The sequence below is a fragment of the Amblyomma mixtum genome, chromosome 6, assembly GCF_055824585.1.
Source record: "Amblyomma mixtum isolate Tamu chromosome 6, ASM5582458v1, whole genome shotgun sequence".
In the NCBI taxonomy this organism is placed as follows: domain Eukaryota; kingdom Metazoa; phylum Arthropoda; class Arachnida; order Ixodida; family Ixodidae; genus Amblyomma; species Amblyomma mixtum.
Window position 1 is genome coordinate 58,231,235 of NC_143017.1, and position 144,179 is coordinate 58,375,413.

A 144,179-nucleotide genomic window follows, 5' to 3' on the forward strand; every position below is an offset into this window, starting at 1 on the left:
AACAAACCTGACGAAAATTGTGTGAGATAATCTTCCTGAACAATTCTTACATAGAGGCAATTAAGCAAGAATACGCTGGAAAAACGATTATTTGCTTTTGACGGGAACAAAAAGGAACAAAAGAGTCCTTAAGAAAAGAGAAGCAGAAGAATAACAGGCAGGCATGAGTATTCAGGGTCTTTAATTAGGATCCGATCCGACGGCGCCCGCTGCTGTTACACGAATTAAAGCTGTTATTTTGCTTTTCGGCAAAGACTATGGCACTGTCGAATTAGAGAAAAAGGCAGGGGGCTCTGCTTTGTATTAATTCCGTCTGGCGTATACGCAAAGAGAGGATGCGCCTATGCCCTGCGGCAGTGGTCAGCTCGTTTTTCGCCAGAAGCAAAGCCGAAAATTCATTGTAACCGCATGAGAAGTTCGTACTTTGTGTCTTCTTAAATCGAAGTCGCGCGAACTAATTTGCGCTCCCGTTAAAAAAAAGTGAAGGCGATCTGACGAAGAGAGAGGAAAAGGCGACTAAGGGCTAAAGCTAACAAACTTCAGTGAATGCAGACGTACGCCCACTGCGCAGAGGCTCAATAAGAAAAATACAAGTAAAAACACTCTTGATCTCCGATATATATGAAAAGGAGGGATGAATGAAGTGGCTTCCGAGTAAAATTGCAATGAACAAGTCTAAGGTTCATGTCGGTATATTGCCGTGCAGTTTATTTTAATTTTTTTCATTGTAGCAATTTATTGCGACACGACTGTTGTTGTGTAGTGTTCGATGTCGCCACTCCGAAGGCACGTGTTTTCCGGAGCTGTACACAGTACATTTTGCCCTCGGCTCAGTCGCTAACGAGCGTCGATACACTGGTCTGCTTGCGTCGTTTGATTAAGGCATGGTGCACTTCGAGTCCCTCTAAACACGTAGAGCTAACAAAATACAGCTTTTTTTCTGTGGTAGTAGCAACTATGCACAAAGAGTCGTAATGAAAATTTAAAAAGGAGTGTAGGTGTTAGAACATGTCATCACAAGAAGCCTTAGCGACATCGCTCTAGAAGCTGCTGAACACGGATCACTGTAGCAGGATAGTGCGCGCAAAAAAAAAAATTTCGCCCCATACTCCCCATGCAACAATTCACGGTTGCCGGTACCCTCGGAAGCACGATTCCTCGCTATGGAATGTTGCCCCATTTATGTGTGGAGCAATGTTTAAATAGTGCACGCTGCGCGAAAAAGAGCAGACAGAAAAGAAAGCACACAACGAAAATGCTGAGTCGCAGCTAAACCTAGTGGTACTCGTATTCTCGATGCGGCGGCACCTGTGTTGGCGGGAAGAGAAGTGCGTTAAGAGGAGGTTTGTTTGTGTGACATGTGTGGTCCACGCTTTCGCTAGGATTACAACCCAGTGAGAGTTCCCTCCTGCAGAGGATGTTAGATTGCAGTGCTGCTTTTCTTTCGTGTGGGTTCGAAAATACGCAGCTCTTGAACCAATAATTCTGGCACCGGAACCACAGATTCGCAGCTGCGGCACGCTAAGCGCTGACGCCAGAGAAGCATGCCTCGTCGTTCGATCGACCGAAGAGAGACTAAGCGGTGGCGGGTCGCTGTGTGTGCTGCCCAGGCCGAAACTCAGAGCCCCCTCATTGCGGCCACGCGTGTTTCGTCTGCGGTCGCCTACGATTCAAATATCTCAGCAGCTGAGCTCAAAAATCCCATTAGCCCGACGCCTAATTATCAGTCTTCCTTTATTTAGGCATACGCTCACAAAAGCCAAAATCAGCAGAGGCTGAGGGGCCGCCTCTATTTCACATTTAAACCTGTCTTTACATTATTTTGTAAGAATCTTAAGCTCCTGCCCTCTCTCTCCTGTTTTAACGTGCTGACTGCAAGAACGATGTTATGAAACTCTTCTTCTGTTTCTATTTCCCTTTCTTTAAGTTCCTAATATCGTTTTGTATTTCTATGCGGGCTTCTACATACTGCTTGTCCGTCATTTAATAAAAAGGTGAAGACACGATCAACGCAGAAACCAAAAAATAAATAAATAAATTTACAAGCTAAATAAAAAAAAACTTACTGAATACACAATGTTTCCGTGCACAGGTAAGACAGAAAGTCAGCTTCCAACGTATCATTTTTTGAAATATTCATCCGCGACCGACCTAAAGATCCATCTTGCATTGCGTCAGCACTGACATTTGATGCAAAAAAAAAAACAAACAGCAGAAAATACCCCAAAGACGCAGGCAGCTCACGCCAAGGAGGCGCTGTGATTGGTGGGTCTCGAATGTAAAAATATCAGCCGCTGACGTTTACTATTTCTTGCGTTATTATGCTCACAAGGGTCCCATAAGTAAAAAAAACAGTGCTTCACGTTAGTAATAAGGGAGTAATTACTCATTGGCATCCACCCGAGCGCAGCCATACGGCTACAAAGGAAAGCTCTACAGCTTTCTCAGAAACTTCGCAGTTAAAGAAAAATTCGTCCTGGTCCGGGGTTTGAACCCAGGACCACCGCTTCACCGGAGCAGTCGCTCTACCAATTGAGCTAACCAGGACGGCAAGCTTATGATAGGGCGAGAGCGAATTGATCAATAACTCGAAGTGGGAAGTGTGTTGGTCAAATCTTTAGGGGAATCCCCCAAGGTGGAGTAGATTAGTAATAAGGGAGTAATTATTCATTGGCATCCACCCGAGCGCTGCCATACGGCTACAAAGGAAAGCTTAACCCAGGATCACCGCTTCACCGGAGCAGTCGCTCTACCAATTGAGCTAACCAGGACGGCAAGCTTATGGTAGGGCGAGAGCGAATTGATCAATAACTCGAAGTGGGAAGTATGTTGGTCAAATGTTTAGGGGAATCCCCCAAGGTGGAGTAGATTTGTAATAAGGGAGTAATTACTCATTGGCACCCACCCGAGCGCAGCCATACGGCTACAAAGGAAAGCTAACCCAGGACCACCGCTTCACCGGAGCAGTCGCTCTACCAATTGAACTAACCAGGACGGCAAGCTTATGGTAGGGCGAGAGCGAATTGATCAATAACTCGAAGTGAGAAGTGCGTTGGTCAAATGTTTAGGGGAATCCCCCAAGGTGGAGTAGATTTGTAATAAGGAAGTAATTACTGATTGGCATCCACCAGAGCGCAGCCATACGGCTACAAAGGAAAGCTTTCCTTTCCTTTGTAGCCGTATGGCTGCGCTCGGGTGGATGCCAATCAGTAATTACTCCTTTATTACAAATCTACTCCACCTTGGGGGATTCCCCTAAACATTTGACCTGCTTCACGTTAGACAGACCTGAAATTAATCGAGAGGGTACACATTTTTCTCTCTCTCACACCAACGCCCATCGCACCCTTCGTAACTACTGCCCTACTTTTGTACTTCCTTCTTATTTCAACACAAAGGTGCGCATCTTCCTGCCTGCGGTCATACCCCTGCAGAAGGAACAGAGGTGGTTCCAAAACATCAACTCAAGTGTTTTTGTTGATGACAGCACCTATTCTCGGGCTACATAACTACCGCAAAGTAACACTAATCTTACGGCAATTGGCACCTGCCACCAATAGTCAAGTCGCATGTCTGCAGTATATAGTTGGGACCAGCGGGGAAAGGTGTTATGCGTAAATGTATCAAAATCTTTATTAAAGAGGCTTAACAAGTTTAGAGTGCCCGCTATCCTGCCTATTGTTTCGGTGCCTTTTTTGCGTTTTATTGTGTCTCAATGATTGCTTACAAAGAAGTCTAACTAAACGCTTTTGAGGTGCGAATATTTCTCTACGTTGGATCCCAACCGTTAAAGCTGTTTTTTGACATGTATTTCCCATCTCTCTCCTTCTCTCATGAGCGTAAAGTGCAATTTCAGTTCAGAACATTTTCAATGCGCCGACGCCAGACACCTCACAAACTCAACTTCTATACGTTGCGCGAAGAAAAAGCGAGGTGGGACTAGAGTGGCTTCTCAAATTCAATTTTCTTGGGGAAAATATAAATACTTCAGTGCATGCATGCGGAAAGAACCAGAAACTGCACCGGTAGAAGAAGCCAGGAGTAGCAAAGCGTGCAGGCGAAAATGGAGAATCTCTGCACAGCCCGCGCTCGCCTAGCCCGATGCACGACCGCGCGATAGAGGGCGCCAGGCTAATGTGAATTTCATGCTTTTGAGCCACAGGCGCGAGGTGTTTCACGCGCGAACACAATCGGCGCTGGAAAACCAGCACACTGCGCGGTGAAGTTTTCTGGTGGAAACCAGGCGCACTCATTCCCCCATTTCGGTTGCTTTTGTTGAGAGCAACTGCAGAGCGAGAGGGGATACGAAATGAAAGCAAGAAGGAAGCATACACGGAGAGGGGACACACTTGTTTCTTCCTTTTTTTATTATGCTTTGATTATTTTGTGGAGGGGCGAATACAAAAACAAAAACTGGAACGAAGTGTATTTACTCATTCTGTATCCTATGCTGCTCTCACAAGATTGGGAAGGAAGGAAAAGAATGCGCGACGGTTTACGTACACCCGAGTTTGAGGAGCCGCCCATATAGGCAATGTAGTTACGAAAGAAAAGTAAAATGTAAGCGGACTCATGGCTGTGCGTGGAAGAAAGGAAAAAGCATGAAGCGGTTCATACAAGGGCGATTGCTGGAGGCTAGTAGAACAGCTGAAGTCAAGAAGGGTGACAAATTGGAATCGACTAGTGGCGGTCACGGCAGACAACGAAATGCCGCCGCTGAAATCAAGGAGGGCGAGAACAAGTCAATTTCCATTCACGCAATCAACCCAGTGCAGGCGCAACCCGTAGGATTGAAGAGCAGACAATGAAACAAAGCAAAAAGAGGATCGTGGAACACCAAGCGAGGTGAGTGAAAAACAAAAAGCTCATTAACAAATTGCAATGGAAAAAAGTTTTGTCCCGGTTGGTCGGAGATTCGAATTTCAGTAATTTAAATGTATGGTCTTTGCTATATGGAGACGATCACTTTCTGCTTTTTGGAGGTGTAGGGGTAGCTGAGCCAGCATGAAGTGCGTTGTACAGGGGGGGGGGGGGATATCAGGAGCTCCGTCGCAGTAATGGCCTGGGTATGAAGAGTGGCTGATGACAGGCAGCTATACGTGGGCGCCCTATTGTTGGACAACACCGGCTGCCGTTGCGGAGACGGGTACCGCCACGTGACCAGCTTTCAACGGTTTGCCAAAAGGCCAAGGCCATTACCATTGTGCATGCAAAGCAAAGAGCTTCCCTCGGCCCGGCACCATCGTTTCAGGAATCCACAGAGAACAGAAAAGTTTACTGCGCGTGGTAACACAGAGTCACGAGCATCATACCACGGGGCTCAGCCGCAACGTATATACACAGAGGGGGAGAGGAAAAAAAAGTTTAATTCCTTTAGACTAAAGTCACGCTGTCTGCCATCAACGACGTATAATGAACGGCTAGAAGTAAAATAACCAGGATATGTTTAGTGTACTGCTTAAGTTACTGTTTGCTTTGTATTTCTTTATTGAAAACCTAAAAGGAGCATATTCGAAGAGATTCTAAAGAACTAGTAAACAAAACTTCTGTCAATCTGTTGCCGACCTCTCAGGTAAGCGTTCGAGTACCGGAGCAGTGACAGAAATCAGTGCCAATGTCGCCATTTTCGGCCAGTAATGCACTCAGAGAAACCCCGCCCTATGAATGCGTCTTTGACACGCTAATCCTCTCTCCCCACTAATGAGCGCCTTACTTAGCAGGATAGAATGAGGCGTAGAAAGAATAGAGCTTAATTCATGTGGGGCCTCTTTGCCTTCTCTGCTCCTCGCACTGTTGGCAAGACTTGTGAAACTGTGGCTCACGCTTTTCTACGAGGATTATTTGAAATCCATTCCCGCACTGTCAGCTGTACCATCCACTGCAGACGTGCCTGTAATGCGTAGTGGTAAAGAGCTCCGCCACTCATAGGCATCTCCTTTCATTTAAATACGTTTCAAATAGCTTTTTTTCTTAGTGGCTTTGATGAGGCGTTCTGCGGTTCAGTCTGCTACGGCATAATCTTTGATTATCAGCATGCACGAAACAGGGGCCAAAGAGACGTTCGGAGGGCGTTGGCTGGTGATGAACAAACGCGTGGCAGAAGAAATGGTTTCGGGTGCGCTCGCCCACCTATTACATTTCGTTTCGCAGTGGCCACTGTTTGAAAGCGCCATATTTCCCAGCCAGCTTTGCATAAGCGACACAGGTGACCTGCCGTAGTTGGTTTTCTTGATCTTGCTGCTGCTATTAGCAGAGTGGTCCCACGAGTTGTGCCACGTGCTCTCTGCTCACCAGTTTGCTCCATCCTTTGAATTCCTAAGTCTTCTACGCCAGGAACGGCTTCAAAAATGGTCGTGCAGCCCGGAAAAATTACGAGATACACCAAGAACACTTATGCTGAAGTTAAGGAGTATTAGAGCTGTATTTTACAGGTGATGATGATGATGGTGATTTCCTCAGGCTTAATGGCGCATACCCACGGCGGCGGATTGGCCAAGGTGCATAACGGATACAAACGCATTCATGTGCAAGGAGTGAAGTATTTGGATGGTTTTTGCGATTCTTTTTTTTTCCTTACCTTTTGTCACTACCGTTTTCTGTACAGGGGCTCGAGATTGACAATGGTTCTTTAATTTCCAGTGATGACGTCAGATGTCGTAACTATGTCTATAATAAAAGGGCGCAAGAATGAATAGAGAATTCATCCTTGAAAAACACGGGCCCTGGACTTGCAATAAGCAAATTTGACCATGCGTTGCGAGCTGACATTGTGAGCCAAACAGAATGCAAAGAACACAAACATAAGAGCGAAATCTACAAAAAGTTGTGGTAGAAACGTATCGTTATTTTAAATTGAACAACTAATTCCTAGATTATCGGGAGCTTTTTCGTGTCGATGGATGTTGCTTACGGTACGGGTTTAATTCAGTTACCTCTGCACTGGGCCAGGAAATGCGGTAATTTCCTCTGCACCAAGATAGCAATGGTTTATGGGCGATTCATTGCAAGAAAGAAAAGAACAGGTGTGTTCCTGTAAGACGTTAAGCACTGCAATGCGAGCAACAGGATCACCGGGCGTATTTCGTCTTCTCTTTATGCATTAGAGCACTCCGACCAGCCAGAATCGAGCCAATGACTGATCACTGGAATCCTAGCTTTAGTAGGAGACCAAGGAAAGGAGGAGAGTGTGGCAAGGTTTTTCCATGCCCGCTTCAAAGGGACACTGAGGAGAAATTGAAGCTGACTTGCATCGACAGAATACAAGCTCCTGATTACAAAAACGCCATTCATACTGACAACAAAGCTCTTGTAACGTAGAGAAGAGCAAGAACCAAAATACAGGTATCGCCGCCACAGGCCAAACTCGCAAGTACAAGCTTCATGACGTCACAGGACAATACAGTGTTGCTAGAACCAATAGTTCTAGCAACACTAGGACACAAGAAGCCACGAATCACTGAGGCGCAGCAAATGCATGCGCAAATCTCCTTGACGTCGCGAGATGGCGCCACGTACCCGACAGCTACGCGCGCTCCTGCAGAGCCGGGACCAATCAGCGCCTGCTCAGAGCGGTATGGGGGCTCCCGGTATTCCGCTAACGGTAACAAGGTACACGGTATGCTAAAGGTGTCTATTTGCGAGAACTTCGTTGACGACTTCGAGAACGGGTTCCATTGTAACGCTGGCAAAACGCCGGTGTTAACGTAAACGAAGCGACGGCCCCAATAGCCGATAGATGCCTTCAACGTGCGGCCGGCGGTAACTTTCTTTTCGGCTGCTGCTGGGCCGCACTGCTGGCCGCCAGAAATCACGGAGTCTGCGTTACGTCCTGTGCACGTCATGTTTCACGTCACTTAGTCCTGTGTCGTCATAGGAGAATCCAAAGTTTGAATCAGAGCGGCGGGAAAAAGTTTTTCAACTTCGAATCCAAATTTCTTAGAAATAAATGCATCTTTCGCTGCCGGCCAAGTGGCAACAAAGCCATGAAATGCCGAACTATCGGATTTTGCTATAAAAAAATATTAATAGAGCTCTCCTCAGTGTCCTTTTAAGTTAAGGGTGGTAATCATGTTCAGTTCTGGAAAGACTCTCTCCCATACAGCATGTTTGTGACACCCCGCGCCTTCATGTGGTATGCCTTTTCAGCTTCTCCGGTTTGCAGCTCAGCAGTGATTGGAAAAAGAAAACAATTGCAGTTTTAACGCAGTTAAGCCAAGTAGGCATGCGAAAGCGTATGGTTATTCTTTTGGCACATGGTTTTGCTTCGCTGGGCCGTCGGCGCATCTGGCGACAATAATATACTGAGATTGAGCTCTGATAGATCTCTGCCGATAGCCTAAGGCCCGTTGGGCCTGCAAGTCAAGACAGCCGAGCAGGATCGCCTGTGAGTACTCCCGGGAAGGATCTCCTGTGAGTACTCCCGGGCAGGATCGCCTGTGAGTACACCCGGGAGTACTGTGAGTACTCCCGGGTGGAATAGCCGGGTTGGAGGGGCAGGCCCACACCATGTAATAGGTGTCTGAAGACACCGCACTACAAAATGTTTTAGGGCTGCCGGGCGCAGCTATGTATTAGTAAGAAGGCGGAGAAAGAGCCGCTCATCCGCTTTTTTCAGTGCTTGGAGGAAATAGGCTTTCTTAGGAGATCTCAGAGATACCGTTAGCCGCATTTGAAATGTAGACGTTTGTTTCCAGATTCCTGGTATATGATTCGAGACCAACAGCTGCTACATGCTTTCCAGTGTCTTTGGCATCGTATGTTTGCTTGGTGCTCCGTCCTAGAAGTTTAAAATGAGGAGAGGCGTTGCCCCTCGGTTGTTTACCTTCCACATTAGAGTGCCGGATGCCCTTCATAGCCGTTTTACAACAACCTATTCCATGGAAGGATTTAAAACACTGCAAGAAATTGTCGTGCGATGAGCACGGTTGGGAGCGAACATAATGCGATGCTTTCATGCTAAGAAATGCGGAATCTCATTAATAAGTCTTTTCGAGTGCGTTAGCTCCCTCGCTCCTGAACACTCTAAAATAATAGTGTTCACATGAAAATGAGCTATGGATTCTTTGATGGTCATCACAAAGCACGAGAAGTTACCAAGGCCATCGTAGTGTACTTAAAATCTGGAAACGTCTCATTAGCTCTCATTTTTGAGGCCGCTGCTGTCGCAAAAACTCACCTTAGCGTATGAATATCCAAAAGAATCACTCCCTAGTTACCACGCAGTCTAATTTCCTGAACAACAAAGAAGTCCTTAGTGGCGCCACACTGCCATCAGGAACTAGTGCAGGAATATCGGTTTACGTTAAGGCGTCAAGCAAATAACCTGAATTTATTTCGAAGAAATTTGAAACTTCTCTGAAGGATATAGAAATTTAATACTTATTTCATTTCAGAGTAGCTTGACAACCAAAGCAAATTCGAAGCAGCATGTCGATCTTCACGCAGTCAGGTGATTTCCTTCCGACGATCAGAGAACCATTAGCTCTTGTTTAATATGGCAAAAAAGCGCATTAGACTTCACAGAAATAAATGTGCCTGGGTGAAGAGGTTTCTGGCAATCAAATAAGCCTTCTTCTTGATTTTAACTATTGCTGAACGAGTAAAACAATAGTTTGCAGACACATAATTATCATTAGCTGTAGTGGCTTAGTAGACGTTTCTATCCTCTCCCTCATCCCACCTTCTCTTCTGAAGACTCTAGCCTCCGACGGCGTCTTCAAACAAACACCTGTCTCAACCTACACTACTTACATCGCCTACACCCAACACTTTACGAAGACAAATATCCATGGTAAGGCGACACCCCAACCCTAGCACATACCACATGGACATGTCCCCAAAAACTCAAACATCTAAAGCCGCGTAAGGCGGCCCTAGAGCTGTGGGAGGTGAGGCTGACGAGCGCACGCCTCGACGACCAGGCAGCGCTCCTTCTCATCGCCAGAAGGTCGGCAGAGACTTAGGGCCCACCCACACGCTCTGAAGTCGCCTTCGTCTTCAATAAACGTTTGCTCGCTCGCTCGCTCGCTCGCTCGCTCGCTCACTCACTCACTCACTCACTCACTCACTCACTCACTCACTCACTCACTCACTCACTCACTCACTCACTCACTCACTCACTCACTCACACTCACTCACTCACACTCACTCACTCACTCACTCACTCACTCACTCTCACTCAGTCACTCACTCACTCACTCACTCACTCCACTCACTCACTCCCTCACTCAATCCTTCTCACTCACTCACTCACTCACTCACACTCACTCACTCACACTCACTCACTCACTCACTCACTCACTCACTCACTCAGTCACTCTCACTCAGTCACTCACTCACTCACTCCCTCACTCAATCCTTCTCACTCACTCACTCACACTCACTCACTCACACTCACTCACTCACTCACTCAGTCACTCTCACTCAGTCACTCACTCACTCACTCCACTCACTCACTCCCTCACTCAATCCTTCTCACTCACTCACTCACTCACTCACTCACTCACACTCACTCACTCACACTCACTCACTCACTCACTCACTCAGTCACTCTCACTCAGTCACTCACTCACTCACTCACTCCACTCACTCACTCCCTCACTCAATCCTTCTCACTCACTCACTCACTCACTCACTCGCGGACATAAAGTTCGGAGGACAATTACACTCCCTCCGCTTTGCCACCTACCAGCCGTGCCAGATCGCAGGAGGTTGTTTTGTGTACCAAACTTGGCAGGTGAACAGGGTTCTTTCTATGACAGCCACTTTCCGGACTCTCGCTTCTCTCCCTTAGAAGAGAAGAGATTTCTACCTCCCCTCTTTGCCACCTGCCAGCCATGGCAGCTAACAGCTTGATCTTTCGTGCATCACACGTGGCAAGTGTTGCGCATTGTAGCACCCATGTCACCTTGCAGATGGCAGATGGCAAAGTCTTACACCAGCGGTGCCAGTGGGGACAAGGGGCTCGTATGCTGTCGCATATAATATAAGGAGTCCGTTTCTCAACAAAATGATGTGCTTTAAAAGGGCTAAATATGCTCATGCGTAGCATTCCTTTCTTTTAAAAGGGAGGTAAGCTCTCTATTGTCTGCGATAAAGAAAGGAGCTACTTTGAAAACGATGCTGCAATCGTCCGCGTGCTTCTATACCTCACCAGAACACACATTAGGCAGAACAAGGGGGACTGCTTTGTAGTAGATGATGAGCAAAGAAACTTGCGAAGCGCATGTTTATGTAACAAAATAAACGTCATTTCAAGATGATAGACGTGCCTTTGCTACCGCTGTACCAAAGCAGTAAACGAAACAATATATCCACTAAAAGCTTCCTTCGCGAAGCGCAGACAGCAGACGGTACAAGGGTGCCGAGCTCAGTTATGAAGGGATGATGAGGAACAGAGTTGTGCGGGTGGTCTCACGATCGAGTGAAGAAAATAGTTATTCGTTGCTCTCCCTCTTGTTGGCAACATCCTGACGAGACAATATTCTGCCTCGTTTCCATCCAGTGAGTTCGAAAGAGTTTGGAAGTTGTCGGCAGCAATAGTAAAAGGACCCGTCATTTTCGCAACCATTCGTGCCTCTTCGCCGAGTTCGGTTACCAAAATCAAGCGATTCTGTTCACTTTCTGCTGTCCAGGGAACCTTCGAAGGGGGGAGTAAAAGAAGCCAGTTCGCAAGCAGCGAGATTAGGCTGAATGGAGCAGCAGTGTGCGTTGTTTCACGCCCGTGGACGCTTGAAAGGCCCGGTGAAGTGTTAAAATCTGAGGAGCTGCTTCAAATTCTGGCCTAATTGTATGTGTGTGCTTATAGCTCCTGCCTGTATGTCAGTATGAATGTGTTCTACTAATCATGCGTATGCGTGAACTTTCGAGAGGTAGCAACGACAATGTAATGTGCAATCAGGGTTAAACAGTCCCACGCTGCCTGACTGACTCTGCCGCAGCGCGATTAAAAGTGACGCGCCGCCTGCGACGTCTCTGTTGCGCGATGCTCAGGAAGAAAGAAGAATAAGCCAAACGCGTGAGTGTATTCTCTTCCTACACAATCCCGGCAGGGGAAAGGGAGATGTTTCTACAGACATCCAAGCGCTCTGGTTTCGACAAACTCGACTGACTTGTTCCTTGAAGCTTCAACTTCGTCTGCCCTTATTTCCTTCAAAGATATAGCTTCAGAACGTGCATAAGAGGGCTGTTGCTAGAGCGGTAGCTTTTCGTACAGTGTTATTTCAGTACAAGGGGATCACAGGTAGCGCAGTGACCTTTGTAGATACCATAAAAAGGCATTTCTGCTCATTGTTTTGCATCCTATGGTGCCATCTAGAATGAGAACCTACTCGTGTTTTCGGATGCCCAATCTAGGTAAGTAGTCCATGGATTAGTGTTAGCGCCTATAAAATACAGCATCCATATTCGTTACCATATGGGTGAAAACAAAGAAATAAGCACATCCCTCTATAATCTGCCTGCTTCTAAGGAGTCGGCATCCTAGAATCAGAAGAGGTGTTTCCATACAATGTTCACAAAAATGGTGATATCCCAGCATTGAAGCTCCTATACTCGCTGTGCCAAAGTACATTGCTGCCCAAGTTCATCATACTTATTCGTGGAGGACAGCACGTTATTAGATTTTTATGGCCGAAACTGCTTTTCGTCTGCATTGTTTGGTGCCGGTGGGCGGAATAGAACAGTAGCGGCTGCTGGCGGTCAAATCGCATCCAGATTACAGACATCCGCGGGCTCTAATCATGATGCGAAGCGGCAAAGACAAGGATGGAAGCGACCGACGTCTAGTCTATGCAAGCGTTACCTCGCATGGTCGGCAAACTGCCATTGGCCGTGTTTGAAATGCTATCATCGCCAAGTGTCGTGGCAGAAATCAGGCAAAAAGCGGAGGGCTGCCGCATCCCCATTGTAATCAGGTTGTGTATCAGAGCGGACATGTGCACGTGCGCGCCCATTCGCAATGGACTACGGTGGAAGGTCTCTCGCAGACTGCGAAAGTTGTGTGGCCAGCCGGTCTTGTGGAGAAGGCCCACCGCATGTTGCGTTTGTGGCACACTGTGTTTGCAGGCCCAATAATGCGATATGAGGAACAGTATGCACCATTGGAATGCGTCGCCCTCAGAACGAGGAAAAGAGAAGAAGAAAATGAAAGGAGTACACGAAGGAGGAGGGAAGAGTGAATGCATATAATATAAGAGAGTACCGAAACGTCTGCACCGAGTCTTTGGGTAATGCAGACACCAACTAATTGGCAGTTAACTTAAAACTAGAATTGAAATAACTACCATGACCGAGTATCGACGCCATGAAAAAAGCGAGGACCGACAGGACTAAATTGAGAAGAAACTTTTGCAACCCTACTTGTCATTGCCGCTGCCCATTTCACTGGAAGGTTAATATTGGATACACCCGCCGCGGGGGATCAGTGGTTACGCCGCTCGGCTGCTGACCCGAAAGACGTGGGTTCGATCCCGGCCGCGGCGGCTGAATTTCGACGAAGGCGAAATTCTAGAGGCCCGTGTACTGTGCGATGTCAGTGCACGTTAAAGAACCCCAGTTGGTCGAAATTTCCGGAGCCCTTCACTACGGCGTCTCTCATAGCCTCAGTCGCTTTGGGACGTCAAACCCCAATAAACCAAACCAAATATTGGATACAATAGCTCTGCCTACCCCGGTCAGGCTAGACACGTATGCTGCTGATAAATACATGAATCTCTACTGTGCCGTGAAAGAGGGCGAGCTTTATTGAATTTTGCACATTACAAATTGTTCTTTTGAAAAACATTGACTGCGTCCCTAAGCAATTTTTCTTAGAAAAAACAAAACTGTCAAGAAACCACGTAACGCTCAGTGAAGTTGGGGTGAAACTATCACATTGTTCCCCGTCAGCCTCTTGATATTACTGAGATGGCTCATAACCGTTTGAAAAGTAATTTCCAAATGGCGTTACTGTCTCGTTGTGAAGGTAGCCCATAAATTGCAGTCACTGTAAAGCTTTTGTTTATTTAAATGTGAATACGACAATGCTATTTGTTAGTAATGAAAAATATACATTGTTTAATATTTTTCAAAGAGAATGTATTTATTTTGTGTTTCAGATGCTGTCGCGATCTAGGGCACTGGGTTCTTCAGCTGCTGGCAGCGGCAGCTCTTTTCGGGCGGTTCAGTTTTGTACCCTTTAGGAAAGAAAACAAAGTGATATTTCGTTTAATTTTATTCATATAATTTAAACCTTCAACAGGTTAAATTTGTTTCTCAGCGGTAACAAGTCATTTTTTCTCTAATTATATTTAATGAGACGACAATGAGATGACAAGCAATGAGATGACAAGCAGCTGCATCTGTTGCTTACTCTTTCGCTCTTTAGTTTAAACGCATTTGACTGCGGCTGCTCCATTGTTTCGCTGTAGTAAATTCCACACTTGAAGCATTTGCGCCGCCTTAGTTTTCTGCTGCGATAATGCTACTAGGCGAGGCGTCATTCTAGGCTTTATGTCTCGTTACAAGCAGCTAGCTCAAACTAACGTATTGCTAGGATGTCATGCTGTTTTATTAGCGTGCCGGGGTGTCGGTTACGGGATACTTCGAAAAATAGGCCTGAGTGATGAAATCCAGAGTGATGAAAGCTATTTTATGTATATTTTGCACTGACGCCGAACAACTCCAAAAGACCCTGTTCTAGATCAGCGCTTCTGTGCAGCTATTTTGCCACTGTTTCGTTTATTATCCAAAGTTCATTTCCTGACGTGGTTCTTTTAAAGTGTGCATGTGCCAAACTTGTCTTTGCACTAATGTCTCTTATGGCGAGCACTAATGTACAGCAAAACAGCGATTCAATGGTGACTGCAGGAAATGCGAACTTGTGAGTTGCCGTAGTTGGAGTGATGGTATAATCCCACACATAACACACGACATCATATCAGGCTAACATGAATCATTATTAAGAAATCTGTCATTTTTCTTTATTCTTCAACTTACTGCTTGTTGCGTTTCTTAAAGCCACATTTTGGAATGTCAGCTACTCAACCAGGACAGCGTCTTCATCACTGTGTAATCTTACGGTTGTTGCCGCCGCTATATTCCTTGGTTTACTTTTTATGCATACGTTTTAAAATCACTAGATGCTACATATGTAGTCATAACAGCGCGATCAGCAAAAATAGGACTTAAAAAGCGGATGGACAGTAGTAGTAGTACAAGACCTTTATTCGGCCATAATTTACAGGCCGAGCATGTCGACCGCCTGGGCGACCAGAAGTCGCTGTTCCAAGCCAGTCGAGCCAGGTGGTGATGGATAGAGAGGGTAGGGGGAAGGGACCCGACTACTGAGCAGCCGGTCAATAGAAGAGGCAATGGGCTAGGTCCGCATAGATACAGGGGCAGTTGGGACAGGAAGGGTCTGATCGATAGCGATAGAGAAAGAGGCGAGACGGGGTGATAACTGCATTCATTTGGATGTGCCGAAGAAGGTGAGCCTCCGGCACCGTGAGGCGCGGGAGGCGAGGGATTCTTCCCCCATTCTCTCATCGGCTTCCGACGCCCGTCTGTGCACAGGACATGTTTCTGATTCTCCAGCACACCTTTCTGTCACCTACCCCCACTCAAATTCACGCACTTGCGACCGTCGATGTTCGCAAGGCCTTCGACAGTGTTTGCCACGAGCACATCCTTTCCAACTCGGATGGACAGAAAACCAATTTCACGTCACGTTTAAGCTATTAGTCCACCATAACGTAAACAGCGACGCCACTTGCTGGCTTTAATTGACTGTCTTACAATCATTACGCGGGTGACATGAACAACAGGGGCAACATGCAGTAACAGTGGTGTTGTGTGCTGGAAGTGCCAGGCAATAGGAGGTCATTACTGGGTCTCTATGAATGCACATTGCGAAAAAAGTAAATGTCAACCCTTCGAGTGCCAGCAAGAACTGAGCCCAAATAATTAAAATCGTTGCATTTCCAATCACTTCCCTTGAAAAGTAATAAAAATGGTGCATTTCAAGGTGTACACTCAAAGCATCATTGTTGACCATGAAATCGACTCCCATAAAAGCTGTTATATGGTCCTCAAAGGTTGTCATTGTTCGAATCTGCGTCCTATATTCTTGTGTGCTAATGGTCGGTGTTTTAGTGCGGGATGTTGGAATATTCAGTTTTCAGATCGAACACAACTAACATTATCTTAGTCGAAACTGCAGCCGGCCAGGCTTTGCAGAGCCACCAGCCATTCTCTCTAGAAAACACTAGAAGGAAAACATCTCTGCCATGGTAATGAATGTGATAAGCGTCATGTCAATAAATTTGTTTTGCCAATCTATTCTTATGAAGAGAAATATGATAAATCCAATGCGAACATGTCTTACACTACACTCTCAATTTTAGTAGATCGTAGAACTCATCTGCACAAGAGCTTTTCTGTAACATCGCCGGTGACGTCATCGACATCAGGAAATCAGTATGACACCGCTTTCATATGGCATGAGGAACAAGAATGTGTGCTTAACAACGCGATTCCAACCAAACGCGCGATCTCATTGGGCATCAACGCCACTTGTACTTAGTAGCATCGCAGTAAGCCGTCAACTTCCATTGCAAAAATGAGATATTTGCGATGACTATGGCGTCTTCTTCGGCGGAAGTACCAGGACAGAAGACAACACTGGGGCTTAAAGTTATGAATTTTTAACTTAAGGGACACTTCCATCAACAAGAGCCGCTCCAGGTGTCTGCGGCATTTCTCTGGGTTGTATGTTGAGATTACCATTATGTGAAAAGGGTGAAATCACAACCTTTGTTGAGCATTGAATACTTTATTTATTTATTTATTTATTTATTTATTTATTTATTTATTTATTTATTTATTTATTTATTTATTTATTTATTTATTTATTTATTTATTTATTACCTCAAAGGCCCAGGTTGTGGGGCATTACATGAGGGATGGGCGGATTACATGCAGATTATATAAAGATTACAGAGTACATAAAGATCAGGATACATAAAGATTACTGATTACATAAGGATGGCCTCAATCTTTTTCTTGAAGTCGATGCAGTTGACGATGAGTACGGCTTCCGGCAGCAGATCGTTCCAGTTCCGAGATGATATGACAAAAAAAGAACGGAAATGAGATGTAGTTCTTGCAGCGGGTGGGTTCCTCAGCCATCTTTTTTGATATTGCGTATTATGTATTTTTTCTGCTTTGTCTTGCATTGCTGTATTGTTGTTTTACTACATTATCTTTGCTGTATTGTTGTATTTTTGTTGCTATAATTTTGCTTTTTGTGCACCTGCCCTTCCTGCTTGGACCTAACCATGGTCTGCAGTATGTACATAAATAATAAAATAAAAAATATACGGTCTTGATGTGGTTGTTGCGGCTAGAAGGACGATGAGCTGTTGATATGATAGATGATCCTAAAGGTGAATGATAGAACTTGTGGAATAGGCATAGTGGAGATATTTTTCTTCTAGTTTCAAGGTTAGGCAAGGATGCTCTGGGTTTTAAAGAGGACACGGTAGTATAGTAAGAGTAGTCACAATAAATAAAACGGATAGCGCGGTTTTGCACTTTTTCAAGGATTATAGAAAGGTGAGATTGATGAGGATCCCATACTGCTGATGCGAATTTTAGTTTAGGTCGGACGAATGTTTTATAAGCTAATAATTTGATATAAGGGGTAGCAAAACGAAGATTTCGACGTAGGAAGCCAAGGGTGCGGTTAGCGTCGTTAGCGATGTTCGTGATATGCGAAGACCATGTTAGGGTATGAGTTAAGGTGATGCCAAGATACTTACAGGAAAGAACAGATGATACTTCAGAACCGAAAAGAACATATTTTGAGGGAATATGGGATTGCCTGCGATGAAAGGAAATCATACATGTTTTAGTAATACTAAGGGACATTAGCGAATGCTTGCACCAAGTTTCGATTTGGGTTAGATCAGTTTGGAGGGTGTCAGAGTCAGTTCTGCTGGTAATAGGGCGGTAGATTACACAATCGTCGGCAAATAATCGGATGTTCGAGTTGACGTTAGAGGGAAGATCGTTAATGTAGATTAGAAAAAGCAAGGGTCCAAGCACTGTGCCTTGTGGTACGCCTGAAGTAAAGGGGGAAAGAGGTGACGATGATTTGTTAGCATAGACAAATTGCTCTCTGTTGGTCAAAAAATTTTGTAGCCATTTTAACACCAAGTGGCTAAGGTTAAGACGTGAAAGCTTTCGTAGTAATTTTTTGTGGGGTACCTTATCAAAAGCTTTTTCAAAGTCAAGGAAGAGCGTGTCAACGGGAATGTTTAAGTCAAGATGAGAGCTAAGATCATTAATAAAAAGGGCTAGTTGGGTGTCACAGGAAAGTCCTTCTCAGGCAGGCCTAAAAATTGTCAGGTAGGCCTAAAAATGGAACTATTTGCGCACTGACACCTAGAGCTTTCAAATTTGTATTCACTTAGTGCTGCAACTGCCATTCATGTGTTCCGCTACAGCCAAAAATATGGAGCAGCGAAGAGACGTCCTTATTTACATTTCTGTTAAAAGTCACGAGCCATAAAATTGGTTGCGGTTTTTGTTTCAGTCTGTGTCAACACTGCCTCGTTGCTCTACCAAATAATGTATGAATCAGAAACATAGCGATCTTTAAGGAGCACTAACATTGTAGTCTGAAACGTCCCGATGTGTTATTTCACAGCCCTCATAACACAACTAGAATACCAAGAATCTGGTACTCTAGCTATTATGCCTAGAAGCTGGTAGCGAAGCACAGCGTTTGAGCAGCCCTGCGCTGGTGCTTTTTTAACGCACGTAGGAGAAAAGTGCAGAAGACTGACGTTAATACGGAATTAGCACTCAAGAGCAACGTGAAACATGATGCACAGCATTTATATAAAACAAAAAAATACAAGGAAGGACCGAAAGCAAAAAATAATAATTTAGGAAAATGGGGAAACAAAAATAAGCCGGCATTGATGGAACAAGAAACGAAAGAACAACAATAAAACCAGAAAATAAAGAACCAGAGGAAACAAGAGGGGAAGGCACAGTCTGTAACTTCCTGATCAACTGAGTCTTTTGTACTAGCCTTTGCAAGTACATGCGCGTACAGCGCCTTTGATCTTCTGTTCCCATTCAGCTTCCCATGCAAGCAATAGTTTGTTTCTTTTTCTGCAGCCATGCTAGTGCGTGGCAGTTTCAATCTCGCCAGGGCTTGTTCCGCCTTGAGCTAACGTAAGCTGCTGGTGCAGTGAGCACCTCCTTTGTGCTCGTGACTTCATGTTTTTGTCAGTCTGCTATCCATTCATCCTTTATCCCTCACTTGCTACAATAACAGGAGTAAACGTGTAGCCCAACTTTGTTTTTCTTCGGCTAATGGTCAATGGCGGCTGAGCGAGGAGAAGCATAGTGCTAAAGAGGAATGATATACTGTTCCGGAAGTCTGTTAGCTCCCAAAAAGTGCAGCATACAAAGGGAACGAATGCGTGAACCCTGCCGGTGTATTGAGCCGTGATTACAGCGCATATATTTGAGATTTTATTCCTGCATTTCCTCAAGTTTATTTATCTTCATACCTGCCTTCTCTTTCACCGAGCGGCCCTTTTGTTTCCCGAAACTTTTCGAAACCTTCCAGTGCAGGAATTGATGACATACAACCAAGCCGCTCTATTCATTTTGCCTCTGTTGTTAAGGCAGCGAACATTCATGTTTCCTGCGTCGACCAGGAAGCTGACGACGGCCTGTGCGGTAGCTGGCGTAAATCTCTCTTTTTGACAAGTTTTCTGGTTTCATCTTTTTACTTTATTTTCTCCATAGCGCTTTGCGCTATACTTTTGACGGCTCTGTTTTTGTGTTACAGTAGTAAACATTCCGGATGCTGGCAAGTGCATCTGCTTGGCGGGGTTCATTTTTGCGATGAAAGCTAGCCAGGACTAATAGAACCCGGCATAAAGAGAATATTTTGTTTACGAGCTGCGCAATAAAAGGCTTCGTGAGAAATGAACAATGAGGATAAAAAAACGGGTAGTGGAGGACTTTCTATCTTTTATTTTTGCATTTGTTCGTCCTATAGCTCATTCAGGCGCCGGCTTTAGTGGAGAAAAATAAGTCGATGGCGTTCTGGATACCCAGGGTACTGTTTTCAAAACAAAGTTGTTAGACCCGATTTAGGCAGTTAAGCTGAGCGTTTGCCTGCTGTGGCCTTCATCTGTAGCTGCCACCTTGCATTGTGACGCAGCGGTAGCTCTCCGGACTGTTTATTTATGAAAGGAGAGAATTGAAGGTGGCATGTAGATGCCTCTGCAGGTTTTCACACTATATGATTGAGGACAAAAACCTCTCCTTGCTTGCTGCGAGCGAACGCTTTGCACAAATGCAAACCACAGAGCGGCCTGTTTCTAGACACTTTTCTTGTATCCATCATCAGGCGGCTGTTTTCCATTTGCGATGAAAGCATTCAGAAGTTTACCAGCGGGGATGGGGGACGACACTTACCTAAAGAAGGAATTCCCAAGGACATGTTACCCTGGAACGATTTCAAGGTTTATAATGTCTGGAAGTCTGGAATGAAACAATACGTGCACGTTTATGCTTCTCAAAAGTACATTTATTCAGCGCATTTGTTGTATAACTTCGCGATTTATGACATCTCTAATGGTGATTTCGCGTTTCTTAAATTTGCAATTACTCGTCGTCGTCTTGTTAATGGCGACACCACGTCGCGGGGGTCATGTGCATGGCAGGAGTTTACGTCCTAGCTCAAATGCAAGCATTCTTAGTCCCCCATCTGATGAGCGCTATGTTTTGGCGTGCGTGGCGTCGGAACGGGACCAACCGCGCTATCTCCCGTGCCAGCGCTGACAGATACAAGAGACACCTACTAACACTTGCACTGTAAAAAAAAAAAAGAACGGAGGAAGGAATCAGGAAACAGAGCATTAAAGCGTTCGAATTCAGACGACAGGGGAAAACAGGCAGAGAGATGATCTGTCCAAAATATACTGCCGGTAGAAGCACTTCAAGAGACTTACTGAAGGCCCTCTAGCAACACTTGAACTAACGTCGTAGAGTAGGAAGAACCTGATCCAGTTATTTCGAGGCGGAACATTACGAAAAACAACATTAGTTATTTCCGCCAGTTAGTAGCATCAGTAGACTGGAACGCTGTTATATGTCTGGAAGATCCGAATTTGTTTTATATCCAGTTTCTTGAACGAATGATTAAACTTTATGACACTGCATTTCCTTTGGTAATACACAAAAAGAGCAAGAAAGGAAGAAAGCCGTGGATAACTGAAGACCTGCTGCGCAGAATAAAAGCCCGTAATGAACTCTTTGGAAGGTTCGTATTTATTTATTTATTTATTTATTTCGTTACTATCAGAGGCGTTGAGGCGTTACAGATAGAAGTGGTAAGTATACTTATACAAATTAAATACAACAAGGAGAGTAGTTAACATAGGTGATGAAGAAGAGCAGATTTAAAAGCTTCTGGTTCAGAGATGGAGACCATGCTGGCGGGTAGGTGGTTCCAGTCTGAGCTGGTCTTGGGCAGGAAAGAATAAAAGTACTGGTCAGTTCTGCAACTTGGAACACTCACTTTGAGTCGGTGATCAATACGAGATGATGAAAAGTCTTTGTTTTAGCGATTTATATGTGTAATCATCGAGAGACATAGAGATATTAAAAAAGTTTAAGAAATTGAGAAATAAGTTAGGGGCCGATTTAAAGAAGTCTCGTATGCGCTACTATACTGATAAATTTGGCAGTATTCACTTCGATCCGCAAAAAACATGGCGCACAATAAAAAGCTTGTTGAGACAACCTGCTAACTGTATGCCTAATGAAATGAAGTTAGGGGAGCAATTTTTCAGTGGCGTAAGCCTTGCAAATAATTTCACACGATATTTCCTAGATTTTGGTGTCACGAACTCAACATCCTCTCCACAAGCTACCACATATATAAACATAGTACCCAGAACACCATGTTTTTAAAACCTGTTACTCGCGTGGAAATGGTCAGCATAATCAACGATATTAAGAATAGCTTTGCGTCTGGTTTCGATAGGATCAGTGTGTTGCCAATTAAGGCTGTGGTAGATCTGATATGCGATGTGCTGTGTCGATTGATTAATCTGATGTTTGCGACTGGCGTTTTTCCTGAAAAAATGAAAATAGCAAAAGTCTCTGTTGTACACAAAGGAGGAGCTCTGAACGATATAGGTAATTATAGGCCTATGTAAATTTTGCCATTGTTCTCAAAGGTAGCAGAGAAAGCTATTGACCTTAGATTGATTAATCACCTAAATACACACAGCTTACTATCCAAGTGTCAATATGGATTCCAGGAAGGAAAATCGACTGAGTCAGCACTGCTAAAAATCCGAGATAAAATTGTCAATAATAATAAGCAACAACTGTACACCATAGGTACATTTTTAGACTTTAGGAAAGCATTTGATTTCATAAAATATGACATTCTGTATACCAAATTACCTCATTATGGCATAAGAGGCCTTCCGCTTAAACTGATCCGCAGTAACCTAACAAATCGTAAACAATATGTCAGAATAGACAGTATCGTCTCAGACACCGGAGCGATAAAATTCGGTGTCCCGCAAGGCTCCATTCTCGGTCCTGTAATTTTTCTCTTATATGTAAATGACATAGCCTCACTTTTCAAAACCCAATATATTATTTTCTATGCGGATGATACAATTGTTTTCAATTCTTCTGATGATTTAACATCTCTCTTCGTAACCGCAAATCTGTGGCTTCAGAATCTGTCTAAGTTGCTTCAGGCTAATCAACTTAATTTAAACGTGAAAAAAACAAAATATATTTTATTTGGTCCTAAAAATAATCGGACTAATCTTGCATATACACTGAAATTTAACCTGCATACTTTAGAAACAGTATCCGAGCATAAATTCTTAGGGGTCAAATTTCATGAAAACCTTCTCTGATCCGAACATGTGAATTCAGTAAAAAGTAGTATTGCTCAAATGCTGGGGATGCTAAACAGAATTCAAGCTTACCTTTCAAAGAACCTAAAACGCCACCTATATTTCGCCTTGATTCATTCCCGGTTGACTTACTGTCTACTTGTTTGGGGTGTAACTTCTAAATCTAACCTTAATAAATTATATCTGATGCAAAGTAAAGGTTTAAGATTCATTCATGGCCTATCGTCTTATGAACACGTGTCTGAATGTTTTGTAAAAGATGGTACTTTGAAACTTGAAGCCTTGTATTACCAGCGGGTTTCCGAAGCTATCTATCTAGAGGTGAAAGCAAATAGCGTACTTTTCTTTTCTACTTACACTAATAAGAATTTACCTTATTACACGTTCAGACACCACTCCTTTTTTAAACCTTTCATTAGAACGAATTATGGTATGCAACTGCTCAACTGGCAAATTCCTAACTGTCTGAACCTTTTCCCGCCTTTAATCGAAATCATGAATTGTTGTTCTTCCCTGATTTCCTTCAGGAAAAAGGGGAAAATTTATTTTCTGTATACGTTGTAAGCATACGAACAGGATTTGGTCAATGACGCTGCTTGCGAATAGCATATTATAATCCAGTGTTGTCCTGTGATTTTATTATTGTCCACTGCATGAGTTTATGCCCTCTGATTGGTTCTGTATTTTATTATTCAACTTATGCAACTTATTGTGCTTAGTTCACACAATTGTATAATTTGACTACTTAGTGCTGGCATCAATCCTGCTCTTTTAATTTCCTCTGTAATCGACAGATTGCCTCTGTTCAGGTTCAAGTTTGCTTTATTTGCAGTCGTTTCCATGTGTGTGCTGCTTGTGCTGCACGTTTTGTAGGGACATTGGCCCAGTCAGGCGTTCATCGCTATCGCCTTTTGCCTCTGCCCCTTGGCACTACTTCTGTACTGTCTTAAGCACAACAAACAAACAAACAAACTTCGGATTTCGTGCTCGTATTACGTGGAACACTTGCGATCAAAAATAGGCATTGCCGCAAGGCAAATTAGAAAATCTGGTGGCGTTTATATTTTCACCGATGGTGTACATAGTTCAGACGTCTTTTCATTTTGCTCATTGTAAAAAGTGGAAATAACGTTAATTCCACAATAACGATATCGCGTGTGGCAGAGAACAACCAACTTTGCTACGCTGTCTGAAACGGCAAGTGCCATGAAGACTTAGAGGAATCCTCAAGAGGGAAATGAACCATCTGCGCTGCTTCCCGGCGGCTGTCTCCTAGGCGAGTGGAGTGAATCCTTCCTTCTCTCGCGCCAACAACTGCTCAACCACTCCTCTAAACCGGGAGAACTCTCGTGTCCCCACCTCCCATTCCATCGCGGGCTGAGAGCATCAGGCGGCGAGATCAACGACCAGCTACGCATTCCAGCCAGAGTTGCGCAAAGGACCGGGAACTTCCACCGTGCATACGTTGTTAGTGTTGCACTCCCGACTGCCCCTCCGCTGCCTTGCACGCGTGCTGTGCTGAAATGTCCAAAGTTTTCACTCGCCGAACGGCAATGTTCGTAAGGTCTAAGCGTAGGAGCACAGCTGTGAGGGGTCAACATGGGTACCCATGTTTTTCATTTTTGTAGTTCTCCTTGCTGTTATCTAGCTTAATAACTAAGCTGGTAAATCTTAGCACTCGCTATACGTAAAATTAAAGGATCTACATATAAAAAATGGGGTGTGCTGAAAGCCCCTTTTTAAATAAGTGAGCAATGATTTTCTTTTATATTCAGGCTTTCTTGCCAGTATGCGTGACTCGTTCCATTCAACGACTGTAAGTCATGCAAAATCAGAGGAAAAAACACCGACGAAATGACCATTCCGTAATTCGCGCATGCAATGATTTGCTAAGTCGAAAGAAAAAAAAAGGTGCAAAACCCATGCAGTTCGAAAACGGCTAGCCGCTTGTCTGGTTCAAAATGTTGAGCAAAAGGAGCCTACCGGGGACTACGCGGGAAAAGAAAGCAAATAATAACGTGAGCCGGCTGGCACAATGTGAAATGACCGCATTAGATTGGAATTCAAATTTTGGAATTTGGAATTGAAATCAAAATTTTGTTCGGAACAAAACAAATCTACTAGGAGGCCAATTTAAAGGCTGTAGGAACCATTTGAGGAGCCCAGTCCCAACAGCACGCAAGGCAGCACAGCAACGTGTGGCGTTGCTAACAGTTGCGTACCAAGCACATAAAGTAGATCTCAATTCTGCTAGAGATTTACTGTGCAGGCTCGAGTACGCTGTTTTATCGTTTCAGTCACAGAGAAATCATCATAATTCGCTAACACTAAATATGTGGTCAACCTACATTTGTTAAATCTTCCGGTTCTCTCTAATTCTCCAATGTAAATACCGCCTAATACATAGGTTTTGTCGGGTATTTTGTTTCATGGATATTGCATGGTTAAGCAGCCCTGCGAGATGCAGTGTCAGTACAAAGCATTCTCAGATACATTATGTTCCACCACGTTCAAACAGCGCCTTTGTACGGGACCTGCAGTTGAATGCTACCACTTATTCGAGCGGGCATGTAATATAAAAGCACTGTTTCTACGCGGCACAGTGATCCGACGGCACTTAATTTGCAATCCAGAGCAAAAGTAGACGTCGCTGCACACGCTAGAGTAGCAATAACTACAACTGCCAGCTTTATATAGCAACAAATGCAGAGGGTAAGAGGCGTCAACTATTGGCACAGTTTATTCCGTTGTCTTGCAACCGCGTGCCTGTAAGAACTTGCACCAAATGCTCCTGCCTTCAGTAAATGCTTGAAGTGTGTCTGAGTACAAAAAAATTGAAGAGGTGCCTAGGCGCTGGAGTTCAAGCCTCATAAGAAATTTCCTGTTGATACTACCTAGAGGTAGAGATTCTGGTTCGCTGTCTGTAAAGGTTACCTGATATCGTTTCATGTTCTGTAGGGAGATCAAAAGGTTATAAATATGCAATAAATTTCATTGCCTCATGCTGCAAGGGAACGCATGGCCTTTCTGTCGTGGAGCTGATTGCAGTTGGTTCTTCACAGCTGCATTAAGTGGCACATAGGTGAACATATAAACAAATGCAGAGCCAGCCATTGTAATCTCTGCATAGACTCGCAAATATTTTTCATCATGTCTATTCAGCATGTTCAACAGGTACTTTCACGGAGAATCAAAGAAAGTGACCTAAAATTTTTTTCGTCGTACATATAACTTAAAATATTTACATACCAACAAATGCACAAAAACCATTTTTGTCAACCTATGCCAGTAGTTGATAGCAGTGGAGAGCTAAATACCGAGCAACACGACCTGCCCCGCCACCATTTCGTGTCCTGAATCTCTTATGAGAAGCGCAGCTGCAATTCTTCAATATTACTTTTTTTATGCAGCGTCGGCATCATGGCTGATCTCTGCGCTTCTGGCGACAATTAGCCTTACTTGCATAAGATACTCTTTCTAGAGCTACAATATTGCATTGCTTACTAAGAACGCGTATGATCATTTCACCTAAGATTTCACCCAGGGAGCTCGTTTGAATAGCATGAGTTTAAAAAATGTAAGCGCTTCCAATTTACTGCAGCTTCAGAAACCAAAGATGTGTTACTTCTCGACTCTCTTCTGTCTTTTGTTACAAAGGCATGCTTACTTGAGCAGCATTAACTACCAAAATAAATGATTCATTAAGAGGTGGGCGGTGCTATTGAGATTTAGAATTTGTTCTATAACTGACAAAAGCTCGACTTCTTTTGGACTACATGCGAATAGCATGCTCTGTGTCCTGCTCATAAATATTCTTACTGAATTTAATCGCTACAGTGAAGATGATAATGGTTGAAAGGTTTAATGGACCGCATGAAACAGTGCTAGTCGACTGTTTCACGCCTGTACTTCTAAATATCTTTGGCTCCTTAGTGTTAATTAAAGTAAGCCTCTTGTTTTTTTTTGCATAAATCACATTCGCCGAATCAAGCCCTGGGGTCAATTATTGTGATGCTGGTTATGATTCTGACGTTCCCCACGTCGCTTAATCGAGAATAAACAAGGAAGAGAATTGGAAAGTTTTGATTGCATTTCGCCTGCGTTGTGTAGCGCCTTTCTTGAAAGAATTTTTTATTGGTTTAGTAGCGTAAATTGTTTCACCGTAGTCATCATCAATAAACGAACTGAGGCCCCTTCATGCAAACAATTTTTCTAATAATTTGTAAACTCTGCCACACACCGCCTCGGACACGCTAATGCAGCATATTTCTTGAGCTCCGCGCTGCGCTCTATTTTAATCTTCGAGACATCTGAGTTCGCTTCTTAAAACTTTTTTCTTCATACCCACTGTCTTCCGGCCCCAAACTACAAGTAATCAAGTTGTCGTATTGCATTTAACGGTGTTCGTTTTTTCCTTCTCGAAGATTGCAGCTCCACACATGACAGTTCTCGTACGGTTCAGTACTGCCTTCATTTGCTGACCACAAACACCCGATTGCATTCCCACCTGAGCGACTCAATTTGATATTGCGGCTCGAGAGCAATGCCTCGCAATGTTATAAATAAAGAATGCAGCTGTATGTACAGCATTCACCTAGGTTTTACTTCGATACGAAAACAGGAAAATGTTTTGCGTCTCTTCTTGCGTCTGTTCTTAACAGAACAGCAGTAGGAAGAAAAAGATTTACAAATGGAACAAACCCGTGGAGCACGTGAGAGTGATACTCATTCACAATTATAATTTGTTACTTTAGTGGGAACCGAACGTGAGCAAGTGTGTGGGCCTGGAGAAGCAGCGAAGGAAGTCCCGTACACATTCATTTTTCCTCTTGTCTCCTCGTACGGAAAAGCGTTAAGAGCTCGGGGCTGAGTAGAAAAAATTTCTCTCGTTTTTCTTTCTGAGAGGCACCTTTAATGCATGGCTATGCAAAGTCGGAAGCTTAAAACCTGATGATTCATGAACGCCATTAGGCGCTTGCTTCTTACGTACTCTGTTTCACTGTCCGGAGAAGGAACTGCGTAAAACTAGGTTGGCTCCCACGGGGACACTCACGTGCTTGGAATACTTCTTCATTTTGCAGCTGAGGGTTCCACAAGCCATCGCCTTGATTCATTTCTCCTCAGCTTTTTCTTCTCTATTAATTGCAGTATGGCTTTACGGTGAAAGCGCAACCAAAATGAGAAGAAATCTTGATCGTAGCCGAATGGAAGCTTCCGTGAAGGTCTCTCACGACCACGGCACGGAAATTGAGAGTTATGCTGCAAAGTCCATCTGTTTCACGAATGAGTTCGTTGGTCCCGCTTCTGTGTTTTAAATAGTGCGCTATTCTCTCCGTAAAGTAACATGCTTCGTCCTTAATCTTTCTTTTTTTTTGCCTACAGTAAGAGAGGCCAGCGAACTTACCAGCGCTAGCCTTCACAGCACTTAGAAAAAAGAGCCGAGTGGAGTTCTGTGTCTAGAACCTTTACATTTTGTAGCATGCGCCACCGCAAGTGTGAATAAGGCTTCAGGATTAGGAGTAGAAAGTGTAATGAGGGGACAATTACTCCCACCAAAGAGCATCCACACTGCTAAAAAGAAATATAAAGTGGACACCCAATGGTTTTAACAAAGCTGACCCGAAAAGATGTGTGAAATGCTTGAAAGGTGTGAAACCAAGAGACATTGAACGTGCAAAGACCGCACTCAAAGTCGCCGCCCCATTAGCTACAGCTGGCGCGGCTATCCTCCGAACTTACCCGAGCTTCCTCCCATTGGCTTCACATTGCACGACGCTCCTGCGAACTAACCCGAGCTTATCAGAGGTACTCCGAGGTTTCACACAAAATTTTTGGTTGGAACCGTGTTAAGTAGGCATTTCGAACTAATATATGCAGCTTTCACAGAAAATGCATATGCTTTTCTTGGGTTTCCTTGGGTTGGCGCTAATGAGTCATTGCTCCCTTAACACATATTTACTGTATCGCATGGGATTTCCATATACAATAATGAGCCATGTAGTGTGATTGAACTGTGTAGCTGGGACGAATAACGAGAAGCTTAAGTACAGATTCTCTCTTGCTTAACACCGAGTGGAACTAAAAAAGGCACGTTATAATGTCGCCATTTATATAGAGCGGAGGAAGCTTGAAACGTAAAGGCATGATATTACGAAACACTCTGCTTTTTTAAACACACTTTAAAGAAAAGAATGCTCAGGTATATTTAACCGGCAAGAACATGTACTATGCTCGATGTCAGAAAGAGAAGGCAGGAAGGCATATTTCCACTGTGTTACAATAAATTTCCAGACCATAAACTAAAGCACTGAAAGAAAATAAAAAAACCAGCTCAGCATCAGCTATAATAAATTTATCAAATTTTATTGATAATTTTTTTGGATTCCCCAAAAAAAGAGAGCTAGAGCCTTTGTCGCATTTTATATGATTATTGTCAGATTCTGTGGCGATGACTGATGGCAAACTATTCCATTCAGTGATAGTACGGGGAAGGAATGATTTGGCTTAAAACGATGAATGACAGTTTACGCGTTTAACTTCGAAAGAATGATCATGGCGTGGAAAGATGGCATCAGGTGACTGAAACAAATCACTGCGAAGGGATGGGTGGTGATTAAGCTTATGGAAAAGGGTTAAGCGAGCAAGTTTACGGCTCTGGTAAAACCTCCTCATAAGGCTATTGCTCAATGTGGAGATTGCCTATCCGGTCACGCGCTTAGTCGTTCCGCACACAATCCGCTTAGCGTGCTAGCGTGCAGCTCACTTTTCCGAGTCCTTTGCATGAGGCTCATTGAGGAAGTGTGAAAGAGAGAAGGCGCTGAAATTTCAGGGTTGCCCCAGGGTGTGTATTGAACAGCTTCCCGCTTAGTAAACAGCGTGCTTGATGAGGGAGACGAAAGCCGGCTGGACAACAGCGGTAGTTGACCGGCTGGAGGGGAGCGGCGAAAATACACACCATCAGATACTGCGGCTTTTCTCGGTGGGGGGGGGGGGGGGGGGGGGGTAGAGCGCGCTTTCGGCTTCAGAAGCGGGTCGTCTTCCCTGCTGTAATGCTGCGACTGCGACCTTCCTTGGACGGAGGCGCGGGAGCATAGCTTCGTTCTCCCGCTTATTTTTTCGTTTTTTTCGCAGCTCTCACCGTGGTGTAGGCTCGACACCTTGGCACCAATTACGTACGACTATCCTCCGGCTGCGCAGGCCACAGTAACCACGTGTGGACCGGCATTCTTTGCGCCCCCCTAGCTTTCTGCTTTCTTGACTTCGTAAGCTTCCTTATCCTCTTTTCTTATGAGTGTTGGAAGCCCTTAGAAGCATTAAAACTTGGCTACGCTTGACAAAGCCGTGTTGACTGGAGGAAATCTCTAGAGCACACAAACACACAGACTTGTTCGATGGCACAAACTCCAGGAGAGAGAGAGAGAGACGCGACTGCACTGGGCTGCTGCTGTCTATTTCTTTTTCACTGTACACGCCTGAGGAAAAGGGAGGAAAATTCATTTTCGCCGCCAGGATCAGTGATTTAAGGACCCGTCAAATGTCTCCTTTTCCAAGGTGCCCTTTTGAGGCACCTCTGTCTTTTATTTGCCTCCCTATTTTCTGCATTTCTTCCTATTTTCACGGTTCCCTACATGTGCGGAGGAATGGCTCTTTGTTCTTGGATTACTAGATAAGCGTCTGTTAGCGTGTACGAAAGGAGAAAACCCTGGCAAAGAGCCCGGCCTTCGGCGTGTTTGCTCCCCTGCGATCAGGGGAGGGCCCAGCAGGCAGGAAACAAACAGTACGCAGGAGGTAAGGGAGCCAAGTGGATTGGAGCGGCACATGCGGTTTTTCAACCTATGCTTGCCATTTCGTATGCTAGCGTGGTGAGCATCCTAGAGGAGTGTGCTAGTCGGTGATCAAACCGATCACGGTCCGCTGGGTCGCAGGACCTTCAAGCATAAGAAGAGACGTGGAGTCAGCAAGGAATTCGATGGAGGTGATGCTCAAATTTTGCATGGGTGACTTAATTGCGTAAATAGTCATTGTCATATAATGGGTCGCAGTTTCGTGACCGCGCTAGTAAAGCAATACCAATGATAGTACCAGAAACAGCTATACTGTTACAAAACCAAAGTAATATTCAACATTCTCGCAAGGGAACCGCGGAGCACAGTTGGTAGCGAGGCGCTGGAAGTGGTAAGGAAATATGTCTACTTAGGGCAGGTAGTGGGCGCTGGTCCAGATAATGAGATTGAAATAACTTGAAGAATAAGAATGGGGTGGAGGGCAGGCTCTCTCAGATCATGAATGGCAGTTTACCAATACCACTCAATAAAAAAGTATACAACAGGTGTACCTTACCGGCACTCACCTACGGGGCAGAAACGTGCAGGCTAAGGAAAGGGTTCATTTTAAGCTAAGAACAACGCAGCAAGCTACTGAAAGAAAAATGATAGGTGTAACGTTAAGAGACCGGAAGATGACAGAGTGGCTGAAGGAACAGAAGGAAGTTAATGACATCCTAGTCGAAGTCAACAAGTATGAATGGAATGCCAGGGAATGCAATTCGAAGGCAAGATAAGCGCTGATCCTTAAGGGTAACGGAGTGGATTCCAAGAAAATGAAAAGGTAGCAGGGGGCGACGGAAAGTTAGGTGCGCAGATGAGATTAAGAAGTTTGCGGGGGTACGGTGGCCGCAGCTGGCAAAGGACATGGTTAATTGGAGAGACATGGGTGGGGTCTTTGCCCTGCAGTGGGCGTAGTCAGGCTCAAGATGATGATATACTGTTAGCAACAAATGGGGCTTTTATGTATAATTATAATAGGAAATCTAACAGGGATAATAGTGTCATCGTATATGCAGGGGCTGTACGGAGAAATGTAGAGGACGCTATGTTGGCACTCCTCCAAAGCTTTTGCAGTGGTGGTAGCACGGCTTTCATGCAGTTCTTTGAAGAACTTAACCGCTGCCTATATACTTCCACAGCTATTTGTTCAGTGGTTGAAATTTAGCCCACATAGAAATAAACCTGGAGACGTGTTTGAAAATCCCGCCAGTGAAGGAGGCAATACCAAGGTAACACATACAGGTGGGCTAGTTGTTGACTTCTAATAGAGTACTGCCGCGAAACTGTCAGCTTTTGTTTGTTCATGCTTAAACTTTGCGACGCGAGACGTGGTCATTCCTATTTATAACGAATGCATTCAGACGCAACTGCCTCGTTGTACGAGATTGTTATAGCTGCTTTTGGCGCTTTATCTCGAATTTTCTTAGCCAGCTGTAAATTATTCATGGCCGGGAACGTCACGGTAATTCTGTTCTTTGAACGACCGCTGAGAACGCTCGTTGCTATCACCGCCGCCGATTTTTGCAGCTGTTTGTGAGCGCAAGTGAGCCCAGTAAAGACTTTACTTAGGAACTACTTTAGACGGCTCGTCGATAGTCCACGGCGTTGTCACCACCATGCGACATCTGGTGGTTCTACTGGGCAACAGATATCCTTGGCTACCTCACCTTCTGGGAGCCGCCGAAGCAGTCGAAGCCGTCCTCAAGATGCAAACAGCACGTGAGACACCGAAGCCGCTCCAACGAAAGACGATCTGCGAAGGCACCGTCGTCTTCTAAAAGCTCTAACGGGAACACGGTCTTCTAACTGACCGTACTCCACCTCGAAAGCAAGGCTCGACATCGTCGACGACCCTGCCAACATTGTCAGTTGCGCTAATCCTCCAGCATCAGCGAATGCCGAAAATTTTCAACGACACCCCAGGGGAAGATGCAAATGACTGGTTGGAACAGTGCGGGTGAGTAGCCGACTTCAACAACAGGGACGATAGTATGAAGCTTTAGAACATTTTCTTCGGCTTTGATAGGGCTGCTCGCACGTGATACGAGAATCACTAAATTTCTCTTACGAGTTGAGACAGGTTTACGAGTGACTCCCTGATGAATTTTTCAATGTGTATCTTCTTAAAGGTGTCGTCCCAAGGAGACTCACCAGGCTCAGTTCATGTGTTTGATAGAGATGGCCTCTCTTGGTCACTCAATAAACTAGAGTGCCTGTTCCGCAGATTTTTAATTCAACGACATTGAGCGTGAAAGAATCGATGAACTATGAGGAGGCCATTATCGGTAAACCTTCTAGTTACCCTATTTATTTCAGCCAACTACGGCGACTGTGTACAAAGTAACAGCAAACCGCCTATCGAGAAACGCATACGAGCTCTGAGGGGGAAAAGCACGTCCTGAAGAGTGAACCAATGTTTTTTAGTAGATGCACATTCACCGCTAGAGTAAACAGAACCATCAGGTAAATTGAAGTTCCAGTCTCCTATATCCACTAGTCCCATGGGTTATTAGGCCACGTGATCATTACACTGAGCGGAGAGCAGTGAATTTAAGGAGCAACCTTCCCAATGAATACGCAGGAAACGTTGAAGAGGGAGTGGGATGTAACGAGGGTGGTTGTAGAAAAGGGGTGGGGATATGCCAAGTGATTGCTAAACTTTCATGCTCATTTTGCAAAGTAGAGTTATAGACCTAGCGATGGAGTTAGTGTCCTGAGAGGATTGGGTAAGTAATGACCACTTTCTGAATATTGTGGATGAACACAAAGGAAAAATTAGGGAACTAAAATGCTAGATTACAGGGGAGTGTGATGTCTGAAATATGACCACACTGAATGCCGCTCTGAACTAGCGCTTACCCAGCATCCACATGCCCGATGATTGGTTCACTGAAAAAGCAATTCAAGATTGGTTCATTTTTAATTATGTCTTAACATTACACTACAAAATTATGAGCCTCTTTCTGGAGCCATTATATTTTCTACAGACAACTGTCCGTGACTAGAACGCTGTACCTCAAAGAAAGAAGCGAAATTTATAATAATTCCTGCGATCATGACGGCGATAGAAATAACGGTCATATTCAGCGCGTCGACGGGAGTGCAATATAAAAACTGTAGTCTTGAACATGAAAGGCTTGCAACGCTCGGAGTCGCGCAGGTCGCGTGCTCTCAACGTACTGCAGCTCCATTCTGAGGTGTTGTTAAGAGCTGCTGCTAGAGGTGTGAGGCGAATTTCTTCTTTCTGATACCATTCTGTTCGTATACTTTATTTCTTTTTTTATGTTTTGTTTGGTTTTATTCTGACCCGCGGACATATTGCCCAGTTGGCAGGCTTCCGCAAATATTTGTCTAAGCCTGAAAGGAGCCCGCGGCAACGAGCTGTGTCCATTCCAATAGAAAGACGGAATACGATTCAAGATAAGGAAGCTGGTAGACACGAAAGCAACGCAAAACCCACAAGACTTGAAGCAAGGCAGAGTATGCGATTTGCCAGGAGCTTTCGGTTTCGGAAGGAAACACGAAAGGGAGAAACCGAGGGAGGCAGAAAGGAGTTTAAGGGCCCAAGACCAAGATTAATTAATGCGCGTTTCCGGGACATGGTCACTAGGAGACACTCTTCCTTTCTTTCCTTTCCGTCTCTGAGACACTCCCAAAATCTTCTTATCACTGATGAAACAATACAGCTTCCGTCACTACTTCCCTTTCGGGCACTTTCGGCCAAGTTCTGCCAGCCCAAACGCACGCACGGGCATCTAAGTTAGGCCAAGCGATTAATCAGCAGTAATTATGAAAGCGGCATCACGCTCGGCTGCTTCAAGGCTATTGTTCGTACTTGTCCCAAGCCTTGCCTCGGAGAAAGACACGTGCCACCAGGCGGCCTATATAGATTACCCAACCTAGTGACGCATGAAAACGCCGGCTGTGTGCTCAACGCGCGCTGTTCCCAGCTGCCATGGCCTTTTGCACGAAAGCTTTCGTAGCTCCTCCACTGCTTCGTTAAAGTAGCTGCTCGGCTTGAGCGCATTTCTGGAAGCTAAACGAGAAAATACCGAGGAGAATGGACGAACTGAAATAGCACCAGGCGTGGCTGCTTCTAGCACAGTGTCAATTTCTCATAGCGACCACAATAATAGTGAAAAATAAAATGCTCATTACCCGAATGATATTTGCTTCCAACAATATTTGTTCACGCTTCTGAATTTTTTCCCAGTAGTAAGAAGCTCACCCTGCAAAGTAAAGAGCATATGCGACTCTCTCTTGCATCGAGCATAATGGGAACGAATGAAAATGAAAGCCTGTAATGAAAGCCGGTGGCCGGTGAAGCAACTGTGGAAGCATTTGCCTCGTTTGAAAACGCGATGTTACAGGAAATGGAACCAGTGAATCTCCACACAAGAAACAAACAATGAATTGAGCCAGCCTTTCAGTTTGATGGCTTTTGTGATTGCACCTCTTCTAAACAGTAAGATTAGTGCAATAATGTTTAAATACTAAAAACATTCGAAACATCAAAAGCAATTTGGTGTCTTCTAATGACACTCTTAATGATGGCTGTAGTGTTTTATTTGTTATTGAGCGGAAACTGCTTTGGAATCATTGTTTGAAAGAGCACGGATGAAAGGGATGTGTATTCATTACGGCTGTTTGCCTTGCGCGAGGATGCAAAGATACTAAAATACGGCCACGAGGGGAGATTAACACGTTCTTGCTTTTATTTTTATTGTGAAATTATGTGTGTTGCTTGATGATCATGATACCCATGGCTTGCTCTCGGCGCAAAGAGAATAAGGCTATAGCGGCGTTGGGGAGAGATGGGAGAGTTTGAGATAGAGAAGAAAATCACGTTCTATTAAAACGCCGTCCCTGGAGAAGCTTGACTCTGGCTGGCGCTGCACGCAAGCAATAACGCATTTCCGGAAATTGGGATACAGACACATGCTGTTATACAAGCCGCAATAAAAATGATGGACAAGCTATTAATTTTCAGGCAGAGGATATTCAAGAGAGTGAGAGAAGGACCTGTGGGGGCCAATGATTGGGCAAACTGGATGCGAGGTGCAACAGCAATTCCAGTGATGTACCGATTTGTTCCCTCTTGCGGGTGCGTGTGTGCGCCCAATTTGCTCTCGGTATTCCTTCATACGTTTCTCTTTTCGCAACAGGTTATTTTGTTTCTACAGTCAACGTGGGCTCCTTTCAGCGTGAGTCTGAGCTTTTGTTCCGGTGTAAACGTAATTTTACGTTCGGCTACTCTTTTATTTTCAATGAATACGCGCAATAAGCCATACAGCACGTGCCTCCTGTGCAGTCTTGTCTCCACCGGCCTTGCTGACAGCATTAAGCCTCCTCAGGAATAAAATATGCGCGCGCACACACACACGTACGCCCGCACGCGCCCACACCCTCCCCTATTACGAAACGCGCACACATGTCCAAGGCAATATAGCCCGCCCTGTTCCCTTGACGCGAGTGTCCTGCGTATTACTCGAACGCTTAGGAAAGATTGCATACGCTTGATTTTTTCCGCTGAGGTGTCATCGTAAATGAGCCAAGTGACGCCCCTTGTGCTGTTTCAAGCAGTCGCTCAACCTCTATAGTCTGGCGAAAGGCTCTTGCAACATCGTCGTGAAATCCTCCGCGTTTCGCTGGTTCCAAACAGGATACAACAGAGCAGGTCGCTTGTACTGTGAACCCCTGTCGGAACGTCTCGTCACGCAGAATCATGGCGCGTCTACTGGATCAGCGATAGGCGATCAAATTTTGTGTAAAACTTCTTAAAACGGGCAAAGAGACTCACAACATGATTTTGGAGGCCTACGGTGAAACTGTCATGGGTAGATCACGTGTTTTTTGAGTGGCACAAGCTGTTCCGAGAAGGTAAGGAAAGAGTGGAAGGCGACGACCACTCCGGACGCCTTTCGACCAGCAAGACCAACGAAAATGTGTAGCGAGTGAAACATTTACTGAACAGTGATCGCAGGATGAGTATAAGAATGATTGCTGAGGACTTGAGCATTCCTCAAACCCAAGTTTTTGACATCGTGACAGAAAACGTAGCCATGAGGAAAGTGTGCGCGAAGTTGGTGCCGGGAGTGTTGTCAGGAGCAAAAGGCCAACCGGAAAGCGATCCGCCAGGATCTTCATCATGTGAATGAGAACCCAAAATATTTGCCCAGCACGAGGTGGCAACGCTGCCTCAGCACCCTTACAGCCCCGACTTGGCCCCGCCAGACTTTTTTCTATTCCTGAGAATAAAATCGACGCACAAGGGGAAACATCACGGATCGGTAGAAGCGGTCCAACAGGCCGTGACGAGGGAGCTGAACAGCATTCCGGTCCAGGCGTTCCTGGGAGCGTACGAAAACTGGAAAACTCATTAGCAGCAGTCTGTAGGTACGGAAGGGTGCTATATTGAAAAATTCTAATCGTTTGTACTATTCTCATGAATAAATTTTAGTTAAAAAAATGAGTCCTACTACTTTCAGAACAGACCCTGTATAAGTAGCACAAGAAGATAAACGTACTTGGTTGCTAGACATAAAATGCGAAATTCAGAAACGCTTCATTTAGGTAAACATTTATTGCTAGTCAACGTTTCGGACAGAGCCTGTCCTTTTCAAGAGTCAAGGACAGGCTCTGTCCAAAATGTCGACTAGAGATAAACGTTTATGCTAAACGAAGCGTTTCTGAATATCACATTTTATGTCTAGCAAGCAAGTAAGTTTATCTTTTTGTTCTACATACGTTTCTGAATTTCGTGTGCACACACGCGCGCGCACACACACACACACACACGCACACACACACGCACACGCACACACACGCGCACACACACACACACGCACACACGCACACACGCACACACACACACTCTCACGTACACACACACGCGCGCACACACACACACACGCACAAACACACACGCACACACACACGCACACACGCACACACACACACACACGCACGCACACACGCACGCACACACACGCGCACACACACACACACACACACACACACACGCACACACACGCACACACACGCGCGCGCACACACACACGCACGCAATAAACACGAGCGCGCGCACACACACACGCGCGCACACACACACACGCGCGCACACACACACACACACAGACACGCGGACACACACGCACACACACGCGCGCGCCGCGCGCGCGCACACACACACTTCGAAGACTAATTTTTTCTTGCAGTTCAACAGCGAGGTTATCTGGCGGCTCGAGTGTGTAGATATGCACCATATGAAGGCAGAAGCGAGTTATTACTTCATTGCAGTCTTGGACTCGGATGGCCTTTATGGCGCTGCGACTCGGATGGCTGTTTTAGAGCTGCTGGCTTCAGGAAAACAATTTTTAACACCTTTAATAATGCAAAACGATGAGATTATTGAAGACATATGGACGACGTTATAGCAATGGTGAGCTAAGGGTCTCACGTTAGTTCACTGCTGAGAAGAGACTGGGAGACAAAACAAGAAGGCCGCAGTGCTGCTGCAGACGGTTAAGTGCTTGTGTCCGAAAAAATTCGGATTTAACTTTAATTCAAACCTGATGAACACTGAATTATAAGTCTAGGTAAAATCATAAAGTGAACAGCGCTATCTGAGATACACAGGGTAGGACTACGTATGAGGCGAACATAGAACTTCGTTCGCCTCAATCTTATTCCTACTGTGTGTGTGTCTCAGATTGCGCTGTTCACTTAATGGTGTCTTATGCTGTAAGTGCACATGCTTTCTGTTGCTGAACAGTGTATTTTAACGTTTGGGGTTTAGTTTACAGGCTTCAAATAGAGTTTACAGGCTTCAAATAGAGGCTTCAAATGATGAGTTTAATTTTTTTTTGTTATTCAAAAAAAAAAGTCCAAGCCTGAGTTTCTGAGAAAGCTGTGTAGCTTTCCTTTGTAGCCGTATGGCTGCGCTTGGGTGGATGTCAGTGAGTAATTACTCCCTTATTACAAATCTACTCCACCTTGGGGGATTCCCCTAAAACTTTTGCCCACCAAGCCTGAGATTACCGCGCCATTTTCACTTACTTTTTTTTAATGCCGTGGGGCAGGGGTCGCTATCGGGATAATAGTTGTGGCAGTCGATCATTGCGTTGTTGCCAAAGCTTGCTTCACGATAATAAGGGCCTTGGAGACAAAAACCTTTCCCCACATTTCATGTCTTTTTCTCACGGCCGCAGAATTACGGCTTTACTCATAACGCAACTCTCCTTTTCTCTGAGAACCATTGCAACGCAATATACGAGCAGAGCTCCTAAGCGGGCGATGGTCTTGAGGCTGTTATATCTCCAAGTCCCAAGTGATATTGCAGCCTTTATCCGAACTAAACCGCAAGTCTTTTCAGGCGCTAACCTATTGTTTATTTTTCGATAATTATTTTCTATCGAATAATTACCATAACTCTTATTTTCTTTTTTGTGAGATTGCTCCGAAGGGTTGAAGCTATAAAGGTTCCAGCACACCTGACGACCTTTACAAATGTCGATGTTTGCATGGACACCACGGGCAAGGGAGGGATTAGTGGTTCTGATACTGATATTAGGACACGCCCGATTCGTGTCGCAACTATTTCAAGCCGCAGTATACCGATTGCGCGCTGGAGCGCAGATCCACCCGGCGCTTGTAACTACTCGGCAGCGTAGCATTATAGCGCCGTACTCGCACGTGCAAGCGCGTTACGATAGGTCGCGTTCAGTTAGCAATATTCATGAGGGCCGCAGCAGTTGTATAAGCTGCCTTGCTTGGTAAGCGGTCATGGTCTCCTCTTTCCTTTTTTTTTCACTTTTGCATAAAAACACGCGTTAAGCAAAAGTGCTTGATCTATGATGCGGGCGCGGTAATGGGGTTCGTGTTGGAGACGAACACGAACTGCGGAAGGAAAAGAAGACTCATTATTTCTTTCCTTACGACACGGGTGCTTACCGGCTTTCGTATCGTCTTGTTTTTACATCTCGGAGGTTCGTGTTGTTATCGGATGATATGCTTCCTTTTACGTCGCTCTCGATCAACAAATGAAACACAAGGATACCCTTATCATGAAACAGACCTAATGTTAGCCATCTTAATATCGCAGGGAGCAGCTTTCCCATTCTATATGAGTTTATAAAATAGTTCTTGGCACGCGAAGAGCTCCTCAAGCTCTTCATACAGGTTGCATTATATAAAGGCAGACCATTATCATTATAGGACAATGCGATCACGGAGAACAATATCCACTGTTTATTACTGGTAGATGCTGGAGATATCAAAAAAGCAACCAGGACACAACTTTAGATCCCGCATTTGGACACCGTCGGCTGAAACTTCAAGCTGTGTTATATTTCCTCTCGGCGCTAGGGAACAGGTTATAGTACTGTTGCCGCATCAACCCCAAAGACATGGTCCCTGTTTTTTTTTTGCGGGTGAATTTTTGCCACAGGTTTAATTTCTCCTGGAAAGTAACTGTGCCGGACAAGAAGTCGATCGTAATACCCGTGGTGATTTTGCTTTCTCTCGAGTTGAGACCACCAGAATATCGACTAGATCTGACCTAATTTGAACAGTGGTTGTGTAAATTGATCGTGCAAGGTCGTACCTTAGAAAAAAAATAACTACAGTTTTCTGCGCATCCTAGCACACAGCCAGTGAGCCGTATTCCATACGCTTTTGATCTCTTTTGTGCGGAACATTTATTGAGGCGGCGGTAGCATCGCGAAACAGCTGAGTAATCTCTATAGGTTGACAGTAGGTAATACTCATATGTAGCTTCAGAAGAGGGAAATATGTAAGCGTACAATTTAAAGCAGCAACACCATTTTGGTAGTTTGATACATAGAGGAATGGATGAAGGACTGTGATAAGGGTGGCGTCCACCCGTTTCGAGAAACTAATGCAGGATCATGATTCCCAAAATGCAGGAAGTGCGGGTTCGGTAATGGCCCGTGCTGCCCGTGTTGAGTTTAATGAGATTTTAAGGCAGCGAGTTTTCTCTGTATAACTCCATGTTAATTTTCATTGCTAATATCTTTTCATGCTGGTGCTGCTCAGCACGCTTTTTCTCAGCTTTTCCGGTCACTCGACAAAGGACAACGCCGGTTCCTCTCTGTCAGACCGACTTCTCTTTCGTCCGGTATTTAAAGCTTGCTCCCCTTTTGGGTTTTGCGTAAAGACCCGAGATGAAGTAGCATTTACGCAAGTACCGGTGGTGCAAAAACACAAAGAGCCATCAATCTGCGTAATCGGCCGCTAATGGGGAAATGCTTGAAGCTCGCATTGCGGCCGTGGACCGGGGCCTTTGGTCACAGATCAAGCCCCGCCGGCGATCACTGTCTTGTGTTCCACTGCGCAAAGCTGGCGTGCCCCCTCAGGTCACCAAGAAATTGATGTGAGCCACCGGACAGCGAGGAGCAAAACCGCCATGAAGAAAGCGCGGGGAGAGAATGACTTGGATGCATCTGTGAACCGTTGTGGCTAATTGAGGTAAAATGAAATAAAAATTTGAAAAATGACAGACAAAGCAAAAAAGACGACTGCCTGAAAGTAAATACTTTTTCGCCAATGATGTTCACCCCCGGTTTTATGCGAATGTATTCAGTACAGAATGTGCAGCGCTCCTCTAGTCGAATAATGTGGGTGCCAAAATTTGGACCACATAACGTGAAAAGTTATTGTGCATTCTGTCGGGAATGGTGATTATTCCCGAAAAAGTAAGCGTTGTGCCGTTAAATTCGAACGCTTGCAACTGAAGCGGAATAATTGTGAGCAGGGCAAACAAGAGATAATGATAAATCTATGAGATACTTTTGGATTCGACTCTTCTTTCACTTCAAGGCTCCTCTGTTCTACATTCGCAGACCGGTCGCCATTGATTGAATTGTGGCGCAATTTGTCTCTGGCGAGCAGAACTCATGAGAAGAGAATATACTGCTATCTGCAGTTTATTCTTCATTCCCGTTTCTTTAATAGGCTGTATTCAAGGAAAAGACAGAAATTAGGGAGCAACAGGCAACAAAGAATGCGTGAATACACTTGACTATGTATACACTTAGCTATGTACAGAAATTCCGCTGCAGCATTCAGAGGCGATTTAACCTCGTCTGGATAATATGCAAACAAAAATGGTCGGTATTGGGGCGAAAAATTCAAAGGAAAAAAAGAAAAATTGAAAATTCTTGCACATGAAATGCACTCGCATATACGGGCATTCATAAAACAAAACAAAATTGAATGAAGCGCACAATCGCTGTTACCCACATGGAAGCTTTGCATTGCTGAGACGTAAAGGAAAGCCGGAAAGGAGGAAAAAATGCAGTAGAACTGTAATATGTGGAGGACGGTTAGAGAAGAAGACCCGGCCTTTATCTCTTCGCCTGCGACATTCATGACAGCGACGGCACCAGGGGCGTGTCACCATCACCCCTACTCACCTGGAGTTGGGACGATGACGAAACATTCCAGCGTTGTTGCTGGGCTGGGCGTAGGCGCGCTGCTCCCTCTCTGCAGCGGTACGGCGCCGCCGCATAAATGCCTCTTTTGTTTCGAAAGCAATACTATTTGCACTTTCACGCCTTTGCCGTGCCGCGGCGGTGACCACCATTGGCCTTCATTTGACCTTGATTGCATTAGGTTGGATTAGATTGGATTGGACTGGATTGGACTGGACTGGACTGGATTGGAATAGATTAGATTCGATTGGATAGAAGTGGAGTGGATTGGAGTGGAGTGGATTGGATTGGATTGGATTGCATTGGATTGGATTGGATTGGATTGGACTGGATTGTATAACCGATGCATTACCACAAGTCTCACCACAAGCACCACCACCAGCTACACTACCAGCTGTACCATGATGTAGGTACGGGTATTGCTTTCGCAATTACTGGGCTTAACCAAGCTAAGCCACAGCGAATTTTTTTTTCATTCGCTTCTTCATCATTCTATGTGTCAGCCGCACTGCTTTGCTATTCATGCTTTGCGTGGGCATCCGATGCGATTTAGGAGGACGCCTTTTCAAGCTCTTAAACATGAACCAATGTAAAGGGGAACACGGGGGATGTTTATTCCTTTACGGCAACCAAGAAGACTAAGAAACAAGCCTTTTTTTTTTTGCTTAGAAAAGAGCGAGACAGGGGTCAGCATTCGCGCAAGAGGAGATGTAATTGCTGAAGAAAGCTAACTAAAAAAAATTTATGGCCTGTAAGGAATTGAAGAGCAGTTTTAAAATTTTTGCGTCTCCGAAAGCCTTTTGGGAAATGTGGTGCAGCATACCTGTTTAAAGCTTCCAGGCAAAATATTCCTGATCTACTTAACAGCCTGGTAATTTTAGGGACCCCGTAATGCTAGTCTCGTATGGTGTTCGTCTGTCATGATTTGACTACCACTTTATTGAGCAGATTTAACGCTATACGCTATTATGTTCGTAGTCTGCGTACTCTCATTTGTTCCTTCCTACTCACCTTTTTTAAATGCCGTGGTACGCGACTGTGGATGTGTGTTCGCTGCGTTATTTTTGAATTATTTCTATGCCGGTTTAGTCAGGCAGTGACAATATTCTGAGAATGAAAAGAAGTTGGGAAAAGAGGAACATAATGCTTAATGCATTTGAGCTTCCTAATGTGCTTCAAGGGACATTGCGCTTAGCTGAAGACTTAAGTCGCCAGAGGGGACCATTCGGCTGGCATCCCAGTAAGGGCAATACTCTTAACGGCAATATCGACTGCAGCTTCGTGATCCCAGCCGACGAATTTCTTTGCAGAGAGGGAGTGCGTAGAACTCCCGGTATCACGTGTCTGATGTCAGGAGGCCAGCTTATTCTTTTAGCTTTGTTTTGTACCGTGCATGTACATTATTAGGTTTGTAAGCTAAGAGCTGGCCGAGTAACGCTCGCCAGCTCAATTAACTTCGGCCTCCATTACGAAGAGCGCTGTTTCTTCACCCAGGGTGTAGATTCGACCCCATCGGAGAATGGAAAACTTTCGAAAAAGGCGCTTCAATGGTTTCACAAGCTTAAAGCTGTCTGGCAGGAAAGCATCGGTACGTTTCAAATTTTTTTAAAAGTCTCTTAGTACTCCTTAGTATTGTGTCTCCCCAACCGTGCCTACGCGGCAAGAGAAAGCGTTCTGGCAAAAGAGCAATGATTCCTTTGGGGAAAGGCTAACCGGCAAATATTGCGTCAGCGGCGCAATTATGATGTTGTCGCCCTGGTAGAAACGCCCTTTCTAAAGTTCACGTCGATCGGCGAAAAGATGAGTCCATGGCAAGCTAGAAAACTCAAAGAAAAAATTCAAACGCTTGCTTGCGCTGCGGTGTAAGAAATCGGGCTCTTTTCAGGACCAGCACTTCAGTGGCGCGCAGAATAAAATAGAAGGAACAAAAGACCTACGCGATCGCCTTTACTCGAGCGGCTGCAGCTTCAAAGAGCTATTCTCGCTGTTCATTGCTTTGAGGCGAACTGGAATATTTAGGGGACGCAATTTACTTTCAGAAAATTTGAACACACAAAAAGGGTCTCATTCTTTTTAGCGTAGGATATGCATCTTTACCAGATGGTGCAAGAAAAAAACATCTAAAATGTTGCCTTTACATTAAGGGTGCTCAGGCCCGCCCCTCCCTCTTTTTTATTTGTTTTTTCAGGACGTGAAAGTTAAAAATTCTTGAGAACTTCAGCGTCAGTCAAGACGGCTGAAATAGTTGAGAAAAAAACGCTGATTTACTGTTAATGTGGTAGGCGCTTCACGTCTTCTGAGGCTATTAATACTCTGAACGTGTTCCAAGCCCCTCCCTCGTTCTGAATACCGAGCAGTTGAATTAACACTAAGCACCTATGATGCCCATCGACAATTTCCAAGGACAAGTTCGGAAACGTATTCTACACTCAGAATCTTGCTTTTACTTGCTTTTGATGATCTGCGCTGGGCGTCCAAAAAAAACCCCAAAAATATCAAGTTTCCCGAGACCTTCTTGAATTTGAGTGCGAATTTGATACCAATAAAAAGAAATTCGCGACTACCCGTCAAATATATTATCTTTGACAAAAAGCCTTATGAATGTAATCTTTGCGTCTTCATTGCCATTTTTCAGTGCCTAAATGCGGCACGTGATAAAAGGCCATTTTTTCATCAACTTTGTTAAAATGCATTGAGAAAGTATTCTATAAGGGCTTTATACTACAAACGCCGGCTACTTCTCCTCCATTGCTATTAACCTGAGCCGTATACAGTGTTCGAGACTTGGAAAGCCTTTTCTACATTAAAACGAACCAGCGCTCGGTATTGACCGCAGTATCATGATATGCTTTCTTTGTCTCCGAAGGAAGCTTTACGAATTTTAGCTTGAATATGACCCCTTAATCTCTCAGACATTCCATCGCCTGAGCGTAACTGCAAAGTCCTTTTCTAGATCCTGTGAAGGAATGCGATGGCTTGGGGTAAGGCAGAGTAAAGGAGATGTGGAAATTTATAGAGACAGGGGCAGGCGAAGGAAATGAACAGCGAATGTCGATGACGCGACGACCAGGTGAATCGTACAGGGTACAATGCGAGGTTTGAGGAGCGTGAGTTCAAATTGCTTAGAGTAATTTTAGCGGAGGGAATGGTGAAAGAATTGAGTGAATATGCCGATTGCGGTGCAGGTCATGTGAGCAGTGGCAGGCAATCTGCCACTGGAGGTGTATCCTTCCCAGAGTGGTATCACGAACAAATTCTAGGGGAGAAGCAGCGGACTCAATGCGACGAGCTGCCGTGCAGTGCGTAGTATAAATTTTCTACCCTTTCAATACTTCGCTAGTTGCGTGGGTCGGACTGGAGAAAAAAAAAATTCCATGATGAGAGAGTCGAGAATGCCTCAGAGGGGAATAAGATGCTCTAAGAAAAGGATCCAGAGATGATAGTGGCCCACTAGCGACAGCGTCGTTGGAATCAGCAGTGAGTATCCAGGGCGGCAAGAAAAGTGCTTGAGAGAGAGAGAGAGAAAAGAATTTCAATGAGAGGCAAGGGGGTGGAGGTCGGCCGGTGGTAACATGGCCCTGGCCTGCTACTCCACACTGGGGAAAGGAAAGGCAAAGTGGATTATATAACTGGCATTACACCTCGGGTGTTTTTCCTACGCTGGCCTTGCCGGCACTTAGGTCACCGGCACCAGTGTCATAAAGTTTATCTTTTTTCCTTCATCTGTGGCTCGGCATCTACAGCGCTCGAAAGCTGCGCGTATTTTTGGTGCGATACCGGCGGCGACAGACTCTATTCATGCACTCAGATTTCAGCGCACTTTGAAGACCACCACGTGTTGGAAATCAAGCTAGGCTTCCCTTTCCCTTCGTTCGCTGTTTCGGCATGCTTTATAGCCGGCATGGTAGCCTGCAAAAATCTAAATATTCGACATCTCCCGACCATCCCCGCTTCCTTTGCCTTCCCTAAAGCTTCCTCTAAAGAGACAGGGCCTACCATCAGCGTCTAATAAAATGAGAACAGGATTACTGAAACGTGAACGCAAGGACACACAAATATTACGTTGTACATAACATATACAGACTTGGTTCGTTGAAGCTTCCACGGATTGCCCTTTTACCCATCCAAGTCAAAATCAATAAAGAGCGCTAGTATTAATTCTCCTTCTGCTAAAATGTGCACATTTTGCTTTTTACATTTCTACTGTCTTCTTCGCTTTTTGCCTGACGCGAACTGTGCAAGATACAATACAGTATGAAAAGCCAGCGAGGGAGAGATGGAAAACTATTTAATTAACTGAAATCGTACAGTGAGCCTACATTAGTGACCAGTTCCAAAGGAGAGCAGATAACGAAGTTGGAAGTACGCAAGTTTAGAAAGAAGTACAATACTGCAAACGCACGCAAAAAATAATAACTCTCAGCCGTAATATTTAGGTCACAGTAAAAAGTATAAAATAAATGTTTTAAAGAACGAAGAAACAAAACAAAAATAAAGAAATTACATGCACGGCAGTAATAAAAGAATGAAAGGCTTGTTTTTAGTAGCTGGGATCTGAAAGTTTTATCACGATTTCTTTCGTCTACGAAAAAAAAAAAAACAATGCTTGACTGTTGGCAGGACAAACAGCCGGATGCGCCGACGCGCGTCATGCACTGCTAAGGATGAAATCTTTTTAGTGATACCGTGTCTTTACATTACCAAAGTGCCACTTTGTGGTGGAATGTCGCCGGACTGAAACTCCCCGGCTTGAGGTCTTAGGAGAGGTTTTGGGCGAGAAGACATCGTATGAGCTTACTTTGGCTCCTCAAGAGGTAAAGGTTTTGCTTATGTACTCCAGACATATTCTCTTAACATTCCTCAGAACGTGACCACCTATCCTATAACCCTAAAACATGTCCACAATCTTGCCACGCGGATTAGTATTCGCTCAAATAAGCCCATAGCAACGACTGCATGACGACGCGAGGGAAATACACCAGCTTGCTCAAGGCAGACATACATTTTCCTTAACTAATGGTGAACAAGCAAGGCTCTTTACAGCGACGGGCTGCTTGCAAGTGGCGTCTACGGACGTTCGGCGTTTACACGCGCGAACCCTCATTAGTACTTTCGCTTGTATCCTTGGGGGTCCACACAAAAAGAAGAAAATTCCTGCCATCACCGCTGCCACCAGCGGAAGGGTTTCTCAGCTCAAGTAATGAGTGGCAGGCTTTGCGCTCCCATTCACGCTTGCACGAATTTCTTCGCTTCCTTTTTTCAGAAGTTATCTTTTTGTTGCAGCAAAGTATGCTGTGACTTTGATTTCAGAGCCGCTTTTTTTCCCTTGCCGCCATTACGGTCGTAAGCGGCTGTGATCCCTTCTAAGCTTAATGTGTGCGTTTTTCTTCTGAAGAACTCATCTAAATAAAATAGAAAAAGTGGAAAGAAATGTTTCCCGTAGGAAATGGGGAAATGCTGAATGGAGAAGAAGAGCGCGGCAGTACTCGGCTTCTTTCATTTATCGGAACCATAGCTTTTATCGTCCGGGGCATTCTTTGAATTTGGCCGCAATTAAACTGCATTTCTCGAAGAAAAGCCCACGACGTCCGGCCGTTCCATTCTTCCGCATCGACAGAGGATTAGTATGGTGCTCTCAGAATACAAAAGACTTTTGATCTTTTTGAATGACATTAACTGTGGTTAAGATAGGTCCGCTTTGTGCAGTGAAGAACGCCTACTCACATCACGTAAGAGGACAGAATTCTTGAACTTGCTTCTAAGGCTGGCCAGTTAGCAGAAAATAACAATGCATCCCCGAAGGAAGCGGGCAGTAGACGCACATTAACTTAAATTTTGACATACTTTTAGAGCAATGGTTTTGTTTCTGCTTATTCTTGCGAAAAATGAAAATATCTACGTCATCTCGCAAAAAAAGGAATGAAGCACATCCAACTCTTCTGCTCGATTTGGATGAGTAATGCGCAAAAATTGCTTTCCACACACTGATATGAACTGGATAGGTAGAACTCAGCGTTGCTCAAAAGATTCCTACATGCTGACTTTGTTGGTAAAAATTTTTGAAAAGTATAAGACTAGGGGATGTACAGAAGCTGAGAGGCTACGTATGCTTCAATATGCGAATAAATAATGTAAGTACTTCCTTCCTTAATTTAAGCATCAATGACGAGCCATCTATCTGCTGCCCGCTTTTTTTTGTTTTCCTCGAAAAATATAAAAGGAATATCAAATTATGCTGATCAAAAATATGGTCCAATAAAACCCCAACGGTCTCTTCGTATTTATAAGAGACCACCCTGGCTCTATGCATTGAAAGGTGGGTGCAGCAGCGGTCACACTACAGATCGTTAGGTCAGCAAAATTGTTTTGAGCTTTCAGCCGCGAATGTGAAGACACCCTCACGGACTTCCCCTACCTTAATCCTCGGTTTGACTATATCCACGTTAGACACAGCGAATGACATTCCGCTTGATGGCCATACGATTTTTCTTACAGAAGTTTTTAGTTGGACTATAGGAAAAGGACTGGTGTAGCTTCACTGAAAAACTCTTTCAATATTCTTAATTCATTCATGCCCTGTTTCTCTCCTGCTTTCGGGTCGAAAGCATGGGAAATACCTGGTTCCAAAGTTTGTATTTAAGAATCAGAGAAGCAGAAATTCTGCACCTTGAAAATACTCAACAAGGTAAACTATCAACGCGAAAGTGTTAAGGTTCCCATCGTGCAGAATATCCGGTGTCATCTGTGTCGTCGCCATTGGCGCGTTACGGCTGGGAAATCCGGCAGGCGACCTGCCGGCAGGTCACCATAACTAATTGGTCGTCAGCATAGCTTACGCTAATAACTTCGAAATTTTGTTAGCCGCAGTTATCGTGAACAGTGACTCGAACGTCACATCAGTCTTGTTACGGCATGGCTTGAGTTTGATAAATACTGCTCCAGCTGCTTGCCCACAAGTTTGAGTATGCAGCTGTGAAGCAGGATCACAAATGAAGTGTCCACGTATCAAGTGTCAAAAAACAAGTTGGCGTATACAAGGGCTGATGTAGCTGGCGCAATGTAATATGGCACGAAGCTGACTGAGCGAAAGCATTCACATTAAAGGACACAAAAAGTAGGAGATCAGTCTCTTCCCTCTTAACGAATCCTGGCTGATGTAGTGAGTTGATTTATATCTCAGCAAAGTTTAATGCGCTTTAAAATACCAGAACAAACGTGTGCTGCACACATACTTTTTTACAATATGACCCGTGTCAGTGGAACTCAAGTTGATTCATTCGTTTGTTCACTCTCCCGCTGTTTAAACTGATTGGACCCCGGTACGAATGGTTTACGTTCTCATCGCCAGGGATGATATCGCCTTCTGTACCCATGGTCTTCATGGGACATGACTTCAGATAAAAATAATAATTTTTAATTCTTTTTACTCCCCTGTCATTACGCTATGCCTGCCCCAAGAGGTCTGGGCACCGCGGGAGACGTCTGGCAGAGCTGGAAGGGATGAAGGCAAGAGTTCGACTTCTTCGCAACTCCGACCTACCTGGACCACGAGCCGAAAGGGGTACAGGCATCCCCATTTCTCATCAGTAATCGAGAGAACGCGCTCAAAACCGACAGAACTTTTGATTTGAAGCTGAAGAAGAAGAGAGCGAAATTCCGGTGGTGGTGGTAGAAAACATTTTTTTAGGGCTATATACAAGAGGGAGGGGGGAGACTGGCCTTAAGGTCCAGCCCCTTACAAATTCTAGAAGAGGTCCCTAGTCCGGGACCCCTATGGCTTCTGCGGCAGCTCAGGCCCTAGCGACGAGGGCTCTTTGGCTCTCTAACGTAGATCTGCCGAGCAGGGCAGCCTCCCAACTCTCTGGGGTACGTGAGGGATAAGAAGGGTTAGAGGGGTACGCCCACATCATGCGGTACACGTCCGAGAACGCGCATCTATAGTGCGGGCACTTCCCGTTAAAACCGGATTAAAATATTGAAGCACTGCCGGGCACAGTACCGCGTTGGTATACAAGCGAAGGAGCCAAAGCTCCTCGATTTTGGTTAGCCCTTTCGCAGGGGGATGAAAGCAGCTATGCTGTGTTTGATAACGTTGAATAATTTGCTTGTAGGTGAGAGCCAGATTAGGTTCTGATGCCTCAGGCGGCGACTGTCGAGGCGATGCCTGGTGGTTGAGCGCGCGGGCTGAGGCGTCTGCAGCCTCGTTTCCCACTTGTCCCGCATGTGCTGGGGTCCAGATGACGGTATTCGGGCGATCCCAGTTCTCGCATCTATGTAAACCTTTGGTGGCGCGTTGAGATATGCGTCCATAGTTCAAAGCAATGTATAAACCAGCGCTAAACCTAGCGTATTGCTAGTTCCAATTTCGAAAGCGTGACCAGGAAAAATACGAACATTTCAACGACTAGTTACCGGAATTGCGTGTACATCCAGAGAGCTGTGAATTCTGTGAGCTGGAAGAACGCATGGTGAAAAGCTGAATCATTCTCGGGATGATAGACAAGAAACTTCAAGAAAGGCTTCTTTAAGTAAATGCTTTTTTTTTTGCCAAAACTGTAGAAATGTGCCGAGCTCGGCAAAAGGGTGAACAGCGAAGCGAAAAAATTCAGCCTCTTAAAAAGAGTCAGGTGGAAGTCACCGAAGTTAGTTTCCGAAGTGAAAAGTCCTTGCGCCGCCGCGGTGGCCCAGTGGTTATGGTGCTCGGCTGCTAAAAGACGTGGGTTCGACCCCGGCCGCGGCGTTTGAAACTCTTTGGAGGAGAAATTCTAGAGGCCCGTGTACCGTGCGATGTCAGTGCACGTTAAAGAACCCCAGGTGGTCGAAATTTCCGGAGCCCTCCACTACGGCGTCTCTCATAGCCTGAGTCGCTTTGGGACGTTAAACCCCATAAACCAACCATAAACCAACCAAACGTCGTTGCTGCAGTAAATGTGCAAGAAATCGATAGATTGAATGCCCCGCAAAAGGACGCACATGCGTGAAATGCGGCAAATAAAAGCGTTTTGCAGCAGCATGCAAATTCAAGAGATTGAATCTTTCCGCGAACGAATATAAGCTGGCGTCACTCGAATCCAATGCTGATAGATAGGCATACGATGTCTGGTTGGCAAAGTTATCGCAAAGCAGCAAAAAAAGTGTGATCGCTAGACGAACAGTGAAAATAGAAGGAACACCTGTTGTCTGCTAGCTCGACACAGGCGCGAACTGCTCAGTCATAGCCCCCAGTCATCTGCAGAAGATAACGCAGAAGCAACCCGCAAAGTGTGCAGTCGTTCTAAGCATGTTTTTCTTTTTTTTTTGCTTGCAAAAAAAAAGCGAGGCACTCTATTGACCTCCCTGTGACCGGACCTGAAACAGTTGTGAAACAGAATGCTTCGTAGGGGAAGAGTACGCACCCGTGACTCTGAGCGGCTCACTCGCAGATAAGCTGGGCTTAGTTCGTCCGATTAGTTCACTCGACCAACAAGATTGCTACGACGCAGTGAAGCCTTATGAAGATGCTTTCGCCGCATTAGGCGAGATCAAGGGTGCCGCCTACCACCTGAAGCTAGAACTGGGTTCTCAAGGAGTGGTCAAGACAGCACGCTGGATTCCGTCTACAATCGAGGACAGAGTCAAGTTGGATCTAGACCGCATGGAAGCAGCCGGAGCAGTTTGGAATGTGATGGAGCGAACTGAGTGGTCCAGCCAGATGGTCATCGTCATAAAAAACAAGGTACGCATATGTCTTGATCCATCGGAATTGAACAAAACTCTGCTGAGGGAGCATTATCGTATGCCAATGACAGAAGACATTGTACAGTCCCTGAGAGGAGCATAGTAATTTTCTACTTTTCATGCGGCTACGTATGCTACCTATGGTTCCTCTGGAAATATTTCTACATGCCATGCACCAAGTAATAGAGAGCTCTCAGGCGCAGCAGTAATGAGCGACACTCTAGTCTAGGGCGGGACTAAAGCAAAGCATCACACAAAATTTTTCCATGTGCTGCGAAGATGCCAAGAGCCAACCTGAAACTATAGCCGCAAGAAAGTGTCATTGCTTGCAAGAAGCTCTCAAGTAAATCGGCTGCGTATTGACGCGAGACTAGCCTGGATCCAGGGAGGCTCAATGACATCTTTCAGGTGCAGACCACTTGAGACCGGAAAGAGCTACTGGCATTCTTAGGTATGGTAAATTTTGTCTCCAACTTCTTTCCGAACATGTAAACCCTCACATTTTTGCCCCTAGAACTCTTGAAAAAGAATTTCGCATGTGTTTGGGAGGGGAAAACATCATGCGAGCTTTGAAGCAATGCGTGACGCACTCGCAAAAGTTCCCGTATATGCATACAACCAGGAGGGGAAACCAATCACCCTATCCGTAGACGGTTGTCAATGTGGAATTGGCGCCGTCAAATTACAGGATGGGAGCCCGTTAGCTTACTCATCCCGCTAGCTTTCAGCAACTCAGCAAAGATATGCTCAGATAGAGAAAGAGATACTTTCATTCTTCCAGGATTATGAAACGCTACTAGGCTACCTTTTTGGACAGCCAGAAGTCTTTGTAGAATTAGAACACAAGCCACTCGAAATAATTTTCAAAAAACCGATAAGGCGAAGTCCTCTCCGCCTTCAGCGTATGCCTCTGAGCCGACAGAAATACAATGTAATTGTCAAGTACACTCCAGCAATCGAACTCTTCAGTGCTGACTTATTATCACGTTTTCGTGGAAAGCACACCTCAATGAAATGTGCGCGCATTTCCATATTAGCGCTATCTCGTATCTTCAAGTTTCCAGCATGCGCCTGGATCAATTCCTTCAAGAGACAGTGACCCAGACATGGTGCAACTTCACCAGTATGCAAGCACAGAGTGGCCCCACGACAAAACTGACGTCACTCCTGAGCTATACGGCTATTGTAGCTTCCGAGATGAGCTGCATACTTAAGATGGTCTCGTGGTCTGCAGGCATCGCCTCATCATACCACCCAGACCACGCCGCGAGGTGCTTGGTTATGTTTATGCTGCGCACACAGTAGCAGAAAAAAAATGAAGGCGCATGCTCCAACCGTAATCTTCTGTCGAAGTATAAAGGGTGATATTGAGCCTGGATCCGATGCTCGACGCTTTCAGACGTGCTAAAGGTACAAACCAAGTACAAACGACTACAAAGGTACAAACGACTGCTGCTCCTAAGGCGTGCCACTCCAACACGACCTTTACAGTCTGTCGGAGCTGATATTTGTCATCATGACGGCACCGAATACTTGGTTGTTCACTTTTATTTTTATGCGAAACATATTACTAGAGCTACACTACAGCCCGTCGAGCGCGGCGGTGGAGCTACCATTGACCTTTAGCGTGACCACGTGACACCACGTGACAACATGACGTCACAGCAGAGGAGAGATGGGCTGCCTGCTCGCGCGGTCGGCCGCGGCGGTGGAGGCTCCACATCAGAGGCGCGGCGGCTGACCACGTGACAACATGACGTCACAGCAGAGGAGAGATGGGCTGCCGACTCGCGCGGTCGGCCACGGCGGTGGAGGCTCCACATCAGAGGCGCTGCAGCTGACCACGTGACGCTACAGCAGCGGTATAAAGCTGAGCTTGCCTCGCTCTCCGGGCACTTACGAGGCGGCCAGGTGTTGGGATGCCGCCTAGAAGCAGGGCTGATTTGAACGATAAGCGAAAGCTTCAGCGTGCCACAGAGACCGATGAAGAGCGGGATGAACGGCAACCAAGGAAAGCCATGTATTACCAAGCCTAGCCATCAATATGCTTCGCATCTGACTAGGCTTAACCTTAGCTAAGCCTCAGCCATTTTTGTTTTTTGAAACAGACCTGCGCAGGCGGCAGCAGCTAACATGGTGATGTCAGCATTCACAAACATCTCTGCAACGCAGAGTTTGCCAAGGCGACTTCGCACAGACGAGTCACCAATCAAGTCAGCAGTTCAAAGATAACATCGGTAAGATCACCCTGCAACATGTCCAGCATAATCCATACCACCGTCGCTCCAATGTAATGGCGGAACAAGCAGCACTGGACGCTAAGAAGCTGTAGATGGTTACTTTTCAGCACCGCAGAACTTTGTGCTGCATTGCCTGAGTGGCGGAACTCTATACTCGTGACTCTTCTCTGAAGTCCCCTGTGCAAAGGCTAAAGGGCCGACAGACAAGAGCTGTGCTTCCTGTGCCCGCCAGCCATCTACAGCCACAAATGGCCACAAACCCATGACGGCCCATGATGGCTACAGCCACAAACCCATGAAGGCCCAGCGATGGCTTCAGACATTGGGCGTAAACAACGCCATTCCTACAACAGATGGACACGGCCTGTTTCTAAGCTGCGCACTCGCTCAGCCGCGCCACTGTGCAGCGTCTCCTCAAGAGCGTCGTCTCCTATTACTGCCGTGCAACCGGCTGAGACCCCTCGAGCGTACAGAGGGCAAAACGCATGTCTACAACACGCTCTTAGCGTATTTCGGGCGTAACACGCGGTAACTAGCTATAAGATTTGGTTAAAAATGGTCTGGATGTAAACATGTGCTGTTAAACTCATAGAATTTCATCGTCATTTTTTGCTTTCTTGTTCGCAGCGACTTTGGGAGCTCCGGAACACACAGTTTGGTTGTTCTAGGCTTGCGTTTTGCCCTCTGTATATCGTCGCAACAGGAGAGGGGTGACAGCTTCAGCGTAAACGAGAACAGCTCGCGCCGGCTCCTACTCCCTTGTATTGATATCTTGTATATATTTTTTTTGGACTGCTGTCACTGCTGCCCGCCGCCGGCTTCCAGGCCTCGTCAAGCTGTTACTGCAGCTTTTTGCCTGGGAGACCGTCAGCATTGTGAAGTTTTGAAAATAAAGGTGAATTGAATTGGATTGAATTGTCTCAAGGCCACGAGACACCCACACTACTGCCTCTTGTGCAAGCCGAAGACTCCTCTCAGCCGTCTCAGTCTGCAGAACTTCAACAAGTCCACAGAAACCAGTGCAAGCGTCAACCACCGTGGAGATACCCGGTGCCAGAGTTCTGAAAACATTAGATATTGTAACGTGGCGGCCAGCCGAAGAATAAGGTGTGGTGAACGATGGCTATGAGATGATTTAATGGCCGCTGGCCTAGCGCGGGCGCTCCGTCCCGCGCCACTGCCAGCTTCGTCTTCGTCACACTACCCGGGGCCTCCGAGCGATCGTCCCGATCGGTGACGAACAGACGGCGAAGTGGCGATGGTCTTGAGTGAAGGATCGAACAATATGTAGAAGATGGTGCAGTGCTGGCCGCCACGATGAGAAAGATGAGAGAATGAGTCCCGGTTCACGAAGCATCCGCGCCGTAGCGTGCCAGCAGCTGACGGCCGAGGTCTCTGGACGCACCGAACGGCGGGGGCAGGGGGGCGGTGTCTGCACGTTTGGGTCTTGGGTCAGTGTGGTCTTGGGTCGGTGGGGTCTTGGGTCGGTGGGGTCTTGGGTCGGTGGGGTCTTGGGTCCGTCGGGTCTTGGGTCATCGTGTCGTGTGGTCCGGGCGGGGGACGGGGCTGGGGTGAGCGGCGAGATCGGTTCAGGTCGGGCGGGCTGGGGCACGGCCGTGCGGCGCTGACCAGGTACTCACGGCCGACGTCCACGGCAGGCCCAGGACGCCGAAGGTCCGTGACCAGGATGGCGATGAAGGGACCCCAGCACCTCCACCAAATGTAACGTGGCGGCCAGCCGAAGAATGAGGCGTGGTGAACGATGGCTATGAGATGATTTAATGGCCGCTGGCCTAGCGCGGGCGCTCCGTCCCGCGCCACTGCCAGCTTCGTCTTCGTCACAATATTTATACTAAAATCAAGAGATGTGACGTAGTGTACACTCGAGAAAACACGCTTAGCCGGCCGACCGCCGCCCGTTATGCGTTGTCTATGAAACCGGTCGCTTTCCTGAATAAAGGAGTCAAGCACCACGCTCTGTCGCATCTACAATATGTGGCATGGGCTCTATAAGAATACGCTGTACTGCAATTGTTATAGTGACGTCGTAGCCTGTCATGTCTTACCGAAGTCAGCTGAACGATGTGAAATGGACGTGGAGCAGGCAACAGAAAAGCAAGTTGTCTTGCAGTAAAATGGTAATATTGTCACGAATATTACACAGCACACAGAGACACAAGAACTGCTCCAGTCTGCCGAGCGGTCACCAGCAAGAAGACGAACCACTTCTTCTTCCTCGTCACACGCGAGATGGCGAAGCACTTCTTCGTCCACTTCTGAGCTGTATCATTGCTCCCTCCCCTGCAGCATCGCCTCGATGCGGGCCGCTTTCACAGAGGGGAAAATGGGTAGACACGGAAAGTGAGACACAGCTATCACGACACACAACCGGCGGCACTCAGCGTCAAGTACAATCAGCAGGACGGTCGTGGTACGGCTTCATACGAACGACGTGCACAACATCCGGATGCGGTGGTCTGCGCGAAGGGCGGCCTGGGGTTGCCGGTGAAACTTCGTACGTCACGTCGCTAATGCGGCGGAGAACTCGGTAAGGTCCGAAGTATCGGCGCAGTAATTTTTCGGACAACCCACGGCGACGAACTGGTGTCCAAACCCACACGTGGTCGCCTGGTTCGTACGTAACAAATCGCCGTCTGAGATTGTAGCGGTCAGCGTCGGCGTGCTGTTGACGGTGTATTCGCTGCCTGGCCAGTTGACGTGCTTCTTCAGCCCGCTGAACGAAAGTGGCGACGTCAAGATCTGGCTCTAGGTCACACTGAGGGTCGACGGGCAACATGGCATCCAAAGAAGTAACAACTGGACGACCGAAGACAAGCTGGAAGGGCGTGAGCCGCGTTGTCTCTTGCAGGGCCGTATTGTAAGCGAACGTTACGTATGGGAGAATTTGGTCCCATGTTTTATGCTCCACATCCACATACATGGAGAGCATGTCGGCCAGGGTTCTGTTAAGGCGCTCTACCAAACCATTTGTCTGTGGGTGGTACGCTGTTGTACGCCTATGGCTGGTGTGGGTCAGATCTAGGACTGCCTGAGTCAAGCGGGCTGTGAAAGCAGCTCCACGGTCAGTAATTATAACCGCAGGAGCGCCATGACGCAGCACGATGTTGTGTACAAAAAACGTAGCCACTTCGACAGCAGTTCCGTTTGCAAGCGCCGTTGTCTCAGCGTACCGCGTCCAATAATCCGTCGCGACAGCAATCCAACGTTTTCCAGTGGATGACTTCGGGAAAGGGCCGAGTAGGTCCATTCCCACTTGTTGGAAAGGCGTCTTCGGAGGCGCTATGGGATGAAGAAATCCTGCGGGTTTGAAGGGAGGAGACTTACGGCGCTGGCAGTCGCGACAGGTTTTGACGTATGTCCGCACTGATGGAAGTAATCTTGGCCAGTAGTACCTCTGCCGAATCCTCGCTAAGGTACGACTGACCCCCAGGTGGCCGGCAGATGGTTCGTCGTGGCAAGCGCTCAAGATATCAGGTCGCAACTCGGACGGGACTACGAGCAGAAATGTTGCAGTGTTGCTCTCAAAGTTGCGCTTGTAGAGGACGCCGTTCTGCAGGGTGAAGGATTTGAGTCCACGAAGAAAAACACGAGGAATGCGGGGACCGTCGCAGCCTTCCAGGTACGCGATGAGCGGCGCTAACTCTGGGTCTTCCCTTTGAAGCTGCGCCATATCGGTTGCGCTAACAGCACCAAGGAAAGAGAAGTCTTCAGTGATTTCCGGGGAAGCAAGGTCCACTGGCGCGCGTGATAAACAATCCGCATCTTGATGCTTCCGCCCCGACTTGTACACGACCGTTACGTCGTACTCCTGCAAACGGAGGCCCCACCTCGCCAACCGCCCAGATGGATCTTTGAGGCTGGCCAGCCAGCATAACGAGTGGTGATCACTGACAACGCGAAATGGTCTTCCGTATAGGTATGGGCGGAACTTACTGATGGCCCAGACTACCGCAAGACATTCTTTCTCAGTCGTTGAATAGTTGCATTCCGAGCGCGAAAGTGTACGGCTTGCGTATGCGATGACTCGTTCGGCGCCATCCTGCCACTGTACCAGGACCGCCCCAAGGCCTGCGTTGCTAGCATCAGTGTGTATGTCAGTTGCTGCGGCGTCATCGAAATGGGCGAGTATCGGTGGACGTTGCAGGCGGTGGCGGAGCTCCACGAAAGCATCCTCTTGGTCGCTTCCCCACAAGAAGGGTGTGTCGTCTCTGTTCAGCGCTGATAAGGGTTCAGCTATTTTGGAAAAATCTTGGACGAATCGTCGATAATAAGAGCACAGTCCCAAAAAACGTCGAAGGGTCTTTTTGTCAGTGGGACACGGGAAACTGGAGACAGCAGCGGTCTTGTCGGGATCTGGGAGAACACCGCGCGCGCTGACAACATGGCCGAGGAAACGAAGCTCCTCAAAACCGAAATAGCATTTCTCGGGCTTGATCGTAAGTTGCGCACATTGGAGCGCCCGGAGCACTGTGCGCAGCCGCTCCAAGTGCTGCTCGAAGGTGGGCGAGAAAATGACGACATCGTCCAGGTATACGAGGCACGTCTGCCACTTGAGCCCAGACAAGACAGTGTCCATCATGCGTTGGAAAGTGGCCGGCGCTGAGCATAGTCCAAACGGGAGCACCTTAAATTCGTATAGACCATCAGGCGTCACAAAAGCAGTTTTCTCGCGGTCTCGCTCGTCCACCTCTATCTGCCAGTAGCCGCTTTTGAGATCCAAGGAGGAAAAGAACCTGGCATCACGTAGTCTGTCGAGTGCATCGTCAATCCTGGGGAGCGGGTAAACGTCCTTTTTCGTCACGTTGTTCAGTTTGCGGTAATCGACACAAAATCTCAGGGTGTTGTCCTTCTTTTTCACGAGGACTACCGGTGACGCCCATGGACTTGTCGACGGTTGAATGACATCGTCGGCGAGCATTTCGTCCACTTGCCTTTTAATGGCTTCGCATTCCGTCGAAGAAACGCGGTATGGGCGCTGGCATACGGGTGGTGTAGTCTCGTTGGTGATAATGCGATGCTTTGCGACAGGCGTACGACCGACCCTGGAGCTTGTGGCAAAACAACCCGCGAAGTCGGTTAGAAGCGCCGAGAGAAGAGCCTTCTGCTCAGGCGCCAAATCGGGATAGATTCTGACGGACGGAAGGACAGGGCATGGTGGGGCCTGGTCTTCAGGGCTTGTCTCCAGGGCGCACACTTGAGGCACCACAGCGAAGTCATGCAGGAAGGCGACAGCCGTGCCCTTGGCGAGGTGCTGCAACTCGTTGGCAAAATTTGTAAGGAGCACACTAGCACAACCGTCTTGTAGTTGGACGAGCCCGCGAGCGATGGCTACCCCTTTCTCGAGCAGCAGGGGTACGTGGGTATCAGCGACACCTTCGTAGTCGTGGAATAAATCATTCCTCACGAGAACTAGCACACTGGACCGGGGTGGCACCATTACGTCGTCGTCAACAAGTCGCAGAGCAGTGAAGCGTGAATCGTCTGTGTCAGTGCGTGCCACGGCCCGTTTCGTCGAGAACGTGACCCGTGATTCGTGGAGGTCAATGACAGCACCGTTCGTGTGGAGAAAGTCAAGACCGAGGATCAAGTCCCTCGAACACTCACGGAGGACTACAAACTCGCCGACGTACACAAAACCACGGATATCGACACGAGCTGTGCACCTGCCGGCAGGGATAATCAGGTGACCCCCAGCAGTGCGAATGCTAGGCCCCGACCACCCCGTCAATACTTTCTTCAGTTGTACGGCAAGGGCCAGGCACATGACAGAATAGTCGGCACCAGTATCCAGCAAAGCGGTCACGTCGATTCCGTCAATTTTGACGCACAAATCGGAGGTAGCGCGTCGGATGCTGTCGCTACTCGCTCCCGGAGAAACATCGTCGCGTGGTAGTGGCGCAGGAGGATCTTCACAAGTCCCGGCATCAGCGGCCTTGCCTCCAGAGGCCGCTGGAATCAGTTTTCCCGGCGTGGACTGGGAGAACGGCGTCCGGAGTAGCCTGCGGCTTGACGGGGGCTTGGAGAACGGTAGCGTCGCGGCGACGGTGATCGAGCCTCCTGGTGGCCTGACGTGATGTGGTTCTGGCGCGACGACAGATGGAATGCTATCTCCTGCGGTCGTTCCCCGTTCTGAGGGCACGGGTCGTCCGGCGCGAAACCACGCAGGCCCACGCGGCGGTATGGGCACGCCCTGTAGAGGTGACCCGCCTCGCCACAGTGATAGCAGAGGGGCCGACGATCCGGGGCACGCCACACTTCACTCTTTCGCGGCCGTTGATAGGCTGGCGGAGCGTCACCACGAGGGGAGCTCGACGAAAGCACTGCTGGAGTTGCGGCAGTGACGTCGTACCCAGGGGCCTGGCGCAGGACGGACGCATACGTGGGCCTTGCATCAGGCTGGCGAGGAACCTCGGAAATCTGGTGCTGTTGTGCTGCCAGGCGCACCTCGTCCCGGATGACTTCGCTCAGTGGCGTGAAAGATGGCGTCTCGAACGGCGTACGGAAGGCCTGCAGTTCCTCTCTGACGACGGATCGGACCAGCTCGCGTAGAAAGGCCGCGTCGATACCGGGAGGCATGGAGATGGGATCAGGCCCGAAGGTGTTGACGTCGCGATTGTACTGGCGGGCTCGCTGTTCCAGCGTCTTCTCCATAGTTGCCGCCTCGGTGAGGAACTCTGCCACAGTGCTTGGTGGGCTGCGCACGAGTCCTGCGAAGAGCTCTTGCTTGACACCCCGCATGAGGTGGCGAAGCTTCTTGTCTTCTGTCATGTTGGGATCCGCGCGCTTAAAAAGGCGAGTCATGTCCTCGTAGTACATGCGTACACTCTCGTTGTGGCGCTGGTTGCGCGAATGTAACGCAGCTTCTGCTCGCTCTCGACGGTCTGCATTCGGAAAAGTGGCTTTAAGATTGCGGCAGAAAGCTTCCCAGGACGTAAACGAAGCTTCATGATTTTCGAACCATGTCCGAGCCGACTCTTCAAGTGCAAAATAGACATTGTGGAGCTTACGGTTGTCACTCCAGCCGTTGTAACGGGCAACCCGTTCGAATATCTCGAGCCAATCCTCGGCGTCCTCGAACACGTCGCCATGAAACGAAGGGGGGGTTCGTGGCTGATGACAGAGGATGTGCGCCGGGAGCGTGGTCTCAGTTGCCATGGCAGCTGGTACCTCCGAAGGCCGGGGTTGCGTCGCCCTGGTTGCAGCCGGAAGGAGTCCAAATTCAGGGGACGCTCCACGGAGGCGGCGGCCGCGGCGCTGGTGAACTGGGGTGAGATCCGTATTGGTCGGTAGCCTACGCGGGTCTAGAAGCGTACCCAGCACCTCCACCAGATTTGTCACGAATATTACACAGCACACAGAGACACAAGAACTGCTCCAGTCTGCCGAGCGGTCACCAGCAAGAAGACGAACCACTTCTTCTTCCTCGTCACACGCGAGATGGCGAAGCACTTCTTCTTCGTCCACTTCTGAGCTGTATCAATATCAGGAAGGACAACTTATCTGTTTAAAAGTCATTTTATCTCAGAGGTGAAAAGTCAAAGACCAAGGGTCAAAGGTCAAGGCTTAATAGACCCATCACCTTTTTCAGGATTGCTAGTGAAGTACTGCTATAGCATCAAAAATGGCTGGCAGTTTAGCAATGCTATGCTGCAAGCTAAGAAATATTGTATGAAAGCGCCGTTCTTGCTAGTGGACACGAGTACCACGTACCTCAAAACGTGAGTTACCTGTCCACTGACCAAGGTAGGCAGTTATGCGCCTTTTTTTACTCAAAATCAGTGGAAATTACACGGTTGCCAACGCCGAAGCCAATAAACCGAGTGAACACCGGCGGCCTATTTCTCCAGTGCCTCGTTTATGCCATTACGTTGCCACTGCAAACGCATGTAGTACGCATCTCTCTATCACCGCAGCTATGTACCTCAAAGAGGGATTTAGGTGACTCAGAGAGCCAGTTTTGCATCTTTCCTGCCTATCTGTGATGCTTCGCGTCCACATGCAAACTTTGCAGTGCAAGAGGCTAATTGTGCTTTTGCACTAAAAGAACGTAATCCATGTTATATTTTCACGGTGGTCCGGATGTGACGTCTTGCCTTCGAGATATCTGATAAAACTTTGTAGCTGAGGGTCCGTGCGCTGATGGCGTCGTCGTTATCTTCACACTTCTGCGCTGCTTCGACAGGGCCTCGCGATATATACGCGTCTGAGTGCTTGCGCCCGTACTTGCACACCATGGTGACATCGAAGTGATGGAGTTCCGAGCTTCAGCGACCGACGTGAAGAATGGTCACTGCCGTTCTTTGACCGTGTTCAGTTTAAAGCCCAGGAAGAAATTTCGAGATAAGACGTATAAATGCCTGACAATAATCTCGCGTAGAACTAGTTTCGCACGGCTGCAAATGTACCAGATATATCCCTTCACACCCCTCCATCTCTTCAGAAAGAAAGTATTGTGCGTACAACTTTGAACACAAACAAACCTTACAAGGTTTTGCGCAAGAGTTACGCTATACGTGTGAGTACCGCGTAACTTGCAACCATTTCCTTAATTACCGCAAATATATCATCACTGGCAGCGCAACTGTCTTCGTTAGAACTTCAGTCTGTGTCGGAGTGTCGCTGTAGAAAATGATCTGTCAGCGGTAGGTTGCGTTCCAGTGTAGGTGCACTGATCAGTTAGGGAAGTAAGTCAGTAGACTCGTCTGTTTAATGCTTTCAATCATCAAGAGCCTAACGTAAGCACATTTGTGCGCAGCGCAGCTGAAATAAATTCATCACACAGAATCACGAAAAGATTTTCAGGGAGTAAAACCTATAGAAGATATAACAAAGCAAAGTAAAACTGAAAGAGCGTGTGACGGAGGATGGCGCGCCGCGGGTGGAGGCGAAGAGCGATTAATCGCGAAGCCGTCTTTCAGGATTGCGTCACGAGCGATGTTAGCAGTTACCCCGGAAACGTTTCCAGACATCACTCACATCTCTGCGAGTCCCCCTTCGATGTCAAAGGACGGAGCTTGGCCAAGCCTATGAAGGGCTATTTGCGTACAGCGGAGGAGCGGCGAAATTTCCCTTTGGAATAAGTATTTGCATAATGCGATCTATGGAAAGAGTCCTCCTTCGGTTGCGACCTCAGAAAGTCGACCAGCAGGGATACTACATGACGTCGCTCACCCGCGTGGCATAAATTTCTCTTTTCTTCCCTCTCTACCCAATGACTGTAAGTTATCCTCTCTACCTTCAGCATCCTTGTCAGCTGTTTGTTATTTCATTTCTTTTTTCAAGGCTCTTTTCAGACGTACAGCCTTTGTCAAAAGTTTGGAGCCCAGGGGGTTTTCTTTCGAGCCACACTGTGTAGTTCTTAATGGGTCTCTAGCGCTCCAAATTTCCTGGACATGAGAAGATTTCTGGTACTGCCTCCTGCAATAGGTAGGACTTCCAGGAATGCTCCTGGAGTCCCAGTATAAAGCTTGGAAGTGAACCCCCTGGGCTCTAAACTTTTGACAAAGACTGTACTTCATCCTTTCGCATAACAGCTTTGGCTGGCGACGGTGAACGTATTCAGCGAAGACCTCCGCTTAGCAGGGGTGCCTCCGGGCCATGGCCTGATTACTAAGGCAGCTTTTGGGTGTCCTGTGACACGTTGGTGGAATTGACACCCATGAGAAACACACCAGCTTATGACTGCGCGGGTTATGCAGTTTCTGTGTAATTCGCCCCTGGTCTATATCGAAATGATCGCTTAGTGGAAAATCCCACCGCGCTTTCAGAGATCGAAAAAAAAATCAATCTGCCACCGCACTGATGTTGGTGCCCAGGGGAACGGGATTTTATTTACCCAAGCCGCCAAGGTAGTTTCACTTTAATGCTAGCAATTCTTTTTTCGGTTGTCAGGAACGAGAGATTAAGGCAGTTCTAGATAAAGAGGAAAATGTCGATGTTGTTAGGCTTCCTTGGCTTGCTAAACGTGAGGACTGAGACGGAATCAGTTTATCATCGCAGTTGACGAGTGCGTAGGATTTATTCAGCCCGCAGTTTTCACTGCCCGTGTTTCTTTCGAAATATATAAGGGATAAAATGCTAACGCTCCGGAATTTTAAGAGTGAAAGAGCTATCCTGATAAAAGAGGGCAGCCGAGGTATGCAGGAAATCTGCGTAACCGGGGAGAAACCATGGTGATTTTTTTTTTCTCCGATTACATCTGGAACCATCGGGAACTACATTTCGCGGTTCTTTAAGAACCTGACAAGATTCCTTGTATCTCAAAAGTTTTCTTATATCTCAACCTTCCTGCTTAGTATAGACAACCCCAGAGCGATGAGAGATGAGTACCTTTTTTGCTTATGTGCCTTCATTTACGATTCGAAACTTCAGACTTTATGTGCACAAATAAAATAAAATTGCTGCGAGATATGGGGAGTGGTTCTAGTACGCCTTTATTGATCAAAGAGGGTCGGTAGGCTTGACTGGGGAAATAGATGGAGGAGCCAACTGACATCGTTCCTAATGGCCGCATGCTGAAGCAGTTCTGGTTTACGGGAGTCTTCTTGCTCGTGCTGCCCTGCGGCCTATTCGCTGGTGCTGCATCAGAAGTATTTTAGAGCGCTTGAATTCGGTCGCGCGGCTCTGGCAGGTGCCTACACGTCTGAGCTGTGCATGGTACGTACGTGCCATATTCTTTATATTGTTGTCTCGGGAATGCCTTATAGAGTAATGCTAAAATTTACTTACAGAAGCTATGTATTTGACACGGGAGAGCGACAGTCTTTGGTGATCGCCAAACGGAATCTGCCGTTCGGGATTACACGAGTAAGTTTTCTCGAATTAGAGACACTGTAGCGGAGACTTAGCAGGCAGTATGCAGGACTTTAATTCGAGTGCGACTGTAGGCATGTAAAGAAAACATGTCATAAGTGCCATCGATTTGTTCATTACTGCAACTGAACTTTTTCATACAAAACTGTTCCGATTCAAAAGAAATGGGCACCGTTAAAATAGAACGCAATAGCAGGTCGGGAGTTGGTAGCACTTCCAGACGTGGAAATCGATAAAGCTGGCAATGGACGCTATTCTGCGAAAACTATGCCATGCCCTTTGCGGCATCAAAGGGCACAGGCTGAACGAGAAGTGCGTAAGAGAACCAAAGTGAATTATAACTTCATTCAGAAGCCATCAGAGGCGCACTGACAGCATTGATGACGGTGCCAGAGCTAACATACGTAGTACGTATCCTTGTAACAAAGCGCGCCCTTATAGCATGATGTCATGTTTTGTGTTTAGCCATCAGAGAGAATTTCTTTAAGACAGTGGATTTAGGGAACACGTAGTGTTGAAGTGCCGTAGTGAGCAGGTCAGTTTTTATTCTTAATGTCACCATCATAATTCGCAGCAAAGATTTTCCACGCTGTTTATTCGGAAGGTAAAATTTTCCTTTTCATAATATGCATTTTGTTACCGTCTGAAATGGATACGTGTAGTTAATTTCTAGTGTGTACGAGGCTTGCGATCTTCTTGAAGAGCTATATTTGGGCTGATTCTAATGCGTTCTTGAATGCGTCAGTGGTGTTTGGTTTGCATATCAATATTCAATATGAGAGCTCTTTTAACTGGTTCGGCCTTCACATTTATTCTGTGGCCATGTATTGTAACTGCGAACCAAATACTGCCAGTCATTCCCCTAAAGCCACCGTGGTGGCTCAGTGGTTATGACACTCGGCTGCTGACCCGAAAAGCACGGGTTCGACCGCGGCCGCGGCAGTTGAATTTCTATGGAAGCGAAACTCTGGAGGCACGGGTACTATCCGGAGCCCTTCACTACGGTGTCCCTCATAGCCTAAGTCCCTTTGGGACGCTAAACCCTGTAAACCATTTCCCTAGTCATATGTGATGCTGTGTACTGCATGTGATCTGCACATCTGGAATGTCATGAGTCGGTCCGTCTTGTGTGCCATATGCGTTAAAGCTACATTGTGAGGAAATACTTAGTCCGTGCGGAAGGACTCGATTCTATCTCGATTTATTCGTTTCAGATAAGTGGTACTATTTCTTGTCACAATATTCGCTATCTTCTACGCATTCGTCGTTACAAGATGGTTTTGGTTTTGTGGGGTTTAACGTCCCAAAGCGACTAAGGCTATGAGAGACGCCGTAGTGAAGGGCTCCGGAAATTTCGACCACCTGGGGTTCTTTAACGTGCACTGACATCGCACAGTACACGGGCCTCCAGAATTTCTCCTCCAAAGAAATTCTAGCCGCCGCGGCCGGGATCGAACCCGCGTCTTTTGGGTCAGCAGCCGAGCACCATAGCCACTTAGCCACCGCGGCGGCCGTCGTTACAAGAGTATGAGTGGCGGCTTCAGCAACGAATGCACACATCTCCTTAGGTAAATACCTGAAATATTTTGCTGCTTCATTTTGGCCGAAGCTCGCTAAAAGATATTACCTGAGAAGAACGGTGAATCCGTTTCTTTCTGCAATTCTTTTAGCTCGCATTCATTACCACAACACAGATGGCGGCAAGATAACGCATCAGAACTTTTGTCGATTTGGGCTTGGACTCAGGCGAGAAATCTGCCTTATTCCTACCAGGGGTCCGCACTTCTAGGTTTTTGCGTTTGTTTTAAAACGGCTTTCCTACGTGTTGAAAGTTTTTACTTTTTATTTTTCTTTCCCTCGGCATGTCTTTCAGCTGCTTCCGTGCTAAGCAGAATTAATGATGCTGCCAGAAGACGCTAACGCAACCAAAGATTCCCCATGGCGAAACCGTAATGCCTGTGAATGGAAACTCAGCGACTCCATTACGATTCGGTGCTAATGAAAAAGGTAGCTTTGCCTTAGCCTTCCTCTCTATTCTAAAGCTGTTACTAAGCTGCCTTACTTCCCCGCCGATTTCTGTCAAGAGGAAGGTTTGAATGGTGAGTAGGCAATTTCAGCTGCAACTTTTTTAATTCTCGCTCGAATTTCGCCGCGCGTATTCTATGTATGCCTCTCCACACCTCCGAAATGCGGATAGAAAAGCGAGCGATGAGCGGGCCCGCTTTCCGCAAGTGTTACTTCCACTCTCGGGCTGTTGCAATTTGCGAGATGCAGGCGGTTTTTATCACGTCTGCAGTCAGTATTTTTTTCACGTCTACTGATCAGTAAGGGGAAACGCACTTCACTGGCAGCTAACTTGAAAGGCTAAGAACGGGACATTTTGGCCGATGGTCGTTGGGAGCCGTGCGAATGAGCTGTGCTTTAAATAAGAACGCTAATGTTAGCATCCTCGGAAAGAATTTGTCACTGTACCACTTTGTAACTTGGCCGCAGTTCATAGATCTTGTGGCTTAGATCCTTTACATTCATTTATAATATGACATCTCAGAGTAAAATGTTTTTCAATGATATGACAGACAGGAGAAAATAAACACAATGGAACTGCCCCCAGCGTGGTAGGCTTTCGTCCAAGGGACTATTGCATGGCTCAAATAGGCATCGAAAGTAAACAGCAAAACAAGATTTCTTGTCTGTAATTTTGAAGGCGCGGTGTGTCAAATTCTCTTTTGACGTACTCCTCACATGCAACATTTTTCTTTTTTTACTGAAACTAGGTATCTACTAAGAGAGACCATCCCGTGCACTTCGATGCCAGTGTTTCATTTCCTGGTTTTGTAACTACGCTTTAAGCAAAATATGTTGAAAGCTGTAGCCTTGTAATTTTGTTTCTGTTTGATGTTTTGTTGGTCACCAGCATGATCAGACTACTTGAATCGGCACCATTCGAGCATAGCGTTAAATAAGCTAAGTATAATGCCTGGAGTAAGGGGACGCCTCAACACAGCGCCCGAGAATAATTTTCACCACATATAAAGGTTCTCCGCGTGCTCTTATGTCTGCATCCGTAGGAGTTCTAGAATTTCAGCATTACTGAAATATGACTGGCATTGTTCTAGTTAATGCCATTAATTGAGTCCTTAAGAAGGCAAAGAATGTGCGGAGGTAAAATTGCAATAAACGAAAACAATGAATAACATAAACTGAATTAAGGGGTCCTAAATTAACATAAATATGGTTGCAAAAGCCGAAGGAAACACGAAATGGGCAGTGTATATACCGCTAGCCATATGTTTCTGTAAATTTTTGTTTGTCACTTCTTGCAGATGCAGTGAATGAGTACGTTTATTCTAGGCGAATATCAAGAAATTTCAAGTAGCCATAAATTATTATCGTGATTGATTACAATTCCTACCGTCTCTAGGGTTCTAAAAAGCAGACGATGCTTTTTCTGTTCCTTGCTACACGTACTTCTTCGCACGTTTTGTTTCCATTTTGCGGATTAATGCCCGTTTCGGAGTGGAAGACGCTGACACATTATCTAAAATTGAAAAGACTAATCGCTTTTAGGGGGGTCTCGGAACATAATCAACTGAAATATTCAATGCTTGATCTACTTCTAACAGTAGTAGCAATACGATGCCTAACTACTGACCACACTTCGTCCTGTGGATGCGTGCCCAAAAAAAAATATACGAAATGCATTAGGATAAATCATTCTGAGCTATCTTTGTGGTAAGTGGGATCTTGATTGATAGTTCTGGCTGGAACTAGATGTTAACAAAACATTTGCAATAGGCGCACCTTGTTAAGGTGTGCTGCACAGAGAAAGAAAAGTTTCTTTCGGTAACCAATTTCAGCACCTAGAGTTTTATGAACTAATCTTATTTCATGACCGTACTTGTAGAAACTACATGAAGCTGCAGCTACGGAACTATTTGCTTTCGAAAGAAAATGCTTCCTCACCTTATTTCATCCCGTAGCATCCTTCACTGGCAAAGGAGGCTGGGATTTTGAGTCAAAACAGCTTCGTACGCAATGCACAGATAATTTTAATTTCGAGAAAACATTTATGACTTGCGAAAAAAAAAAAACGCTTTCAATTCCTTCTGCGATTCATTTCTTTTTCAGCGCTTTGCAAACCCGAAGCACCTATGCATTCTAGGAATTGAGAACGATGCGGCGGGCACAAATCTTGCGTTCTCTTTCCAGCGCCACTGGTATGGACAGCCCGTAACTAAGACTTACTGCTGGAAAATGCCCCTTTGATCCTCACGTTGCCCCACACTATTTATTCAGTCAGTTGTTAGTCCTCTGATGAACGAATGGGAATATCTTTTTGCTGGACTATCATTTTTTCTTCGCATTTGCAAGGCAATATCCACTTTGTTTGGGTATCGTATGTGTTTTGAAATTCATCCAGAGAATACTCAGCTTTCCTAAAGGAACAGTGTCATTGAGTAGCGCGTTAACACCCCTCCGTGGGCTGCTTGGGTCGGTTGACCCGTGCAACCTTTCTACCACTTGTAAACGTGTCGCCTTCGGAGGGAGGAAGACCCTACGAATTTACCTTTCGTATTTTGTTTTAGTTTACTGCAGGCATAAACAAATATTCAAGCTGTGCAACGTACGTAAAAAACACCGAGACAGAGACAGCTAAACTTATACTATTGTGAGTTTTACTAGGCTGTAGTGAGTAAAGATAAAGCCGTTTCTACGCAAGCTTTGCACAAAACCGTGAAAAATCGCAAGCGGGTTCTCATTAGAGAAGCCAAGAACTACAGTGCGGCAGATGTAGTGATTTTATCCGAATGTAGCCTGCTTGCCATCCGTATCTTCGTGATAATCAATAGCAACGCGGTTAAGTGCGACGAAAGACAAAATCTTGTTTAACATTGGCTGGCGTGGTAGGTAAAGCGAGTTTATCAAAAAAAACTTTCAGGCATCACCTCCGTGCCCAAGTTCTTGCTATCCTTGACTTCATTTTCCTTCCTATGGTGTCCGCGGTTTGTCGTAAAAACCTACAGACCTTTCTTAGCACCCATTATATTGCCTGCCAAGTTGCATTTTCGTGTTTTCTTTCATCGTGTCCTCCTTCCTTTACTATTTGTTTTTGCGTGTTTCCCCCTCTTTGGTCTTAATGTCACTACAGGGCTTCTTTCAATGGCGCACTTTGCTACTAGGTCTTGTCAGCTTTTCCTGCTAGAATGCACATTTCGACCTCATAAGAAATCGCTGGTGTTGTACCTGTACTGTTCTTTGAAGGTGCTGTTTATACAGCGCGACTATCTCCAAAGCACAATATGACCAATTTTTCTTCACTTCACTATTTATTTTTTCTTTTCATTGCCAGGATCTCATCCTTTCATTTTGTCTTCGACCGCAGTTTACACTGGCATTTAAAGTACATCTATACCCATCACAGACTGTTGCTGTTTAGCCGGACAGCTGAACGGTGCCACAAATTTATTGTAGCGTTTTACGCACTGATGCTGCCGTTCCTCCTTGGAAAGGAATAATCACCTTCCTCGGCCTCGAAGAATCTTTCTGGAGGACTTAAAGCTTCGCGACAGTAATACCAGACTTTTAGGATACAGCTACAAGTAGTACGGAAGGGGCTTGACCTGTCAACATGGTGTAAAAACAGTAAAAAACGTCCGTTGAGCTCCAAATATCAGCGCTAGACAATATTTCTCACGTTGCAGCCCCTCGAAATCAGAGCAACACCCCCTCCGGTACAAATCGCCGCCGTTGTCGGAAAGCTCCGTAAGATGGAGAGGGTGCAGCGTATGATAGAAAATACACCCTGCAATTTTTCTTGCTACCATCTCACGGACGGGGGTTGGACACCTTACTCAACGTCGTATGTCGTGTGTACATATGTTCAACGTAATTTAAACACATACCGGAGTGCTTCCAGTAACATACACACTACGAAATGTTAAAGGCAATATCATGAGACATCAGGGAGCTTCCTGTATTGCGCAAATTAAGCTCGTAACTCAGCGGTCTGCTTAAATTCTTAGCTTCAAATAAGCTAAGAACCTTTTTTAAGGCCGCACGTAGTGGTAATGTTTGGAGACACCCGTGAAGTGACCAGAAAATATATTTTTTCACGATATTGAGCCATACAGTATTGGAAAAGCGCAAGTGACTGCCACAAGTAATCTTGAATTACTCAAATATAAACCTGACAAGAATCTGAGGAGAAGCAAAACGGGCTCTCACCAAAGCGGAGAGCCCTTCACGATGGCCTCGCGCAGTAATTGTCCTTTCGCAATTGCAGGACCGGTAATTTTTTTCGCAATAATTTTCTACCAATACTTTATTTCCTGTTTTGCTGCCAGGGACAACCGAGGTCAGCACGTGTTTGATACGCCCTCCTTTCAAGTGACAGTGGTGTTTGGATAACAAGTACCCATAAGGTGGCAGAGGTTAGGGAGGGAGGGAGGGAGACTGGATGCAATTACGTTCCCGACACACATCGCATGAGTCTGTTAAGTGCTCTTGAAACTTAATTAAAATCGTAATGCACGCATCGTAGGCGTTTGCGTTTGTCTCGGTCCGCTTTGAGTGGTCGGCCGCAGCGAGCGCTGAGAGCATGACAAAAAATGTAAAGCAATTTTCTATCTTAGCACCCCCTCGAAAAAAAAAAGGAGATAACATGAAAGTTGCCTACAGTGAAAAAAAAAAATGGCTGGTGATCATACGAACGTATCCGGCAGGTGAGGCAGCAGGGGGCTTTTGCCTTTAACTTTCAACGTGTAGCCTTCCTACTGCCTCTCTGAAATTGAATTCGCCCTCGCTGTTTCATTCTGCTTCTGCGCGGAGTTCATTCGGGTGGAAGTTTCGGAACATAGGGGGGGGGGTTTCGTTCCGCTGCTGCGTAGACTTCCCCCGGGTGCAGGCTTTCTTAAGGATGGAGGGAGGTGTATATAAAGGGGAAATGAGAACGCAGGGAAGAGGGATGACATGTTTGAGAAGAGAAAAAGAGAAGGGGTAAGGAACACAGTCACAATTGGTCCCTCAAGCCAGTCGCCGTCAGGAAACAAAACAGTGCCTCCTAGGCCTTGGTGGTACTGAGAGAGTGAAGGTGGGTGAGTAGGTGGGTACAGACATCTGGATGTTGTCGTCGGGTGCAGAGGTGTGGAGGTGGGGCATCAGGAAGGTGAAGGCTTCAGTCCTTTGCCCTCACACGCCGAAGTCGCAATTTTGCGCAAAGGCAGTACTGCTGCTGTCCTAGTGAAATACTTTTCTTATCACTATACCAGTGTGACGCCTGCTTACTGTTGCAAGTTGAGGTCCGTAATGAGGTATTACTTTTTTCGCTGTGATGCGCTTAAAATGTAATCTCACTTCCACACTCAGAATTAAGTTTAGTAAAGACTACTTCAAGCGAAAGAGCCGTTTTAAAGGTTCTTGAACGACAAAGCCAAGCTGCTGTACTGTCAAAATTTGCTCGTGGCAGAAAAAGAAGGAAAAAAGCAGTGAACGTTTTGATTTTGCTTTCAAAAAACTACCCCAGACCACTGCACCGATTTGGCACGATTGAGAAGACGAAGGCTCGCTTCGTGTGTGTGAACGACTTCGCGGAAAATACATGCAGTGCCGCCACATGAGCCTTAATTACCTGAATGCAGCTTGGACAGCTTCGATGCCATTCACCTCATGGGACAATCGCTTCGTGCGGAGTGGCAAAGCTGAATCGTCTGGCGCGATGCGCGTCTACTGGCAAGGCACAGTTTTGTGGGTACCTTTTTAGATGCAGAATATTTTGTTTTATGCGCCGACTGACTTCAAAAAGAAGGTGCACTAAATAAATGGTGCACTCAAGGCTCTTTATGAAGAGGGTTTCTGGCCGCTGATTGCTGAGAACTTTAAATGTTTTAGCAGGTTGTAATTTCTTCCTAACTGGAAATAAAATTCTTATCCAGGAAAGCTATTTTTATGAGAAAAGGATGACACTCATTAAACTCGAGGAAACAGGAAAAAACCTGAGATCTGCACTCCTCAGACTGCATTCAGCGTTGTGCAATATCAGGGGCAGTTGCAGCGAATCGTCGACGTGCTCAATCGTGAAAGGTGGCCAGAGTTGCAAAGCGAGTTTAAAGCGCGTCTGTTTTATTTAGCCTTTACATCGCCTTTCTTCGCGGTGTGTAAAACTATTCGCAAGCTTCTTGGCGAAGTCCTAGTAGAAAATTGGTCTCGTTTTTGTTCGTATAAAGGAACAATTCTGGCACAGAAGTAAATGAAAAGATCAGATTAGAAAACTGCTCGGCTCGGGGGCGAATGGAAGCACCACTTGACGACTGACTGTATTCTTACTTCGCTCTTGTTCACATTTTATAGAGGAGAACAAAAGAAAGGAAATGCTGCGTTGCAGAGTAATCTTGTTCCTTCCTTAACTGAACACTGTTGCGTACAGCCTCTACCACGCAGTGTCACTGACTTAGTTGTGGGAGCCAGAAGAAGCGAATGCAGCCAGGCTATGAACAACGAAAATAGCCAGCGCAGTTGTAGAGAGTCTGAAGCAAAGAAAAATGGCAGCCAAGCTGAACAGAAACACTCTGAAAAGTCACCCTCGAATAGAAATTGCATCTCCCGCAGAGGAACTGGGAGCCGTGCAAGAACCTTCGCCATCTTAGATTCGAGGGTGCAGCGGACAAGAAAATAATTTCACGGGCACTTACGCCGTTTGATGAGGTCCAGCTGTTGTTGGGTTCAGGAATAGGCAAATATTGAATTTTGTTCTTGGTTTTTCAGTTTCTCAGCCGCGCCCAAGAAACCGCTTCCTCCAGGCATTCTTTAATGTCGTAACGTTTTCTCCAACTTCCCAAAAGTTACCAACTCCGTCTCTATGAGAATGTCCCAGAGACATTCCTTTTCCTTAGGCTACCCGCTATACATGCCTGGGAGCAAAGTTTTGCTCAAGTTCGTACCAGCTCTCATCCTCCGAATAATTCTATTTGGACGGTGCCATACTCATTGCTTACACTGAGGTCATATGGTGTCGGCTTTGCATCTAAGAATGAAAAGGAAAACAAGACGATGAATGTCGTGGTTTTCTCCTTTCTTCAATGAACGGCGTCAGTTAAGTCAGCTTTCTAATTTTGATTTTTAGAAATAAAACGCCATGATGACAAACCAAGACGAGAAAGATGGCGCCTGCTCTCATAAAGAAAAATTCCGTCATGGATACGGAGATCAAACAATACCGGGGCTTTTTTGGAAATGGCGAGCTTATAGGATACCTGTACGAATGTAACTTTCCACCGCAGTCTATTTATTTATTTATTTATTTATTTATTTATTTATTTATTTATTTATTTATTTATTTATTTATTTATTTATTTATTTATTTATTTATTTATTTATTTATTTATTTATTTATTTATTTATTTATTTATTTATTTATTTATTTATTTATTTATTTATTTATTTATTTATTTATTTATTTATTTATTTATTTATTTATTTATTTATTCCTCTAAGGCTCCTTTACACGAGGGGTGGGCTTGGAGTGCGGCAATGCACCTGATTTTATAGGAGATTTCCGACGGCTGTCTTGAACTGATGACGGTCTCTTAACAAGGCGATGTGGGCGGGAAGGCCTTTCCAGTCCTGGGCTGTTCGTAGGAAAAATGTTTTCTGGAATCTTGTAGCAGGGGCGCGATCGGGATAAACGGCTTTTGAATGGCTGTGGTGGGATGAGCGTTGAGCTGGACATATGAAGTAGTTGTCCAGAGGTAAGGTACGAAAAAAATATGTTATAGGCAGAGGCGTGCTGGTTTACGGCGGGAAGCTGAGGGGTGGAGGTCAAGTTGGGATTTCAATTCGCTGACACTAGTTTAATAATAGTAGTACGATCGTATGAATCTAGCCGCGTGATTTTAAACAGATTCGAGCAAATTGGTTAGCTCTGCTTGATGGGGATCGAATATTGAATGAGCATACTTTTGTTTCGGTCTAACAAGTGCGACATAGACGGTAAGTTTTACAGCAAGAGGCGCTAAGGCAAGGTTACGGCATAAGTAGCCAAGAGTGCGGTAAGCAGAGTTAGCACTTTGATTAATACTACCGCACCAAGATCGGTCATAGGAAAAGTTAATGCCTACTTAATTGGCAGGTAAAGATTAGAGGACAGTCGTAAAAGCGGTAAGTAGGAGCTTGGTACGTGCGACGGCAGTGAAAAGAAAGCTGAGAAGTTTTCTGGCGATCAGTGTGTTTTCGTCGTATGAACTGTTTAATCCAACTTGTGTAAAACTCTCGCCGATTCTATACTTCGTCGCTTTTCTTGTTTCCAATTCAGAAGAGAGACAGAGCGCTGTGGGCAACAATAAACGTCACATGACATTGGACAGCATCCGGCCGCGAAATTGCGGCGTTATTACGGTATCCTCTCCCGATAAATGTTGCAGTGGCACCTGTGCGACTTCCTGGTCGCCCCATCTCTCCCTGTCTCACCGGCAACTGATCCACCGAGCAAAGAATGTAGCGTGGCACCGGAGGAGCTGCTTTCGAAAACACCAGCGCCGCTGCGCGGTCGCCGAACTAAAGCAGAATATGAGGAGGCATTCGCATTACTCTCCGAATCGGCGTGGTTCCACCGGCGTAGGCGTGGTGGCTACGACGCTTTAGTCTCTTTTATTTTTTTGCCATTTGGAAGCTTCGTTTCTTACCTCTTTCACCTGTCCGACGCAGCGTCTGTTCCCTTCCCTGTACGCAACGCTTTGTTTTTAAGGCGGAAGCCTTTAATGCCTCATCGTTGTAAGCAAGAGTTGTCGACAGAAATGTCACGCTTTTCAATTGGTCGAAATGGTCGTGACGTCACAGTGCGAGAATTCCAAACGTGCCAATTGCACTTTGACTTGCAACCATGCAACCAATTAAACGGATGGTATAGTGAGCTCCATGTGAAATAGATAAATAAAACCGAGTGAGAAATTGGTCGAGTTGGGGAATCGAGCCAAGGTCTCCGGAGTGCGAGATGAGCACGCTAACCACTCCGCTATGCACGCTCGATGGTTTGGAATGTACAAAGGCGCATCTAGTGAATACAGTGTCTTCGTTCAATCTCATCTTCCTCCCCTCCCGTTACGGCGAGGTTCAGGTCTCCACGGGGCACTGTGCCAGGAAGGGATAAGGTCACCCTCAAGCTTTAGACGAACCTGCCCGACTTGGTATACCAGTCCCTCCTCGACTACGTCAATGCAATTTGGCGCGGGGACACCCTTCTGCCAATTGAGTGGAAAACGGCTCTGGTGACATTTATTCCTAAAGAAGGCAAACCAATAGACACAAATAACCTTCGCCCAATTTCTCTCTCCTCTTGTGTGGACAAACTAATAGAGACGATGGTGCGGGATCGGTTATATGCATATCTTGAACACAAACATGTCTTTGCGAGCACCATGTTCGGATTCCGCCCACACAGATCCGCACAGGATGTCCTCCTGCAACTTAATCGGGAAATCCTTGACCCCCTCGAATGCCCCCATAATGACCGAGTAGTACTCGCCTTCGATCTTAAAGGGGCATTTGACAATGTAACACACGAGATCATACTCACTAACCTAAGCCACACCGACTGTGGCCTCAACACATTCCGATACATAAGCCAATTTTTAATGTATCCTAAATCCTACATTCGAATGCAAGATAGAGAGCATGGTCCTTACCTACTCGGCACTCGGGGAACCCTCCAAGGCGCGGTACTTTCCCCGCTGCTCTTCAATCTGGCCATGATGCACCTGCCGGCCCAGCTGAGTGGTGTCGCCGGCGTGCAGCACGCCCTGTACGCCGATGACATCAACCTGTCGCCCACGCAGGGTAGCAGAGGGGACATTGAAACCAGCCTGCTTACAGCGGCGACGACAGTAGACCGCTACGCCCGCTGCTGCGGTCTTCAATGTTCCCCTCAAAAATCGGAATTTGTGCAACTGCGCCCCTCACAGAAGTGCACAACTAAAATCTCTCTTTCTCTTGAGAGCGGTCCCATACGCGAAAATGAAGAGATACGGGTACTAGGACTCTACATCCACAAACACAGACGGCCAGACACTACATTGGCCAAACTCCGTAAGGTTGGGTACCAGGTGGGCCGCATGGTCCACCGGGTTTCCAACAAACGCTCGGGGTTACGAGGTAAGAATGCCTTGCGGCCGGTAAACGCCTGTGTAACCAGTCGAATTCTCTATTCGACTCCTTATCTTACAAGAGGAGGATGCGCTTGATGTCATCCTTCGCAAAATTATTAAGCGTGTCCTTGACCTCCCCGTCACTACTTCAAACAGCCGGCTTATGGCTCTTGGGGTGGTGAATACTTTCCGGGAGCTCCGGGAGGCGCACTTTTTAAACCAGTACACGCGCTTGTCGGTAACGGAGTCGGGTCGCCGCTTTCTTGCTCGACTTCATATCCAACACACCCCTCCAATGGAAGGCAGGTTTCGCATCTCAGAAATGTGGAGACGTGCCCCCCCCCCCGTGCGGCCTCTACCAGCAAACATGTCCCACGAAGACCATAACGGCCGACGCCTGGCACGAGCGGAAGCGCTAGCCCGATATTATGGCAACAAAACAGGTGTATACTACGTGGACGCCTCCGGTCCCCACCACGGGGGATGGTACACGGTCGCCGTGGTTCACAACAGCAGAAGAGGTCGCGATTGCTCTCGCGGCCTCACATTCCGATTCAAAATACATAATCACCGACTCGCGAGGGGCCTGTCGGAACGTCGAACAAAGCTGCACTACCCTCCTAGCCTATCGAATATACCAAAATTGCATACGGATACGGACCCCGCACGCCGTTACCTCATATGGGCCCCTGCTCATCACAGGTTTGCAGGAAACGAGGCAGCAGACGCAGCCGCCCGCGCGCTCTCTCACCGGGCTGTTTTTTCCTGCCCACACGTTCAGGAACCCGATTTTAATCCGGTGTATACATTCAAAGATATTACAACCTACTATCCAAATAGTCATCGCCTTTACCCTAGCCCATGTAAAGGCCCGAAGAAGGCGGATGAGCGGCTCCTTCTCCGTCTTCTCGCCAATACATTGCTGTGCCAGGCAGCACTAAAACATTTTTACTCCTCCTTTAGCGGCAGCTGCCCACACTATAGTGCGGTGTCTTCTGACACCTATTACACGGTGTGGGCCCGCCCCTCCAACCCGGCTATTCCCCCCATCCCCAACACAACCCGGGAGGACTGGGAGGCGAGCCTGCTCGGCTGCCACGACTTACAGGCCCAACAAGCCTTATTCGGGCGCGCCCGGGCGGCGGCAACCGCCACTGGGGTCCCATACTAGGGACCTCCACCTAGTGTTTGTAAGGATCGGTCCCTTACGGGCTGATCCAAACATACCTCCTGTCCCTTCTTAATAAATGCTTTCACCACCATCACCACGGAGATACGCGAGAGCGATACATTTCTTTTCCTCAAAAACCAATTTACCGACGCGCAAGGTGTAGAGCCGAACGGGTGATGGCGTTCTCTGGACTCCCTGGCAGCGTTTCAAGACGCTGTCGCGTTCCACTCTTAGCGGCAAAGCTTAACATCTTAACCACACATCAGTGACACAAGCAGCAACACCGCGCCTAAGGCTTTTGCCTCACCGCACTTTAGGTCAACAAAGCGCCCCCCTGAATTTTTTCTAGGTTCGCTGTTGTAGAAGTCGGAAATGTCGAAATGATTTTTCCGCGAAACTCACTGGCTGCCGAAGGCTGTAAAACGCGTGTCTTGGCCCTTTTCCCGTTGCCCGAGCAGGTGTTCACAAAGTTTTAGGCTGCCGAGCGAGGGAGATGATGTCTTCCTATGAGCGCTGATAATTTAAGGGGAAAAAATAGTGAATAAAAGGCACGCAAGCAGTTGATAAATGAAATATGCCCTGGCATGGAAATATGCCCTGACGCTGCTAATTACGACAATTTTCTTTTCAACGCAGTTCATTTACTTTATATACTTACAATTCTTATTGACGTTTGAGAGATGTTGCGACCTTCCAATCACGAGTTCTTCACTACTTTATTCACTCTTCAAATCCGCAGCTCCACTTCTAAAGTAACCACCTTTTCTGCCAATCCGGATTTTTCGCTCACAACTGTGCACAACTATAACACCGACGCCGGATTTTCCGCTGAACGGCATCTTCAGCGTTGCCCGTTAAAAATGGGTGGCCGGACAGGCCTCATACATCTGAACTGATTTAAATAGAAGCCGACATTTATAAACAGTTGGTAGTTACTATATATAAATAGAACTAGTTCAACAGACATCATAGCCCCTGTGTGCAGTCGCATGCATGTGCTGTGTGCGCTCGTATGAGACTTCCGTTCATCAAGTTTGGTTGTTTAGGGGACTTTACTATAGCAACGTATTATTACTTGACATGACAGTTTCGCTGCCGTCAACTTTGCTTTAGCAGCAGTAAGTTCAGCCGTCAGGTACAAGAGCCATGTACTTTTTATGTGTAGTAACACTAGATATCAGGTGTGTAGCCACATAATTCCTCTTCTCGTTGTCATTCACCCTCCACACAGCCTTAGTAGTTTAGGCGTTCTGCTTCAGAATACAAATTCATCAGTTTAGTCGGAGCCAGTATCACCAACATTTCAGCGCAGTCCGAAAACAGAAATCTGTATCTACAAGACTTAGGTGTCGTTGTAGAAGCATCGAGATTTTCCACTTTGCAGAGATTCACAACCAAGTCGGAACTTTGTTTTTAATTTATAATTTTTTTATGCGCACCACCTTTTTTAAACGAACCCGCTTTATGCTATTAAGTTCTAATGATTCCCGGAGCTAAAATCCCCAATTAGGCCACTCGAACTGAAGAACGCGAAAAATCTGTCAAGTAAAAGCTAGTCCTATAGGCGCTGGTCTTCAAAGCCAGAAACATAGCTTCATACAAACTTGTTCACCAGGTTTCCATGAAGATAAATTCACTGAACCACCTTTGTCTGAATTTTTATCTGGCTTTTGATGGAAAATAACTGTGTTACAACTAACAGCAGGAACCGATAAAACAGTGCAATTGTTACCCAGTCCCGGCTTGTGCGTTATTCCTGTGCAGGGACAACAAAGAGCTACTTCTGATATAGATCCCTGCGCCTCTTAACTCTCTGCGGGCATGTCGTCACTGCTCGTAGCGGTCGGCCTACTGACAACGTTCGCGGGCTGCACCCGCTGGACATGAACCCTCTCGAATGTCACATGCAGAGCCATGGAGCAAAGATTCACGGAGTTCTCTCGAATAGACGCCGCCATCATTGTTATCACAGCTTTGTTAATGGAGAAATACCACCTCAGCGACACATGCTACATCCTACTCTTGCTCTGTCAGCAGAGAGGCCCAACGCGCACGAAAGACTCCCTTTTTGCCCCTAGCTGCTAACTTTGCGTTATCGTGAGGAAGTAGTATACGAATCTCATCAGGGAGAGAAACGATATTTTCGACAGCAGCCTCCACCGTATGCGTTAGGCAGGCTTCACGGTCGTACCGGCGCGGATATCACAAAGGCGAAATTCTTCCTCCAATCTCCAAGCCGGAGGGGAGGGCATGGCGGCCAGCGGTCGTCGCCTACAGCATCCGGCCGTGCGGCCTCTACGTGCTTTGTTGAAAGAGTGAGTTCACAAATAAAGACGAGCCACTGCACAGCCGGTTAGTCACTATGCCCAGTTCAGTCACCCGCTGCGAGCTCCTCATCCACCTCTTGTGAACTACACGATATCCACTTTGTGGTGGCTCTAGTTACCATATCCACGTCCCATAGTGCGGCTGTGCTTCCCTTCCGGTCATCCGCCGCCATGTTCTTCTCTGATAATTTGCATCGCCACTTATTTTTCGGATCGCATGGATCCCAACGCGTTAACGAATGAATGTCGCAGCAGTAGAAGCGCTGGGAAAGCTGGGTATATCAGGGATCAGAAACGATCCCTCCCCCCTCCCCCTCTAGCCGCTAAATAGAGGTCAGGTTCTTCACAGCTGCTGCCACGTTAGTGTCGCTGCGCAGCTGCGCAGGTCAGCGAGGCTCGGATGGTAGCAAATAATTTCTTGTGATGGTAAGGAGTTAATCTCTTTCTGGCATATTTTATTATTGTTGAAGAGTTTCCCGCGCATCTATTCTTGATATCATGCAGAAGTGAAAATTATCTTTTGAACCAAAGTAAGATGCTTCTTGCCTGTCATATTGAGTTAGCTTCCATTTAAAACAACGTGGCACAAAGCTGCAATCTTCCTCCCCGAAAACTTAGCCTAACAGTGAGGATTTAACTTTCTGGCGGCGGGAAGAGGTTTGGCAAACCACTTTGCTCAGGAAAGAAAACTTTTCCAGGCTAATTTTCTCCCTCTTACCCAGTGTTGACTGCGACAGCTTGTACGCAATATTACTCCTAAGTTCAAGTACATCACAACTGGACATACAAAGGACGACAAAATTAGGACATAGTGGTAAGAAAACTTAGCTTTCTTAGATAGGCATCGTGGCCTATATTCATTAAAAAGGCTCTGACACATAGGAGCGCAGATGAAAAAAAAAAAACATGTGCCGTCATTTATGCATGGTTATGAGGCAAGAAGATAATAAGCCCCCTTAAAAAATATATGACTGTCGGGAACGCAAGACTGGGCCTCGAAGAACGTTCTCGGTTTGATAGCTTTCGGATAAGCGGCTGTAAGCGGTAGTGCTAATCATCTATATGCACTCTCATGCTATCGCGTGTGGTGTGTTATATGTTATATGTTTCATTAGCCGTGGCGGGTCTGCGTAGTTTAAGGAACAGTTAGTGGTCAGGAATTTAGGTGTATAGTCGAAAAATTCCATGAAATAGGTGACAACGAGAGCTGCAAAGGTAACTGTCGCTTTGTTTAACCTTTCAATAAATTCACATTCAACGCTTACAAAGTTCGTTGGGTGGAAATGACGCTCGCTAAGCACGCTATCATATGTTACTAGCAAGTAATATATGCTTCCTAAAGGGTAATCTGAGAAGCTGAAAGGGCGCTGGTTTAAAGTACACTCAACCTTTCTTCAACATGCAAAGGCGGGCTGCTCGCAAAAATTTTGCACGATTGAAGGGGGCATTGATTTCAGACCTGGTTAGGCATGCACCCATGCGGCCAAGCCAGGGATGGTTAGCCTTTCTCTCGCAGAGGTCTAGGTGGATAATCTCGGGAATCGCCGAGTAAACCCTTCGGGAATGCTTTGAATGCTCTCTCTGAGGCAAAGCAATAGAAACATATTGTCTCGACGGCAGAGCGGCTGCACAAAGCTCGGCTGTCGACTGCGTATTTGATTGTATTACTTTAATCAGTTTGTTGCAAACAAAGCTTTCTACTCTGTGCAGCAACAAGATGACGGCTGGGCCCACGCATGGCTGTTCACATGTGCAGCTCCTAGGGTGGATGCTGTGTCGGGTAAAGGTATCGCACGACCCATGATTCATCATTTCTCTCGGTGTGACCATTGACGGCAAGCAGTTTCTTCTCTGATCCTGGCTAATCCTTTCTTGTATAATGATTAGTTTTATTCTGAAAGGGAGGATACGACAAGTTACGCCTTACGCTCACAATCAGCAGGATTTCTTTTTTGTGTTCCATGGCAAAAAAAAAAACAAATGAGTTGATAACAGAATTCTAGCAGTGCCTTCATACATCTCTTACTGCTGTTGCCCGCTGCCATCACCGCGAGAATTGTCTTTACTCACTACAGGCATTACTGAAAGAATGTGGTAAAGGAAAGGAGCAGCGATAGATGCCCCGCCTTCTTTGGAGTAAGATACAGATGCAGCGTGATGAACTGCAGCAGTATACAAAATATTGTTTGTAGGATTGTTTAAAGGGCGATGAATTTTTCTTGCGTCCTAATATTTAGCCGCAAAAGGAACTTCGTAGCATGAAAGTTCATCTTTTGTAATACAAGCAGGCAGCTTCAAGCATTAAATATTTCACTGCCCATTTTCTGAGCACAGCTGCCCATCATGCCCTTTTATTGTTTGTTCCTGAATTTTAGTTCACTAGTACAGACAACGCAAGTCCCGCTGCGTGTCCTTTGAATTTGTGACGCCGTATGCCCACTTGTCGTGAATATGCAAAGTCCTGGAAGGCAGTGTCAAAACATAAAACTTATGAAAAGCAGTGGAGCTCAAGAACACAAAAGATTAATAAAAAGGCAAGTAAATGTGGCTTTTAAAAACGATCGCTTCAAAAATATTTTGAGAAAGCTGCGCGACCTACAAGGAAGTCGTCAGCGAGCTTCAAGGGAACAGTCGGACCTAAGCTGCGTCGGAGTCCACGGTAAGCCCCTAAGGTTAACATAAGAAAGGAACAAATTACGACGTATGGATACGTTCAAGCAACCCAGATGCCGTTTACTCGCTTTTGCATTTGCACAAGGCCTTCTTCGGAGCAACAGGACAGGAAGCTCGTCCTCTGGAAGGAGTCTCCGCTGGACTTCGCTTAGGGTTGTCTCCATAACAAAGCAGGCCATCACCGTTCGTTAGGACCTAGGGGCCACTGAACGCACCAGTGATTTCGATGTGGTCAGCTAGTGCTCGGCGAGCATCGCGGATACTCTCAGGGGAAATCGGCGGGCAACGCACCCGGGGTACTGTGGGGAGGACGATGCGACCCGGTGTGAGGACGCCGCGGGAGCAACCGCCCTCTTGAACCGCCAATGGCCTCTCGTCGGCGACTCGGTCGGCGGGGGTATTCTTAAGTCCACGGCAGGACAAGTAAAATGAATTGTTCTAATATACCGGATGTCCCAGCTAAATGTAACCAAAACTTCTAAAAAAGGCCAAGTGTCCTTGTCCAGTGAAACCAACTCAGGGTTGTTCGCGCGGCCTAGTCTTGAGTATTTTTTTCGCTCTTCAAAAACAATTAGTTAAGTTTAATTAGCTAACTTTTTAATTATTGAGTTCAGGAAGAAAGTGTCAATGAAAAAGTTTTCGATCGCCTCGAAAAACAACTAGTAGTGCTGTTTCCGTCAAGTTACGATTTACGCAGCTTCATTTATTGGCCTTAAAAGAAAGTTATCACGTGACCAGCTGCTCGCTCACTTCTCTGCCCCAATGTGCACCCAAAGTCTCATTGAGGAGAGGACTTCAGAAAAAAAAACGGATTTTATTCTTTAAGGCGCGTCTTGGTACGTTGAAGTGGCGCAGTTGTCATCTTGAAGTTTTTTCTTATTGTGCGGGTAATGGTTCGAGGCCGGTGAAAAAACTACTTTACGTAAATATTGCTTTGCTGCAAGTGTCTGAGTAAGCTGTTTCTCAAAGCGATCTACAACTTTTCAATTGACACTTTGTTGCTTAGTCAACAATTAAAAAGTTAGTTAATTAAGCTTAACTAATTAGTGAACCTTGAAAAACGGAAAAAATACTGCAGACTAGGTCACGCGACTCTAAACAACCCTCATTTGGTTTCAGACGGCTAGGACATCCCGTGTTTTTTAAAAGCTTGGTTACATTTAGACGGGACACCTGGTATACGCGCATCTACAGCGGCCCGGGTCGCAGCAGGAAGGGAGTTTTTACTCCACCTGTATGGATGCTTGACCTGCCAGGACTTCTACGTTCCCGTCAATAAGGCCGGGATCTGTACGTTATTATTAGCCCTACATTAGTAGTCTTTTCTCTTTCTTATCACGTCATAGAAAAAGCAACGGAAGCGCGCCGATGTCACTAAATTGCTTTACTTCCTGGACCTTCAAGGCATACTTTAACTTAGACGTAAGGTAGATTTTTACTTTTGACAGCCAACGTTTTTTTTGCTCCCCCTTTATTACAAAGAAAGAGAGAAGAGGGGCTTATCTTCCTTGCGCCTGTGCGCCTTCGTTTCTTTTGAATTTTACCCTGTCCGTTATTCGCCTTAGTGGTTTTGCGTCACAGGGTTCTCGCGTATAAAATGCGCCGTTATATTGTTTAGCCGACGCTTTTATCGTGTAATAAACGCTTCCTTCCTGAGCATTACATTTTCATCAAGAAAGACAAGAATAACTCTCAAACGAATGCTGTGCAGCCTATTTCACCAAAATGCGAGCTTGTTGGTCCGCTTATCTTTTTATATTTTCGTCTATGTTAGATATTGGCCGTTCTGTGTTTTTTGTGATAACTAATACTTGACTGGTGACGGTGCAAAATTTAAAATAAAAATGGCCTTAGGCAAAATTTCAAAAATAGTACCCACCCTTAATCGTAGTGCTCCTACTCACTGGTGAAAATCAGGCAGATGGAATGAACCGCTAAGTGGTTTCAAGTTACGCCATTCTCCTAATAGTCAACATAAAGCCTCTTACCACATCTGAGATTGTACTGGTGGAATATTAATATTCTCAGCGACCCGCTGCTCATTATCGCTGAGATGTGCAGCATCGTACTTTCCTAGGTGAATATGACTAGAAGAACGGTAATATACGATCGCGACTGCGGCGCGGCCGCGGGTGAAACTGCTAATTCTTTTATGCCGCGTTGGTAGAGGACCCATACCGTGGAGAGGGGAATGGTCTCTGAGTACGCCAGGTATCAGGGCTCAGCCTCTGTCTCAAAGATTTGGCGTCTAGAAAACACGTCTTCACGCGAAGAGCCCTTTCAGAAAGGATGCCCAACACTTCGCAGGAAATCTTCAGTTTTCCTTACTCTTATAGTGTTTGCACACGACGGTCATTTCTATACTTTGGCACCACGCACAAAATGAGCAATACAGAACTATCACTAGGACATCTAAGTAAACACGGGCCAGCGTACATGTCTCACGCCGCCTAGTGGATTTGTCTGCCGACAGGTGCGATTTACAAAACAACCAATTCTAATAACAGCAACTTCACTTAAAATTTAAAGAACGCCTAATTACATTACGTATTGGAAATGCCATAGCAATAAAGCCTAAAATGAGCTCCGCCTGTTTTTCCTGTTCCGCAATTAATAGTACTCATACACTGCATCATGTCGTATTTTGCTAGCCGACATTCATGAGAAAGCACTGAGCTATGACCCCGGGGCTAGCTCCTCACTTTTGAGTGAGTGTTCTTCAGTGCTGTATTGCGAGTGTGCTGTAATGCGCGCGCGAGTCAGCCGTCAAAACGCGCGGTTAACACGAGGCACTACACCGCAATAATTGCTCGAAATATCACGGTCATATTGAAGGAACGAATAACTTCCCAGAAAACGAAGGAACACTTCTAGGCGGTCAGGGTCGGCTAGAAGGATCGTCTATGTGAGGGGCAGAGAGAATTAAGGGTTTCCCACGCGTACCTAGTCGTAAAACTTATTTGCAGCCGCCGGTGTCTACCATGCGTCTACCATGCTTCTCCAAAGAGAGTTCGGAAATGATATGGGTAGAGAGAAGAGTGGGAGAGGAAAAATGGGAAAGGTATCCCTCATCCCTTATTTCATCTTGTTTGCCTTGTGAGGCAAGGTATTCCGGCGCAACTTCTGTTTCCTTCTTCCGCTTCTCTAGAATGGGGTCGTATGTATTGTCGGCCAAGAGAGAAATAAACACCTGCTAGCAATGTGATTTCCGTGCAGAGGCTTCGGTTGATGGCGCGCGTTTGCTTGGGCGCGGTAATTACTGCAGCGAGATACACACCTGTTTTCTCCCCCTGCTTCCCATACCTTCCCGAATTCTTGTGATCGATGAAGCTGTCTCAGAATAAAAAAATTGGGTGTGGCTTAGCTAAGGTTAAGCCTGGATATCTCGAAGCGAAAAGCTGCGGCAAGGCGGAGGAGGAGCCGCGCGTGTAGTGAATACGGTGCTGTCTTAGAAGGTTGCTTTAGAGACATGTACTGTGGTGTGCATTCCTCTCGGGTGTACACCAAGATATAAGAGACAGGCATTTGCTTTCCTTAAAAGCAATTTTCATTTTATTTCATTTTCCTTAAGGCCCTTACGGCGCGGTTCGGGTATCCACCGAGATATTAGTGAGGCAGGAGTCGTTTCCTTTCCTTAAAACCAATTCTCTTTTCATTTTCATTTTCTTACGGCGCGGTTCGCATGTCCACCGAGATATGAGAGGTTCCTCACGCACTGCTTGTATTTTCTTTATTTTCTTATTTTTGCAGCGTGTGACATCACCCCTTTTGGGTGTACACCAAGATATGAGAGACAGGCATTTGCTTTCCTTAAAAGCAATTTTCATTTCATTTCATTTTACTTAAGGCCCTTACGGCGCGGTACGGGTATCCACAGAGATATGAGAGAAGCAGGAGTCGTTTCCTTTCCTTAAAACCAATTCTCTTTTCATTTTCCTTCTCTTACGGCGCGGTTCGGGTGTCCACCGTGACGCCAAGCAGTTCGCGCATGCGCGCCTGTGTCTTTTTCTGACGACGGGGCCCCCGCTAGCCTCGGTGTTGACTAGCCTAGTGAAGCTTTTCGCTTCAATAGCTCGTCGTATCCACTTGACCACCGGTCTAGAAGTGCGCTCTCTTAAGTGCCACAGCACCGAAGCAAGCAATATCAAAGCTACTAAGGTGATACAGGTACCAAATTACTCGCACGCGGACTTGAAGTTCCTATACTCTTCATACCAGAGACTTTTAGATGCTTTTTACAGGGTAAGATACGCAATGGCCTTATCTTCGTGACGGATATTGTGTTCTCTGCAAGTTGCTACACCGGACAGAAGAAAAAAAAAACCAGAATAAGGCAGTAAGGCAGCAATTCTCATCAGATGTTGAGTGCAATGAGGTGGCTGTCTCATGGTACGAAGGCGAAGGCAAAGCTCTAATTTCATAGCGATTTATTACCTGATTCATCCTTCTTGAAGCCACCGCGGTGGCTCTGCCTCGTAAAACGTGAGCTCTATCCGGGGTATGACAGTCGCATTTCAGTGGAAGAGGAATGGTAGGGGCTAGTCTACTGTGTGATGTAGGTGCACGTTAAAAACCCCACGTAGTCGAAATTATCTGGAGCCCTCCGCTAAGGCGCCCCTCAGAGCCTAAGTTGCTTTGGGACGTTAGCCCCATAAACAATAATCCGTAATCACCAGGAGCTACCCTGTATAACGTCAAGGCTGATAGCCAGAAGAGAATGTTATTCCTCGACTCTGATATCAATGGCGACCCTGCCGAACAGCAAACACACAATTGATTAGAAGGTAAAATGATTACTCGTAAAATACGGCGCCGTAAAACTTGCGTTTCCCCAGCTTTCCAAACCGTGTATGTAAGAGGGGAAGGGGGGGGGGGGCAATTAACTTTGGGTAAATCCAGAGACTATTTTTCTTTCGGACAAGCAGTGGCCCTATCTCGCCCCTCTCCCAGCAACATTTCCACCTGGCCGGAGGATCACAACCCTACCATTGAGCTGGCCATGCATAGCAAACACTGCACACACACTCAAAGAACTGCGTCATTCCCGCCACGTTCACATTTTTCCTCCCTTTTTACCACCTCTTATCTGCCACAAATCTACTTAGGCCATAAAGGCGTAGACAGTTTCTTACCTTGTGACACCTGCAGCAAACACACACTCAAACGCACTAGTCACTACCACTGCAGGTTTGTGGAGCCTACCCTTGCAGTACACACATAGATTCGTAATTTCCACGCGCCATTGAGTCGCCGCACTACCTCAAACGGAAATACCTAATGCTTGCCCTCATTTAGTAAGCCTCCTTGGCATACTAGTAGTTGTCCGTTAAAGTACACTTCATTCAATTTATAGCGTACAAATTATAAATTGTGGTTATTAAAATCGCGAGGCGAAATGTGGGCTGTGAGGAACGCCGTAGTGAATGGCACCGGTTGCATGGCAACATTTGATGTGCACAGGTTGCCTCTTAGAATAAAATAATACACACACAGAAAAGACAACGAGGAGAAAATATATCACATTTTATACAGTCATGCATAAGCACAGGAACTTAGGGAAGCCTTATATTCGGAAGGGTTCATATTTCGGATATCAGTGCCTATTTCTTTCAGCGAATTTAATAACCTCAAGAAATTATTGAGAGGCATTTGCGTCCTGTAATTTGTTCTATGTCTGGTAAAGTTCCAAATTTCTGTGCGGCATGTGCTGTAGGAGCGTAGATTATTACTAAATTGGCGATTTCCACTAAAACAAAATCATGTTTATTTGTACTGGAGTAAAATTCCCGTATTGTCAAGATCGTTGATTTTTCTTTTGCAGAACCTCTTGAAGGGAGGGTCAGCGTGTTCAGTGTAGGAGGCATTGACAATGATATGCAGCACCCTTTTTTTGCACGATTAGTATATTGTAAGTATATGACTGAGTTGTTGAGCCCCATTCTAGATAAACGTTATTAATTTGTGAGAAAAACAAAGCATTGAATAGTAATGTTCTGATTTTTCAATTTAGACCACCTAGGGTTTTTTAACGGACACCGACATCACGCAGCGCACGGATGCCTTTTCCGTTTCACTCCCATTGATACGCGGCCGCCAAAACCTGGTTTCAACTTGGGTCCTCCGGCTCACTAGCCGTGCCCTCTAACCACCCAGTGACTGCGGCGGGTCATTTATATCTTGATGAGCTGTTGCATGCGCATGCGTGAATACAAGCCACGCTGCGTGCTCAGTAATCAACGAAGCGACTCGTACATGTTGCATCACATCAGCTGCGTGTGTTGTATCGCAAAGCCCAACACTACTACTCAACCACAAACAAGAAGGCAAAACAGGCAGGAAGATTCAAGACAAAGTAGCAGAATATGTGGCAAATGACGTAACGGCGCGGTGCTGGAAGGTGGTGCAGCAAAATTTGCTCGAAAGCTGACCCCTCGAATTTATCAAGACAGGGCAGCAGCAGTAGCAAACAAAAATCTAAAGCGTACTCAAAAGCACAAAGTGGAAAGGTGATGTTTAGTGTGCTCAGCATAAATATTTTTTTTTCTTATTTAACCTGTATGACACTCGAATTCAGTGCCAAGTATCTTAGCCTGGGGCACATGAACTACGGCTTGTCTCTCTCTCGGCAAAAAAAAAAAAAGAACGAGATCCCTGGCCGTAACCTGATAAGGCTATCACATCTTCGTTTAAAGCGAAAAAAAAAGGAATAACAATCCAAGATGCGAGATGCCGTGAAAGGGAAGAGAGGAGAATTTCTCTCCCTTATTCGGGGGCTTCACGGTGACGACAGGGCAAAGGACAGCTGATTGTCGAACCAATATTTTGAGCCTAATCTTTTCTGATCCGATGACTTATTAGTATTCTGTTTGTCACGAACTAGTGAGTGAACGATTAGGATGGACTGCTAATGAATTTTTAAACGTTCGCGTGAGTCATAGCAAGGATGAGGCGGTGGGGAAGTTTCAAAAGGGGCGGCGGAAGTTAATTCGCAGTTGCTTCACGGGAGTCCTACAAAAACACGCTGAACATGCATGCATGCATGCAAACATGCATGCTTAATGGCGCCAACGCTTTAATTCATCTCGTCATGGCTGGCGAGCGATAAGGGCGCATGTTGTGGCTTTTCTAGAAACGCATCTTAACTACTATTTATTATCTTTCGCTTGTCTTCTTTTTATTTTTTATTTGTACTTCAACCCACTTTTTACGGCGTCGTCTTTTTCTTGTGGTGCTGTTATTTATTACTAAAATTTGGCTACTCTGTGCATTGTTCCGACTCTTTTTGTGGATGCCTGTTTTGCATTTTTTCCTTTTTTTACCTTTGTTACCCTCCCTAAGTGTAGGGTAGCCAACTGGGCATCGCCTGGTTAACCTCCCTGCCTCTTCGTCCTTTTTTCTCTCTCTATTTTGCATTAATATTTGTGATTACTGCTTTATTTTAGTGCATTAATGTAACCTTTAACCAGTATTTTATCCACTGTCCTCCATGTAATACCGTCGAGTGAGAGCCTTTTAGGGTATTTTTAATAAATAAATAAATGCATATCCCAGGCTGAAGACGCAAAAAGCTGGAAACGCAGTGTTACGACGAACAACAACCTTATAGATGACTGCGGCAACCCGCATTGGGAGGATGCAAAAGCACTGACGCCTCCACGGCACTCGGTGTCTCTGTTTGCCTCTCTTTGATACTCTTTTCTCCTCTTTGCTCTTAATAAGCATCGCATTGGACTTCATTTGCACTTTAATTAGTTATTCATTGTCTTTTTTGCTGTCGATTAATCATCTTTATTGAAGGAGGATCGACATCTGAGCTAGCTGCTAATGCAGCACGAAACAGATCAGCGGACTCCCGACGAACGACAAGGTAGACAAGACAACACAGGCACTTGCTCGTAACTGGGCGTTTATTACAAAAACGCAGAATATAAACAGAAAGAAAACAACAACAAAAAAAAACAAGCATCAACGCAGGCACATAGAAGGCAATCAAGAAGGTGCATCTAGATATAAAAACTCTCGCTCATGCAAGACCAAAAGATCGCGGTTGTTCCTTATGTGCATCGGTTGTCGCACCAACTCAAAAATGTGGGTTACCAATATGACATGAATATTTTCTTTTCTGCCCCCCAAAAAGTGAGCAGTATTTGTGCTCGGGTTGCTGCGCGCACCTACAAGCGGGACAAAAAGAAACGATGCACTTTGAAGCATGGTAGCCGCTATGTTACATGTGTGAAAGCAGTGGTGTGCCACATTCCTTTCTCTTGTGGTCGGGCCTATATTGGGCAAATGAGCTGTTGCCTAAATGTGCGACTGCAAGAGCACTTTTTGTCTCTGAAAAAGCCGTCCTCGTCCAATCTTTCTAAGCATTGCTCTAAATGTACAGGCTGTGAGCTTTTGCTTGACAAAACCACCATATTGTTTCGCCATCCAGTCCAGTCGACTAGAGAGATTGCTGAGGAATATCATATCCGCAAGAATGAGCAATTGTGTGTGGCTGATTCTATGGTGGTCTTGAATGAGCGAGAGTTTTATTGCGAAAGCAATACTGCTCACAGTTTGAGCCCTTCAGCGTAGCGCGGCGGTGGACGCGTTTAACCTTTAGCGTGACCTTAGATATGACGGCATACTAGCTGCGAAAAACCAGGGCCCCAGCTCGGCTCGTCAACATGGAGCGGCGGTAGAGACGGCGGGCGGTGAGCCTCTCGCTTCTCCCACTAGAGGCGCTGAGGTAGGAGTGACGTCACACCATATGTGGAAGAAAAGGGCCCCGGCTCGGCTCGCCAGCGTAGAGTGGCGGTAGACACGGCCGATGCGGGCTGAAGAAACGGATGAAGTTGCTTTCGCAATTTCCGGGCTTAACCAAGCTGAGCCTCAGCCCATTATTTTTATATCTAGATGCACCTTCTTGAATGCCTTCTATGTGCCATCGTGAATGCTTGTTTTGTTGTTGGCGTTCTCTTTCTGTTTATATTCTGCGGTTTTGTAATAAACGACCAGTTGCGGGTAAGCGCGTGTGTTGTCTTGTCTACCTTGTCGTTCGTCGTTACCGGGCTAAACTTTTTCATCTTAATTGATTCCGGTTATTGATTGCAATCACTTTTTCTCACATTTTTTCTTAATTAATCACCTTAATTAATCACATTCACTCTGACTGCACCGATTTTCACCTCAATCACAAATTTGGGTTTTCAATTTTCGCGCCCTTGCTTCTCTCCCGTTCACGTACTCTATCATCGTCCAGCCTATTCAACCTTCCGACGGCTTTTGCTTCGAATTATTTAACTAAGTAATCTATGTCAATCAAACTTCTATCTACAATTAATTATCACTTATCAAACCCATTTCAATCCCTTTCAAACTTTATTTCCAATCCTTTGCCTTTTTTTCCGCTGTTCTGCCATCCACGGCTGTTTTCCCGTCCACTCACTAAATTAAAATCCGCACTATATCGACGGTTTTTGGACATTTTTTTGTTTTTATTAATTAACTGCTCATCCTGTGGACATCAAATTTCTTGCGTATCATTCTTACATTGCCCTCTATCGATTACAACATTCCATTTGATCTTCTCTCTTCTGAGAACGACTCAACTACTTGGGACACGTTTTGATGACACGACCTCGCCGACATAGCCTAGTAATGCTTGTGCATTAAAACGTCTCTTCATCGCCAACGCTGGCGGCCTCTAGCGCCATGTCGAGGACCCCATCAGCCGCTCCGTCATCTTCTCCGTTGGCGAAGGCAAGGAGCAGTAAGAGTGCCGCGCTCTCCCTCTTCTCTCACCTCCTCGCTTCTCGCAAAGTTCTCATCCCTGAAATGAAGGAAAGTGACTTAAAGGGCAACTGCAGCACTTTTTTGAAAATTTCGCGATATTTAAGATTTCAAATCTATATAGGATGTAGGTGAAGCATGCCAAGTTTTTTTGCACTAGCATTTAAAGTAATGACTTAATCAACGATTGAATTTTCCGCTTCTCCTCAATGCACTAAGGGAGTGCAGGAAAGTTCAGCGTGATGTCAGGGAAGGTATGATTTTAGATTACCGCTGTCATCAGCTGCACCCTGCCCTGACTCGTTAGAAACTGACAAACAACTTATAGCGCCCGGCGACGCTATAAAGCGCTGGCGCTGAGATCGGCGTTACAGCACGCGCTAGAAAAAAATAAAGATGGACAGCGCGTGCTCGGGGCGCACACCCGGCACGGGCAGTTCGGAACGAGAAGCCTGCCACGCTGGTCGTCTCTCTCTGGTGCTCCGCTGCTACCCCGCAAAATCCTCAACAGTGGTGACCCGGCGAACCGTGCCTTCTATCCCAGCGGCGTCCTAGCATGGCGTACTGGCAGCACCCAAGTTTCGACCCGCCGCTCCCGGCGTTCCGGCCTGCAGGCGTCGGCGGGTGGTTCGCCCAACTGGAGGCTGCGATGTACCTGAACGGCATCACCATCCAGCCGTTCAAACAAGCAGTCCTTTGCGACATCCTCCCGCCCGACCTCCTGCGTCGGCTCACCTACTCTGCCTTCGGCGGCCGGCCATACGATGAGCTGCGTGCGGCCGTCTTGGCTGAATTCGGCGCCTACTACGTTCCGCTGCCGCTCTACGACGCCGCGGACCCGTTTTCGCCGCCGCCAGCCTCTGGCCCTGCACCGGCCTCGCTCGCGCCCACGCAGCCTTCATCAGAACCCGGCCCGCCTCAGCAGCCCCTCGCCGCATCGCCGCCACTCCCGTCCAGCGTCTCCGGCCCGGCTTCTTTCGCACCGACCGCACCAGACGCTGCCGCATCGCATCCGACAGCACATCCTGCTACTCCGGACACGCTAGCAGCACTGTGCGACGACTCCACGGCCCCAAGTCCGCAGCCATCTCCTCAGCAGTTCGGTGAGGTGCCTGGCCCACCGCGGTTTGCCACGTCAACGAACGCAGCGACAGATGCGCCTCGCGCCACCCTTTTCAACGCCTCCGGCCATACCGCCTCCCATACGGACGATACAGCATCTACGGCGCAGCCCGGTGAGCAACTTCACTTATCTGCAATAGTGCCGCCGTCAGTCGAGCTCTTCCTTGACGAGTGCCCCACTCCGCAAACTTCTGCACCCTACTGCGTAGCATCGCTGCCAGCCGAACGCTCACCTGCCGCCTCATCGCTCATTCCGCTGAAGCCGTGAGTCACTGACCTGAGCGATCGTGCTAAAGGCGAAGTGAGATTGCCGCCACCGCAGCTTAGGCAACATACCAGCCCCACTACCCCGGCGGCCACATCGCCTGCCCAAGAGGCCCCACCCCAAGCCCTTAGTACTGTCAACCATTTCTCGGTGTCTGATCCTGGAAGCTCGGCACTGTCGCAGCAAGCGTCTGCTTTGGTGCCTGACTTGAGCCACCTTCAGCAACAAATTGTCGAGCTACCCACACCGAGTAATGCAGCAACTGTCCATTCCCCAGCTGTGTCTGTTGCTGTCAGCCAGCCGTCTGATGTTGCAGTCTCAGCTGTACGGCCTGTCACTGCCACAACCTTCTTGCAGCCACCCACAGCCGACCATGCCCACACGCGCATCATCACTGGCCAGTTGCTCCGGACTGCCACTCTCGCTTCACCCAAGCACCTGGCATTGAGCCCAGCAATTTCCTCCGGCATCGTCACAGCTGTCACCGTTGTGTCGACGGTCAAATCACAGCTGCTGTCTGTCCATGGAGCCGTTTCGGCCGCTCCTGTACTTGTGATCGCGTACACGGCGCGTCAGATCCCCATCGACGTCAGCTGCAACGGTCCAACATCGATGACACTTGTGTCAGCGGGCAGCACTACAGTCGGTGACGGCTCGCCCATGGCCTCCCCTGCACCCATGTCCGTTGTCAGCTCGGCACCCTGCATCATTCGCCCGTTGCGCAGCAGCCAGGCTCGTCCACCTGAGCCGGCGCACTCCACCCGACGGCTCTTCCCGGCCCCTGACCTGAACTTACCGGACCTTGTAGCGACCCCGTGGGGACACTGTTACCCTAGCTGCCTGCTTGCCTGCCGTGGCGACTCCACCTCTGCCCCGTCGGCACGTACATTCCGACGTTCCGTCTAGGCGGGGGGCCCTATAGCCCCCGGCGACGCTATAAAGCGCTGGCGCTGAGATCGGCGTTACAGCACGCGCTAGAAAAAAATAAAGATGGACAGCGCGTGCTCGGGGCGCACACCCGGCACGGGCAGTTCGGAACGAGAAGCCTGCCACGCTGGTCGTCTCTCTCTGGTGCTCCGCTGCGACCCCGCAAATCCTCAACAAACTCTCGGCAGGGTTTGCCTCCGGTGGTGGTGGTTTTTTTTTTGCTTCAAAACAGGCGTTTGTGTGTTGGAAATGTATCGATACCTTCGATGACGTCATCATGCACGCCCCCTACTAGGCGTTGTGTGCTGCGGAGAAGCTTGAAAGGCGTCCGGATTTTAATCGGTGATTACTAGGGGTGCGCGAATATCAAATTTTTCGAATACGAATCAAATACGAATACTTGATTCAGAATATCGAATCGAATATCGAATAATCAACGACAGACGCATTTAACCACTACAAAACATTTATTTGAGCACCCAAGAACATCACAGTTCAACTATCGATGATTAAATGAACACAAAATGTGTGTGTGGCTGCACAAAAAGTATCAAAGTCTCGAACATTATTTTTAGAAGAGTGGAAATATCAGAGAGGATGGCTAGTACACAGCATTGATTAAGGCTAGCTTGCCATCAGCGCAAAAGCGCGTTGCTGGGATGAACATAAAAAGTCGTGGTGAAGGAAAACCAGCTGCTCCACAAGGTCAGGCAAAACTAGTTCCCTTCTAGCTGAAACGACTCCTCCAGCCACAGAAAATGCCCTCTCACTTGGCACTGACCTGACACGTATTGCGAGGTACTTCGTGCACAGTTTTGACTAAAGCAGCTTCGCAGGTATAGCCAGAAAGAAGCTCACCACCGCAGTCAGCTATGGCATGGCCCTTGGAGGAAGGAAAAATTTTCTTCGGAAAAATTTTCCTTCCTCGAAGGAAAAATTCGAAGGAAAAATTTTCCTTCATCCATGCGCATGGCTCTGGGCGCCGCCATGTTGTTATGTCTCTGTCGATAGGGCTTGCGGACCGAAATGAACGCCGGTGCTCATAATGAATATTCGGCAAGATACGAATATTCGTCTCGGGTCGAATATTGAAAGAACACGAATACTTGGATTTCGAATCGAATACGAATACTAAAGATATAATATTCGAAATATATTCGAAAATTTCGAATATTCGCACACCCCTAGTGATTACTTCACTATTTCAAGTACTAGCCCAAAAAGACTTCGCAAGCTTGACCTGCAAGTTTCACACATTCGACCCTCTTAAGCTCGTTGATCTCTAAAACCTATGCAGTTTCCCTTTAAACCATGCTCTCACTTGCTTGCTTTATACAATACGAAGCCACCGCCCGAGAGTTTCAGGGTAGCACTGGTTTGCACCTGGTGCCCGTGCCTCGCGTAGACAATGCTGCTTTGCTTCGGCCGGGATTGCTTTCAGAGGTCGTCGCGTCGTACCGGGCCACCACCACATTTTCGCGCGTTCTCGTGTTAATCCAGGAAGATGCCTCGTAAGCAAAGAAAGAAACCACACAGCCGAGACAGGGGCAACAAAAAGGCATTCTTTCGAAGACGCCACGTAAACACTACGCTCAACGCGCAGCCCATAGAAACAATAGAGCAGATTGGATGAGCAAGAAAACAACGCGGGCGAGGCGAAGAGAAACCTTTTGATGCCACCCGAGTTTCTCAAATTTATAGTGATCTTTGGTCTCTTTCCTTCTTTTGGCATATTCCTTTGTTTGCTCTGTTGTATCAGACCTCAAAAATTCTATTTTTGGCCAAAAAACCCCACTTAGCGAGCACAGAAAAATACATTCGTTCTGTTCTTCAAACAGGTTTCATGGAACCCACTCCTTTCTGTTTTCGCCTGTTCCGACGCCTTCAAGGCTGTTCGAGAATTGAATTCGCCTCTTGGTGCGCCTCTGCGATGAATAGATGCAGACTCAGAAGTGCCCTGTCAGACCAGGTGAACGCGATATTGAAAGGCCGAGGGGTTAAACAATAACACTGGTGCGCTTTCCCTCTCGTCTCAACTGCTTGCTTCCCGCAAAGTTCTCATTCGTGAATTATGCACACATCCGCGTTTTAGCCTCGCCAGTGATCGGGCATTTTGCGCAAGCCTTCCCCCCCCCCCCCGGCTTCTAATTTTCTCTCTATCTGCGAAACCACGGAGCTGCACTCAATATGCTGAGTTTAAAAAAGAAAGCCCCACTTATTCGGTATTTATGGAACACGGCGTTCATTTCATAACTTCGCAGGTGGTACATAAGCGTCTTCAGGTGCTGTCTGGTTTCTTTCAAGCGAAGTGTTGTTTTCTTACCCCCCAGAATATGCGTGTCTTTGCATTCTGTTTCCACGTGCGCATCATTTGCAGCGTTTGCTTTCTCGAAGAAGGGAACGGCGTAAACGCTGTCGAAATAAACTATTTTGAGCTTCGGCCGTGGACAAATTTTCTTTTCGGAAAACCCTGTAAGCACCCCTTGCAATTGCAGCTTTAGAGTGTGCCAGTAAGTGTCTTGAGCAATCGCCTCACTACTAGCGAATTTCTTCACATTTGTGTGAAAATTCTGGATCAAAAGTAAAGAAATCGCCGCGCATGTCTAGTTTTTCTGTTAAGCTGGCTAACAGACAGAGAAATGGAGCGAAAGGCAGGGAGGTTAACCAGGCGACGCAAAGTAGGCTACCCTACACTTTGGGAAGGAAACAAAGGGGAAAAAGGAAAAAGAGCTTCAATGAAATGAGATTTCTAAGTGTCCAGCGACCACCATGTTATGGGTACAGAGGGCGCGCACTAGAAACTTAAAGATTATAGACAGGAATACAACCCCGAGTCTTTCAAGTATCTTAGTAGCGCTTTCACCGCTTTCCTTTGTGAGGATGGTTGTGTCCAAGGCTAGCTAAGGTTTGGCATTAAAATCAGAGCCTCTTTCCTGTCGACTTCCATTTTTCGTTTTCTTTTTTAAGGTATACTTATTCATTTCTGGCATGAATCTTATAAGTAGATAACTTTTCTTTCAATTTTTTTTTCAAATAAATAGCTTGTAGTTCTTCTATCGCCTTATCTCAGACACTGTAGGTACATTCCTAGATTCTTTATCTCCTTCATACTTAGCCTAGGGAAGAAAAATGTTGTTGTTGCTGTGCCCTTGTTGACTGCCACAGAAAAAGTTGTTATGAAATGGGAGTAAAAATGATACTACATTATTTATGCGTTTTATATTTCAAGTCTTTCCTCACCAAGAAAGGCAAATGACCGCGCATCATGGATAACATATTATCAATATCGTATAGACAAATAAGTGGCAGTATTTTTTTTTGTTGTCGTGCATGCAGGCGCCCAATATACTGCGCTAAAATCATGCTTTTCACCTTTGTTCTCTCATATGAAGGCACAGTTCGTTTTGAGAATGCAATGTTGCGAAAGTAATGAGTGCTTTCTCACAAGTTGCCGGCGCTGCCCTACTACCCTTCTCCCAGTGAAATTAGGAAGAGAGCAGGACACAGATGAAGGAGGAGAGTTCGGTATTGAAAGAGCGAAGAATCGAGGTGGAGAGAAACCACGATGTGACGATGTGGCGTATAGAAATTACGTGGTGACAGGAGAGCACGAGAAGTGTGTCTGAACAAAAGAACAAGAAAAAGAAGGCTGTACTATTGCTGCATGAAAGAAAAGAATACTGGGAAATGACAAGAGCAGGGAAGAGGAATATAGAAAAGTGAGAAAACGAAAATAGAAGGAAAGCAGGGAGAGTTATACGTAGCAGAAGAACTTGCTTTGGGGCTAGTTGGTTCATGATTGAAGTTCAGAATGGCGCAAAAGACACAACACAGGAAAAATAGGGGATGACACAAAGAGCGCCTACTACCAACTGAATTTATTGCGGAAACACCCTCTTTTATAAGGCAAGAAATATCAAGCACGAACCGGGAGCAGAAAAAACACGTATTCATGGATTGAATTCACATTTCGCAACATTATCGGCAGAAAAGAAAAATCTACAAGAACAAAAAAAAAACACAGAATCTAGAACTATACGTGGCCGTCTAAGAAACCCAGCTCCTGGCGGCAGAGTTTAATCGATGAAGTGCTAATGCACGTGGACCCAGCTTTCTGTATATGGTAAGCTTCTATAATCTCTCTTTCAAATCGCTCCCTGCCTCTGCATATAAACGTTGCCTTTTCCAGTATCGGTCCGCAATCTCTGCATTCCCTACAGTGATCCGGCAGGTTGCCCCTGTCATTGTTTTTAATTGTTCTCCTGTGCTCGCTAGCTCTTTCGTTGAAACACCGGCCAGTCTGGCCAATGTAGGCGGATCCACAGCTGCGCGGTATGCGATATACGACTTCGGACTTGCATTCAGTGAACCGTACCTGATGTTTGATAGCGCATCTTCGGGGTCGTCTGTTCATCATGGAGCAAATTTTTGCAAGCTTGCATGGTGCGGAAAACAACACATTTACACCATATCGACCCCCTACCTTCTTGATATTGTGCGCTATCTTTTGCATGTACGGTATTACCACCATAGGCCTCTTGTCTTCCTACTTGCTTTGCGTATCACCGCTAGAAGTGGCCTTGATTCTTTGTAGCAGAGATTCACATATCGCTGTTATCATCAGATACGGGTAGCCAGCGCTACCCAGTCTCACTAGCTGCTTGTCAAAGCCAGCCTGCATACAATGATCGCAGGATTTCGAGAGAGCTGCGTGTAGGCACGTGATGACAATGCTGCGTTTAACCAGTTTGGAATGGGCACTGCTGAACGGCATGAGGCTTTTCTTAGAACGGGGGTTGTACACCCAACACACATGGTCTTTTTTAGAGAAATCAAACAGAATGTCCAGGAACTGGATTTTGCCCTCTTGAGGCAGTTCCCTGAGAGAGCTAGCGAGCACAGGAGAACAATTAAAAACAATGACAGGGGCAACCTGCCGGATCACTGTAGGGAATGCAGAGATTGCGGACCGATACTGGAAAAGGCAACGTTTATCGGCAGAGGCAGGGAGCGATTTGAAAGAGAGATTATAGAAGCATACCATATACAGAAAGCTGGGTCCACGTGCATTAGCACTTCATCGATTAAACTCTGCCGCCAGGAGCTGGGTTTCTTAGACGGCCACGTATAGTTCTAGATTCTGTATTTTTTTTTGTTCTTGTAGATTTTTCTTTTCTGCCGATGGTGTTGCGAAATGTGAATTCAAACCATGAATATGTGTTTTTTCTGCTCCCGGTTCGTGCTTGATATTTCTTGCCTTATAAAAGAGGGTGTTTCCGCAATAAATTCAGTTGGTAGTAGGCGCTCTTTGTGTCATCCCCTATTTTTCCTGTGTTGTGTCTTTTGCGCCATTCTGAACTTCAGTTATACGTAGCACAGACTGAAAGCTTAACGCGCCTCATTTGCATTTTAATCACCGGGGTCACACCGCGTAGGCGCTCCCAGGCGAAACGGCTGCCTCCAACAAGAGCCTCTTTCTTTCTTAAACGAACTCATTCAGATCGTCTGGCTTCTATTCCAAAACCTCTTGAAAGAGTTCAAACGTGGTCCTGCTTTGGCGGAGAGCGTCTTGAAACGAATGCCTCTTATACCTAACAAGAGAAGAAATACTGCGGCCAAACAAGCTCTCAAGCTGGGCTTTTACTGTTCTTTCACGCTCTTTCTTTGCGCTTCTTGGATTCGCTACTCTCAAACACGTATTGCCACCAGGCGCGCCCTTCATACTGCGTTAGAATTGCTAGTCCGAGGCATTAGCAGTGAAAATATAATGAAATTACGTAATGGCTGTTTGCCAGAAGCACGTAAGATGCGCGCACTGTGCAACGCACTTATATCTGTGTCGAAGGAGCGGCCTCAATAAGGTGACAAGATAACACACAAGAATAAATCAAATCCGTGCTGTTGCTATGTCGCTTAAAAATAAACCTCCAAGGCAAGCCGAAATGAAATGCAGAATACTTCGAAACCTTCTTTTTTGAAAGTAGCATTTTGAAAAGAAAACACTGTCTTTCTAGCGGTTGGCACGCGGCTTGAAGAATGTATGAGATTCTCTCACGAGCAATACGGCTAAAAGGCACTAAGCAGGGCCTTGTCTTATCAGAAAAAAAGCAGCAAGATATTCAAAAGCGCACACGTATCCAAGAGGATGGTAGCTTCCGGGTCATTATGGGAAGTAAAACTTAAGCCAAAGGTGAAGCAATGGCAGACCATTCTCTTCTAAGGGGCTGTATTGCGAGCGTGGCGTTTAGGTAACGGTTTATGCACGCACATATGCACAAATGCAATAGCGTACAATGCATTTGCCTTCGCTGGAGGCAAGTTGTTGGGACCGGCGTTCTAAGCAGTTTCCGTGTGGCAAGCTTTCGCTAGGCCTCAATCTTTCTTTACATTGAGCTGAGATGGTTTTCTTGCGTTGCTTGAACGAATGAAGAAATGTCTGAATCTCAATGCAAATTTTTCGCTCAGATCGACAAATTAAAATCCAAAACAATTCGATTCCCACTTCACATTTCCTTACAGGTTCCACAAATATTAGCAAGAAATGAGCCATCCGGGTCTTGAAAAAGCCAGCGCCTTAAGTTTTTCTGTCGGCAAAGCAGGAGAAAAAAATTGGCCTAAATTTGTTAGGCACGTCGTAGTGCGAGGTCTAAAAAGTGGGACCTACCTCGTTTCACTTAACTATGGTTAAAATTGTTAATTTATGCAATTAGCCGGCACCACATGTGCCAGCCAGTCAGGACAGTAAACAAGGTATCATGTGCTGTTTTACGAGCAGGGGTAAATACGACAATTGTGTTCATGTTGCTCTTTTTCTCATGCGTCAGACAAAACATACGTTTTTCTTACTCAACGTACTGAATATTTTGCACCTGTAAGAATCGAATTATCTGCCCAGACACCAATATACAATGTGTTGCAGCGAGCAGTTTCAAATAAACTTAAAAATAGACTTTTTTACGAAAAAAGAAAGGTTTCTACAGGAGGAAACTCTCACCTGCGCCGGACGTCTGTAACTTTAAAACATGCGCTTATTAGCTAGCAAATCATCCAGCGTTACTAATAAACTTATTTATTAACGAAATATGGCGGTTATTGCCAATAACGAGTTTGTGGCTACGGAGAAGGCGATGTCGTGTCAGTTTTAAAAGCCGAGAATAAGTAATTTTCTGAAACCGTACCCCCAAACCCCCCCCCCCCCTTTTTTTTTCTCTAAACCGAAACTCTAGGCATGAGGAGCGCCAGAATTCTTATGTAAACGTAACGACCGCTGGTGACGTGTTGCAGTGACTGCGGCGGCCAAATGGATATGAATATGCTAATTTTCTTGGCTTGGAAGCCTCGACGCTCAGCTTAGACCGCGGCCAGCGTTATCTTTTGATTCTTCTCTCTGCGCAAGAAAAAGGTGAGTCGTCGACAACTACGTGGCCTTCGATTCTGATCTCCCAGATAAGCGCCGCCTGCAGTTGTTATTCTTTTTCTTTATATCCACTTCCTTTGGTGTGAGTATCAGACGGGCTAGATGGGAATCGTCGTCATGCGTTTTTTTAGTCACCAGGTTCAGCTCCTGTACGTGTATAATCGCTGCACGTTAGGAAGTGCCTTAGACGAAAAGTTTCGCCATTGAAGTAAGGAGAATGCACTACAGTGGCTGTAGGCCATTAGGAAGTTGTTTTTGTGGCCTCCTGTTCTAAAGGCTTTTTTTTTCAGAAACTCTTTTTTGGAACCTTCTGAAAACCTGTAAAACACGTTGTTTGGCTGGTTAGTGCATAACATTGAACATGAACTTCCGTGAAAACTGAACCAGGGAAACTGAACCATGAAAACTGTTCGCTGAAACACTAGCTCTTTTTTTTTTAACCGAGGACACTGTTGGGCCCTTTCTAATTATACGAATGATATCTAATGAATTTGAGCGATGATTAGATAACTTTTATTAACGCTTATTTTAGCAGTTGTCTTTGTAAATGGATAATTCTTAGTTTCCTGGAACAATATAAGCACTAGGCGCTATAAAAAAAAATAAGCTGGTTGCATGCGCTAAACGAAAATCCAGCACGCATTACCTAGCAGCCCATTCCTGCACCGAAAAAGATCATTTAACCGCACAGCGTAGATAAAGGTCGTACAAAAATGATCGGCTATCTGTGTTACTTCCAAGATAAGTTTCCTTCCAAGATAAGTTCCTTCCAAGATAAGTTCCTTCCAAGATAAGTTCAGAGTTGCTTAAACAGTCGAGTGCCTGACGTTTTCAAGCTTTCCAGTAAAAAACTATTCCTAGCATTTCTTAACTATGTGAAGGAGAGATGTTAGCGGTAGGGAAATGTGGCAATGTCCTTGAATGCGGGTTACAATGACACAGCTACCTAGAAGTCCAAGCTTTCGTTTATGTGCCGTTCCTGGTGTTTTTGATCACCGATCTGCCCTAGTGTGTCCGCAAACTAAGCAGCCTAAAACATAACTATCCTAAACGAGTTATGCGAGCTCTAGCTTGCAGATATTCTCGTGGCTTGAAGCCTTCATTCAGAATAAATACTACGAACATACTGTAAAACAGTTTATGGCGCAAATTCGATTAACCTGGTGCCGACACGAGTTGGCTCTTTAACGTGCAACAGAGCCGTTCATAAACAGTCTCAAGAGACCCCGGTTAAGCGTTCGCGGCAAACCGGTACCTCCCATGCAATCTGTGCCAAGAGCAGCTCGCTTCGTTTCCGGGTGCCAGTTTGCGTGGAGGACGAATACTGTGTGTGAGAGACTCCATTAAACACATTCGTAAATTGCGTGTTGTGCGAGGCCGGCCCCGTCCGTCGAAAACAATCTCTGCTTTTCTCTCCATCTTGCGTTGCTTCATTTCCTCCTGTTTTGTCGTATTATTAGATTGAGATCTCTAATAAACTACTTTTAAAAGTTTGCATCACCGTCCTGCACCGTCCTCGGCTAGCTTCTCCCCGCCGACATCATTACATTTAGAGTCCCGCTCCTTTCCTTTGTTCCCTCTTTCATTCGCTAAAGTGGAGTTTGTTTAACTGCATCGTTCATTCTTCCCTGATGGAGCAGTCAACTTAATCTTAGTCATAACCCGAGCAGGGGCGGAGCGGAAGCCTCTTGTTTTTCTGCTCAACTTTTAATTTAAACCTTCCTCCTAGCAAGCCTCTAAAATAAGAATTTCAGATGCCTAAACTGGAAAGAGGAGGCAGCTGGGAGGACAACAGGGTGAACGAGGAACGAAGGCTAACACACAACAATGGAACAGGGTCATGAAAAAGGGGCGCAAATGGAACAGGCTGAGAAAAGACGAGCAGTTCGGCCAATAATCTCATTATCGTGAAAACTCCAAGCCAGCCTCATCCAAAAACAACACCAGCACGCATCACCGATGCTCAAACGAGCACAATGGCTCCGTCTCGGGCCGACGTTCTTCTGTCGCCTTGCTTATGCGGCTCGTGCTTGCGACTATTTATTTTGTAAATTGAACCGCGCCCTGCCCTTCTCTTTGCCTTTCCTGTTCCGCCCCTACCCTTTCCCTCTCGCCATCCTCGAATCCTTCTCAGAACCTCCCGTCTCTTCTCTCCGCAGGGCACAGCGCCATTGGGAGCCAACCTACTGGAAAGAGTACGGTGGTGGGGAAGGCGACACGCAGAAGCGCCTACTGAGCCTAATCTGACGTATGCAAAGAAGGCGACTGCAAATGAATATAACCCCGATGCTGCTGGTGCTTCAGATCCTGTTGATGTTTCTGCTTCCGTCGCAGACTTGCGCCCTGTAGGCCCACGTCTATCCTCAAGGCGCGAACCCAGAACTTTCCCTTAGCTTTCTTCTCCTCTCTCCAACTCTTTCCGCCCAAACTTCCTCTTCCTGAGCCTCTGTTAGCGCTCATTTTGCGTTTCGCCTCAGCTAATGACGTAGACTGAAAAAAAAAAAGTGCAAGGCGTATGATGGTATTGGAGACGTTATATTATTCGGAACACGAATGGTGCAGTAAGAAAGTATACCCTAATGAAGACTTTTTGAATTAATCGCTTTCCGCCACAACTGGTGTTGCATGGCGTTTAAAAAGTCGCTACATTATGATCATCAGTGCAATCGTGGCGAAAATGTTTCTTGCTTTCCCTAAGTCAAGACTGTCACCGGATTCGTTGCATACACTTTAATGCGTCTTTGAAGCTAAAATTGTTTGACTGTAATTAGTCACCATCTGCAGTTCATCAAAAACAACTCAATTTTCCTCGCAAATGTGGGGAAATTACTGTTCTGAGAATCCTGAGCCATTCATTTTTATGGTCAATATTAGCACCAAATAGATAACCCTGCATGTAGCAAAGATCACTGAGCACAGTTTGACGTAGCATACGAAATGTGCCTTAATATCATGCCACAAGGAGCGTTGCACCATTTGATTCATGCAGTTCGATCAGTCTACCTGATTGGCATGAGCTTCAAACTTGTCTCAGTGATGGGATCTGTAAGCCCAACCTGTAAGCCCAGACTGTTGCCCTAGCTTCAACCCTACCTTATTAAAGCGAAGTTAAAAGAAAATAGTAAGTCAGGCGTACTGATAGGTTTGCGTAACGCAATGATAATTATTCGATTTTGCACAGAAAGCAAAGCATTTGTAAGCCAAAAAACTGCGTAAAAGTGCAGTAGACATGGCGCAACCACCTCAAGGTTCGCGCATGAGTACTATTAGGAGCTTTCCGAAATAAATTTTTTAGTATTCTCGAGGAACGCTACTTCGCCTTCAAGGACAATCGGCGTCGAAATGCTATAACAGCCGCGCCGCGAGCGTAGCCAAGAGTGCGAAGAGAGTTAAAGGGACACTGAGGAGAAATTGAAGTTGGCTTGTATCGACAGAAAACCAGCTCCTGATTACAAAAACGCCATTCATAGTGACAACAAAGCTCTTGTAACGTAGAAAAGAGCAAGAACCAAAATACAGGTATCGCCGCCACAGGCCAAACTCGCAAGTACAAGCGTGCTGACGTCATAGGACAAAACAGTGTTGCTAGAACCAATGGTTCTAGTAACACTGGTATACGAGGAGCCACAAATCACTGAGGCGCAGCCATTGCATGCGTAAATCTCCTTGACGTCGCCAGATGGCGCCACGTACCCGGCACCTACGCGCGCGCCTGCAGCATTAGGACCAATAAGCGCCTGCTCACAAGCTGTAGGCGGGCTCCCGGTATTCCGCTAACGGTAACAAGGTATGCTAAAGGCAAAAGGTGTCTATTTGCGAGAACTTCGGTGACGACTTCGAGAACAGGATCCATTGTAACGCTGGCAAAACCCCGGTGCAAACGTAAGCGTAGCGACGGCCGCAATAGCTGATAGATGCCGTCAACGTGCGGCCGGCAGTAGCTTTCATTTCAGCTGCTGCTAGGCCGCTCTGCTGGCCGGCAGAAATCACGGAGTCTGCGTTACGTCATGTGCACGTCATGTTTCACGTCACTTAGTCCTGTGTCGTCATAGGAGAATCTCAAGTTTGAATCTGAGCGGCGGGAAACACTTTTTCAACTTCGAATTCAAATTTCTTAGAAATAAATGCATCTTTCGCTGCCGGCCTAGTGGCAACAAAGCCATGAATTGCCAAACTATCAGATTTTGCTATAAAAAAAAACATTGTTACGTGGCAGGAGGCGTTCACGCCACGAAGAACACTGGTGCACTCACGCTGAACAGAACACAAGCACAGGGCGCACCGGATGCCAAAACACAGGCCACCGTCAGGATTCGGAGCCCGAGCACGCGCCAAGCGCCCTCTCACTTCGTCGGCCTCATCTCCTCTGAGTCGACCCGTAGCATGACCCCCGGGCGCAAAAGCACCGTCGCGGTGCTGCTTAGCGAGTGTCAGAAGAAGGTAGGTGGTAGGGCTTGAGGCGCGACACGTGCACAATATCGGAAGGTGGAGTACGGGAAGTGCACTCGGGGAAGGCAGGCTCAATCTCGTATGTGACGGCTGTGACTTGGCGCAGCACACGATACGGGCATGGACATGGAGGTGTCAACCTGGTGGCATAAGGCAAGGACGTCTTGTATGTACGTGACGTAACCTTCACTGGAGGACTGAGCACGCGACTCAAGGTGTTTTTGGGTTGCGAGCTTCGAAGCATCCGGAGGTCCGAACAGAGCGCGAAGCTTTTCCTTGAAGATGTCCCAACTCGTTAGTTCGTCCTCGTTGGTGTCGTACCATTGCCTTGCTGTGCCAGATAAATAGAAAATTACGTTTGCCAGCATGACGGTGGGGTCCCACCTGTTATGGGTGCTGACACGTTCGTACATGGAGATCCATCTCTCGACGTTTTCAGTTGAGGCACCGGAAAAGATGTCCGGGTCACGGGGATGAGCCATGACCATGAATGTAGTGGCAGTGGCACTTGGCGAGTCGCCGGGCTTCGTCATTGTAGCGGTCCCGGTGTAGCGACCGCTGCGAAGCTCCGTGTTGGGATAGTCCAGAACGAGAGGTACGGGGATCGATACCCCGCACCTCCACCAAGATGTTACGTGGCAGGAGGCGTTCACGCCACGAAGAACACTAGTGCACTCACGCTGAACAGAACACAAGCACAGGGCGCACCGGATGCCAAAACACAGGCCACCGTCAGGATTCGGAGCCCGAGCACGCGCCAAGCGCCCTCTCACTTCGTCGGCCTCATCTTCTCTGAGTCGACCCGTAGCAATATTAATAGAGCTCTCCTCACTGTCCCTTTAAAACAGCTCAGTACAGACTAGTGAGGGAATGGTGAGATGCAAACTCGAGCGCTCGATTTTTCGCCTCGCATTCTACGCTCTCAGGCTGTGTGCTGCCTTTTTTATGACGCGAGTAGAGAAATACAATGTGTTAACAGAGTTCCAGCTCTGTTCGGCTTGCTTGATGGGCGTTTAAGCGGTATTAGCCTCACTTCAGCTATCGAATCGGCTACATCGTGCAGGCTGCAGGCGTTCTGAAGTCGAAAAGAGTCTGCTTTTCTTCTTTTGTTTTTCCTTCGAGTACGCACTCACGCACTCATGCAGACACGCGTGCGCGTCCACGTCGTCAACCTGTGAAACATGATGAGAGCGCACGATATTACGTTTCTTGCGAATTTAAGTTACGCTTCCTTCCTTCCTTCCTTCCTTCCTTCCTTCCTTCCTTCCTTCCTTCCTTCCGTCCTTTCTTTCCTTCCTTCCGTCCTTTCTTTCCTTCCTTCTTTCTTTCTTTCTTTCCTTTTTTCTTTCCTTCTTTCTTTCTTTCCTTCTTGGTTTCTCTCTTTCTTTCTTTCCTTCTTTCTTTCTTTCTCTTTCTTTCTTTCTTTCTTTCTTCCTTCCTTCCTTCCTTCCTTCCTTGCTTCCTTCCTTTTTTCTTTTCTTCAATGCTTTCCTTCTTCCTTTCTTTCCTTCCTTCTTTCTTTTCTGCTTTCTTCCCTGCTTTCTTGCTATCTTTCTAGCTTGCTATTTTGCTTGGTTTCTTCCTTGATTCCTTTCTCTCTTTCTTCCTTCCTTTCTCTTCCTTTCTTTCTTTCTTTCTTTCTTTCTTTCTTTCTTTCTTCCTTTCTTTCTTTCTTTTTTTCTTTGAGGAACTGAATTCCTTCCTTGGGCAATGAATCGAGGAATGTTCCTACTATTCTCCAGCTTCAGCTATAGGTCGCAGGCACAAAGTGAGTCTGACAGCGCAATCTATATATTTGAATTACCTAATAATACCCGCTCGTGTCAGCGCTGATCCAGCCGCGCCTTAAAGATCACCTCCTCCTGCCCAGAGGGAAATAGCTCTGATCGTATCTGGAAGCGTTCCCTGGTGATAAGCAAGCGAGAGAGCACGCTAGGTGTTTGGCTTGCGGTGCGAAATTTAACGGAGAGCGGCCGCTTTGGCCGGAAACAGCACAATGCGAAAAACCGGAAGCACCATTTGTTTGTGTAGTTATTTTTACGCGACAGCGTATGCAGCTCGTTCGGAGGAAATGTCATCGCCGTGACATTGGATTTACAGTAACGCCTCAGAAGCATACCGGGAATATTCCGAGAAGTTTACACTAAAAAAAAAAAAAAGAATCGCCCGCTTAGGGGTTTTAACCCAGGCCTCATGAAGGCCAGGCGGTCATGTAACGCATATGCCGCGAAGTGTCCTTTTTTTTCTTTGTTGCATGGAAATCAATCATTAAGGAAAAAAAATGACCTTTGTGAAACGACGCTTACGGAGGCGTCAGTTATTTAGGTTGATGTGTCCGCTAAATAAAATGTAGTTGTTGCTTCAGTCTGCAAGCAGGTAATTCACTCACTCTTTTTTCTGCCCCTTTATCTTTGACGCTTGGTTAGCAACGTGGCCTCTTGCGGACGTTACCCAACAGACGATGAAGACTGGCGTCATAGCTCTGTAACAACTGTCATCCCATGATGAGAGTAGAGAAATATCAACGACTGTTGCATTTCAAAGGCCGTTCCTCTTAAGGTATGACACCACCTTTGAAAAATCGTTTTTTTTTTGTAACAATGACATTTTTTCTTTTTTATATTTCGGGTATCCCAAAACATTCGAAAATGTTTTGCAGCATGAATAATGTTCGTATCTTTATTTGTTCAAAAGTTATAGCCAACTTTCGAACAGGTGGTGTACAGTTCTGAAACCGAAACTGATATGGTTTGGTAACAGAAAATGATAACTCAGCGATAATCAGCGGCGTATATTGAAAATTTTCCTGTTTTGTTTTAGTCTGATATGTAAAAGATTATTCAAAGGCAATTTGTAAGGCTTCCTTTTTTTTAAAACATTGCTTTAAATTTCCACAAGAGGGATGCAAGACGCTACAAGCGTCTCAGTTGTTTACTTTGCGCGCACTTCACGCTATCGCTTTGAATGCTACCGGATTCGTCCTTCAATGATGGCAGCAGAAGTACAGCAGATATTTTCAGGGAAGCAGGCATCGAATCTGGCCACCACACTCTCGTAGCATGTTGCACCAGTGACCATTACCGTGTGACGAAGGCCTAGCGTCAATCAACGGGCGAGGCAAAACATCTCCGCAAGAAAAGACGGGCAGCAACAAATGCCAAAAGAGAGCTCGTGTCAGCGAAGGAGGGCCCTAGCTATGAACCTGGAGGATTTTAACTTCCTAGGGCATGATGATCTTGTTTCTACAAGGATTGAAAAACTTTAATCTTGTTTGTCTCAAAACTTTATTTTTCGCAATTTCGTGTTGCGCAAACAGTGATAACTTCCAAATACATAAATATTTTTCAATGAAACTTTGCACGCTCGTTCCTTTTTTACTAGCCTGTGCAATGAACTAGCATAAATGAAATCGAATTGTGAGTTTTGATATAATCATGTTTTATGTGGAGGAATGTAGGCAAAAATGACACATTTTTTTGTTTTCTTTAGCATTTTTGCTATAACTGTTTTCTTAATTATCGGATGGCAAAGATCCTAGTTGGTTGCACAGTATGGTTAGTTGGCTAACGCTGTGCCGAAAAGTTTGCAATTCCTGCTCTTCATTCACCAGTTATGAATGTTTGCATAACAGCCATGTTTGGGCAATTTTTTGTGAATAATAAATGCCAGCATGGCTTTTTTCACTCTTTTGTACTTCTGAATATCATATAAAATGGTGCTTTATAAGGTAAATGTGAAATAAAAATTTAATGCTCAAAATTAAAAAAAAAATTGAAAAAAGTGGCGTCATACCTTAACGGCAAATGTAACTTGGCGTCTACTAGCCTTTAGCTTTCCTCTCTAGTATAAATCATTGCTTTCTTAACCCACAAGGTTAATGTGTTTGCACGCGAGTATGTTTTTGCAGGCTAGTTGGTGCCTAAGCATTGTGGGTTTTTTGCGCAAAAGACACGACACAAAGAAACGAGGTAGACAGGACAAGCGCTTACTAACAATAAACACCTGAGTTGTTAGTAAGCGCTTGTCCTGTCTACCTCGTTTCTTTGTGTCGTGTCTTTTGCGCAAAAAACCCACAATGCAGTGTTTGCACGCTTTGCCACATTAGGACCGCAATAGGAGGACCTCAGAAACCTCTCGTACGTATTCGGCTTGTTTACAAATTGCCTCTATTCCAGAAGGTGTCCCCAACTACCGTGTGATTTAGAAACTGCCCGCTGAGCCCTTGTACAACTTATCATGTCGAGCGCCCGCACTATTACAAGAATCAATTTAGTAATGTCGCTGATTTTAAGAAGAGGAAAATAATATCTAAACCAAACACTCTCGACTTTGCCTCTTGCCTCTCGTTCTCGCTGAGAACGAGCCCTAGCTAGTCAATTTGTCAGACAGGAGGGCGTTCCAAGCTAGTAGATATCTACAAGGTAGAAATAGGAAAAAAAAAGGCAATGAAAGAGGGCAAAGTTTTCCTAACGGTTGTTTACGATTAGAACACACAGACACGACTACATTCAGCAAAGCCATACGTCTAGTAGCGTTGAACGTCACAGCGCCGGCCTCGCCTGGAAAGAATGAAAACACTTCTGTTCCAGCTTGCGAAAACATTACCCATGAGAAGAAAAAAGCCAAGCGAGGGAAGTATTAATCAAAGCGCGCCAAGTCGTGCATTCAGAGAACTGAGTACGCGACTAGCAAAAGTTTAAAACTCTTTCAAGCTTAATGCTAACGCACGAAGTCCACGCAAAAAAGAAAAACGGGGACTGTAAAAAGGGAAAATGCCTACTCGAATCCGTGAGAGAGTTCGTGGAACAAGTTTTGAACATGAATGTGTGCACCAACAAGTCCAAAACTTTATCTCCCCTCAAACTCGCCATCTCGTTTTATTTCTTTTTTTTTCGAAATGAACTACACAGCTTTATTTTCACGGCCTCTGACGCCAACAGGAATAATTCCTTCTGCTTGACCACTTTCTGCCGCCCTTTTATCGATATAGCTGCCTGTGCTAAAAAATGCGCCTATACGAAAGAGGAAAGATGACGTGCTAAAATGAAATAAAAGGCTGACATAACCAGAGGAATATCAAGATTAACAAAGTAGTCTGGCCCAGAAGCATGGTTGGATAAAAGGGAGTAACATGGAAATAAAATGTACGAAAAGTTTCATTGAAGGTAGCCATTCCTCGAGATTGAGAACGCTACAAGAATGTGGTGGCGGTCTCGTTGGAAAAAAAAATTGGCAGAGGCTCAGCTTGGTTAAGCCCAGAAATAGCGAAAGCAACTTCATCCGTTTCTTCAGCCCGCATCCGCAGTGTCTACCGCCGCTCTGCGCCGACGGTTGGTTGGTTGCGACTGAGAGAAGGATGAAAAGGAAAGTGCACGGGCCTGCCTACTGGCTCCAGCCGAGCCACCACCGCTGCCATGTGCAGATAGAAGAGAGTTGAAAGATATGAGGACAGATAAACACAACTCATTAAACTTGGCCCTGCACTTGTAGATGCCCCCGCATCAAGCGATGTTGACCGGCGTGCTCGCCAGGTTGCTGCATACGCACGTTGTTTAGCTAGCCGTTCTTCCCGTTCTTCGTCTGTTTCTTCGGCGCGGCGCCGTCGCTTGGCCGCAGCAGATCGTTCCAACCTCGCCTTGTACACATCATCCGACATAGCGCACTGAGAGGAGCGCAGCTGTAGCCCTCCCCCCCCCCCCTCCCGTTTTATCCCCCCCCCCCCCGTTTATCCCGTGACGTCACGCGGTCACGTGGTGGAGCGGCGCAGCTGGCGTGTAAGGCTGTACCTCCGCCATCGATGGCGCGAGCTGGGGTGGGGCCCCATCTCTCGGTTTGTCGTGGTTTCACACGGTCACGTGACGCACCGCTGTGTAAGGAGGCGCCACGACCATCGATGGCAGAAAAGTGGTAGCAGTATTGCTATTGCTTTAGCCATCAAATATAGCGTGGACGGCTTGTGGTTTCCCAAACCTCGTCACGCTCTCTTTCAGCACAGCAAAGGAGAGGAGAAAAAGACGGAAGCAGCAAGAAAAAGGCAGACAGGGTGGGAGAGAGGCAATCAGCGCACGCTCGATCAACACCGCCAGAGCCCGTCTGGCGTGAGATCGAGCTCCGGTCTGTGAGGCGCAGCTGTGATCGAAGAAAGCAAAGTGGATGGTGGGCAGGGCTGCCGCACTCAGATAGGCCTGAATCTTGCGGTGCAGTCTCGTGCCGGTGGGCAACTGTCGATCAAGAGCGGCTACTACGACAATGCACAAACCTCTTGCCAGCAAGCAGACGCTCATGACGCCATGCTCGTCTCGCTCCCTTGTGATCCCCCCAAATTTATGCGCTATTTTTGTAATCAGATTACGTCCGATGAATCTGCGGTTGTTATCTGCGAAAGCTCTTCCAAGTCCCTCATCGGCTTGTATATTTTCTTCCGCTTAATTGTTGTTTTCTTGATTATTTTCGAAATGTTCGACTTGGAGAGGGTGAGAAATTAAATTTAACGAGAACTCTCTACAGCTAACCCATACAGGCCAGTGATTGCGATGCCAGCTTTATTTCCTTGCACTCTGTCCGAGCCGCTTTTGGAGTTCTACTTCAAGCCTCTCTGGAATTGTTCGTTATCTGTTCCTGGGTGAAGGGTGAAGCCGGATTTTTAAGAAGTTTTCTGGATTGCGCGCATTTGTTTTGATATTTGCTCCTTTCGTGAATGACAGCGGATAATTTATTGAGTTTTCGGACCATTCGAGACGGCTACAAACTGAAATGATATTTTTACCTTTCCTCTGCGGCCTCCAGTTGCTGTCACTCAGTTTTTTCAGCCGCAAGTTTATTGTCTTTTATGCTTTGAAGTCCCTTTTCTTTTAAATATTCAGTTACAGAAACTGCAGTTAACCTATAGTCCGAAGCGTTGACGCCTAGTGAAGTGTTGACGTTCACTCAGACGTTGGCGATCACACGACATATTTCAAGCAACAAAGTGGTTCACTTTACCAGCGGCGAGCCGCAGCCGCTCATAGAAAACAATTCTGCTCGCTCACCGGTTTGGGCTTCATGCGGAGGACTGAGCCTCTCTAATTGTATCCTCTGCTTGGTGTGCCTTATCTCAGTACCCTTGGCACAAGGAATAATTGCCGTTATTTGGAAACAAAAATTCTTAATCCTTTGATTTCGTTTTGCATAATTTCCTAGGAGTTTTAGAGTTGTCAAAAACGATGTGTCACAAATTAGATTAAAGTGGGGTAACTCCTCAATCCTTCCGTGTCCTCTTACACACGTATGAAGCATTTGGCTGACATCGCGTTAGGTTAAAGGACAAGTATTTTGTAGGGCGAATGAACCTCGAAGTCTATCGGACATGATAAAAAACACATGAGAGGCCTGGATGGCTGGCGGAAAAGTGAATTTGAAATCAATGCAGGAAAGAAAACCTTTACGGAGCATCAACATCGTTGCTCGCTTGGCTTTCGAGCGCGTTGATATTTTGTTTGCACGCTGTCGAACTAATCAAGGTGTCTGATCAACTGCTTTTTGGCGTTGGGGTACTAAATGCACCTTCGTCCGTGGTTTTATCTATTCATAAGTTAAACCAATCGAGGGGTGCAGGGTTCGATCCCCAGTACCGCCGGGTACCCACCGGTGAGACAATATAAATGCAAGCTTCCCCTGGCCTGGTGCTCGGCTTATTAAGGGTGAAATGACTGGGAAATGGGCTTTTGACCCTACCTTGAGTAAACAAAGAAATCTTGCGCCGCGGTGCTCTTTGGCCGCAGATGTGCTTATTAAGGGTGAAATGACTGGGAAATGGGCTTTTGACCCTACCTTGAGTAAACGAAGAAATCTTGCGCCGCGGTGCTCTTTGGCCGCAGATGTGCTTGCACCATAAAAATTTGTGATGATCATTTCGCATTTCTTTTGCATTTAGAGCGCAGCTCTTTGGCGCCCATTTCTGCGTTTCGCTGCGTCGCCGTCCCCGTCGCCGTCGCCGCCGCCGTTGTCCGCTGTAACCATCAATGGACACTTTAATAAAGCGTGTGCTTGGAAAGCACAGAGTAAAATTGGTAAATAGGTTTTTGAGGAAAGAAAATGACGCAGTATCTGTATCACACATATGACTACGCGTGTACAATTTGTTCTGCAGTTGAAGCATTACCCCGTCTGTGGGGAGGTTCTGTGGGGAGGTGGCTGACACCTTCCACATAGTTTGGGCGTGTCAGTCAAACCCATCTATCCCCCCCAACCCCAACCCCACCAGAGAGGACTGGGAGGCGGCCCTGCTCGGCTGTCAGGACCTAAAGACCCAAAAGGCCTTGGTTCACCGGACGCGGGCGGCGTTGCTTGCCAATGGGGCCCCGGAATAGGGGCTCCACCTAGTATTGTTAGGGGAAAGGGCCAATAGGGCCTACCCCAATCACCTCTCTGTAAATATTTATTGCATTATAAATGTTTTTCACCACCACCACCCCGTCTCATTCTGCGAAGCCGACCAGTAGACCTTTTTTAAGCCGGAGTGAATATATTTTTAGTCTATTTCTAATGTATTTAATATATATTTTTGGTATATTTTTAAAGATTTACACATATGCTAAGCGGGAAAAATGTACTTTTCACGTACTTTAAAGAACGTTGAAAACATTATTCCTAGTATACTCAGAAAGCATTCGTATTGCAGTTTAAGCATAGGGACAAAAAATGCGAAATAAGTATTAAATTAATACAACATGTTTGAAATGCTTTTTAAACCCATCCACTTTTTCGCTAAGGGGATGCACACCTGAACCAGAGGGAAGACGCATAACTGCCCTCTTGGAAAAGTGGACACCTCAAGCGTTCTTTAAGCTACGTAGCGGTAGTGACAGATGTGCGCTGCATGCGTTGGTATTGAAAACGTTGTGCCAGAAACGCGGCGCTGAAGCCATAGGCATCGGCGTTCGTTGTGTTCATTGGCGCTGACGTGTCGTTTTACACTCCGGTCACATTAAGGAAAGGAAGTGCGCATAACTGGCTTCCTGGGTCAGTGGACGCTTCAACTTTTGTAGGGTGAGGAGATAGAGAGATGTTGGCTGGAGGCATTGACAACGTTGTGCCAGAAACGCGGCGCTGAAGCCATAGGCATCGGCGTTCGTTGTGTTCATTGGCGCTGACGTGTCGTTTTACACTCCGGTCACATTAAGGAAAGGAAGTGCGCATAACTGGCTTCCTGGGTCAGTGGACGCTTCAACTTTTGTAGGGTGAGGAGATAGAGAGATGTTGGCTGGAGGCATTGACAACGTTGTGCCAGAAACGCGGCGCTGAAGCCATAGGCATCGGCGTTCGTTGTGTTCATTGGCGCTGACGTGTCGTTTTACACTCCGGTCACATTAAGGAAAGGAAGTGCGCATAACTGGCTTCCTGGGTCAGTGGACGCTTCAACTTTTGTAGGGTGAGGAGATAGAGAGATGTTGGCTGGAGGCATTGACAACGTTGTGCCAGAAACGCGGCGCTGAAGCCATAGGCATCGGCGTTCGTTGTGTTCATTGGCGCTGACGTGTCGTTTTACACTCCGGTCACATTAAGGAAAGGAAGTGCGCATAACTGGCTTCCTGGGTCAGTGGACGCTTCAACTTTTGTAGGGTGAGGAGATAGAGAGATGTTGGCTGGAGGCATTGACAACGTTGTGCCAGAAACGCGGCGCTGAAGCCATAGGCATCGGCGTTCGTTGTGTTCATTGGCGCTGACGTGTCGTTTTACACTCCGGTCACATTAAGGAAAGGAAGTGCGCATAACTGGCTTCCTGGGTCAGTGGACGCTTCAACTTTTGTAGGGTGAGGAGATAGAGAGATGTTGGCTGGAGGCATTGACAACGTTGTGCCAGAAACGCGGCGCTGAAGCCATAGGCATCGGCGTTCGTTGTGTTCATTGGCGCTGACGTGTCGTTTTACACTCCGGTCACATTAAGGAAAGGAAGTGCGCATAACTGGCTTCCTGGGTCAGTGGACGCTTCAACTTTTGTAGGGTGAGGAGATAGAGAGATGTTGGCTGGAGGCATTGACAACGTTGTGCCAGAAACGCGGCGCTGAAGCCATAGGCATCGGCGTTCGTTGTGTTCATTGGCGCTGACGTGTCGTTTTACACTCCGGTCACATTAAGGAAAGGAAGTGCGCATAACTGGCTTCCTGGGTCAGTGGACGCTTCAACTTTTGTAGGGTGAGGAGATAGAGAGATGTTGGCTGGAGGCATTGACAACGTTGTGCCAGAAACGCGGCGCTGAAGCCATAGGCATCGGCGTTCGTTGTGTTCATTGGCGCTGACGTGTCGTTTTACACTCCGGTCACATTAAGGAAAGGAAGTGCGCATAACTGGCTTCCTGGGTCAGTGGACGCTTCAACTTTTGTAGGGTGAGGAGATAGAGAGATGTTGGCTGGAGGCATTGACAACGTTGTGCCAGAAACGCGGCGCTGAAGCCATAGGCATCGGCGTTCGTTGTGTTCATTGGCGCTGACGTGTCGTTTTACACTCCGGTCACATTAAGGAAAGGAAGTGCGCATAACTGGCTTCCTGGGTCAGTGGACGCTTCAACTTTTGTAGGGTGAGGAGATAGAGAGATGTTGGCTGGAGGCATTGACAACGTTGTGCCAGAAACGCGGCGCTGAAGCCATAGGCATCGGCGTTCGTTGTGTTCATTGGCGCTGACGTGTCGTTTTACACTCCGGTCACATTAAGGAAAGGAAGTGCGCATAACTGGCTTCCTGGGTCAGTGGACGCTTCAACTTTTGTAGGGTGAGGAGATAGAGAGATGTTGGCTGGAGGCATTGACAACGTTGTGCCAGAAACGCGGCGCTGAAGCCATAGGCATCGGCGTTCGTTGTGTTCATTGGCGCTGACGTGTCGTTTTACACTCCGGTCACATTAAGGAAAGGAAGTGCGCATAACTGGCTTCCTGGGTCAGTGGACGCTTCAACTTTTGTAGGGTGAGGAGATAGAGAGATGTTGGCTGGAGGCATTGACAACGTTGTGCCAGAAACGCGGCGCTGCTGCCATAGGTCGTCGGTGTTCATTGTGATCATTGGCGTTGGCGTTGACAGCGTTTTATGCTCCAATAATTTTAATGAAAAGAAGTGAGACTAACTGGCTCTATCGGTCAGTGGACGCCAGAATCGCGCTTATACGTACGACATGGGACCATGAGAGAGAGAGAGAGATGTGGGCTGCATGAGTTAGCGCTAACTGTGAGCGAACTCCCGCGATCAAGGATTAACTGGCACCTGGCAGGGGGGCAGGTTGGGTTGGGACTTTAATGCAGACACATAGAGAAACTCCTTACCATTTATGAGAGATAGCACCCGGTTCGTCGCGCTCGTAACACCCACGTTTGTAACAACCTCGCGAAATACTTGCTTAGACCTTAACTATGAGAACCAGGCATTGGTGCAGCAAGTCGAAAATATATCTATCTCTTTTTCTGAACAAAGCCGCCGCGATGGCTCAGTGGTTATGGTGCTCGGCTGCTGACCCAAAGGACGCGGGTTCGATCCCGGCCGCGGCGGTTCAATTTCTTTGGAGGAGAAATTCTAGAGACCCGTGTACTCTGCGATGTCAGTGCACTTTAAAGAACCCCAGGTGGTCGAAATTTCCAGAGCCCTCCACTACGGCGTCTCTCATAGCCTGAGTCGCTTTGGGACGTTAAACCCCACAAACCAAACCAAACCAAACCTGAACAAAGTGCTTCCTTCATGACAATCAAGAACTTTTAGAGGAGTATTTCTTGAAGAGGGAATTTCTGTGAAAAATAACAATTTGTATGTAATTGTACATACATGCCTTATTCGAATTCTTTGCCACAATCTATCGAAAAGCTGAAACAGCTGATGAGCTGCGCTCAAATTTTGTATTAGGAAGTAACGTAATCTTCGGCATTTTTTTTTGTTGCGTCGGACGTCACTCCTTGCTTTCCCCTACTCGCTACTCAGCTGAAGAAATATTTCCACGCTCTAAGCCGGGCAGGTCGCTGCCAATGGCCAGATGAGCGCTGCATCAGCTGATCCATAAGATTTCTCCTAAAGGCGGGGAAGTGTGTAATTTTCTATGCTGCAACGGCAGACTGAATATGACGAGAAATTGTGCTAGCGAGAATTCCCACAGATGACACATCGGACGGGGGTGTCTCTGTGGCGTTCCCTTGCTCGATCCTAGCGATGGCCATTTAGCGCCAGCGGCTGTTTAAAAGTTGAGCTCGAGGATTCAGCTTTTTATCTATGGTTAGATGGATGCTAATTAGGAATTACTTCTTTATTTAAAAGATTATTTCGCCTTGGGAACGTTCTCGCAAACATAAAAAGTGGTAGGGTTTTAATGCAGTTAAACAGAGTAGACGTGCGAAGGCAAGCATTTAGCCTGGTTTGCTTATTGGTGTTTTTGATGGGTCGTCGGCGCGTCTGGCGATGATGATAGACTCAATTTAAGCACTGGTCTAGGTCAGGCATGTCTTCGCGCCGCAGATGGACGTTGATGAAGATGACGATGTGCATTGCAAATTGCGTGGTTCTGTTACAGTTAACACGAGGCGTGTTCAGTTACGGCGTTTGTTCTAAAGACTGTTCGATGCTCTTTTAAGGCGAAAGCCTTTATTGCCTCATACTGTCGTGACCAAGGAATGTTAGCAAGTGTGTCCGCGTTTTGGCGAAACTACTTAAAAAAAACTGTGTGCAGGCTGGCAATCGAGCCAGGGCTTTTGGCATTTGAAGTCGAGACCCTACCACTCCGCCACGAAGGCTCTCTTCTTTTTCTTTCATGGCACTTACTTACATGGTTTTGTACAGAAATGATATATATACACATATGTTTATCGGTTTATTGGGGTTTAACGTCTCAAAGCAAATAAGGCTACGAGGGACCCTGTGCGGATTGGCACAGGGTTTGAGAGCTGGCCATTAATGAATAATCGTGTTGAACAGTTGCTGTAGCAAAGTTGCACCCCCTTAAGTACAGTAGAACTCACGTTTGCTCGCTCTAGAAGAGAAAAACAGAAATGAATAGCGAACGCGGTCAAATGTTTTTGCAAGGTCGATCTGAAGCAGAGCAAGCTGCTCATGACAGCTGGAAGAATATTCAAGAATTGTATGCGCAGTGTGAACATTACTTAGAATGGAGCGGCCTCTCAAACCGCACGTCTAATGAGATCCAATGAGTACCGACATTAAGAATTGCAGGCGATTTTACAAGATTTTAGCAAATATTTTGTAATGCACATTTGCCAATGTAATGGGCCGATAACCTTCTACGGAGCGCAGTTTTCCTTCATCAGTAGTTTTCGGAATTAGGACTGTGTGGCTTTTTGTAAAAGACTGAGGAAGGGCTCCTATATCGAGCCCCACTGTGAAGACCCGCAGCAGGACAGGAGTGAGAATAGATATAAAAGCCTTGCAAAATTTGCTTGAAATGCCGTCAGGACCAGGCGTTTTTGAGACAGGTAACTGATCAATTGCATTTTCCACCTCTTCCGGCTCGAAGAGAACGATCGTCTTCTGATGAAAGGCTCACTAAGGTGCTGCAATACGGTCATCACCTCATTTGTACTGGACACTAGTTTGCCATTAGACATCATCCCCGAAAAAAATTCAGGGGCACTTTGACTGTCTAAAGTGCGTAGAGGTGAAAACGTTTTCCGCACCACTTTGCCTATGTGACACTGGTGATGTTACCACTGTATGACGTCACACATAATTGGTGACGAAGTAATGACAAATTACTATTTAGTGAATAATTACTGATTAACGACTAAATAACAATTAACTGCTAATTAATTACGCTTAAGTTTCGCCTTTAGGAGTGCAACGCGACAGCGCATTGTAGCGCTGCCAGGCAGTCCACGGAACGCCACCCCCCGTTCGGCGCGATGCCTTGCCATTTGAACCGACGCTTTTTTTAGGAAAGGAAACTACGCAGTATTTCTCTGTCATCTCGGTGGACACCCGAACCTCACCGTGAAGGATTGGGAGGAAGTGGGAGTGAAAGAAGAAACAGAAAGAGGGGCCGTAATGAAACTGAAAATTGTATTTGAGGAAAGAAAATTACGCAGTACCTGCCTGGCATATCTCGGTGGACACCCGTGAAAAATTCAGTAGGCACTTTGGCTCTTTAAAGTGCAGCAAGGGGAAAGCGTTTCCTGGCGCACTGTTTGTTTTAATTTACCTTTTATTTTTCATATTTGTTGTTTTTATTCTTGCTCCTTTTCTTCTTTTTATTGTTTTTTATTTTCATATCTTATTTTTATTGTGTATTTTGTTATTTTTATTTTCAATTTTCTTGATTTTATTCCTTTTATTTTATTTATGAAACCCATGCATTCACTACATGCGCCTTTATTCATGCTCGAACCTTGAACCATCGTGGCGGAGTGGTAGCGTCTGCGCTTCAAATTCCAGAGGGCCTGGTTCGATTCCCACCCTCGGCCCAGTATCTTTTTAAGCAGTGACGCCAAAAGGCGGACAAATCTGCCGACGCGTCTGCTAACGACAGTATGATGACTGATGCATGGATGGAAATGGAAGTGGAGGGATGGTGACTGGTGGCGAGATGCACTCATTCAGTGAGTTGGCCCAGGTATACAGAGCCTCACGCCAGCGCTACCCCCCGCCCCACCCTTCCCTAGATAACAGACACGCAACACTCTGGCGCAGACTGCAGACACATACTCTCCCCTCGCCCCTTACCCTAACCCACTATCATGCCTCTTTTCCCACTCCTGCTTGCGCCCTATGTCCAGAAACCTTGGCTTCTTCCCTCCACATCCTTTCCGTCTGCCCGGCGGACCCTCCCCCGCGGGACCTAGAGAACCTCAAGACCTGGGAGGACTGGAAGACTCTGCTGTGCTCGGAGGACCCGGCCGTGCAGGCGATCGCCACCGGCCAGGAACATAACACTTGAGTGCAGTGGGGTCGTGCGGGAACCCTGGGGCGTGCCCTGAATTCCTGTTAAAATAAAGTTTCTCTCTCTCTCTCTCTCTGCGGGTGGCCAAGTGGAGAGAGGGGAATTAGTTTTTCCCTTTCGTGTGCTAGCACTGCGTGGGTCACTAGCGAGAACGCCATTTTGTCCCCTTGTGAGGCCTGGTGGTTTCCTGGTGAATGAAAAACACTGGTTTCGCGGCAGCTGCAGCCACGTGGAAAAGACGAAACCAGTGCAAGTCAGCTGCAGCCTAGTGGAACAGAGGATAGTGCGCCTGCTGCAGCCTAGTGGGGAGGAGGCAGAGCTGTTCTGTGGCAGCTTCGTCGAAGAGAAAAGGCAGAAACCGGGTCACACCAGCTGCCACTTTCATCGTCTGAACAAACAGTCATAGTAGCCTATGCGAAGGATCTGTACACTTTGCGCTAGCGCGCATTCAAAACATTTAATTGAACGAAGTATATCGAGGGTTAATTAAAAAAAAATAACCCTAGTCAGGTGCTACAGATAAACCTGTTATAAGTTGTAGTCAAGTCGGGAGAGGTGGGTACTGCTTGCGCTACAGGCTCTTGTTTGCCCTGTGCTGGAGTTTTTCAAGGGAAAAGCTTCACTACGCGGGTCAGAGCCGAGCTCCGCCTAAGCCGAACTGGTGAGTTATGCGCATGCGCGAAACCGAGTGACGTCACGTGACGCGCAGATGGTCGCTCCTCGCCGCTGCCGCAGCCGTCGCCCCCGCCGACTCCGTCGCCTGTCTTTCGGCGCCCAGTCGCGCGCTACTGCGCATGTGCGTCGCCTCCTCGCTGTTGCTACAACTGCGCGCTTCGCCCCCTCGCCCAGTTTGACCTTTGGTTGCAGCCGCGTGTTGCCCGCGTCGCAGCCGGCAACCCTCCTCTCCGCATTCCTGCGGGCAGTTTAACCGCGCCGATTTCCGTCTCCTCCTCCGCCTCCGTACAGGCAGTGTCTGGACAGCCGTCAAACCAAGCATAACAGACGCTTTTCGCTTGTATATCCACCCTTAACCAGAGCTAAGCCACTGCCTAATTTTTTGTACTTTTTATGCGAAGCATATTGCTAGAGCTACCACTCACGCCGTCGCCGTGGGACCCCCACGTGACACCGTGACGTCACACCACGTGACATCGGATGAGAGAGCCGGCCTCCACCTCGCGCCGTCGCCGTGGGACCCCTAGCCGCCACACCCGCGCATTCCCGCGCATTTCGAACGCGCGTTCACACTCGGTGTAGGTGAAACGCTCGCTCCACCGGGCAGGCAGACGCGGCTTCCGTGGCAATCCAGGCGCTCACCCAACGCGCGTCTCGGGGTTAGTCGGCGTTCCGCTGTAGCCATGCCGTTGTCTTCCCCCACGACGAAGGCTTCTAGTGGTATTAAAATGACCAAGTATTCAACTAAGGAAAGCCATGTATTACCAAGCCTAGCCACTAATATGCTTCGCATTCCCCAGGCTTAGCCAAGCTGAGCCTCAGCAATTTTTTTCTCTCCGGCGTCTATTTATTGCGAGTTCTGCAGCTACATTCCCGCCCCTTGAGGAGAAAGCAAGGAAAGAAATTCAAAATATGACGTAAGAAAGCACAACCCCCTCCTCAGGGAGCTGACAGTGCAGACTGATGCGCCCTTTTATCGCAGTGCAGCAGCCGAGGGCGAAGACATGATTAATAAAGGCTGATAAACACGAAATCTGACGTGTCTCGGAGGAATGCCATCATTAAATGTATCGAGGAGGGAATAAAAGAACAACGTGCGTGAAGTTTGACAGCAACTTACTTATAAACCAAAGAATTTACAGAAAAAAGCAGGCGAAACACGGTGAAGTAATGAAGAGTTCAGCGTCATCTTCCGAAAATATGAGCTGCAGTTTGTCTCAATTCAGGCTTTTTTGAACTCCTGGATCGTCAATTAACCTATTCGACACAGCAGGATTAAAACAACTCTCAGCTAGAAACGGTTCAGGAATTGCAGCCTCACTTTAAGCGAGGGCAGTTGAGATCGATTGCTCGCGAACCTTGAACACTGAAGCAGTGTTCAAGTCTTTATGAATGAATAATACGGAAAATATTTAAAATAGCTGTGGTTGTCCCTTCTTGAGCGAATTCTTTAGACATCAGAAAAACCAACATGTGAGTGGGGGTTGTCGCCCAGGGTTTCTTCAAAGGAGGTCGCTCGTCAAAGAATGAGACATCCGAATCATGTTTAGTTCACCATCAACGTTACGTCAAAAACCGATCTCCTTTCTCTCTGCAGCACTTCAGCCACTTATTGGCTAAAACCACTCTTTTCTTTTCATCTAAATAGCAGTGAGCGTTTTGGCCGCCGATTCATTGCAGGTAAGAGACATTGATTGAATTGTGCGGAATTTTATTAAAGCACGCATAAAGTGTTCCTTAATTAGGCTTACTTTTGCAGCTGCCGCATGCCTACAAATATTCCTAACCGTTCCGATACGTTTTATTCCAATATTCTCGAACTCCATCTTGCCGTGTTTGCAAGGGTTCGCAGAGTTGATTTCATATCGTATCTTCAAGTAAAATATATGATCGAGACGTCAAGGCGCAGAATACGCAAATCTGGACGTACCCGCTCTACTTCTAGACCTACCGTTGCACGCGCTGACTTGCCTCAACCTGTTTTCTTTTTTTTTGTCTCTTTCGTTTGTCAGTACAGAAATAATCTGTGTGGCGCCGTTCACGTCGGAACTCACATGGCCCAAAATACCCCTCTTATATATTATACATTTTATGAGATGCAGTGCTTTTTAGCCTCAGACGTCCAGATAACACGCTTTCAGCGCGTGGCGCCTTTGAATAACTGCAGGTATTAATGTTCATAGCATTGTTACATATATTCTCTTCTCCGTTTCTTTTTTCATCGAACGGCTCAGCAAAAATGAGCAGTTATATAAGCCTTGTTAATACACAATTTTTAGAGGAAGAAATGGGGAATAGAAGGATTACAACAGTCGGTGCATACAAACGCGCACGAAAATGTGTCTTCGTCTTCTGTCCTCTTTTCCGCCACTTGTTCTTGAATGAAGAATCACCCTTCTCTGCACAGTATGGACAAAGGCAATAGTAACAACCGGGAATCTCATACCGTTTGGCAATCCAGCTTTGGCGCCTGAGTTTTTTCGCGAGGATTTTAATGATTGCACTTTGTGAGCATCCCTGCCTATTTAAATATAAGTCCGGTATCAACCATCTGGGCTAATTATATGCCGTGTGTCTAAAATTGTGTTAAACTTTCGACCAATATCCGCAATGTCACGAGCTCGAAAACATTACTCTACGCAAAGTAGCCATATGATTAATGCACATAAGAACGTGTTATTACTTGCTCTTTACACTTTTTAAAGCGTGGAAGTGAAGACGCTTCTTTCCTCGTACTGCTTTGTCGGCAGTAACCGCCTTTTATTATTCATGACGATAACAACTGGGTTGATTTTTCCGGCTGTGACAAGCGGACTTCGATCCATGCAGGAACACCTAGCATTGAGTATGGTATGAATCATGAAGTATGCGCAGTCAAGAGGAAACGCCTCATTTGATAATTTAATGAGCAGTTTAATACAGACATTCACAAGCTTAATTAATATCTAGCTGTTGCTAGGATGGAGCAATTGCGCACCAATTAATGGAAATGTTCAGAATATTAGCTTACGAGAACCTCAACCTCAGCCTTAATTTCATAGGGGCACATAGATATTGGGTGTTTCAGCAATATTTAACCAGGATTGCAAAAGGGAGTGGCATAGGCGAGTGAAACCTACTTAAATCTGTTGAGGATTGGCTGGCCAAATTTGCAGTATTTTTATGTTCTTGAAATTTATGATTACGTAAAGCCTAATTAACTGTCTTGAAAAACAGCTCACTGAAATTTTTGCACGAACCTACCGTTTACGTAAGGTACTTTTTTAGTCGCCTTAAACCAAAACCTGCACATAAAAAAAAGCTTCTACGTGACAACGGTCCCGTATCAACATCACCTATCGCTCCTCAGAGAACGAAATCAGCTTTTTGTCTGGAGTTCTCTCCCTAGTGAGGTTTTGTGTGAGCGCTGGAGCAGAAATATGAGTTAGAAACTTATCATGTGAAAGGGTTATTTAATGAACAGTATAAAAATAGCCTCGTAAATAGTGTAATGACAGAAAAAACACTGCTGCTATATTTTTAGACTGTCTAGAACTTCTGTCTTCACACTTAGTTCTTCGAAAGAATGATTAAAAGTTAGATAAATAACGTTTACTGATTAACTAACTTCGAATACTGCACACTACACCACGCGACTCTGAACAGCCCTCAATCAGTTTCAGTATTCTATTTAAGCTTTCATTTTTTAAAAGCCTAATTACGATTGCCGGCGACACCTCGAATATGGGCACATAATTCTAGCAGTATTTGAAAGACTACAATATAGCGAATAATTATATGTAGTGAGTTTTAGATACCATGCAGTACACCGCAATTAACAACCATCAGGAAAATTTTTACCAAAAATTTTCGAAGTATTTTCAAAGGGGGAGAAGAGACAAAGAAGTTGCTTCGCGCCAGCTCACGCAGTTCAGCGTATAGAGAGATGAAATACCAAATCCGTGAAGCCAAATAGCGCATAAGCCAAATACGCAAATAACACTCCCTGCAAGCGCCACGAGACCGCCGTAAATCTAATCAAATTCACCGAAGGCTCTCAATCTTATTTATCCTCTTCCTCTCTTTGTTGCGATCTTTTGTTGTTGTTTTTTCGTGCTTCATTTTTTTGGCCAGTATATGTTATTATTTTATTCTCTGAACAACTGAGGTTTTCAGTTCCTCTGACTCTCACAAAGAAAAAGAGGAACTAATGTCTACTGATGACATACAGTTGTTCAATGGTCTGTCTCTAGGAAATATTACCAGTCAACTTGCAATCGTTTCTCGGCCCTATATTCTCTTGTTACCATTTTCCACTCCTGCGTTCTCAATAGTGCAAGAAAAAAATAGTGGCCTTTGTGTGCACCTGCACAACAGTACGCATACATGTTTATGCTGGAGACTATCGTCAACGCTGTTTGAGTGTTAAGGTGTACTTTTCTCGTACAGCCTTGTATTTAGTTACCCAAATGAAACAGTTCCTACGTATGCACGAGAACGTGTCGGCTGGCGGCATCCACGGGAGCTACTCTTGCAATTGCGCCTATGTAATAGCAAAATTAACCAAAAATGAGCTCTATGACGGATCTCTAATGTTTTTTGAAACCATCAACATGCTTTCTTTACTGCCCTATGTCCTCGAGACTGAAGTGGATACGTCTGTTTTTTTATGGCTATACTACACGCGTTAATGCGGATCAGGACGAAGAGGAGGAAACGTAAATGATGCTTCCGAAGGCGGATGTGAAGCCGGGTTTACCGGAAGCCTAGTGGGGTGGAGAACCCTACCTCCCGTCTTTTTCTTATCATGGGGAGGGCTGCGGTGTTAGCCTAACCCCCGTGACAACATTCTTTTGTTTTGTTTTGTTTTTTTTTGGGGGGGGGGGCGGCAATTTTACCATATCGCCTCAGAAGTAACGCTTGGATGACAGTATCTTTCTCTTTATTTATTCATATCACGTGCTGTCTTTGCGATTTAAGGGATTTTTGTGTATATAGCCCTTCCGTATATACAAACGCGTGTTAAAATATTGCTGCCCAAAACAATGGGAAAGGTTTGCTCCGTGCCATGGCGGGGAGATAGACAGCTATTAGCTGAAAAATTTCGGTTTGGGCAATCCAAGATGAAGAACTGTATTTGTGGTTTAATTACGCACCATGCGTTGCGATTTTTTTATTATTTTTATCAAATTCGAATATTGGGCTTTGCGGAAAGGCGCCTTTACCAGCACGGTACACCGCATTGCAGAGTAAAATGCATAACGGCCAGCGTTGGCTCCCTAAGCAAGAAAGTGTGTGACTTTTGAGGATGTTGGTCTCTCATTTCTCAGCAAAGTGCGGAGTGGAGAGGCTGTTGCTTAGGGACAAAGACAGAACTGCTAAATGAATGAAAGACGAAGCACACCCTGCACGGCGTGTGAAAAATACTGCTTGTGAGGGCGAGCAACAATTTGCAGCTACGTCAGCACGTGAAAAAGTTGGCATTCAAATGAAGGTGCTTGTAGAGCACGGCAAGGCTATGACGGTGAAGCGAGTTCAACAAGCTTTGGTGGGGCACAAACTGCACTATCTGATCATAACTTCAAACCGCGCTTATTCAATGGCCCTTTAGCACAGTGACGAGTGCGGCACTCTCTCTATGCGACAGTATTACACTTTGAGAACAGAAGGCTAGTTTAGACGACTTGTTAGATGGTGAAAACGCGTGCGTGCGGCATTTCAAGCTGTGAACTTTTCGTGAATTAGCTCTGCGTCCATGATTTTCATTTGCAACACGATGCAGAGTGCGTCGGGGACCTGTTAGTCACTTTTTATATTAAGGAAGTCTGTTTCTTTGAATGGACGGATGTGTTTTCTCCTAATTGAATTGTTTTCTTTCTTTCTTTTCCTCTCGGACACTTCGGCTCCTGCGCTGCCAGTAAATGCGAAATTGTTGGCACCTTCAATAAACATCTGTTCTCAGTTTACGCGTGTCTCCTGTTGACTGTCTTAAGTACGTGTTTTTGTGCGGCAGCGCTAATGATGACGTCTCGCAGAAAAGATCACGCCGTTGGCCATGAGCGAAAAGTCCGCGAAAAATCCGAAGAGAACGTGGTCAGGTAGGTGACGTTACCTTGTGACCTCATCACAACCTGCCCACCACAGCAGGTGGACCTTAACATAACTTATTGGGCGCGAGAGGTTACTCGCGAAGAGGAACCTAGGTCTCACAAGCTCCGCTGGTGGCAGCACCTGCCAGCGCAGGGAAGAGGCTGCATCACGTGCCATCACTGGTATGAGGGATCCCAGCGATCTTCGAAGATTAATTAGAGAATGACCTATTCTGCTTACGTGGGCATCACGCATTGCCGCTATCTCATCATACCCTCAGGGGGGAGCTTGTTCGCCAACAGCATCTTGCGGTACTACTGCCCAGTCGGGTACTACCATCAAAGCCTCAGGGGGGTGTTCGCCTTCAGTTTCTTGCGGTACTACTGTCTAGTCAGGTACGACCATCATGCCCTCAGGGGAAGCTTGTTCGCCTTCAGTTTCTTGCGGTACTACTGTCTAGTCGGGTACGACCATCATACCCTCAGGAGGGTGTTCGCCTTCAGTTTCTTGCGGTACTACTGTCTAGTCGGGTACGACCATCATACCCTCAGGGGGCAGCTTGTTCGCCTTCAGTTTCTTGCGGTACTACTGTCTAGTCGGGTACGACCATCATACCCTCAGGGGGGAGCTTGTTCGCCTTCAGTTTCTTGCGGTGCTACTGTCTAGTCGAATACGACCATCATACCCTCAGGGGGGTGTTCGCCTTCAGTGTTTTGCGGTACTACTGTCTAGTCGGGTACGACCATTATACCCTCAGGGGGGTGTTCGCCTTCAGTTTCTTGCGGTACTACTGTCTAGTCGGGTACGACCATCATACCCTCAGGAGGGTGTTCGCCTTCAGTTTCTTGCGGTATTACTGTCTAGTCGGGTGCGACCATCATACCCTCAGGGGGGTGTTCGCCTTCAGTTGCTTGCGGTACTACTGTCTAGTCGGGTACGACCATCATACCCTCAGGGGGGTGTTCGCCTTCAGTTTCTTGCGGTACTACTGTCTAGTCGGGTACGACCATCATACCCTCAGGGGGGAGCTTGTTCGCCTTCAGTTTCTTGCGGTACTACTGTCTAGTCGAGTACGACCATCATACCCTCAGGGGGGTGTTCGCCTTCAGTTTTTTGCGGCACTACTGTCTAGTCGGGTACGACCATCATACCCTCAGGGGGGAGCTTGTTCGCCTTCAGTTTCTTGCGGTGCTACTGTCTAGTCGGGTACGACCATTATACCCTCAGGGGGGTGTTCGCCTTCAGTTTCTTGCGGTACTACTGTCTAGTCGGGTACGACCATCATACCCTCAGGAGGGTGTTCGCCTTCAGCTTCTTGCGGTATTACTGTCTAGTCGGGTGCGACCATCATACCCTCAGGGGGGAGCTTGTTCGCCTTCAGTTGCTTGCGGTACTACTGTCTAGTCGGGTACGACCATCATACCCTCAGGGTTGGTGTTCGCCTTCAGTTTCTCGCGGTACTGTCTAGTCACGTACGACCATCATACCCTCAGGGGGGGAGCTTGTTTGCCTTCAGTTTCTTGCGGTACTACTCTCTAGTCGGGTACGACCTAAATCTGCAGTAAAGCCTCGGCACATTCAGGGCCGCCGCACATAATTCCCCCCTGCAAAATAGTAGTCCATAGTTTAAGCTTACCTTGTTGCCTAAACAAGAACCGAATCACAATAAGAAAGTATATGAGATGTGGAATTTCGGTACGGGTATTGATTATTATATTCGAATATTAAAAAGTTCATTGCGTTCACGGTTGTGATTGGCCAGCGTTGTAACACATTACGCCGTTGACCGTGGCTGATTGTTTATTTTTATATTGTATCCTACTATACAGACAACATATCTTCATATAGCCTAATAAATTAGGATGTCAGACATGCTATCGAAAAGTACCCTGAAAGGCTCCATATTTGTCTTAATTACTACATGAAGGCGAAGCAATTTCTATATATATCCTGTGCGGCTATACCTACTGTGTGTTATCTCCCCACCCTCCCGGTTCGGGAATACCAAGAAGACTCCTGTGACTCGTTAAATTACTAGGGCGCAAAAGTTACTTGGCACATTGAGCGTCAATCTGTGTGTGTGTGTGTGTGTGTGTGTGTTAGGTTGAGCGCGTGCATGCGTGCGCGTGTGTGTGTGTGTGCGCGCGTGTGCTTGTGTGCGTGCGCTTGTGTGCGTGCGTGTGTGTGTGCGTGTGCGCGCGTGCGTGCGCCTGTGCGTGCGTGTACTTGTGTGCGTGCGTGTGCGTGCGTACGCGCGTGTGTTTGCGTGCGTACGTACCAGATGGTACCCATTAAAGGTGGCTCGCGAGTGTCCCACCGGTGGCAGCCCCTGTCACCCGAAAGTAGCGGCGCACCGCTTAACCGCTGTATTGCTCCGCTAGCAATGGTATGACGATAACCAGAGGTCTATGAATTTGAAGTAGAGAAAGTACAGTTCCGTATATATGGGCAGTCACCTATTAACTATCGTGTCTTACCCTTAAGGCGGAGCGCGGGCCGCGTTACGACGGCGACTGCCTTCAGGAAGCTCGCGCGCAGATCAGAAGGGGTGTGGCGGCGGCAACTTAGAGCCTGGCAGCCTAGTGGCATCAGGTTACATCACGCTGCAGCACGCGGCGACTGCGTTCACAATGTTAGCGCCAGTGCTTACGCCTTTTCACAGATAAGCAGTCTTAAGTGCCTCCGCCGTTGTTGTGGCTTCCCGCCATGTATACTTTCCAGCTGCCTGTAAAGCATGCTTCTTTACATTACGATTGTTCTAGCTAGGAAGCCAAACTAAGTGTTATCCCGATATCTAGATTTTGCCAGGTTCTCGTTAAGGGTAACCGCATGTTTCAATGATCAAACGCTTTTTGATAATATCAATGTATTGTTTTTTCATTCATCTATTATTTCGTGTTTTACCTTATGTAATCGCCCTCAGAAAGACTCAGGTCATAACGGCCGCTTGTTTTCTCCTCCACCTCCAAACACTGGCGACGTTAGTTTTTTAGGCTAGCTTCAAAAAGAAATGTATATTTACAGGCCTAATTTGTTTCTGTGAATGAGCGAGCTTGTTATTAATAATTCGGCAAACAAAATCTATGGGAGAAGCAAGCAGGATTGGATGAATATCTATTAATCCTTGGCACGGTTAGGGGGCACTGAGGAGAAATTTAAGTTTTGTTGTATGAGTAGACTGCCGCTTTATAATCTCAAAAATACCACATTTAATAAAACAACGCTCTTATAACATAGAAAAACGCAAGAAGTACAGTTCAGATATTGCCTACACAGACCAACTTCGCAAGTGGAATGTGTACACGTCCTCAGGTATTTCACGTGGTTCTCTGAGGCTGGCAACTGCTTGTGAAGGTCCCGCGTTTAAATAATAAAATAAGATTTTTCTCTTCTGCTTGCACGTTTTTATTACACAAAGAAAATGGAAACAAGGAAATCTTAATGTTGACAATGCAAGAAACTCTATCCATGGTGGCGCTTAAGCAGCTGGTTAACTTTTCGCCCTTTCAAATCACTTGGAGATTTGTTTTTGACACGCCTCGAGTTTCAATTGCGGAGACAAAAAAGCAGATCCTATTGGCCCTTGAGTGGTAGCTATTTACCAAATAGTTAACATGATTTGCCGGATTTTGAACTTCCGGCAACACTATTATTATTATGTTGCATAAAGCGTCTCTTTACCTCACAAACTCTAATTTTACGAATTAGTGGCATGCTGCCTTTAAACACCCGGTAAAAGCATTACCTTTCTTCCATGGCAACGAACCCTTCCTATTGGTGAATTGGAAGAGAATGTGAGCACTCAAGCTAATTCCTAACGGACGTTCGTTGATGAAGCGCAGGGAATTGAATGAGCTTTCATTACGTAACCTTCAACGCCGCAGAGACAAGTGCCAGCTTTTGTCCATCGACGTGTGCATTCTGCGTACAAGCATATGGGTCAGGCATAAGGAGTGGCCGTAGGCGATCTCTCCAGCTTCCCAGAACAATGTTTTCAGTCTGCAAACGACGCGTGCTTGTCTCCAGAGCTACACAGCACTGATAAAATGAGAACAGAAATCCTCATAGGCGTCTGTCCGAAGCGACAGATCACCCTTTGTTCTCGATTTTGAGATGTGAACTTGTAACCAATAGTAGGCGAAACATGTCGGAGGATAAAACAAGGTGCCAGAAAAACACCACCTGTACCCTTTTTGCCACGTTGGACGCTGTTACCTGTATGTGAGATTATCAATCAAGGGCATGCTCCGAGAATGAGATAAACCGCATCAGGCACTTTTATTACGTCGCCCAGCGATGGAGCTGAAGACTGCAGGGTCGTTTCAGAAAGTTTCCGTTCGCATGCTGCTTCACTTTTTCATATAGTAGGAGAGAGAGAGGGGTAAAGTAATTGAAACGCAGGGAGGTTAACTACGTAATACCTGGTTTGATACCCTGCACGTACGGAGCTCGATGAAGAGACGTAAAGGAAGAGATACGAAGAATGGAAGATCACAGCCCACTAGAAAACATGCCTTCTCTTCTTCTCCTCTTTACATCGTTGGAAGTCCTCATACCATTCTTGGCGCAGTGGTGAAGCGGTTAAGCGATGAGCCACATCCCCGCCAGGTGGGTGCCTCAAATAATGCTGCCATTGTGGCTTGTGAGACCCAGGCTGCTCTTCCCGAACAGTTTTGCTCACTGTGCGGTGGTAAGGTTGCCACCTGCTACAGTAGGCATATTGTGGTGACGTCACAAACTTCAGACCGCATCACGCGTGACGGCGGCCCCTATTGACACGTGCGCACTCCCTTCTAATGCTCATGCTGTTATTAATGAGACCATGCGAGTAGGCCTCTCGAAACACACCTTTGAGGTTAGTTTGTATAGCTCACTAGATTTATGCTACAAAGGATGGAACAGCGACTTAGTTCAGAATTATAACAACAATACGGTTCTGAGAGTGAGGAAAACGAGCTTAACAAGTATGACGTGCCCATGAATTCAAGGCCAATTAGGCGTCAAAGCGATTGCAGCTATTCAGACTCGGTATAAATGTAAACAACAGATGAATTACTTCATCACAGCGGAAGGGAAAAGTGGGAGATACGAACAGCAGAACCTAGCCTTTCGAGAGCTGCAGTTTTTGAACAAGACTTTCTCCGCTCTTTGACAAATTCTTTCCGTCATACTCGAGCAGATCTTTCTCACCCACTCGTCAGAACGCTCCCGATAGGAATCGGCCCGCCGGTCTCCTCTCCACAAATCCGGTGGATTTCTCAGTTCGTTGCTGCCGCTTGAGCAGCCTTGCTTGCGTCGTCTTTTAGTGCACATTTCTAGGCTCACCTTTTTTTTTTATTCGTTGTGTTCTTCTCTTTACGTTCACATTGCATGCGCACCATCTTCTCTCTTTTGGTTTTTACTGGATACTTTTTTTTATCTGACACTTTATTTGCTTCTTGCGTTATTTGTGCCAACGTTTTTCCCTCCTGCCTCTCTTCTTACTCACTCTCACTTTGTTATCTGCAGAAGATACCATGTTGCGACCCCAACGTATCTGCACCTTGAAGGCACGAGAACAGAATACTGCATTGCTTCACCGCGGGCCAAAAAGCGTGGGAACGGTAGGCAGAGATAAGTCCTCCGCTAGAACAGCAAAACACCTTACAGAGGCAAGAAAGACAGAAAACGAAGAAGTGGACGGCGCAATGTAATCTTGCAGGTGGCGCTGCTCGTCGATAAAAGCAGCTCCGAAACATAGAAAGGTTGAAGGTGGTAGTAGGTAGAGTTTCCTGCCACTCCGCTTCAAAGCAGTTAGCACCGGGAAAGAGGGGAGTGGCACCAGGAGCGTATCCTATTACAAAAATGATCGATCATGGCCCATTGCGAGATCCCCGATCCGCTGAGCTGCATCTGGGGCTCACATCGAAATCTCGTTTTAAACGCTTCGCTCGTCGCTCAGGGGACTGGTCCGAAGCCAATCCGATTTCCTTCTCTCGCTGCATTTGGCACTTGGTGCGAGCTCTGTGTTTCTTATCTAGTTTTTCTTATTTCATATCGGCGCTTCCACTTCACGCCACATCTTCGTATTTTCCTGGTCACTTCATTTCCGCTGTGTGGATATTGGAACGACGCTTGTAGTTACTGAAACGCAATTCACGTTGTTATTGTATTTGTGAGATTATACAATGAATATGTAATATTCACGTGGTTATAACTGCGTCGTCCGTCCGTTCTACCGTATGTTTTAGTATTCCCGTTATACTGTTGGTGAATAGCACTCGAGTAGAACGAAACTACGACCCCAGTAAAACACCTGGAAATATTGTTGTAACAAAATAGAGGGATCTGGGTAAGAAAGTTAAATTTTGGGTTCTATTCATATTAAAAGAAATAGCGTTGTCGACCCATCGAAGTATTTTGTAATCACAAGAAAACTGAACGAACCACACCAAGCACATTTGAGAATTGTTGAAAAAAATATTAAGAATAAAGCCTATAAAAGAAAACAAACTGCTGCAGTACCATTTCTTATATTTTAACTTTTGTTGCCAACTACGCAATTTTTCTTCTGAACAGGTTTCTCTACAAAATTATCAGCGAATATAGCGCGCCAATATGCATAGAAATATAATAAAAATGGCGCAGAATTTCTTAAATTTAAACAATGCGCACTTAGTGGCCTCGATCCATTTGTTTCTTACTACTCTCGGTCAAACACAAGGATTTCCACGGTATCTTTTTAACACAGATGTCAACCTTCGGTTTTCGCACTCGCCATTTCATGGTCAAATTTTGAAAGAAAATTAAGTTTTTTTATATATTCCTGGAAAGGCAGCATCTGACGCAGGTCGTCGTCTGGAAACAAGATATCCCAGCTTGCCGATTCTGTCTGCATTTTTCAGTCCCACACAAGCACGAATAAAGTTATTGCTGCCCTGAGACGATGGGTTTAATGAGATAGTGGCAGGAGTAACTTTTCCGCCTACTAATCGACCAGGCGCACCTATTGTCGACAGACTCTCTGAAATGCTAATCCCGCTGGTTGATAAACACGAACACCCCAGCGAGTGGCATGAAACGTTGATGTCTTACTTCCCTGCATCATATCTGAAGATAGACGTAATATCTTACTTACTGCCCCCAGTATAACAGCCTGCCAAGCGTTATTGCCAACCATGCGGGAAATTTGTAATTTTTTGAGCAATACTTATAATTCTGTGTATGAGTCTCGTATCGTATGTGGCAAAACCATATCAGCAATCTCTTGTTTTTAAGCAATACTTATCCCTGAGGATGAGTCTGGTATGGTATGTGGCATTTATAAACTTTAAGCATTTTTGCAATATCAGAACTTTGCAGTAGAATTGCTAGAGTTTCTTTTTTTTTATGTGGCATAAACTTTAAGCATTTTGCAATATCAAAACTTTGCAGTAGAATTGCTAGAGTTTCTTTTTTTTTACATGTATGAAGCAAGTTTCAACCCTTCAATAGCTGCTTTAACTAGACGAGGAGAGATGCATCGTCTTCCAACAAATCTTAAGCACTATTCCCAGAGGTTATGCACACATATAAGTACATCACCGATCAAAACTCCACAAGAGAATCTTCCAGACGTGCTCAGAATTCGCTGAACGCTGCCTAGAAATTTCTAAGTACTCTAAAACACAGCTTTCTCTTTAAATTCAAAAAGAGACCCCTAGAGCTCAAGGCGCGGTCTCTGACGCCTAGCGACGATCATTTAGAAAAATAAATAAATGGTGGGTCCGATTCAAAAGGGGAAAAGAAGCATGCTTTACTTTGAAGGGCCCTTGGGGAAAAAAAATCATTTTACCTTCGGAGAATTACCTCACTAATCTTCTCTCGGTAGAGAACGGCGAAACGGGTCACCGTTTCTATCGGGGAAGCCCGTTTAATTGCTCAGGACGATAACGAAGCCTCCAAAAGTCGAAGGCGCTGGTTGCTCTTAAGTGAGCGAGATTAGTTTCAACACGACTGGCCATCTTCTACCCTGCTCACAACTTTTCGCCTGGCTTCAGTCTTTGCGAGCTTTTTGTTCTTCCTTGCGCACTTTTTTTTAAAGAAATATGCACCGGGGGTTTCTGCCATCAGGAGCCGAGACAACTTCTGTGAATAAAAGCAATTACAATGAAATCAATATCAGCGCTGACTCTCACTGTCTAAGCCCACAATGATGAGAAAAGGAAAAAAAAATGCGTCTTGAGAGAATGCGAAATGGAAAGAAAGCCTTCCACTCATTAACTTGAGCGAAGGAACGCATCCAATCCTAACAATGACCAGGAAGGGGGCTTTTGTCTTTTTTGTGGGAGCACCAGGAATAAAATGGAAAGTGAAAATGAGTGCCCGCGACGAGTAGCAGGCTATATAAGCCTAGAGTTTGTAGGCACCGTTTCCAAGCGGTATGTTACCTCTAGGCATCTATTTTATCGATCAATAATTTTTAGAAAAATCGCACTGGCTATTGGGTCACAAAACCGCTGAGGTTTGCTTAACTTGTGTTTTTGCAAGCATGCTTTTGTTAGAGACGTTACATTCAATTTCGGGTGCGTGCTAAGCATGTTCAAGGCAACTGTGCATACAGGAATTAAACAGGATTTGCAAAGGGTGGCGGGAGGGTTTGCGTTATGATGGAAGATGCTTTTTTCTCGCCGTAGCAAATTAGCTGACATCGAACCGTTACCTTTATTCCAGAATACGATGCCGGGAGATCGGAGGACAGCGATATGCGTGCTTAATGCTAAGGCGTGGAGTGGTTAGGAATAAGAGAGGATAAGTTATATCCATACGTGGAATATAAATACAAACTTCCATGCCTCGAAATTTGAACTGAGATAGAACAAAAATTCACAGACACCTATTAACCTTGTGTGTTGGCTACGCAATTGCATTAGAAACTGTTGGTGCCTTTACCAGAAGGAACGTCACTTGCACTCTGTAGACGTCACTTCTCTCTAGCCAATAGGAAATACCTGGTCTTGGGGCGTCACATCACTTCAGTAAAAGGGCTAATTTTATGACCGACGACAAATTTTTTTTATAGGCCGTTAATTCTATCTCGTTAAAAAAACTGCAGCACGACAGTGTCTTGATGGAGCGTTTTACTAATTGTTTGACACCAGCCTTGTGTCCACATGTTTTCTGTCAACCGCAGGTCAAAAAGAAAACAAGTGACGCAGCTTGCCGGCTAAAGTGAGAGATGGAACAACAACGTATACGAACTACACAATTTCGATTGGAGTGGGCAGTACTCAGTTTGCATTCACACCTGATGTCGCGGTTTTCTTTCTGGGAACGATTTTTTTTTTCTATTTAGGAATTTTTTCTCTATTTAGAACTGGAAAGTTGCTAGAAACACAGTCTCTGATCCCCTGCCTGAGCCCGCCTCAGATTCATTGGAAACGCGATGTCGTAGGCCCTCTGTGAGTCTCCTCTTACGACTTCGCATTCCAGCTGAGCCACGTCAGCAAGCTCTGCAGTTGGTCGTTTGTGCGGTCCCGTCTCCGGAATTCAGTTCCCTTTATAGTGTGCTTCTAGCTCAGTGGGTAAGACAGAAAATAGACGTTGAGGAACGTCCGCGCTATTTGAATTGAACACGACTGAAACAACAAGCAGCCCAGAGCTAGGTTCCGTAGACTGACGTGTCCAGTTGCTGCCTGCCTTAGAAAAACAGACTTGTTTTTTATGCGAAGCATACTACTTTAGCTACCACTTCAGCCCTTCACCGTGGTTATGCGCCTCTAAATCACGTGATACATGACGTCACACCACGTGACACGATGACGTCACGACAGCAGAGAAACGGGGGCCCATCGCGCACCGTCGTTTTGGTTGTGCGCCTCCAAATCACGTGATACATGACGTCACACCACGTGCCACGATGACGTCACGACAGTGGAGAAAAGGGGGCCCACCTCGCGCCGTCGCTGTGGTTGTGCGCCTCCAAATCACGTGACACGATGACGTCACACCACGTGACACGATGACGTCGCGACAGTGGAGAAACGGGGGCCCACCGCGCGCCGTCGCTGTGGTTGTGCGCCTCCAAATTACGCGACACGATGGTTAAGCCTCAGCCATTTTTTCTGTAAACGAAAGAAACTTCTTGAAAAAAAAAAATGACACAAGAGGCCCACAGGGCACATTCAGCACCTTCCTATTTTTATCTTGATTTTATCACTCGCTCTGCCTATCCATAGTAAAGCATTTTTTCTTTCGTCTTTCTGGCTCTGGTTTTCTGTTCTATTTTTGTATTAGCCCCGAAATTCATTTTGTTGTTAATATCTTGCTTACATTAGGAATTGAGATTAGCTTTCAATTACGCACGCTCTCCCCGTTAAGTATTCCGTCGCTTTTCTCTGAAACAGTGAAGAAAGTTTGTCGGGCAGTTTTCTAGTCGTACTTTGCTTTCTTGTGACTGGCTTGCGAACCACAGTCAATCTGCTTGTTGTGCGAGGCGGCTCATGTTGGAAAAGCGGCAGGGAGCTTAGGAAGGCACGCATTGTTCCTTTTGGAAGAAGGAGAGAGCAGACGAGCGAGAGGGCGGGAATAATTTTTAAGAATTGAGTGTTTACGCTACAAATCAACCTAAATAGATGTGAGACTGTTAGTAAAGCCCTATCGATTCATTCCAGCCTTCTGGTTTCTTTAACGTCCGCTGACATCTCGCTCCAGAATGATCTTTTACTCTTGTCCTTCAATGAAATGAGGCCGTCACACCGTCGACACGACTGCGAGCTACTTGAAAATCGAAGCCCAGGAGCTTCGAGAGGAGCTTAAGCTTCTTATTTAGATTAGGCGATCTCAAACACTTGCTTCTGTGCTACAGGATGTAAGATTTGTAATGCATTACTGCGTATTCCGGAAAAAGTTACATATTCAGTTTTGTAGAACACCACCTAATCCCAGTCAGAAGTGACCAAAGTCATTGGCAAAGAGAGCTTCCTTTTCCTGCATCGCGCCAAAACTCCCCGTGGGTCTCACCAGTTTAGTGAAATGGCTGCAGACGATTGAAAAGCGTGCAGCGGCAAAGGGGCACCTAGATAGGCATTTATTTATACCACCGCCACCGCGCAAACACGCATCGTGCTTAAAGGGAAGCTGAAACGCTTTTTTGAGAATTCGAGGTGATTCAAGAATTCGAATCAATCGATCTTCTAGATAAAGCATGCAAAATATGTTTGCACTAGCATTTAAAATGATGACATAATCGTCGATTAAAACCACGACGATGTTTAGGCTTCTCCTCACTACGTTGGAGGAGTGCGAGGAAACTCGGCAGTGACGTCATTATTGCCGAAATTTCAGATGTCCGCTGCTTACGCCTGCATACTGCTATGCGTCGTCAGATGGCGCCAAACAATGCATCGTGAGCTTCCCCTTCGATGGCGTCGGTTTTCTTCCATGGAGTAAATTTTTATTAACTGGAAACGTAGTGCCGTCAAACGTTACGTCATTATCGGGGCCTCTGCCCGTTGCTGTGCACTTCAGAGAAGCCTGAAAGCCTACGACGACTTCATTCTGCGATTACGCCACCATTTCAAATGCTAGAGCAAAACGATTTCGCCGGCTTTACCTGCACATATTGCGCATTCGGCAACCTTAATCTCATCGAATTCTAAAACCGCTTCAGTTGCCCTTTAAAGGGTCGTTTATGCGTACAGGCCGCATTTGCGCTGAGGCAATGAGCCGCAGTCTTCTCCAACACAGCCCGCACTCATTAGGCGCTGCAAACCGCTAGAGTCTCTTTTCTCAACAACTGAAAAAGCGGCTGCGGAAGCTAAACGGAACACTTTATTTGCCGGTTTCGTTATTTTTGCACGTCTTCTGACCAGTACCGCCGATTTACGATGAGGTAGTAAAAATCATGACAGCCAGTGAAACAGAACAAACGCGACAAAACGAAAAAAGGTTAATTGGTAGCGTAGCATTGCACTGGGCCGTTTACTCGCCTTTGACAGCCTTTCACCTTTCCGCTGTCGAAACCGCTCTGCCGTCGCAGATCGTCGCAAAATTGTGCGGATGCCTGTCCGGCAATGCGAATGACGCAGTTAGGCGGTTCCTGCCACAGTTTGATCAAGCGCCTAGGCTATCATTAGCTCAGTGGCAAACTGTTGCGGAATGTGTGTTTTCGTAAAGAAACTGAATGAATAAAGCGGGCTACAGCGGGCGAGTACCTGTGCGTTACAGGTATCGCGGTAATGGGAAAAGCTAACGTGGTAATGGAGCCAAGCGATGTTTTCCCCTGACGAAACATTCTATGCCCCGCTCTGAAGGATTTCTCCTTTAACCTTCGAAATTAAAGAGTTGCCCAATCGACTGACGCTGCTAGCTGAACCACAAGCGCAGTGAATTACGCAACTGCAATCAACGCTGCGAAATGTACTCCGAGTAAGCGAGGTTGAAGATTCTTAATTTATCATGTTCGAAGGACACGCAGGACACTTCGGATGGGTGAGCAAGGCTTGCGAAGTTGCAACAGTTATCGTGTGTCAGGGCACTCGTTAACGACATAGCGCATTGAGAAGTCCTATCTATGAATATTAGTTTCGAGGTCAAGTGACTGTCGCAACGAATTTCAGAATTGGATTTGCAGCCTTTCGAGTTCATTGGCTAAAAATAATTTCAGGTGAAATTCTACTACGCGGAATGAATGCGAGCTTCGAGGTAGATGTTGGCTTAGCACCAGAAAAAGAGGATTCTTGAGGCTAATGTAGCTAATTTCTCTTTCCTCTGCTGATCCCCTTCTCATTCTATAGATGGCAAAAAAATCTGTGCAGAAACTATTAGGACCACTTAGGGAATTTATAACGCAGCGTGAATTTTAGCGGAGACTGTCGTAAGGGTGCTGTGTTAGCGGCAACGATGTTAGCGGAAAAGAATCTATTTCGTCAGGCAACATCCTGACATCTTGTGTTTGGCCCGCTATTCAAGAACACAATTACAGACGAAGAAACACACGCACCACATGAAGCACGAACTCACAACTGTTTATTAGACATGAAACATTTGTCCTCTTTAAATCTAAGCGCCCGTTATGTCTAGGTTATATCACGATGAAGCATGTGTCATTGCACAGTTAGTACGCACTTCACTTGGTACGTGTTTTTTTTTTCGTCTGTCATTTGTTTTACGCAGTTGCACGCTATAACCGAGATGCAAAACCAACTAGCCCCTGTTCTAGCACTGAATCAGGACAGCCGGTAACCAAGTAATCCTCTGGCTGCGATGGTCCTTTTCACCGTCGTAATCATCATCAGCCTGTCTAAGCCCACTGCAGAGCAAAAACCTCTCGCATGTGTCTCCATTTAACCCTATCCTTTGCCACCTTTGCCACCTGTCCTTTTCGGTCACCGTATCCCTGCAAACTCTTTAATCTCATCCGGCTACCCAACTTTCTGCCAACCACTGCTACGCTTTGGTTCTCTTGGCATGTGAATCATTCTTAATGCGCGCCGCTCAAAAAATTCCGAACAGAGCTCTAGCAGGAATATCGTGCTTTGATTCATTCGCTGGTGCCCAGGGAAAGCCCAGCAATCATTGTGGTCTTAGGGTCTGGCTTCTATTAAATTTTTGCTTTCTGTTCTCTGAATTTCTCGGTTGTTCCAAATGGGTTGCCACAATTGGACAGTGAAAGGGCGAAACGGCGTGCTTGCTTCAGGCTTCTTCCATATCCCCAACCTCCTCCCAGAGATAAAATACGCGTTACGAGAGAAGGTATTTCGCCGTGGATTAATATCGTTTCCCAATCGCCGAAGCAGACGCCACCTCTCGGCGCGTCGAATGTGCGACAGAGTATTAGCTGACGCTGCAGCGAGCCAGAAAGTCCGGAGAGTTGCTTAACTGTGACCCAGACATTCCTCTTTTATGCGCTTGCTGCGGCGAGAAGCCACAGAGCGAACGAACCGTCGAGGAATAAGGCGATGTGCTCCTAGCCGCACTGCTTACCTTTGGCGGGCGGCTGCTGCTGCGCATCCACTTAGATAAGATTCGGAGCCCATCGAGGCGGATAGGCACGCCCTCATTGGTTAAAAGAGGAAGGTGCTTCGTAGGCAACAGGCAGAAAACGCTCAATGAAGCGGTAAAAAACGCATTCTTTACCGGCGTAATTATTAGGCTCAGCACACGCATAAAGAGAAGGCAATAACGGTCTCGTGCCGCGTGTGTGTGGCTGGGTGTTGTGGGGGCGAAAAAATGTTTCCAAGTATTCTTACTCAAGCGGTTTATACTGTTAGTGTGTACGTTTCGCATTGCACACAATTTTATTTGCCGCATCATTGCATGGCAATTTTTATGGCAGAAATAAGTTTATTTTATGAGTTTGCTGTAAAAAACTAGGATAAAAAATATTTTGATAAATTAGTGGCACCGACAACCATTTCGAAATGTCCTTTCGCCTTCGTGTAACTTTGCTTGTGTTTAATGTTTTCGGAATGTTATACTAAAATTTCTTTTTGCGCAGACTACTTTCGGCAAGTAATGTAATATATTTATGTCCGGTATCACGCTAATTCTGTACTAAAACTCTCTAACCTATCCTCACAGCGTTGTCTCCTATTGGTGGAGATGAGCGCTGCGTTTTTTTTTGGTAGTAATAGCTGTAGCTTTAAGCTACAACTTACCTTAGCGTCGGCTCTAGCACTTCACTGTATTCAGTATCCGTAAGCGTACTTTATTCCTGTAAATTCGGTTCATTCAGAATTTTATTTCAATTTTTTCTGTTATTAAATACACAATTCGTTTTCGATTTGGTTTTGAAAATGTACTTTTCTCGCGCTCCTAACATTTTCCTTGACTACACAGAATACAGGAAAGAACGTGCCTTGTTTTTCTTTTTTGTGCGTTTTTATTCTTGCATTGTTTAAGAAAATTGCTAAATACTGAACATTATCTTGCTCTTGTGCGCCCGTTTGCGGGACATTGTCGCTCAATCCTTTTCCTGGCATTGACAGCCAGGCATTGACAGATATGTATATTTTGTAGTTTCTCAAAAACGAAAACCAAACGAGATCACACTGCATATAGAGAAGTTAGAGTGCGCCGTTTAGAAAGATGCCTGCCTAAGCTTCTGATCTGAACTACCGCAGCCGTGGCCTAGTGGTTTGAGAATCCGCCTCGCATGCGGTAGGTGTGGGGTTCGATTCCCAGTGCCGCCGCGTACCCACCGGTGATACAATGGGTACAAGATTTCCCTTGGCCTGGTGCTCGGCTTATTCAAGGAGATGTGCCTGGGAAATTGGTCTTTAACCCCATCTTGTGAA